We start from the raw sequence: 144179 nt of genomic DNA, 5'->3' as shown, positions 1-144179 counted from the left end.
ACTTGAACCCAGGTCTCCAGGATCACACCCTGGGCTGAAGGTGGCGCTAAACCACTGAGCCACCAAGGCTGCCCAAGAATATGTCATCTTTGACATATACCAAAAATATATTTTTTTCTCAAAGATAAATTCAACAAATATATCCTACTTCTGTAAATATTCTTCAAATGATTAGTCTTCTTAATATAAATAATGACATAGATGAGATGAACACTGGGTGTTATGCTATATGTTGGCAAATTTAATTTAAATGAAATTAAATAAATTTAATATATATATGTAAATAATGAAAAAACATGTGGAAAATCTTGGAGGATTTGGGGGAGACTGTGTTATGGTTTTTAGTCTTCCTGGATACTCCCATAAAAAAAAAAAAAAAAACACAGCACAACTAAATAGCAAGGAGGAATCCCATTAACAATGTCAGTGACAAAAATAAGGGATATGTTATCCCCTTTACTTCTAAACATAAGCAGATGGGCACAAACCAGCAAAAGCTTAAAATCTGCTTAGTATCAGCATCTGTGCAGGAAGAAACAGAAGGATGCGACAGGACATCTGGCAAACCTGAAATCCAAAACAACTAATCGGTATTCCAAGTAACTCTCAAAAGGCCAATTTGAAAATAGCACCTAAAACTGGAAGGGATTTTGCATTCTCCAATAGTGGGTGAATTCAAAATGTCTCCATACTAAGATCTGAAGGGGCTACAGTTTGTGCACTATGAACTCTCAAAATAAAGCAACCAAACCTCTTTACAAGAACAGGAATAAAACCCAAACTAAACAGAACAAATAGAGATAAAAGAAAAAAAGGTCCAGATAAAGGTAGAAAGGGGACAGAGCCAGGAGATCTCAGACAGCAAGTCATCATGTTTTTTCAGCACCTCACAAAAGCAAAAGAATAGAGAATTCTACACGGATGAAGTTAGAAAAAAACTAATTTGATATAAAAAATGAGCAATAGAAGAGAATCAAAGAAGAAATTCCATATAAAATTATAAGCAAACCAGAGAGACATACTGTTGCTAGTCTGCTTAGGATGCCATAACAAAATGCCACAGAATGGGTCACTTAAGCAACAGAAATATATTTTTTTCACAGTTCTGGAATTCAGAGTCCCTACATTGGTGATTTCTGGTGAGGACTCCTCCTGGCTTACAGATGGCTGCCTTTTCAGTGTGTCCTCAAATTGGGAAGAGAGTGAGCACTGGTGCCACTTCCTTGTCTTAAGAATGGCACCAGCCCTCTCAGATTAGGACCCCACCCTTACAGTCTCTCATAACCTTTATCACCTCCTTATATACATTCTGTCTCAGAATACAGTCACATTGAGGGTTAAGGCTTCAACATAGAAATTTGGGGGTTGAGGGAACACAACTCAGTCCACTGACTACACATAAATGAGAATATTACATATAATACAAATATTATTTCAAAACAAATTAAAACACATGAAAATGTTACAAGACATGAAAGAACAACAAAAGTCAGAATTAGAAAAACTTATAGGGATCCCTGGGTGGCTCAGTGGTTTAGCGCCTGCCTTTGGCCCAGGGCGCGATCCTGGAGTCCCGGGATCGAGTCCCACGTCGGGCTCCCGGCATGGAGCCTGCTTCTCCCTCCTCCTGTGTCTCTGCCTCTCTCTCTCTCTCTGTGTGTGTGTGTGCGTCTCTCTCTCTCTGTCTATCATAAATAAATAAATAAATCTTTAAAAAAAACTTATAAATCAGGCAACAGAACCCAAGAAATTATTAGGAATAAAAGAAAAAATAATTTAAGAAATACGACAGAATTAGAAGTAGCAGAAGAGCGAATAAACACAACAGATAATACCTGAGGAGAAATAGAAGGTAAAAAAGAGGGGGTAAGAAAAAGGGAGGGAGATTCTGAAAAAGGTTTGTGGGAAAGCAGCAAAGTTAGACACCAAACAGAAAAGATCTAATCCACATAGAATAGAAGCTCCAAAGGAGATAATCAAAGCAAGGGATGGAACAGATAACAAAGACTAGAATTCGTGGATCTTTTCCTAGTGTCAAAAAAATTTTTTGAAGTGATGTATTGAAAAGAATTGTTACACCTAAGAAAATTGCCCCAAAACAGGTATCAAAACATATCCCAGTGAAATTGTTGGCCTTTACAATAAGAAATACTTTGAGAACCATGTAGCCCCAAAGTTCCTGGTTCTTTCTGAAAAGACTTAGAAATAATAACCAAGCCAGAAGCAATGATCCTCTCTAGCACCTAATTACTGATCTTGAAATACCATTTCACCACTAAAAGAAAGTATGCTTCCTGGAGAAATGATTGATTCAGGTCCAAAGAATGAAATGTATGAGATGACCTCGGAACATCTTGTCATATCAGATAAAAATTAGTATTAGAGACTAGTAACATTCTGTCAAAGACTCAAGAGACAAACTGAAGAGAATTCCACAGGCCAAAGACAGAAAATTTTGAGCAAGAAAAGGATAATAACATTATGTGTAATGACACATAAAATATATTTAAGTTGATGAGAATATAATGATTCTAAAGAAAAATAACTGGTTACCTTTGCAAGATAGTAAGAAACCAAATCATTATTTTGAAAATCAGAAAATGAAGGTCATGTAAGTGTTTTTATCTGAAGTATGGGTGGATAATGAACCTGCTGCATATGAGATAAAATTGCATTGAACTAAATGTACACACACACAAAAATGAGTACAAGTAAAATGGAAATCTGAATGAAATCCATGGATTGTGCATGGTAGTATGCATATGCGGTATTGTGGTGTCGCACTATAATTTTGAAAAATGTTACCATTGGGGAAAACTGTATGAAGAGTACACAGGATCTCTCTACATTATTTCTTTCAACTGCATATGACTCTGTGACTAAAGTTTAAAAATCTTCATTTGCAACATTTTCATGGGTAAGATATTGCTGAATATAATCTCTAAAACTAAATTTTCTTATGAACATATTCCCTTTATGAATGAGAATATGCATGAGGAGTTCTTAGAACTCTACCTCTTATGTCCCTCAGCCTCCCGCCCTTCTACAGTGGCCATCGACAAGCACAGTAACAGGGTGACAAGCTCAGTGTTGCTTATAAAGTTAACATCCCTTTCCTGAACTTCTGCTTGGTTTTAGTAAAATATTTCAATTTGTTTTAGAAACATTTCAAATAAACATTTTCAGCCTGATTATGCCTACTGAAGAACAATGTTGAGTAGTAACCAAAATGGTAGTAACCAATGATGATGGTAATGACAAGTGGTGGTGGTGGTTGGTGGTGCTAGTGAGAATGATGGGGTTGTTGGCTATAAGATATTTGAATACTGGCATTAGACTCTAAGTTTCCCAACATAAAGATGACTCCAAATAAAAGGAAAATTAACACACCTGGGAGACAAACATGCTTCCCAGCACAGGCGTAAACCAAGACTCTAATTGCTCCTCCAATAAGGACTCCAGGCTCCGAAGTGACTGCATCCCAGGAGGTTCTGCCCATGTGTTATGTAAACAGACCCCCAGTCTCCCAGTCTCGGTGACTCCATAACTGTGCTGGCCCCTCAGAATACATTTAGGACTGGATGTGAATCTCTATGGTTCTCTCCTTTCTTGATGTTTATTTCCTGACTACTGAAACCAAGGCATCCCCTAAAATTTCCAAGGGACCATTTTGGTTTTTTCTCACCACAGGTATTTAATTTCATACTTAAAGCAATTGAGAGAAATACTTCTTCTATGAACTCCTAGTTCTAATGCAGGCTTTATTTCTAACCACTTGTCTACCTTCATCTCTAAGCATTTTTTCTTTGTGTGCTGTGTTCTCATTGGCAGCAATCCCAAGCCTCTGATGGTCTGGTAAAGCTAGAGGTAATCATTGTAGTAACTGATATCAAATATATGGACCATGTTTGCTTATTTTATATCATTAAATGATTATGGGAGTAAAAAATTAACTCTGTGTTGTCTAGGATTTTCACCATCTGCACCACACTGAGTGGTGTTTGCACTGCTTTGTTTCGTTTTTGTTTTTTAAAGATTTTATTTATTTATTTCAAGAGAGCGAGAGAGAGCATGAGCAAGGGGGAGGGGCAGAGAGCCCAACATGGGGCTCCATCCTAGGATCATGACCTGAGGCAAACGCAGATGTTTAACCAACTAAGTCAACCAGGTGCCCCTCTGCACTGCTTTGTAAAGCACTTTGATTTCTGGTAATTATATATTCAAGGTGATTTTCTATGTTTCTTATTGTTTTAAGAGGTGAAAAATTGAGTACAAGGAGATATGTAAGATTTATTTTTAATCTATTGTTATCTAGAAGACATTCGTCTTCTCTTTATAGTAAATGGGAAAAAACTTAGCTACTTCTGAAACTAGTTATTGTGAAGTGTCGTACCACCAATAACATATGAAGTTTACAATGTACTGCAGATTTCTTGACTTCACACCACATCTTAAGGATTTGAAGACTCTTATATCTAAGAAAAGGAAATAGGGTTAGTGCCAGAATTATTATTATTATAGGAATCAAATGAGACAATATATTATAAAGTACTTTAAAAAATCAGGTTACAAAATGTTTTGTAAAAAATTTTTTTGAAAAAAAAATTTATATATATGTAATATAAATTTTATAATATAATATAAATATATATATAAATATATATAAATATATATATATATATATAATTTAGAAAGCTAGCCACTGCCAATATTAGTCTCCAAGTAGCAGGGAAATGGTGTGGTTTTACTTTTGTTTATTTGTAGTTCTTTTTCTTTAAGAGTTATTTATTTGAGATAGAGAGATGGAGAGTGGGAGGGAGGGGCAAAAGGAGAGAGAGAATCCCAGGCAGGCTCTATGCCCAGGTCAGAGCCTGACCCTGACACGGGGCTCCATCTCACAACCTGGAGATCATGACCTGAGCTGAAATCAAGAGGTGGACACTTAACTGACTGAGCCACCTAAGTGCCCATGCTTATTTATATTTTTAATTTTCTACAGTGCATATATATTGCCTTTGTAATTTTTTAAATGCACCTGAAATTAGCAATGAAATAATCTCCAAAATTTCAATAAATTAAGTTTATTAAATAGTAATGAAATGCTACCCAAAGATAAGCTACACCAAAACAATACAGTTTTTTTTTAAATTATTTATTCATGACAGACACAGAGAGAGAAGCAGAAACACAGGCAGAGGGAGAAGCAGGCTCCCTGCAGAACTCGATCCCAGGACCCCAGGATCACACCCTGGGCCGAAGGCAGAGGCTCAACCACTGAGCCACCCAGGGGCCCCAACAATACAGTTTAATGGAAACAAAACAGATAGTAGTCAGAAGTCCTGGGTTATAGCCCAGTTCTGCCTCTACTAACTATACGATTTAGGGTAATATTTAGAGCTCCAATTTATTGGAGAATGAAAAAAATAATGTAACATTCCTCTTTCTCATATGCTATGCACAAGCTAAGACATCAAGTGTAAAGCATTTTCAACCTCCACGTTGCTTAGAGCTGTAGAGTGTGGACATACAAGGCTGCACACTCGGGCTACAAACAATAAGCTCATGATCAGGCAAGAACAGAATTTGAGTTCTAAGTCACTGATCGTTAGTATGTTCCAAGCAAGTCAGTGAAGGTCTGGCCCTTCCATATTCTCAAGAGGAAAATGGAAATAAGGGGCACCTAGGTGGCTCAGTTGGTTAAGCATCTCCCTTGGGCTCAGGTTATGATCCCAGGATCCTGGGATCTAGCCCCACATCAGGTTCCTTGCTCAGTGGGGAGCCTGCTTTTCTCTCTCTCCCTCTGCCTGCCACTCGCTCCCCCTGCTTGTGCTCTCTCTCTCTCTCTCTCTCAAATAAATAAATAAATCTTAAAAAAAAAAAAAAAAAAAAGGAAAACAGAAATAAGAATCCTACTCAGAACACATTTCTCCTCATACCCAAAATTTTAGGAGTTAGAGATTGACCTTTGAAGGGCATTATACAAAAGTTAGTAATTATAAGAGGACACAATAAAAAGAGGAAGAACTTAAAAGTTTTTTTCCTAAGAGATATATCTTAGAGATGGGCCATCTATAAGTATCATGCCCAGCAAGGATGATCCATGCTTCTTAGGGACATGTTGACAATTTGAGTACCTCATCATTAGGGAGATCATGGGGCCTGGTTTCATATTACAATCTGAAAATCGTCATGGTAACAATAATGGCCTTTGGGCACTTACCCTGTACTATATTATGTGCCAGTGCCCACACTGCCCCACGGGTCTATTAAATCTGAACCTCTGTGGAGCCTAGGCATGGAGACTTCCAAACATTCCAGGTGATTACAGTGTACAGTCAGTGTTGAGAACCACTGTCTTAGAGGCTCAAGTCCAGTGAAAAAGTAAAGCCAAATTCCAGACACCTAACGACACTTTTATGGGAACTGAATGCTTTGAAAAAATATTTCTAAATGCGCATTATCCTATGTCATTTTTACAACTACCTTTGAAATTGATAAAACTGATTTCTTCGTCAATAAAAAACATCTTGGGACGCAAGGACTCCATCAGAGGCAAGGAAAAGCTACGTCGCCCAGCAGTTTGGAAAAGCTGTGTAGACACAGGGCTACAAATTTCTCTGTCAGGAAAGGATCAGGCTGGAGGTTTAAATAGGCAAAAACCTAGGGCAAGCTCTGTGCCCTTTATGGACATGGGTCAGACCCAGGTCCCAAGCTGCAAGTTTCCGGAGTGGGGGGACAAGCAGGATACACAGCTCCCTATTTCTGATAGCAGTTTGAGGGTGTGACTCCTGCTGGAGAGCATGACAGGATGTGTTGTGCATAGTTTTTTTCAAAACTGTTGCTGAATTTTGTGCAAGCTTGTCATCTCAGGCTGTGCTGACTGGTTTTGTTCCCCGTGGTCATTCGCCTGATTAAATTTTTAGTTTTTCTCCCTTGACATGAGGGCACCCATCTCGCCTATCAGCCTTTACTGTCTAATTACTGGGGCCTTTTGTTCTCATCTTCATCTTTCAGATACAGAAACTGACTTGTCATTTGGTGATACAGTCGTAACTACCGTACTACCCTGACACTGTGTCAGTTTGAGATGGGTATTTTTGCATTTACATTCAGAGACTATTTGGGAATTGCACAGATGACAGGGAAATTTTATTTTTGAAGTATAATGCATCTCCAAGTACAAAATATGAAATATGCTGCTTGTTACCTATAGGATAGAGGCTCTCAAACCTGAGCGTGCCTCGGCATCATGTGGAAAAAGGGTTAAACCCAGATTGCTGACCCCACCCCCAGGCCTTCTGATTTGGTCAGTCCCGGTGAGGCCTGAGAGTTTGCATCTCTAACAGGATGCTAATGCTGCCGGTCCAGGGAATACACTTTAAGAAGCATCGCTAAAGGATATTTCAGAAACATGAAAGTGGTAAAAGTCCCAGATCGTGGCCCCTTTTTCCTTTCATCCTCAAGATCTTCGAAACACACAAAAGGCTGGTCTTTCTCCCAGCAAACAGCAAGATGAGGGAGGACTCATCAAGAGACAGCCCAGGATCGGCCAGCTGACCCCAAATGCTCAAAACTAGCTTCACCCAAAAGTCCAAGATGCAGCCTTTCATGGACTTCTCTCCTATCCTCACAGGGCTCCCAAACGCAGAAGAATGGCTGCAGAAAATCACTCTACAGTGACCGAGTTCATTCTCAGGGGCTTGACAAATCAGCCAGAGCTCCAGCTCCCGCTTCTCCTCCTCTTCCTTGGGATCTACTTGGTCACCGTGATGGGGAACCTGGGCATGTTCACACTGATTTGTCTGAATGCTCAGCTTCACACCCCCATGTACTACTTCCTCAGCAACCTGTCACTTGTGGATCTCTGCTACTCCTCTGCCATTACCCCTAAAATGTTGGTGAACTTTGTGTCAGAGAAGAACATCATCTCCTATTCAGGGTGCATGTCACAGCTCTACTTCTTCCTACTGTTTGTCATTGCTGAGTGTTACATGCTGACAGTGATGGCCTATGACCGCTATGTCGCCATCTGCAGCCCTTTGCTCTACAATGTCATCATGAGTCATCAAGTCTGCTCCCTGCTGGTGGCTGTGGTCTATGCCATGGGGCTCATTGGCTCAACAATAGAGACTGGCCTCATGTTAAAACTGTCCTATTGTGAGCTCCTCATCAGCCATTACTTCTGTGACATCCTCCCTCTCATGAAGCTCTCCTGCTCTAGCACCTACGATATTGAGATGACAGTCTTCTTTTTGGCCGGATTTAACATCATACTCACCAGTTTAACAGTCCTTGTTTCCTATGCCTTCATCCTCTCCAGCATCCTCCGCATCAGCACCACAGAGGGCAGGTCCAAAGCCTTCAGCACCTGCAGCTCCCACCTTGCTGCTGTGGGGATGTTCTATGGGTCTACGGCGTTCATGTACCTGAAACCCTCCACGGCCAGTTCCCTGGCCCAGGAGAACATAGCCTCTGTGTTCTACACTACAGTGATTCCCATGCTGAACCCCCTGATCTACAGCTTGAGGAATAAGGAGGTAAAGGCTGCTGTGCAGAAAACACTGAGGAGAAAAATGTTCTGAGGTCAATGTTATTCTTGCTTGATTTTAAAATTGTTCTAATACCAGAGGGAAGCCCCCTGAATGCTTATCCAACTGTGATGGGAAATAGGTGCTTGGCTTCATGGTTGGATGAATGCATCCTTCCCTTGTTCCCCTTTCCTTCCCTCCCTTTCTGGACTCTCATTTCTATTTGAAATCAAATGATTTCAAGTTCATGTTTTCTTTCATTTGAGATCCATTTTCTCTGTGTGAACCCTTTGGTAAACATTTACTATCTTAACTGTAATTTAACATAAATGCTAAACTTTCAGCATTGAGTTTGAAAGTTATCCATTGTTTTATTACCTTCCTTTATTACCTTTATTACCTTTACCTACAGAAAATATTATTCAACCCAATTATTTTTTTGTGCCCGGGAGTACACAAGGCAAAGAAAGGTGAGTGTGAAAATCATCAAGAAGTGAGACACAGTTCCTTGCTCATCCAGATCTCCTCTTTCTTCATTCCTCTCTACTTGCTCCTGCCCAGAACCTCTACATGCCCCATTTATATAACTTCATAGTAACAGTAAAAATAGTAAGAGCCAGTCATATGTTTTGAGATGCTTACTCTGAGCCACGCAACTCCCCTAAATGCTTTGTGTGCATTATTTCTTTTTTTTTAAGATTTTATTTATTTATTCATGAGAGACACATGAGACACAAAGAGAGAGGCAGAGACACAGGCATAGGGAGAAGCAGGCCATGCAGGGAGCCCAGTGTGGGACTCAATCCTGGGATTCCAGGATCACGCTCTGGGCCGAAGGCGGGCGCTAAACCACTGAGCCACCCAGGGATCCCCCTGTATGCATTATTTCAATTATACCTCACAACACATAGGTACCTCTGTTATCCTTATCTCACAGATGTGGACACTTGGTTCAGTAACTTGCTAAGCAAACAAATAGCAAACAAATAGCTGGGGTTTAAGTCCAGGTAACTCAGAGCCTGCAGTTTTGGCTCTCACACATTTTCCCTTCAGCTTTAGGCCAACACTCCGTTGGAACAGCCTGTTAAGCTTGACATAATGCTCCTTTTCCAGTTTCAGATACTTCCAAAAGATAATTTCTCAAGTCCCCCCTTTTATCACCTGCCCTAGCGTCTTTCTCACTATAGACAACTTCTTCAAGAGGACTAAGGAAGGACTACACTAGAGTGACCAACTTCACCAGTTTGCCAGTGTTAGCACTGAAAGGCCTCCATCTTGGGAAATCTCTCAATCCCAGACAAAGGAGGATGATGGGTCACCCTTAATTATGCATTACTGCAAAATCTCTTGTCCTGCTTAAATAACTGATAGACCTACTGTAAGTCTCCCTCAGAAATCCAATGGCCACGGGACAAAGTTTCTCCCTGCTGCCCTTGCTTATATTGGTATCAAGGACAAAGGGGTTAGGTTCAGCAGCCTGACCTAGGGCAAAGGATTTATGGACATCCTCTTGTCATTTATAGCTATGTTTGGTATGCTATTGTATCAAGCAGTGGTTTATTATGGAAAACAGAAATAACTCTAGTTTTCTCAAGCAGAAAGGAATCTAATACAGGAAACTAGTTGCTTACAGATTTTTGAATGACTGGAGAAGGGGTGAGGTGGTCCTCAGAGTGACTCCACAGTAGACATGATCTAGAGGTCCTATTGCCACTCTCCCTGCTTCCCCCATGAAAATTACCTCTCACTCTCATGACTAGTGGAAACTAGGATGAGCATCACCTGGAAACTTGTCAGAAATACACATTTTTAGGTCCTCTGTAGGCTCCAGGCCTACATAATTAGTCACAATCTGTGCTTTAATAAACCTTCAGGTGATTCTGAGACACAATGAAGTGTCGGAACCCCCTGCACCACCATTTCAGTGGCAATTAATTCACATCCCAGGGCTCCAGCTACCAGGGCATTTGGCTATGTAGTTTTTAGTTTTTAACCTGACCAAAAGGAAGGTAGAATGGGTATTGAAAGAGCCATACCCATTTTTTTCCTGACATTTCTCCAGAGATAAGATCACTACCACTATAGAGGCCCACTAGTTAGAAAAAAAATGTAGGAAAATATTTGTTAGCTGAAAGTCAGAAACCATAAAGCCAAATTAATTGAATTTAAATATATCAAAAATTAGGATATTTCTTCAGCAAAGGACCTGGGAGATAGAGTTAGTAGAAATAGAATGGAAGATGATATCTAACTGGCATATATTAGAAACACAAGAAGAAGCCAACAGGAAGCAAATCAACAGAAAGATGGGCAAGGTATATACAACAAACACTTTACCTCCTGAAGTGTTGCCAAGCATGTGAAGAGATGCTTAAGCCAATTACTAATCAGAGCAGTGCAAATTAAAACAATGAGATCTCTCTTTACACCCACGACTGGGTACCTAAAAGGACAGGCTGTGGCAGAGACTTGGCAGCAATTAGAAGCAGAGGATTAGCCATGGGTGATAGAACTCTAGAGCTCCAGGGCTGTGCAAGATATAAAACACATTACTTATGTATATAAAATTACATGCACACAAACCAGGGGAAAAAACACATTTAGAAAGAAAAAAATAACATAAAACATACATTAAGTAGGTTAGAATGGTTACCCAGAGAGATAAGACGCATGGAAGTAGGGAGAGGGAAAAAGAGAAACAGAAATAAAAGTTCCTTTTTCTAGACGCAGCCCCCAGATTCATACCAATCCACATGCCCAAGAAGCCCTGGATCCGAGCTGGCCACTGAATTGCTGAATGGGGAGACATTAACATTGGTGAGGCCCGGAGAAAGAGTCTCTAAATATTTGGAAATTAAAAATCAAGCTAACAAAATGTTAAATATTTTCTTCTTCCTACCTTGACAAATATACCTTCATAACAAGCGAAAATGCCAGGTTCAAATTTAGAAACCTCAGAACGCTAAGAGTTCTGCACCAGAATGTGATATTAAAGGAAGGCTCCACCTGGTTCCCAGCCCCCTGCCGTAGCCACAGCTTGGTGCCTCCACTTCCCACCACGAGATCTGTCCCTCTACACAAGGGGCCTCACACAGACACATTTACGGATACCCTGGTGTCCAAGCTCCACCCATATCCCCTGTACACAGCCATCCGCTGGTTTTCCCTTTGGCCAAGGGGTGAACAACCAGCTATGGGGTCTACTTTTAGGGGACAGACCTTGGGAAGAGTGTTATAAGCAAGTAAAAGGTATTTGGGCAGGGAATTCTGGGATCCCAACATTGAAAGCAAGACCAGAATGGGGTACAGAGGTTCTTTGCTGGGCACATCCCCTTAGATCATCCTGTGGGGAGGGGCACAGCCAGAGAAGGGCCAAGAATGGAACACCTCTCACCAGGTCTAAGAAGGCTGTTGTGGAGGGAGGTGATCTTTGACCATGTGTATGCCCATAGCTGCTTCTCTCCCTAACTGGCAAGTCCTATGGTTGAGGTAAGTTTGTCATTCATATTACGCTTTGCGAAGCATCTTTTTTTTTTTTTTAGAGTGAATTCAAATTTATATGCTTCTTTATGAGAAAGCATATTAAGTTTGAGATAAACTTTAATTTTAGCTTTCTCGGGATCTTTTTCTACTTATTATGGGTGTGGCTTAGAGTTTTCTTAAAAAGAGAGGAGGGCCATGTGAGTGCATAAGCTTCTTACTCGTTTTTCATACCATTAGAGATAAAACGAGTGTGTACACGTGGAACATCCTCTCTCATGTGTCCTCTGAGAAGTACATTCAAAGGGTCTCTTTCTTTTTTGCCTCTAGTTAACAATACGGTACTGTATACTAAAAAATTTGCTAAGATGGTAAATATCTTACGTTGTGTTCTTGTACAAAAAAAAATTTTTTTAAACTTAACAGAAGACAAACTTTTGGAAACTTTTGGAGGCGATGCATGTGTTCATGGTATTGAGTGTGGTGATGGTTTTCATGGATATTTACGTATCCACAAGCTCATCAAATTGTATACATTAAATACATACAGCATTCTGTATGTCAATCACACCTCAGAGTGTTTTTCTTTTAAATGGGATCTTAGGGATCCCTGGGTGGTTCAGCGGTTTGGCGCCTGCCTTTGGCCCGGGGCGCCATCCTGGGGTCCCGGGATCGAGTCCCGCATCGGGCTCCCAGCGTGGAGCCTGCTTCTCCCTCCTTCTGTGTCTCTGCCTCATTCTCTCTCTCTGTGTCTATCATAAATAAATAGATAAATCTTTTTAAAAAATAAATTAAATAAATAAATAAATAAATAAGATCTTAATGTTCAATAGAAATCAATACTTACCATCTTGTGAGATCATCTGATATGCTGTTTACAAATAAGAAAAATAGGGGGTGCCTGGGTAGCTCAGTTGGTTGGGTCTCCAACTCTTGATTTCGGCTGGGGATCATGGGACTCCACGCTCAGCAGGGAGTCAGCTCCCTCTCCCTCTGCCCCTCCTCCGACTCACACACACATATGCTCTCAGTCTTTCAAATAAATAAATAAATCTTTAAAAAAAAAAAAAGAAAAGAAAAAGAAAGCTAAGTGAGTTGTCCAAAGTGTGGAAAAAACAAAGACCACCAAATGAGAACAAGCAAAGGCTATTTATTCAGAGCTTGCCATAACAAGGAGCCAGTCATTGTTTCTTGCCTTTGGTAGAGAGACTCATAAGAAGAGCAGGTAGTGAGAAAAAAAGGGAGAGGCTTTAGTCATGCTCTAATTGGAGGTGGTTGTCATAAGGAAGCCGGAAGCAAGCTGATTAGAGGTGGGGCTCCCTAAGTGATTGGTTGGGGGGAACATATTTGCTTACTCTGGTCCAGAGTTGGAACTGAGGGCAGAAATCAACAAAGCTGACAGCCAACAACTGAATCCTGACCATTCTGGGCTAATTATTGCAGAGGCTGTGGTTTGGCTTCACAGGCTGGTTGCTGCAGAGGTTGTGGGTAAGAATCCTATTTTTACACAAGGTGTGGCCATTATGTGTTTGTATATTCAGCTCCTCAAAAGTTACACAGTGAAAAACTGATACTACCATCCCTGGTCTTTTGACGGCAGCTCTCAGAGTTCATGCCTTTTGCACTTCTGTATGCTGCTGTGCATTCCAGAGCTTTTTAGAAGAATCTAATGTAGTTGAAACAGCTTGGAAAAAGTCCAGGGCAAGGGTGTGGGAAGGATGGTCTTTAGCATCAAATGCACAGCAGTTCTGAAATAGGAACCACAATCCAGGGCTAAAATCTTCATTAGGAAAAAGAATAAAATGCAGTTGTAATAATCCCAAGCAGAGTCGTGGGGTTCCATTCTCATTCTGAACTGCAAAATAAGAATCTTCAACACATGTAAGCAAATTTTGCTAAATCCCACACCAGTTATGGGTGGAGGGTCGCTGGCCCATAGCCTCCCTTTCCTGATCACCAGCTGCAAATTCCTTTGGCGGGTTTAGCACAAAGCAGTGGAGCTCCACCTCAGGAACAGTTGAGGGTAAGGAGTCTGGCACGAGGCCCAGCTGAAATTGGATCCTCTTCCAGCAAAGACTCTCTCCAAGGCCAAGCCTCCCTCTAACTATCCGAGGCCCGGACCATCAGAGAAGTATCTCCTGCTCCCTAGCATAGATAACTGCTCAGAGCCAGCTGCCCCAAGCTGTCCTGTCCTCACCCTGCCTGTCCTGGGATCCCTCCTGCTGTCTCTGCCTCCCCATCCCCTCCCCACTCCTTCCCAGCGCTCATCAGTATCTAGTTGCCCATACACACAGCTTCAGGGCACATGCTCTCTGAAATCCTGGTGGCCAACAGAGTCATGTTCATAGCCTTGGGCTGCCTCCTGCCACTGGTGTCCCTGGCCCAAGAGTTCCCCTCCAGCATGCTGCGGCCACTACATAATGCAGAGGGAGTCTCTCCACCACCTTATTCCTGTCTTTGCATGGAATTTAGAGTAAGACAGCTTCAAGTGTGAAGCATACGTTGACCAAGTTTCATTACTTTGAGCTGGGTTGAAAGTACTGAGACAAGCAGATAAAGCAAGTGCTTAAGCACCGGTAAATCAAGACACCAAAAAGATTTTGGAAAACATCTCCACAATTTCCCAGTTTAAAAAAATCCAGAAACTATTTTAATGTCAGAATAGATGTAATTTTTGTTTCATTTCAAATATTCAAATTATATTTTGAATTTCATGTGGCTGAGGGAGAATGGGCACTGTAATTGTTTCATGGCCTGAGGCCCCAATGTAATTGAAAAGTCATTGACTGATGGAGGAGTGGGTCTCAAACGTTAGCCTGCATCAGAATGACCGAAGGGGCTTAGGAAGACAGCATGCTGGGTTGCACCCCAGAACTTCTGATTTACTAGCTCTGGGGCGAGGACTGAGAACTTATCTATACTATTTCCATTTTACAGGTAAAGTAAACTGAGGTTAACAAAAGTGAAATAATTAGTCCCAGCTCAGGAGTCAGTAGGAAACAGAGCAAACATGCAAGTGCACATGTCAAAAGTATATCTTAAAAGATCATGCTCTTTTTTAAGACACTGTGTCCTTATTTATGTTAAAATTGGAAATTCATGGGCTCAAAATAGTCGTTATCACCTAGATGCTCAGAGAAATGCAAACCTTGTGGGCACATCATACAGTGCAAACTGCATGGGTTCTGTTATCAGGATGACGGAAGTGTAAATTCTGATGCCTTCATTTACTGTCAAACAAAAGGTGCCCCACTGGATTCTTTTCCTACAGAGAAAGGGTGCTGCGCATGCCAATCACCTAAGAGATAAGTGGATTCTCATCCAACATTGTAAGGAGAGGAGCCTAGATGGAAAAAGAGAGAGGACCTGGCATCCCTTCCTCAGTTTGGACTTTGAGAAGTAGAAAGGTCCACTGTGATCCTGTATAGTGAGGTTAACGGGTGGCCTCTGCCACAGGAGCCGGGACGTGGACATCTCCGTGGGAATCCCAAAGCTGATCATGATTAAACAATATCTCATAAGATGTACTCTGCTCACCTGCCTCACATTTCTTTCCCTTCTGTCATCCCCTAGCCTTTAGGACAATCGTATTGGAAGCCTCTGGCCTTGTCTCTAGAGGTACCACAGGGCAGCAAGGTTGTAGTCATTTGTCTGGTGTTGAAGAAGCAGTGGCCCTCTGTGGCCTGAATGCTGGTGGGTAGACACAGAGAGAAGGGACAGACAAATCTGTAGGACAGGTTCTGAGTCACTTAGTGCAATCACCTCTCCCCACCCTGAGAGGCAGTCTCAGTTCCAAATTTGAATGTTCTGAGTTTATTTTAGGAAAAATGGCTTTTTTTTAATGGAAGATTCACCAAGTACACAGCAGTGGCAAAGAGACACATGAAAGAGAAATAAATATGTCTGTTTATTAAAATAATTATTAAAGCATCCATTCATTAAATTGAAAAATATTTATTGAAACTATAAATATTTCTGGCTATATAAGCAGGGGGGAAAGACCTATCACTAGAGACACATAAAAATAGTGGATAAGCAATATTAAGGTGACCTTTTATTATATGGTATGGTTTGTGGGAAAGTAAGAGAAGTTGCTGCGAGGGGGAAAAAAAAGAAACTTAGAAAGCAGGAATCTGATAGTATAAATGAAGCTGGAGCCAAGGTTGACCTGCAGGTGTCCTTGGGCCAAGAACCTGGATTTTCACACATGAGGGGCAAGAGATGAAGCTGGTGGCCCTGGCATGATGCAGAGTGGGATTCAAGGCCATCTACCTCCCACCACACTCATAAATCCATGTTCAAAGAAGTGAGACCTGAGTGAATGAACTAGGGGGAAAAATGCCCCCAGACAGGCAGCGAGCAAGGAGAGAGGCTGGGTTTGGCCTTGGCTCCGGAGGGAGCAGGGGCAAAAGGAAAACCCTCTCCGCTGAGAACCCTACCACACCTGCACTTGCATGTGTGTGGACCTATAATTCACACCTGCTCTAGCAGTTGTAAAACCTCACACCAAACTTTATCAGAAAGAGGCCCTAGATGTTATTAGATTGAATTAGAAGCGTGGTAATGCTCCATGGGAAAGTACGGGGTTGGGTGAAAACATTAAATGGGGGAATTCAACTGAATCTCCAAGGTCAGAGAGAGTTGCCCTGAGGAAGTGAAATTCAGACACCTAAATGATAGGATGTAGTAGATATTGGGCTCTCCAGCACCAGAACACCCTGGAAGCCTGCCCTGGTGTGATTGTTGAATTCTCCCCAGTTGGCAGCTAGGAAGGCCAAACAATGCTCCCCAGATCTCTAAAAGGTACAGAGAGACCTCAGCCAATCATATTCCCTCACTTAGGATTTGCTTCCAGAGCAAGTGGTAGGAAGAAGCAAGGAGAATTTTGAGTCCGTAATGGAAAGACAAAGATGATAATCTCTTGCAACCAGCCATGATACATTTGTAATGGACCAGTGGTAATGGCCATGACCATTGTTAGTTGGTGCCATAACTGTGACTCTAGCCCCCAGGCTTCCCATGGTTTTTAATTATCTCCTAAACTTAGTTCCCCAGGTTCTGTACAGTTTTGTGAATTACCCCCTATCTTTCCAATAAATTTATTTCATGCTGAAGTTAACTGAGTCAGCTTGTTTCTTCCAGCTAAGAACCATCCCTGGCTGTAACAGAAGCTAACCAATTATAGCACCCAAGAGAAGGGAGTCGAGAAGAGAACATTCCAGGCTGGAAAACAGCTTTCACATCCTGTGACTGGTCATTAGCCCCTCCACCATCTTCCTGGTGGGGTGAAAACAGCCCTTCCCTCTTGCTTCCACACAATACTCAATATGTATTTATACTTGTTTATCCCTTCCAGGCTCTTTTTATTTGGTGTAGTAAACCAAAAAAAAAAAGTACAAACGTCCAGATTCCAGAGATGATTGTTCTTTCAGAGAGTAATGTCTTTGAGGAAAAAGGTAGGGGAAGTCTGTAGGCTATGTGTCTCACAAGAGCTATATTTTAAAAAGATAAACTAATGTTCTAATATAAGCACAACAACTCTAAACACATTTGCTTGCAACCTAGATATCTATTTATGTATCTGCTCAAAATTGACTGGGAACCTTCTTAAAATAATTTAATACATCCCCCAAATTATTTTCAAGCTTAAATAAGGCTAATGACATCACTATTGTTTACATGGCTAACATGTGGCATAGTTAAAATTTATATTTTAAATGAGCACCGTTTATAGTAGCAATCTTTTATGTGACACACACATGCACGCACATGCACGTACACACTCTGTTGTCTGTTGAGGTGCCTTACATAATCAATACATTTCCTATTTTATACAATTTATTGTATGATTTTATGTTTTAAATTATTATAATTTATAACATAGGGTGTGTCTTTATTTTTACGACAGGTAATTGGCCATACCTTTATTTATTTTATATTCAATCTTCAGTCAGAAACCATGTCCTATTTCTTAACATCGTTATTATGGAAATACATGATTAAGTTTTACAATGTGCTAAGAACTCTTTGCTCAGAGTCCCAAGTGATAAGTAGAAGGCGACTAGCAGAGGATGGGAGAAGGATTTGCCAGGTAGGGAACACAATATAAAAAAAGAGATGGAGGTACAGGAAATACAAGTATATTTAGGAAAAGGTGAGTAATATGGCTAAATCAGTGAGTGCACTGAAGAGTAAAACAAGAGAGCTTTGGGTAAGAGTGGTGTGATTCTTGATCTTACGTGTCATTTTGGCTATATCATGTTAGGTAGAAGTATGGCTTTTTTATGGCCTTTATATGGAGATTAAGTATGGGTCAAGGAGATACGCTTGGGTGCCAGGTTGACAATGGGTGGACTGTGACAGTTGATTTTATATGTCAGCTTGGCTAGGCCATAGTATCCAGTTGTTTGATCAAACACTAACCTAGAAGTTGTCGTGGATGTACTTTATAAATGTGATTAACATTTACGATCATCGGACTCTAAGCAGGTTATCTTCCTAATGTGGCTACATCTCATTCAATTGGTTGAAGGCCTTAAAAAGCAAAGAAATTTCCTGGAGAAGGAGTTTTGCCTCAAGACATAGAACCCCGCCTGAGATGCTAGCCCGTTGGTTTGCCCCATTAATTTGTGATTCAAAACTACAACATCGACTCTTACCTGAATTCCAGCATGCCAGCCTGCCCTACAAATGGTGGTCTTGCCTGCTTCCACAATCACAGAAGCCAATTCCTTAAAACAAATCTGTAGATTCTGTGGATATAAATCCTATTGATTCTGTTTCTCTAGAGAACACACACTGATACACGTGGCTACTGATAATTAATCCTCCTTCCCTCCATACTCTGAGTGAACTAACGGAGAAAGAAGGCGCGAGCCACAGAAAACAAGATAAAGATCAGCCTAAATACAGATGAAGTTGATAGGGCACACCATCACTGTTGGCCAATTGGAGCACCCAAGGGAAGAGGGCCAGGAGGAAAACTTTCCAGGCTGAAGCATAGCTCTCACATCCTATGACTGGTCATTATTAGCCCTTCCACCATCTTCCTGATAAGGTGAACACAGCCCTTCCCTCGTGCTTCCACACAATACTCAGTGTGTATTTATACTTGTTTTTCTCTTTCAGGCTCTTTTTATTTGGTGTAGTAAACCAAAAAAAAAAAAAAAGGACAAACGTCCAGATTCCAGATATGATTGCTCTTGCAGAGAGTAATATCTTTGAGGAAGAGGGTAGGGGAAGTCTGTAGGCTGTGTGTTTCACAAGAGCTATATTTTTATTTTTATTTTATTTCTTAATTGAAATTCAATTAATTAACATAAAATCCATTATTAGTTTCAAAGGTAGAGTCCAGTGATTCATCAGTCTTATATAATACGAAGTACTCCTTACATCCTGTGCCCTCCTTAATGTTCCTCCCCTGGTTGCCCCACCCCCCTACCCCCTTCCCTTCCAGCAGTCCTCAGTTTGTTTCCTGATTTGTCTCCCTCCCTGATTTTGTCTTGTTTTATTTTTTCCTCTCTTCCCCTATGACCCTCTGTTTTGTTCCTTAAATTCTTCATGAGTGAGATTATATAACTGTCTTTCCCTGACTGACTTATTTCACTTAGCATAATACCTTCTAATTCCATCCACATCATTACAGAATGGCAAGATTTCAATTTTTTTGATGGCTGAGTAGTATTTCCGTGTGTGTGTGTGTGTGTGTGTGTACCACATCTTCTTTATCCATTCATCTGTTGATGGACAGCCGGGCTCTTTCCATAGTCTAGCTGTTGTGGACATTGCTGCTATAAACATTGGGGTGCAGGTGCCTTTTCACATCACATTTGTATCTTTGGGGTAAATCCCTAGTAGTGCAATTGCCGGGTCATAGAAAAGAGCTCTATTTTACAAATATAAACTAAACACCTTAGAGCTGTAACCATAAAAAGACTCTCTAATTCTCTCCCTGCTTCCCCAGATTAATTTTACAAACCAATGCAGTTGCCAGTAGTAGTCTTCCTGCAAAAGGGAGGGCTCTCTGAAGAGGAGGAAACTCCTGAAGTCAGGCCTGTCCTAAAAAGAGAACGTCTGGGGGGTGGGGCCATATTTTACCAATACTACTCATAGCTCCAAAACTCAGGACTCACTATTTTCTCTTGGGGATGAGTCAGGAGAGAATGTGGACAAAGAGAAAGGATTCCTCCCCTTTTTTACCATCCTGGGGCACAGAAGGAATACATACCCAGTTATATAGGATTCATCTGCTTTTGGGCAAAGTCAATGGCCCATTTACATATGGGGTAGTCACTTGCACAGCATATTCCCTTCTTGTCATGTCCTAAAGACTCCCTAATAAAGTCCCACTAAGTACAGTTGAATACTGTGGTGTTACTGGGGCACCTGGGTGGCTCAATCAGTTGAGTGTTTGACTCTTAATTTAAGCTCAGGTCATGATCTTGGGTTCCTGAGACTGGCACCCCCATCAGGCTCCATGCTCAGTGGGGAGTCTGCTTGAGATTCTCTCCTTCTTCCTCTGCCCCTCCCCACACTCACACACTCACACTCTGTCTTTCTCAAATGAATAGCTCTCTAAAATCTTTTTTAAAAAATACTATGATACTACTGAAACATACCTTAATTTTTAAACTACTGCCAAGAAATAATTAAGAAATCTTAAGATACAATCTCTTTAAAAGACAGTTTTCCTTCTAGCCTAGCCATTTGTCTCCACTGGTCAGAGTTTTTATCTGTTTCTGGGAACCCATGTGTAATTAGGTGTAAATATACAAAGTGTGTCTCAAGTCAAGAACAATCCAGAGAACTCCCAACCCAATTTGGGAGCTCTTCTGGGAAAGGAGCTTTTTGTGGGGGAGAGAGAACAGAGAGATGTGCACCTATCATGATGTCTTTATCTTTGGTTTCCCCATGTCCTGTCCTTCTTTGTCCTGTGGGCTGCAGAGGCAGGCATGTATACACAACCTCATTTAGTGTGAGGGATCCATAGGGCAGAGCCAATCTGGGTTTTGTGAGGCAGGAAGAATAGAGTCCTAACCATGGGTGAATAAGGCATAAGAGCTAGAAAAGCAAAGACAAGAAGGAATACTTGAAGATAGGCAGGAATCATTTTCATGCTTCCTGGTGATCTTTACATGCATAGTTGGGCCTCAATCAGTGGATGGTGGGAAATAAAATAGTTTCCAGAGAAGGGACTAGGAGGAGGCAAGGTTAGAGTCTAAGTCAAGGAAATTGAGGGCTTGTCCAGAAAACCAAGACAATGTCATTCAGAGTCCCAGTAGAAAACAACACACTCAAAATGGATGGTTTACCCTACACTCAAGTTCCAAGGGAATTTATGGAGAACATCAATACTGGGGCACCAGGGTGGCTCAGTCACTTAAGTGTCCAACTCTTGATTTCAGCTCAGGCCATGATCTCAGGGTTGTGGGATTGAGCCCCGCATCAGGCTCAGCACTCAGTGTGGAGTCTGCTTGAGATTCTCTCCCTCTCCTTCTGACCCCCCCTTGCTCTTGCACGTGCTCTCTCTCTCTCTTTTTCTCTCTCTCTCTCCCTCCCTCAAATAAAGAAATAAATCTCAAAAAAAAGGCATGAATGCCAAAGAAATGGGGATGGATGAAAGGAAAGAAGAGGACGAGAGAGTGACCAGTTTTAAATGGAATCTGTAGATAGTAAAACTTTGGACCTGCCCCCTTCAGAGTTGATACCTACAGAGATAAAGTGAATGAAAACATGAAATAAAAATACTGAGCCTGGCAACTACAAAGTTAGTGCCCACAACTACAAAACCCATCATCCATGACACAGGAGCTGGAGGAAGGGGCTACAACATACCTGTAAGAGTTGTTGCTGTTGTCATCATAAAACATGGTCAAGAAATCTGAAGATACAAACGATTTTCTTTTCCTTTCCATTTCTCTCCACTTGTCAGAATTTGTATCTTGACCAGGCCTCCTGGTCAAGCCATGGCGTTAGAAAACATTGTAATATGGGAACCAACCATGAACAAGAAAGAATCACAACCTTCACAGTGACCATAAGCCACTAGTAACAAAACAGTGGTCACTGATGACACAGAAACGAATAAAAAGATCTAAGTCTTGAAGTTCACATAGGTGATAATGATTAATAAGTTCAATTATTTGGGATGAATTGAAAAATGAATAAAAAAGATCTATGAAGGATAAGCTAAAGATAAGGAAAAAAAGAAAAAGGGCTATTGAGTGAGATATCACTTCCCTAAGATCAAGAAGTGAATGGCCTGCAGCTCTGGTCTCTGTGTGAACTCAGCAGGAATCTAGCAATCATGGATAAGCCATCCTCTTCTGGACAACGATCTCTTGGTTTAGAAAAGAAGAACCTTATTAAAGATAGGGCCAATTCCTCACCTTCAGAATGAGAATTTCTATCTCCAAATCAAGAGAATGTCTACTTTCCATGCAAAGGAAGAGAAGCGAGGTAGTAATAGCTATCCCTTCTTGTCCTTTTCCACAGTTAAGTGTGCTCTTCCCATATAAATTCATCTGCAGGTGGGAAGTGTCCAGAGGTCCTCAACCCCCAGGGCATATCTCTAGCCCAAGTGGGGTGCACTCGGCCGTGTGCCAGAATCCAGTACTGACAGCATCTTAGAGAGATTGAGTAGTTTCCCAGGCTACTCAGAATTTGGCCTTGAACCAAGCTCAAAGATTGAGAGCTCAAAAGACCTCCTTTCTTGATTCACTCTCCCCCTACCACCCCAGGTCCAAACAAGAAGAGGGAACAAATCCAAACCAAAATCTCCACCCGAAACATTCCAGTATGGGCCTCTAGGTTGGGAAGGATACCAAGAGACATGGAATGCAGCCATTCTCCCAGTGGTGACATTAGAGCCCCTTCTCTCCTGCTCCTAGAAGGGAAAATGCTCAGATAATAGAGGAGGGAACAGTTCTAAACCTAGATGCTTCTTCTCCCTGTTATTCCAGGAAAAGAAGATACTAGTCCCTTTCTTTCTAAGTTAATCTGGCAGGAATTCTGAGCTAAAGACCATGATTTCTAATTAAGGCTGTGCCCAGAGGCTCCTCTCCAAATGAAGGAAGAAAATAAATATCCTTTGTCCGTATCACTGTGACCATAAGATGATATTTGGAAGAGTTTTATTTTACATGTAGATAAACTGGAGACCTAAGTAGTAATCAAGAGGTGGGTCCCTTGAAGACTCTCCTAGATTCTATAGAAAACAAGAAATCATGGTCTTTGAGATCATACGTGAAACACACTTTTACCACTACCAAGCACAATTTCACTTCAACCCTGTCACTGCTTACCTCAAAAACAATGGAGACAGGTGTCTACTCTGTCCCCTCTCCCGTTTGGTCTTGGGGCCCAGGGTGGATGCTACACGGGAATCCCCAAACTGGCTCTCTTCAAAGATGACCAAAATTTAGTAACACAATTTATAGATGTGGAAATTGGACAGGGTTGTAACATTTTCCACATGACAAACTTTAGTACTTGATTTTATTTTACTTTTTAAAGTAAATATATATATAATGTATATATAATATATAAATATATGTATACTATTTTACTATGTATATGTATACATTTTTCCCTACTAAATAAATTATATATGTATATGTGTATATATAAAATGTAAATATGTATATTTATCTACATAAATATGTATATATTATCTATATAAATATGTATATTTACATATATCTATATAATATATATTTATCTATATAAACACGTATATTTACATATATCTGTATGAATATGTATATTTATACATATACAAATAAATTTATATATACATTTTGTTTTTACATTATCTTTAAAAAAAAGTTAGAAAATGATGTTTAAAAATCAACAAAGGCAAAAAAAAAAAAAAAAAAAATCAACAAAGGCCTAAACATCTTCAGTATCAGTTCAGCCTGGATGATTCCTTTAGCTACTGCCACCTGGTGGCAACATGCCTAAAATTCAAGTACAGGAATCAAAGATCGTGCCCAGGAGCTCCCTCTATCCCATGCATAGAAAACCCAGATTTTGATTTACAGGTACAACTGCACAGAAGGAGCACTGGGTATTAGGAGAGAGATGGGCAAGGAATGACATAACATTTAAGAATGAACACCAGCCCTTGAATGTAGACAGAAATGGGAAGTATAAGTATAAGTGATATAAGTATATATCACTGTTTAAATTTTTTACAATAAAAGAAAAAGAGATGGGAAGAGTATTGGGAGGAACATTTTTAGTATAATGACAATATGCTTACATGTGTACACTGAGAAAAATAGTTAGTAGGGAAGAGAATATTGAAATAACAAGGGAGAAAATGGAACTTTCAGGATTTGAAATACCTTAGAGGATGAGATGAGGTGGCACCAAGAGCACATGGAAAGGCATTTTACAAAATTCAATACCCATCCATTACATCTAAATATTAGATAAATAGAAATTGATAGGTAGCTCTTCAGATGAATTGAAAACATTCTTAATGTAAAAATACTCATTGCTTTGATAGGCCGAATCGTGTCCCCTCCAAACTCATATGTTGAAGCCCTAATATGACTGCATTGGGAAAAGGCTTTAATAGGTAATTAAGGGGTCCCTTCCCTGGATGGCTCAGTGGCTGAGCATCTGCCTTCAGCTCAGGTCATGATCCCAGGGGCCTGGGATTGAGTCCCACCTCAGGTTCCCTGCAGGGACCCTGCTTCTCCCTCTGCCTATGTTTCTGCCTCTCTCTATGTATCTCTCATGAATAAATAAATAAAATCTTTTAAATAAATAAATAGGTAATTAAGTTACAATGAGACCGTTACTGTGGGTCCTAATCCACTCCTAATCTGACTGGTGTCCTTATAAAATGAGGAAACTTGGACATCAAGAGAGACACCAGGTTTGTGTGCACACAGGACAACTATGTGAGGGCACAGCCATCTACAAGCCAAGTAGAGAGGCCTCAGGAGAAACCAAATCTGCTGAAATCCTGATCTTGATTTCTAGCCTCCAAAACTGTGAAAAAACAAATTTCTGTTGTTTATACCACACAGTCAACTGTATTTGTTATAGCATCTCTAGCAAACTAATGCATTCCCATTAAAACCTAAACAAGAAGAGGATGCCCATTATGCTTAATATTGTATAAGAGGGTAGAGAAAATGCCATTGGGCAAGAGAAGAGAATTAGAGGCAAAAGAATCAGAAAGGAAGAAGTAAAACCATCTGTATGTGCAGATGACATTATTATATATCTGAAAACATCAAAAGAATTAATGAAAATACACTAAAAATAATGCCAGTAAAATTGTAGGAAAAAAAATCAATATATTTCCTATACAAATAGTAACCTGTTAGAACATATAATAATAGATCTCATTATAATAGAAAAGTAAAATAAAATTCCTAGGTAAAAATCCAACAAGAACTTTATAAAACCTATATGGCTAAAGACATAAACACACTTAGGACACAAACAAGATCTAACAAATGGGAAGACGTTCCAAGTTCTTGGATTGGAAGACTCAACCAAAATAAATCAATTCTAAGTATGTTTATAAATATAACATGATCTCAATAAACATAGCCTCAGTTTTTTTCTGGAGAATGCAAACTGATTATAAAGCTCATAAGAAAGAATAAATAAACAAGAATAGCATAGAAAATCCTGGGAGGGGGAGGTGCGGAGGATGGGAAATGCATAAGGTGTAAAAGCTAACCCTAACAGGCATGGAGACATTATAAAGCTTCTATAATAGCAGATGAAGAGAATGGTAAATGGTTGGAATTGAATATAAAGCTTGCATATGGACTTGAGAACAAGTAGAAATTTAATATTTGAGGAAGGTAGCATCTCAAGTCAGTAGGAAAAAGATGAGTTTCCTTTTTTTTAAATAGTGATGGTACAACTGGATAGCCATATGAACAATAATAAAATTAGATCCATTTCTCACACCATAAACAGTGGAAATTTCAAATGTATATATTTATATCTCAGACAAAAAGCTAAAGTCTGTAATATAAAAAGCTTCTAAAAATTGAGAATAAAAAGACCTACAACCTAAGAGAAAATGGACAAAAGACATGAATAGAGATTTCAAAGAAAACAGAAATATTAGTTGCTTTTAAACACATGAAAAGGTACACCTGGGTGGCTCAGTGGTTGAGTGTTTGCCTTTAGCTCAGGGCGTGATCCTGGGTCCAGGATCGAATCCCACATCAGGCTCCCTGCGAGGAGCCTGCTTCTCCCTCTGCCTATGTCTCTGTGTCTCTCCTGAATAAATAAATAAATAAAATCTTTTAAAAACATACACACACAAAAAGATACTCAACTTTTCTTATATAAGAAATTGTCATTAAAAGTATAGATAGGGATCCCTGGGTGGCGCAGCGGTTTAGCGCCTGCCTTTGGCCCAGGGCACGATCCTGGAGACCCGGGATCGAATCCCACATCAGGCTCCGGGTGCATGGAGCCTGCTTCTCCCTCTGCCTGTGTCTCTGCCTCTCTCTCTCTCTCTGTGTGACTATCATAAATAAATAAAAATTCAAAAAAAATTTTAAAAAAATAAATAAAAGTATAGATAAATGATACTTAAAGAAAAAGTGGAGTTTCAACTTCCTTTTCCAACAATGAGGGAGTAATAGGGCTCAGACTTGCCGTTTGCCATAAACTAGAAAAATAGAATATGTGAGGGATGCCTGGGTGACTCAATGGTTGAGCATCTCCCTTTGACTCAGGGTGTGATCCCAGGGCTCCAGAATCCAGTCCCCCATTGGGCTCCCTGCAGAGAGTCTGCTTCTCCTTCTGCCTGTGTCTCTGCCTCTCTCTGTGTGTATCTCATGAATAAATAAATAAAATCTTTTTAAAAAATAGAATATATGAAACAATTGTTTTCAGATGTTGACAAAAAAGCAGAAGAATCTAATTCCAGGGAAACAAGCAGGGGAAGAAATAAGTGTGAGCACCCTGACTTTCTTCCTAGAGGCAATTTCCAAACAGGAGTGCAGGGAAAGCAAAGCAAACACAGCCTGGTAGTCATACTGAACTGAGGAGACAGATGCTGGCAGTTGAGGAGCTCAAAGCAGCTAGAATCTGTGGAATGGAATACTGGAGCAGAGGGAGGTTGCAAAGGGGAGTTCCAGAAACTTGCACAGAGTCTACTTGAGACTTTGGTTCAATACAAATCTGAATACAGTTAAATTCCATGAGGCCAGGTTTAAGGAGGGAGAGAGGAAATTATTTTTGGACAAAACCAATTATCAGAGAGTATTGAGCAGAATAATTCCCAGAGCTCATGCAGCCAGGAATCATTCAAATTCCTGCCAGACAGAGTGAAGAGATTTCAATAAATACATGGGGCAAAACCTAGGCTATTCTAGATGTACCTAGAAAAGCCTAAAGACAAATTTTAAAAGAAATCCTGTCAAAAGAGAGCCCAATACACTTTAAAGAAATACAATAAAATTCAGCACTTAACAACATAAAATCTGTAATTTTACATGCAATCAAAAATTACTAGATAAGGAAGAAGCACAAAAGTGTGATCTACAACCAGGAGGAAAATAAGTCAGTAGAAACAGCTGGAAGTGACAGAGATGATGGAATTGGCAAATAAGGACTTTACAATTACCTGTTATAAATATGCTCCATATACTCAATAATTTAAAGAAAAAAATGAACATGATGCTTAAAGAAATTGAATTTACAAGACAAAACAAATGGAACATCTAGAAACTTAAAAATACATAGCATCTAGAGAGGAGAAGAAAATCACTTGATTGTATTAACATCAGATTAGATGCTACAGAAGAAAATATCAATATACTTGAAGATATCGCAATAGAAACTAAATAGAGAAAAGAAAGACTGACAAAAATTAATAGGACCTCAGTAATCTCTGGAACAATAGCAAGCAATCTAGCATAGATGTAGTTTGAGTCCTAGCAAGAGAAAGGGGGGAAAGGAATTTTTTTAAAATAATGGCTGAAATTTTTCCATATTAGATGAAAACTACCAAGAGGCTCACTTAATCTACAAGCAGAATTAACACAAATAAATCCACACAAAGTTATACCCGCATCAAATTGCTGAATAACAATCATAAAAAGAACATTTTAAAAGTACCCAAAGAAGGAAAGTGCGTTATACACAGAGGAACAAAGATAAGAATTACTGCAGATTTCTCATCAGAAACAATGCAAGCAAGAAGATAATGGAATGAGAGCTTTAAAGTGCAGAAAGAAAACTACTGGCAATCTAGAACTCTGTATTCAGTGGAAGGGTCTTTCAAAATTGAAGGTGAGGGGCACCTGGGTAGCTCAGTGGTTGAGTGTCTGCCTTTGGCTCAAGTCATGATCCCGGGATCCTGGGATTGTGTCCTACATCGGGCTCCCCACAGGGAGTCTGCTTTTCCCTCTGCCTATGTCTCTGCCTCTCTCTGTGTCTCTTATGAATAAATAAAATCTTTAAAAGAATGGAAAGTGGAAAAAAATTAAAAATAAAAAAATTTAAAAATGGAAAGTGAAATCAAGATTTTTTTTTCATATAAACAAAAGCTCAGAGATTTTGTTGTCAGCTGACTGCACTAAAAGAAAAGTTAGGGGAATTTCTCTAGGCAGAAAGACAAAGAAAATTTGGAGAACCCCTGAAATTGTAAAAAGTAACCTTTTATATATAATATAAATGTAAGCTTGGGGAGCACTTAAAATTGTAAGTATGTGGATAAATATAAAAGATATCTTTCTCGATTTTTTATATCCTTAAAAATAAAGCAAGGAAAGACAGCAGAAAGTAAGGGAAATGGGCTGCAATTTTAAGTAAGATGGTAAGGTTAGGCCATATCATGAAGGTGATAATTGTACAAGTACTTAAAAAAGACATGGCTGGAATTGTGCTTGGCGATATCCGCCACTTTAATGTCCTGTTGGGTAAATGTAGCTCAATGAAACATCCCTCCCAGGCAGTACATTTTTATCATGCAATTTAGTAACCATACCTTAATCTAAAGCACTGGCTTTAGGGAGAAAATTTTACATAGAGACATAGAGTTTAGAGAAGCAATAGGCCTTTCTGGGCACTTGAAGAAATCACAAGTCATCTAATGAAGGTACCTATATACACCCAATCCTGTTCTTCAACTCCCAGCCCTGGATGCTCTAAACTCCATTCATTTTGTAATGGTTTTAGGAAGAGATCTGAGAAACCCCTTCCTTTAAGGACTAATATAGTTGGTATGTGACCATCTGTATTCTACATTCCTTATTAGATACATTTTTCTTAAATGAGGACAGACTTTTTAGCCAATAAATCTCAATTTGAAGAAATTCAAGTCTCAGTAAGTTGATGAGTTAGATATATTTTTTATCAGAGTTAAGGACTAGAGTCCCCTTGGAGAAATCATGAAATTATAGCACAAACACCAAAACCCATCTTATTCAAGGCCTGTTTATGTAGATGAGTATATGTGTGTGTGTATATATATATATATATATATATATATATATATATATATATGATAAGCAGTGATCAATACAATGTTTATTTTCCTTTGTGGCCCATGTTCAACCAGGCTTCAGCAGTGTCCATTGGTACCTTATTTATAGATTTTTGCTTAGAACTTTCCATGTCTATCAATATCATTAATAAATCCCAAGCTATCTCCTCAATCCCACTGCACAAAATTTACAAATAGAGAAAAACAATTCATTATCACAAACTTCACCTATGCCCCATAAGGCAGACTCTCCCTGGGACTTGAGCACAAATAAAACCGCAGGGGTTCATTAAAAGTTGAGTTTTCTCTACAAACCTTTGAGGGCTCTTGCATGAATGACATGACCCCAGGGGAAATTTCTCTGACTCGATATCTCTTCAGAGACTGTTGCCAAGGAGGCATCATTTTCCAAGGCATCTCAAGGCTATTAGGGCCACCTGCTTTTTTGTTTTCTGTTTTATTTTATTTTTACTTTTTATTGAGGTAAAATTAACCATTTTAAGCATCTTAAGTTGTATACACTACAGTTTTTTAGTACATTTGCAATGCTGTGCAACCACAAGCAGTCTCACTCTCCAGTCCTGCCTACCCTCAGCCCCTGGCAGCCACTAATTGGCTTTCTGTCCCTAATGATAATTTGGTCGTTTCATATAAATGGAGCTGTACAAATGTGGCCCTTTTATGTCTGTCTTCTTTCGTGCAGTGTAATGTTTTCAAGGCTCATCCATGTTGTGGCATGTGTCAATATTTCAATCTTTTCGTGGCTGAGTAATATTCCACTGTATGGATGTACTACATTTCATTTGTCTGTGCATCCCTTGGTGGACATTTGGGTTATTCCCACTTTATAAATAATGCTTCTGAAGGTCAGACAGAGGTGAGAACTTAGGTCTTCTCAGATCCGTTCTGAGCATGTAGCCTGTGCTGGGCATACTCATAGCTGTCTAGATTCTCAGGAATATGTGGGAGCTTTTCAAAGCCCTCATTTCCCAAAACATCTCATTCCCTAGTCTTTCTCCCCAAAGCTTATGGCTTATCTATTGTTTGCCCCAACTCTTATCTTTGCAGTGACTAATGCATCTGCCTTTAATCATTTTTCACCCACGTCCTCCTACCCCTGTGGCCACCTCAGCCCTGGGAGAAGTCCAGGTTAGGTGAAGTAGAGGCGAGCCCTCTGAGCTGGCCTTTCAGAGAACCACCAGAGAGGTCAAAGCAAATCACCACAATTCTGGGGAAATAAGGTCTGTTGTGCTCTCTCCAGGACTGGTATTTATAGCAGGAATGCAGGCTGTCGTCCTTAAGGCCAACACCCAGCTGGGAGCAAGAGATGCATCCAGGATAAATTAAAATGCCACAAAGCTGTCCTACTATGATTTAGCTTTTTTCCCCTTAATTGTGTGTCTCTGGTTGCTGCAAGCTTTTTAAAAAAGTATTTTATTTATTTATTTGAGAGAGAGAGAGAGAGCAATAAGCAGGGGGAGTGGCAGGCAAAGGGAGAGGGAGAAGCAGAGTCCCCACTAAGCATGAAGCTCAATGCGGGGCTTCATCCCAGGAACCCAGGGTTATGACCTGGGTTGAAGGCAGGTGCTCAACCCACTGAGCTACCAGGCCCCCCTGCTGCAAGCTTTTGAGTCGTTTTCAGAGTTCCAAGAAAGTTAATTTCAAAAGTCTTATGTCAGTTGTGTATTTTTGTTGGGTATGCACATACTTTTTGGGAGCTCCCTACTCTGCCATTTCTGCGGACATCACTCTAGAATCATCCTTCTCCCTCTCAGATATATCCTAGTTCAGCGAGAAATTATATGGCCTTGCTAATTATCCAGACCATACACCTTGGAACCAGTCTGATCTCAGTACAAATTCTGCCTCTCTCACTTCTTAGCTGAATGGCAGTGGCAAAGTTGATTAACTTCTCTCTGACTTTCAAATCCCTTATCTTAAAATGGGATAATCACTACAACTCAAAGAGTTATATTTATGAATAAATGGTGCCACTTCGGCAGAGCACCATAATTTAAGGTCTAAAGCTTATGGTAAAATGTGGGTTTCCCTGTCTTTACTACTGAAATCTTTAGCCAAGTCTAGGGGGCCCCTGGGTGGTTCAGTGGTTGAGCATCTGCCTTTGGCTCAGGGAGTGATCCCAGGGTCCTGGGATCAAGTCCCACATTGGGATCCCCACAGGGAACCTGCTTCTTCTCCCTCTGCCTATGTCTCTGTCTCTCTGTGTCTCTCATGAATAAATAAATAAAACCTAGAAAAAAATAAAGCTAAGTCTAAAGCAACATGTTTAAGGAAGGTATTGGTAATGGAGAGAAGTGGAGGGAATCATATGAAACCATATATTTTAAAATGCAGCACAAAAAAGCAAGTATATATACAGTATATATAATATGGTCTCATTTCAAGGGGAAAAAGAGCATATGTATCTATACAAATTAGCTGGAAGGGTAGACATTAAGTAATTAAGAAAGGTCATCATTAGAAGAAATATGGTGCTTCAGTTTCTCATTTTTTCTTACCTACTTGTATTTTCTTATTTTTTCATGTACTTCTGAAATTTTTTTTAAAATGCTTTGAAATACAGTAATGAGGTCCCTCTCCTGTTTATCTCCAGAAATCTACTAAATCAGTTTTATTTAAAAAAATAAAGTCCTAGAGTGTCTTGGTGGCAGTCAGTTAAGTATCTGGCTCAGGTCATGATCTCAGGGTCCTGGGATCGAGCCCTGCATCAGGCTCCCTGCTCAGCTGCTCTTTCTCTCTCCCTCATTCTCTGTCAAATAAATAAATAAATAAATAAATAAATAAATAAATAAATAAATAAATAAATAAAATTTTTAAAAAATAAAAAAATAAATTCCTACACAAAAGTCAGTTACAGCAAAACAGTGTGTTATGAGATGGGCTGGTGGCCAGAAGTCCTGGGTCCCAGGCCTAATTCTGTCTCTTATTAGCTACCTGGTAATTTGAGTTAACTCTTTGAGCTTCAGTTTCCTGGAAGATGAAAAAAATTATCATAATAAATGCAGTATTCCCCTTTTTCTCTATGCTGTGCAATATATTAGCAAGACTTCAAGAGAAAAGTGCCTGAGAGACACCGGTGTACATATTTAAAAGGCTACCAACCTAGAACAGGGACTCTCAAATGTTCATGCACATCAGAATCACCTAGAAAAGTTGTTAATACTCAGATTGCAGGCCTCATCTCCAGAATTTTGACAAATCTGGGTGGGTCCCAAGGTTTAGGTTACAAATTCCCAGGGGATGCTGATAATGTTGGTCAGGGAACCACATGTTAGGAACCACTCTACTAGTGGTAAGAGGAAAACAAGTTCTTTGGGTTCAAGTTCCAAGTCATCTCTTTTAGTTCTGTGACCTTGGGCAAATCTCTTAGTCTATCTGCTCCTGAGTTTCTTCACCGATAAAAAACATATTACAATTCCTGCTAATAAGTACCATCTGCCCCCAAGATTTTTATGAGGATTAAATGATTTAAATGTGTGAAAGGAATGCATAAACTCTACTGAATTATGCAAATGGCATTAATTATATAAGTAAGGCAACTAAAGTAACTAGAATTTAAATTATTTTTATTTTAGGAAATATATCTTAGACACAGATGTCTGTCAGTTTAGATCCCCAACAATGAAGATGCACGCTTCTAGAAAACATGTCTAAGATTTGAGTACTTTGCCACTGTGGAGATAATAGCCCTTTGGTTCAATACCATGATGTGAACATGTAAATAACAATGATAAACAACACGAGAGATAAAATTTTTTGAACACTTGCTATTTACCAGGTCCTGTGGTGATTTAAACCCCATGATCCTAAGAAGTAGCTACTATAATTGCCAAGCCATAGCTGAGGGAACTTCGACTTCTAGGCATAACGTGCTCAGGGTCACACGGTCAAGTTCAGAAACAGAGTTTCTAAATATTGTGTTTACGATGCTATTTGTGAACTCACTTCACTTAGACATTATTCATTCAGAGCCCAGAATAGTCTCTAACTTATTAGAGTTATTATCAAATATTTGCTAAGGGAATTACTGCCAATTAGATCTGATTTGCATTTACTTCTCTTACACCCACTGAACCCCCAATTCTTCTCTCTTATTGCCCCAACATAGGTATATCACAGTTTGAATTTCTCAACACCTAATGTTTACTGTACTGTATGTTTCTTTACTGGTTCTATTTTCTTTTTTCCAGAGTGAATGCTGTCCCCACGACTTTCTATGTGCCTCTTCTTCATATACTCCGCTTTCAGGAGTGGAGTACGACATGAGATGAGAATTTAAGGACAGACAGACTTATTGGGACCCCAATAGAAAGGATATGCAGAGGAGGGGGATCTGGTTCCCCACTCAAATCATTTTTCTTTTGATGTGAAAATATTATGTTCTATTTCTAGTTTCACCTAACCCTGACTTAACCCTGAGCTCCTCTGAGTACAGAAATACCAATAGATCTCATCTTTTTTTCTTAGTTCCCTTATTTTATTCAAGATAAACTACATTCCAAGCCTAATCTACCCAACTTTTCAGCTGTAAAATTATTCTGTCCTAAATTTTTCAAGCTAGAAAACTCTCAGTTGATATAATCTAATCTTTCTTTAATAGAACACTGTACAGAGTCATAGATGCGGACTTTCCAGCATCATAGGGCTTAACCCAACTGCCATTTTGGTAGATTCAGCTTCATGTGCAAAGAAAAGCTAATTATTGGCATCAATACACAAAGTACTATATCCTACTTCTTTTCTGCTTTTTAAAATTTTTCAATACATACACTCACAAGCATACATAATTTTTCACAGGTAAATAACTGTGATAACATATCTTTTTGTGAATATATACAATTTCTTGTTCTTTCTTTCTTTCACCTTCGGCTGCATCATGCATATCCCACATGCAGGCATGTAAAACAGTTTCTTCGTGGTCTTCTAACTTCTACATCTGTGTGCACTAAAATTCAATGAGTCAATCTCCATTCGTACTGATATGCATGGCCTGTCAGGGTACAGACTGTACCCCTTTTTGAAAGGTTTCTCAGGAATGACCACACGGTGCTGTCACCTCAACTGCTGCCCTCTGATTTAGCTGGTGGTAACCAACCTCTCCTGCTGTATTGGATCATAGAGCTTCAGGTCCAGGAAAAATATAAAGTCAATTTCCAGCTGCCTGATGGCAATTCCCATTTCTATAGCTACTGAGCATTTGAAAAAAAATATTTCCATATGTGTTATCCCGTTTAGGGTTTAAAGAACACCTTAAGAGTTGATATTTTGACTTTTCACTTTGTAGATAAGGACAGGATTGTCATTCAGTGCATGGTATAACTATAACCACACCACGCTGTACTCCCTGGATTTAGGATAATGTCAGCTTTACATTATCATGTTCTGGTGAATATTTTGGGATTGCCTATATGAAAAAGGAGATTAAATTTTTGAAGCAAAATACACATCCAGACCCAAGAAATGCAACACAAAAAGTTTTATCTCTAAATGTCTGAAAAGATTGTAAGCAGTAAAGACTCCAGGTCTTGGCCATTTCCCCTAACCATGGTGATCTCTGAAACTGCCCGGCTCATCTGACTCCTAACAAACAGTAAGTGTAGTGAGATGAGCACAACAGAGGCAACAGTTCAGTGGGGGCAGATACTCCTACCTGGCCTCCCACCTGGAAGAGAGCTGCTGCAGAACATCCCTCTACAGTGACAGAGTTCATTCTCAGGGATTCCATCCACAAGGCAGCCAGGCCTCCAGCTCCTCCTCTTCTAGGGAGCACCACAGTGGGGAGCCTGGTCTTGATTGCTCCACTATTTCTTACTTCACAGCTTCACATTCTCATATACTGCTTCATCAGAAATTCATAATTTGTGAATCTCAGCAACTGCTCTATTACTACCTCTAAGGTACTGATGAATTTTGTGTCAGAGATCCCATTTGAGCTCTATTCCTAGCTTGTGTTTGTCATGGCTGAGGGTTACATGCTGACCATGGCATTTTGTCGTCAGATCCCATCAAGGCAGTTCCCTGCTGGCAGCTGTAGTATTTGTAATGGGGTTGATTGGTTCAACAGTAGACATTGTGCCTGGTATTAAAACTGTCCTTTTGTGAGTTATTCATCAGTCATTACTTCTCTCATATACTAACATGTATGATATTGACCATTTTCTTTTTGGCTTAACTCAACATGATAGTCACTATTAACAATCTTTGTTTCCTAAGCCTTTTCTCTCCAGCATCTTCCACATCAGTATCACAGTGGGCAAGTCCAAAGCCTTCAGCAAGAGCTCTGAGATTTTTCTGTGGGTCTGATGCATTCATGCTTCTCTCTTGTTCCCTCTCAGATTGCTTGCTGTAGGAAAAGCCACGTAGTGAGAACACTCAATTGACTCAATTGACTGAGGCCATCTGTCAACAGCCATGTGACAGAGCCATCTGGAGTGTGAATCATCCAACCCCAGTCAGACCTTCAGATGACAAGAGCCCCAGCCAAACTGTTGACTTTACCTTGTGGGAGACCTTGAACCAGAGCAGCCCAGTTAAGCTGCTACCAAACTCTCAACCTACAGAAACTAAGAGATAATAAACCTTTATTTGTTACACAGAAATAATTAATGCACCTATGAAGAGATACTCAACTTGTTAATGTATCAAGAGAAATGCAAATTAAAATAATGAGATATCACTTTATACCATCAGCTCATTTTAATCTCAAGATCCCATTGCCCTCATAAAAAATATCAAGGATCCCAAAGAACTTTTGTAAATGTGAGTTGTATCAATTTATATTTACCATGTTAGAAATGAAAACTGGAAATCTTTAAATATTTATTTATTCGTGTATTTTAAAATAAAATCATAAACCCATTATATGTTAACACAAATATTTTTGTGAAAAATAACTATATTTTCCAAAATAAAATAAAAATTTAGCGAGAAAAGTCACCCTGTTTTACAGTTTTACAAATCTCTGAATATCTGGTTTAATAGAAGATGGAAGCGGGTGGCACCTGGATGGCTCAGTTGGCTGAGCATCTGACTCTTGGTTCAGATCCATGTCATGATCTCAGGGTCTCAGGATTGAGCCCCACATGGGGCTCCACACTCAGTGCAGAGTCTGCTTGAGATTCTCTCTCTCTCTCTCTTTCTCCTTCTCCCTCCCTATCTGCTTCTCCCCCTACTCATGTGCATGCATACACACACTCTCTCTCAAACAAATAAATAAAAGATAGAAGGAATCATATCTGCCTTGACAATCAGTCCACTGAAATATCACATATCATGCAGCCTTTGGAAAACACCACTATATTGTTCGTAAGAATGGGAGTTAAAAGACCAAATAGTGTCCTAATATTAGTTTGAAAATAATTTTGACCTTGTGAACCCCTTAAAAGCTTCTCAGGTACTCTCGGGGGTTCCTGGACCATCTTTTGAGAACCTCTGCTTTACATTCAACAGACTGATAAAAATTTTAAAGTTTAATGGTGCTAAATGGTGAAGATGTGGGAATATTAGAAACTTTATGCACCACAACCATTCTAGTGAACAATATGATTCTTCTTAAGACAAGGTACCTATATGCTGCCCTATGACCTAAAACTTCTAGGTCCTTGATATATATCCAAATTGAATTCTCCTGAAGGACTACAAGGGGGAAATGTATACTTCCTTTGAAACAAGGAGTACAAACAAGATGAGTGTTCATGAACAGGCAAATGAGGAGGTAAAATGAAATATTTTGCAGCAGTAGAAACATTAAGCTGTGAACATAACAACATGGATCAACTTTAGAGCTGCAGGGCTGAGTAAAAAAAAAGAAACACAATGAGATACAAAGCACAAAGTCACTTATGAATATTAAAATTAGAGTACATAGACTTTTGGGTAAAGTGTCACATGTCATCAGGGAAACATTTCTGCAACAACAAACGGGAAAGGCTATATTAGTTATAAAAATTATGTTTTGTTATCAGGATATTAGGAAGCTATGGAAGAAATGAGGACAAGATTAATTAAACTTCCAGAGGGGACAAATAGATTTTGAGGCAAGAAGATGATTTCCAGGGATTTTTATGCTGGAGGAACTTTCTGCTTGTGGGTGCCAACTCACTGTTGGTCTTGGTCCAAGCAAGGGGCCTCTGTTGGGGTTAAAATGGACTATCGGAGCACTAAGCAGTTGTGGCTAGGGTGGAGTGACAACTAGAAATTTGAGGGACTTTAAACCCATGTCCAGTCCTCCCCAGAGGACTTTTACGGAGTACTGGTGGGCTAGGCCAACAGTGAAATCCCCTACACTCTGTGGTAATTAGGAAACAAAGATACTGCTCAGCGAGGGAACCTGCATTAAAGTCACTGACACAAACTCACCCAATACATGGGCCACATTGTGAAACTAACTACATGCAATGGGAGGCTAAAGAATTAAGCTGAAACCCTCTAACGAGGATTAATAGAACCTCTCACAGACCTTCAGAGATTAAGAGACAGAGACCCAACAGACTCCCAATCCAAAACCTGGAAAGGTCGATCTCTAAGATTAGAAAAAAAAAATTAAGTGTGAAATGAATCTTACTAGAACTTCAGCAAGGACCTAACTCGGCTCAGTCCCCGATCAGATTCAGTAATCAGCATCTCACTCTGTGTGCCTACCAAAAGAAAGGGGAAAACATCTCTGGCAAAAGACAGCATCATCTAGAGCATCTCTGGTTCTTAGAGTCAGTTCTTTTATCCACAATGTTCAGCATACGGTACAAAATGACAAGGATGTAAGACCATTTGTAAAAAGAAGACAGTAGAAGCAGATCTTCAGATCACCCCAAATCTGGAGTTGGCAACAAAGATTTTAAAAACAATTCTGATTAATAGGATCAATAAAATAGAGGATGGATGAATTACATGAAAGTGTGGAGATTTTCACCAGAAAACTAGGATCCTTAAAAAAGAATAAAATGGAATTTTCTGGAGTGATGATAACATTCTAATCTTGAGTAGGTGTGGATTATACGCCAGTGTATGCATTTGTCAAGCCCTGTGTAGGCACACTTAATTAAGCTTTGTGCATCAGTGTATGTAAATTTTACCTTAAAATAAACAAACTGTAAACGAATATTGAAGCACAATTAGTGATATGCATGCTGAAGTATTTAGGGAGAAGCATGTGAATATTTGCCATTTACTTTGACATGTACCCAGAAAAATAACATAGATTGATGGGTAGGAAGAGGGAAAGATAGATGTGTAAAAAATCAAGCAGAGTAAAATATGCTAAAGGTAGGAGTATTACAGATGTTCACTGTATAAGCTTTCTTTTCTTTTCTTTTTTTTTAATGATAGTCACACAGAGAGAGAGAGAGAGAGAGAGGCAGAGACACAGGCAGAGGGAGAAGCAGGCTCCATGCAGGGAGCCCGACATGGGATTCGATCCCGGGTCTCCAGGATCGCGCCCTGGGCCAAAGGCAGGTGCCAAACCGCTGCGCCACCCAGGGATCCCTTTCTTTTCTTTTTTTAAAGATTTTATTTATTTATTCATGAAAAACAGAGAAAGAGAGAGAGAGAGAGAGGCAGAGACACAGGATGGGGGAGAAGCAGGCTCCACGCAGGGAGCCCAACCTGGGACTCGATTCCAGGACTCCAGAATCACGCCCTAGGCTGAAGGTGGCGCTAAACTGCTGAGCCACCTAGGTTGCCCTGTAAAAGCTTTCAACTTTGCTTTATATTTAATGTTTTCACAATAAAATACTGCTATAATAAGAGGATTTTATAAATAGTGATATGCAAAATAAATTTGACAATTGGATGAAAAATAGACAATTTCCTCAATTTAACTAGTTACCTGTAGTGTTTTCAAACATTCCACGTATTTTTTTACATTTCCTTCAAAATGTGAAGCCTAATTTCCGGACACCTTGGTGGCTCAGTGGTTGAGCATCTCCCTTTGGCTCAGGTCATGATCCTGGGGTCCAGGGATGGAGTCTCCCACTGGGCTCCCCACAGGGACCCTGCTTCTCCCTCTGCCTGTGTCTCTGCCTCTCTGTCTCTCATGAATAAAGAAATTTTTTTTTTTAATGTGGAGCCTAATTCCCCTCCCCTTGAACATGGGCTGGATTTCATGGCTACCTTCCATTGAATAGGAAAACAACAGAAACAGCCACTGCAATGTCAGGGGTGAGGTCCTGAAAGGCACTACAGCTTCCTGTTTGTTCTCTCTGTTGGAGCATCTGCTCTGAGAAAACCGGCTGCCGTGTTGCCTCACAGAGAGGCCCACTGGGTAAGAAAGAGAGGCCTCCTGCCAACACCCAATAAGGAACTGAGACTCCAGCCAATAATCACTGGATGAGCTTGGATTTGGATCCTCCAGTCCCGCTGAAGCCTATGGTTGTCCATAACCCCAGTCAACATCTTGACTATAATTTCATGAGAGAACCTTGAGTCAGAACAACCCAGTTAAGCTGCTCTTAAATTTCTGATCTACACTCTTTGAGATGAACTTTATGCATCACAGCCATTCTAGAGAGCGATATGATACTAAGACATATGCTGCCCTATGACCTAAAACTTCTAGGTCCTCGATGTATATCTCAACTGAATTTTCTAAGGACCACTAGGGGAAATGTACATTTTCTGTAGCACAAGTAGTACAAGGAAAATGAGTGTTCATCAACAGGCAAATGAGGAGGTAAAATGAATATATGCTTGTTTTAAGCCCTCGCTTTTAATACAATTTTTACGCAGCAATAGAAAACTAGTGCATTTAAGCTGATAGAACAGAGACCAGAAAATTTGAATAGTCAAATGTTTATTAAGGAAATTGCATCCATTAGCTAAAACTTTCCCACAAAGAAAACCCCATGCCTAGATGGCTTCACCTATAAATTCTTCCATATATTTAGTGAAGAGAATTGACACCAATCTTGCACAAGTGTTTCCAGAGAACAAATAAAAAGTTAAAGATAAAAAATAAATATTTTCTTTTTTTTAAAGATTTTATTTATGTATTCATGAGAGACACACACAGAGAGAGAGAGAGGCAAAGACACAGGCAGAAGGAGAAGCAGGCCCCACACAGGGAGCCCAATGTGGGACTCGATCCTTGGGACTCCAGGATCACGCCCTGGGCCAAAGGCACATGCTAAACTACTGAGCCACCCAGAGATCCCCAATAAATATTTTCTAATTCTTTTAGTGAGGACAGCATAACATGCCAGAGTCCTTACAAGAAAGGAAAGTTAGATCAAGCTTGCTCTTTTTGGTAAACATAAATGCAAAATCTTGAACCAAATTTTAACAAACTGAACCCACCAAAAAAAAACAAGAATATAACGTAGAACAAAGAAGCCAGACACAAAAGAGTATATACATATGATTCGGTTTCTATAAAGTATAAAGAAGACAACAGTAATGTATGTTATTAGAAGTTATCACAATTACCCTTTGAAAAATGATACTTAGGAAGAAGCACCAAGGTGTTAGTAAGATTTTATTTCTTTTTTTTAAAGATTTTTATTTGTTTATTCAAGAAAGAGGCAGAGATGTAGGCAGAGGGAGAAGCAGGCTCTTCTCAGGGAGCCTGATGCAGGACTTGATCCCAGGACCCCAGAATCACACCCTGAGCCAAAGGCAGACACTCATCTACTGAGCCACACAGGTGCCCACAACATGATACCATTTGATAGATGAGAACACTGAGCCAAAAGTGACTTGCCTGAAGTCATGCAATTAAAAAAAAAAAAAAAAAAGGAATACTGCTAGGTCTCCAGTGGGAGACTTTTCCCTTTAAATTTGAAAGATCACGTTCCTTTCCACTATTCAGTACTGCCACCCATCCCCCAGCTTTCTAGAGGACTGATGGAAGCTTTTTTTTTTTTTTAAAGAAAAATATATGGAAATTGTAAATACGTGGCTGAAACATTGTGGGAGAAGACCAGAGGCAGGGGAAAAAATTGAACAGCAAATATAGTTTCTGGGAAAGAGCCTGGGCCCGAGGCAAAAATCACCACAGAGACAAAGAATACTATGGAGCAACAGTCCTAGCTGGGTCTTGGGGGCTCCACTCCCACCCTAACCACAAGATGAGGGCCTTCGACACGTTTAAGCAATCTCCACCCAAATTCCACACCAATTACACGGGGGGCCTGGCTCAACAACCCTCCTTCTCTCCACCACCCCACCAAAAATACTTTATTAATGAGAGGACAGTATAAAGCCACAGGACTGCATCTGCTCGGGGGCAATCCAGAGCGAGCAGCCTGGCACCAGCCCCAGCTGACACCCGACCCTCCTCCAGTGAGGACCCACTAATCTCTGCCTCCCTTTAATTACCAGATGCCTGGCTCAGGGCCTGGCTGGTTATTTAGAGAACCAGGGCCTGCTCCTAGCACAGATCTCTGCAGGGCTGGGGCTGCAGGCGCTGTCCACTCAACCCAGCTGCCTGAAGCTGCCATCTCCCCCACACACACCACTGTGCGGGGCCCCTTCCTGCCGCCTCTGCCCCCCAAAGGTCCGCGGCACCATGTCGCTCGCACACACAGCTGCGGAGTACATGCTGTCCGATGCCCTGCTGCCCGACCGCCGAGGCTCCCGCCTCCAAGGACTGCGCCTGGAACTGCCCCTGGACCGCATGATCAAGTTCATAGCCGTGGGCTTCCCCCTGTTGCTCATGTCCCTGGCATTCGCCCAGGAGTTCTCCTCTGGTAAGTGGCTTCCCAGGCCCAGGGCACGAGACCCCACTTTGCTTCACTCTTTGCATGGGCTCTGAAGTGAGGCAGCTCCCACACTGTCCAGCTTTCGCGACTTTGGCCTGAGTATCACCCAAGAGGCAGACGATGCGTGAGTGTAGGGCACCAGCAGAGCAGAGGCGCCAAAAAGCTTGAAAATCATTTCCCAGCTTTTGTAATAAAAATATTTAGTTTTGATCTCAGTATTCATATATGTTACATATATTGCATAAAGATGCATTTATGCATCTTTGCAATAAATTAAGCTTTTATTTAGATTTTCACGTGGATGAGAGAGATTGGGGCTCCATGGTCTTTTCAGAATGTAGGACCACTAATGGCCTTAGCCATGCTTTATACAAGCCTCTCATGGTCTCGACCTTCACCTACCCTCCCCCTCCAGGGCTTCCGGGTTTGAGGACTTATGTTTAGAGCCTGACACCTCAGAGATGCTAAACAAATCCATTCCTTCTCCACAGACCGTGGCCACACATGCAAACATGAACACACACACACACACACACACACACACACACATATCTGGTGTTCCAGGCCCTAGATGGACTCAGCAAATTTCCCACCTCTATTAAAGGGGGACTTCCTGAGAATTGGGATTTCTGGCTTTCTTTTCTGGCTGTGCAATTAGCTTACTATTTCCCAAGGAGCCAGTCAACCTCGCACTGCCTCTTGGGTCACCCCCAAGATGGAGAGGACCACTGGTTCCCCCCCTTTCTGCCTCTCTCTAGAGAATGATGGCAAAACCAATCTCTCCCTCCAAGCCCACTTTCCTTTCAGCACAGCCTGCTCACCCTTGCTCCTGCTGTGGGCTCAGAGACCTCACCACACCCCCCCCCACCAGGAGTGAGAGGGGGCTCCCGTGTCTGGGGGTCCAGGGGGTGCTCTGAGGGGAAAGAGCCCATGTCTGAGGCCAGTCAGCGAGCACATGGACAGGCCTGAGCCAAACAGACCTGTGCTGACTCGGGCAGCGCAGCCCCCCGAAACTGGGCCATGGCAAGGAGAAAGGACCTGCCAGATATAGAAATCGGCGGAGCCGTGGAGCCAACCCCTGGAAAGCCCAGGGCTGGCTGTCCCCGGGGCCCCCGTTCCTCTGCTCCAAATCCAGGCTGCCTCCAAGCTGTGTTCCCATTCCAGGGCCTCCCATCCGCTGCTTCTCTCCCAGTAACTTCAGCGCCCGGCAGGCTGCCTACGTGGACAGCTCCTGCTGGGACTCACTCGTTCACCACCAACACGATGAGCTTGGCCAGCACCACATGAAGTCCCTGTGGCCTCACAAGGTAAAGTGGGCCGGGCTCCATCCGGCCGCGGGGTGGCGGCGCGTGGAGCCGCCCAGAGCCACATCCTTTTCTCTCTGGCCCCTTCGCCACCCTGCACCCCTGCTTTTTCATTTTCATCTTTCACTCTCATGTTTCTTCAAGTGTCTGGTGAGCTTTGGCGGCTCACTTTTGTCCGATTGGAAGCTTCATGCCTATGAGTGAGGCTGGCTGACCAGCCTTCTGAACCCTCTGGGCCAGTTCACTAGGAAAACCTCAAGTATTGGAATGTGTAATCCTTTCTCTTGGGCCGGTTCCCAAGAAGAATGACTGGTTCCTTAACCTGTGCAGGGGGGTCAGGGTGCAGTCAGTACTAAGCTCCGCTGCCAACCCTCCAGGGTCTCAGCACTCAGTATCCACTCAACTTACTCGGTTCTCATTGCTGTTCCTCTGCCCCTAATGGACCCGAGTGAAGAAGCTCTTTAATGTTTCCAAGGGGTGAACCACAGGCCTTCCGCCAGGGGATGGAAAGGGCAGTCGCTCAATAAGCGCATCATGTTACAGAGAAGATCTGTGTGTCTGTTTTGTCAATATTCCTGTTTGCAGCCCCACCTGCACCCTCATTTTCCGATGTACCTCATATCTGCAATTCCTGAGTCTTTCTGGCTCTGTGGCACAAAAACAGCTTGCCTGGCCTGCCTCAACTCCCCATCCTGCCATGGGCTGCTATTTCCTAGCATGCTACTGCTTTCTGGCTTGCAACATTTTATGGCTCTTGTCTCCTGTTTTCCTTGTCCTTATAGAATAAGGTCTTTTTTTTTTTAATCCCTTTATTGTCATTCTCTTGCGGCTTTGTGAGGGAGCAGAAGTCATGTGTGTGTCCAATTCACAATGTTGAATCGGAAGTCACTCCTGACATTTACCAGTTTTGACAATTTACAAGGCCTCCAAAGGCCACATGGGTCTGGAACCCAGACAAAACCAGAGACTTAATGGAAAGAGTTCATGGGGGTCTCTGTCACTGGAAGTCTTCAAGTGGGATCCAGATGGCAACAAGGTCAAGATGCTGCAGACGAGATTCATATGTCAGAAAAGAGTCAAACTGTCTGACTGTATCGCCTAAGAGCTCTTTAAACCGATTCTCTGCCTCCACCTCATACTATTCAAACAGACTCTCTGGGGGTCAAGTTTATTTTCAAGAAATGCTATCTCTTGAAATTAAAAGTGATTTTCTCTAGTGGACTGGCATAGTTTTCCTAACCTGTCTCTGGCGTTTAGTTTAGAAAAAAAACACACACAACACCCCTTTTTCTTCTACCTAGCTGCAACCAAATATGCAGCCAAACTCTTTTTCAAACCCTCCTCTAAAACAAAAAGCATCCCTGCTTCAGGAGAAGCTATAGTCAAGTAGTCCTTAAGGGAATAAGCTCCAAAATCAGACTGCCTGCTTCCCGATCCTGCTCACCCACCCACGAGATGTGTAACCCCATACAGGTCACCTAACCTTGTCATGTTTCCATCTCCTTGTAAGACAGATATTAATAGCGCCTGCCTGCCAGCATCCTCCTGAAGATCAAATGAAATATGCATGTGCAGCACCTAACACAAATGTAGCTTCAAAACACCTGTCACAAGTAGAGTTTTTACTGTGGGCAAGATAGTGGCTTATCTCAGCAGCAAGTTGTGTAGTTGAGGACACACCTCAATGTCAGCTTGTGTACATACATAACAGAAGTAGCCCCCAAAGGATCCCAAGACGGTGCCTGCTGGTGTCGTGACGTGACCACAAATGCAGAGATGAAAAGACCACTGCACAGGAGGGGAGGCCGCATGGACGATGCGGGATTGGACCTCCTCGTCTCAGCAATGGTGGGACGCCTGGCTGGGCTTGGAAAGCAAACAGACTCTAGATGTCTGGTGATAAGAACTTGGAGCAAAGAGAGGTTGATTAAGAATGAAGACTGAGAATGAAGACACTCTCCCCCAGGATGTGACGCTGTGACCACTGCTGGCTGTAATCTCTGGTTGGCGACCCAGGCTAACATTTGTGGGGGAATAGTGGGGCTCCTGTGTTTTCTGTGTGTGTGTCCCCCTCTCCCCTTCTCTCTCCCTCCTCTCGTCCATCTCCCTCTTTCTGTTCTCCCTGGGGTCCTACACACCTACGCAGACCCCGAATCTGAGGAGTGGAGCTGGGAAGCATAGAGATCAACCATCCCTGCTCCTCTGGACTTCACAGCCTGGGCCTGTGGCGGCTCATTCCCCATGCTGCCTCCCCTTTCTGAGGCAGGAAGCAGGGATGAGAGCCCCTCACTCAGAGCCCTCTCTATAAGGCCCCTGCACCCTGGGCCTCCCTCCTCAGCTCACTCTCACCCCACAGGCCCTCCCCTACTCCCTGCTGGCCCTGGCTGTGGCCATGTACCTGCCAGTTCTGCTGTGGCAGTATGCAGCTGCGCCAGCCCTCAGCTCAGATCTGCTGTTCATCATCAGTGAACTGGACAAATCCTATAATCGCTCCATCCGCCTGGTGCAGCACATGTTGAAGATCCAGCAGAAGAGCTCAGACCCCCATGTTTTCTGGGATGAGCTGGAGAAGTGAGTTGTCTCCCACCCCTTTCTGAAGGGCTCAGCTGAGCGTTAACATGGTATCATTGCAGGGTCATCTTTGAACCATTCTCTGTACCATCCTTCTCAGGAATCCAAAGTATTTACACACCATCTCACTAACTCTCCATCATTTCTATACAGGGAGAACAAGGACTCTTCCTCAGTTTACAGATGAACACCTTGAGTCCCAAAGAGGCTAATCTCTCTAATGTACCACTGCCACATACCATTCCCCTGCTCAGAACCTCCCCCCAAGCCTACTAAAAAAGACCCAAATTCTCCCAAGTATTTCTCCAAGGCCCTCTACACACTGTCACCAACCACTTTTTCACACCTCTAACCACCCAGTTACCTCCCATTCCACCCAGGCAGTCTCCTCCTTTTCTCCTAACCATTCATTCGCTTAAGCATTCATGCATCATTTACTGGCATCGCAGGTGCCATTCTGGGTGCCTCGGACCCATCAGTGTGCGCTGTGTGTGTTGGGGGTGGGGGCGGGGAGGAGACCAAGCTACACGTACCCTTAGGGGGCTCACGTTCTATTGAGGGGAAACGGACAACAGGTAAACACAACACATAAGCAAATTATACGGCAGAAGATGAGTGGTATGAAGGGAAGGTAAAGCCAGGTGAGGGGGTCAGAAAAGCTGGGAAGCTGTGGAGTGGGGCAGCTTTAAATAGGGCGGCCAAGGGAGGCCCCATCAAGAGGAGCACTGAGCTGAGACCTGACACTATTCCGTCTCTCGTGTTTGGGCACATAATTTTTCCTCTGAAAAGAGCTCCTCTCCCGTCTATCTTTCTGAACTCTACCTCTTGAAAACCAACTCTTATACTCTCTGTAAAGGTTTCTGAACACTCCGGCCCATGAGTCACCTCTCTCCTAACTTCTACAACACCGTGGTGTGTACCCATCAATTTAGCCACAAATCAAGCACAATTTTGATTGCCTATTTGCATATCTTATCTGCCATCTTCCCCACAGGCCAGACGGTAAACTTCTTCGGAGCAGAGGCTGGCTTACATGTGCTTGAACACCACAGCTCCCAACCAATGCCTATTATTTATTAGGCATATTTGTTTTTAGCATATTAATTTTTTATAAAATGGAGTGGCCTACAAATCATACACAGAGTATACAGACCGAGAACCAGAATGTGGTTATCTAGACTTCCCAATTCAGTGCTAATTTAATAAACCTATTGCTTCCAAAGGATTCTGTTTTAGCTTCAAGGTTTAGTCTGCTTTGCTGGGCAGAAAGCCAGTGTGACCATTTGTTATTCACTGGTCATTCACTGGGTTGACCACCTTGCACTCAACAGTTGCAGAATTAAGTATACTCACCCACCTCTTTGGGGAGAGGAGTGGTTATGCTCAGGGAAGGCAGATTTTCATGTGAGCCAAGAACGCCACGTCGGATGCACAAATTCCATTACTTTCCCCACGTGGCTCTCTCCAGATGTGGTTCTAAATGGGTCTCTCCTAACCCTGCCTCCTTTCTTCCCCTGCCCAGGGCTCGGAAGGAACGATACTTTGAATTCCCCTTGCTAGAGCGGTACCTGGCATGTAAGCAGCGCTCACATTCCCTAGTGGCTACCTACCTCCTGAGGAACTCCCTCTTGCTCCTCTTCACCTCAGCCATCTACCTGTACCTTGGCCACTTCCACCTGGATGTCTTCTTCCAAGAGGAATTCAGCTGCTCCGTCAAGACAGGGCTGCTAAGTGATGAGACCCACATGCCCCAACTGATCACATGCAGGCTGACCTCTCTGTCAGTTCTGCAAATTGTTAGTCTCTCCAGTATAACAATATACACCCTCTTGGTGCCAGTGATAATATACAACCTTACCCGACTATGTCGGTGGGACAAACGACTCCTATCCATCTACGAGATGCTCCCCGCTTTTGATCTTCTCAGCAGAAAGATGCTGGGATGCCCCATCAATGACCTCAATGTGATCCTTCTTTTCCTCCGAGCCAATATCTCTGAGCTCATCTCTTTCAGCTGGTTGAGCGTCTTATGTGTTTTGAAGGACACGACCACCCAGAAGCACAACATTGACACAGTGGTCGATTTCATGACATTGTTGGCTGGCTTAGAACCCTCAAAACCTAAACATCTCACCCACCAAGTATGTGATGAAAACCCATAGTTAAGAAACCACTGGGCAAGAAATTTTATGGAAAGTAAAAAAAAAAATCTCTCCTCTTCTTCACAAGCCTCACACACTAATGTACAAAAATATCCATTTTAGAAAAGCTAAGTGTGGATTCAGCTGAATCATACATCCTGGATTATGTTTTGCTAAAGGTGAGAAGATAGAATCAACGCATGAAAACAAATCTGAAAGTTAGAGCTGAAGAGTCAAAGAACTAAAAAATTAGGTCTAGAGCATTCTTTGAAGATAGAAAAGCAAAACTAAAACTAAACTAAAAGTCTAGATATTCTTCAAGGAAAGAAAGTTCTAAAGGCTACGTATGGAGGCAGGTTCTCCTTGGTATATTTACTCCATGGCCCTTCTAGGATCACACTCAGCTTAACCCAAAGAGCATGTGGGGCAATCTGCCAAGTGAATAAAAATGTGAAATCCCCAGAGATCCTGTGGTGTGGCCTAAATCCTAGGAACTTGCCAGCTTGCTTTGTGGAAGTCATTGACCTTGCCTAGACCCTGTGTGGCCTGCAAAGTAGGCCAGAAGATAACGATGCAGGGACTGGTTATCTGTTCTTGGGAGTTAGGACAGCATAGGACAAGGACAAGGCCATGCATCAGCTGTGGGTGGAGCTAAGGTGGTTTTCATCATCTAAACCAGGGACCCACTTCGCCAAGAGCTGGGATTATGGGTTGTGGACTCCTTCACAACTCCTAATGGGCCCAGGTGTGCTTCTAATACTCCAGGGGATGCTATACCCCTTCCACTTACAGCTGTTGAGCCCCTGCCCTCTCTTCTCTGTCTCATTACCCAATCTTAGCTTCTAATTTCCATCCCTGTGTCTGGACCTAATGGAACCTCGATCTGACTTCAATGGCCCTGCTCAGCCCACAATACCATGTTGCCTCTCATTTGATATTTCTTTTTACGGCCACATACTTCTTCAGAGAATTTTTGTATAGGCCATTTATAGCCTTCCTTATATAGGTAAGTAGAAATATTGCATTGCTCCCATACTTCTCATGATGCTGAGCCTTTGAATATGCTGTCTCGGCTGCCCAAGATGCCCTCCTCCGTTCTTCACTGGCCGGCCACTAGCTCTCCTTCAGAGTCTGCCCAGCCATATTTTCTTCAAGAAGGCTTCCCTGTCTCCTCTCCTGTTCTCTAATTATGTGCTGCCATATTATTCAATACCTACCTCTGAGATAAAAGTTATTACACTTTATTAATACCGTCCATTTATGTGCCTATCTTATCCCCTTTAATCAGTTTCCTAAAAGTGGCATCACAGTGGGCACTAAATTAACATTCTTCTGAATAATGACTGAACCTTGCTTGACAATGTTACATTGTTTAGAGCACACAGACCCAGCCCCTAAGTAATCTTGTGGAAGAAAAGCTTTGTGCACAAACATGCACTTCACAACAATTGATATCCAAAAAGCCAAACAACATGGAAGGAATCGTGTAAAATTATGCCATTATTGGAATATTAAGCATCTGTTGGAAATTACGCTTATAAAGCAGTCATAATAACACCACAAAATGACAATAATAATGGTATAATATAATAATGGTAAGCGAACAAATATAATATATACATAACATATATATAACAAATAATATAATAATGGTAAGTGAACAAAAAGGAAACATTGGGGATGCCCGCGTGGCTGAGTGGTTGAGTGTGTGCCTTTGGCTCACGTTGTGATTCCGGGGTCCTGGGATCGAGTCCCACATCGGGTTCCCTGAAGGGAGCCTGCTTCTCCCTCTGCCTGTGTCTCTGCCTTCCTCTCTGTGTGTCTCACAAATAAATAAATAAAATCTTTTATAAAAAGGCAACATTGTATTTTCTAAAATACATAAAAATGCATGAAAGTATTAAATACACATAGTCCCACATTAAAAGTTGCAACATTATGGATTTTTAAAACTCTTCCTACTGTATTTTTTAAATGTCTAAAACTTGTACACATTTCACAAATTGAAAGGAAAGGTTTCTAATGAAGAAAAAAATAATATCTTAATGCAAATTCCACTGAAATCCATTGGCCAGAGCAGCTTGAAAACTAAAGCAGCGGTCATGCTTTCCCTCCCACAAGGTAGGATACGGGTATATGAAGGGGAATGGCGAAAATAAAGTCAGATCACAAAGCCTGCAAGGACAAAATACAGCTGGACAGCAAACAAATCATGCAATTGGCAAATAGATCGGGGGGAAAAAAAACGACAATCTCTTCCTACCACTCAATTTATCTTTTCTCAGGTTCCAAGAACCAGTCTATACTAGCAAAGACAGGATTGTGTACATTTTGTAGGCTTACATATGCCTGGCAGTTTCCAAAAATAATTCTCTTATGGCTGCCTCGAGTATGTTTGTGAAAATACACTGGCTCCCCGAGGAGTTGCTCTATTAAGACCCCGCTAAGTCCAACAGGGGCAGCTTTCAATAGGGAGGGACAAAAAAGAACTTTCATAAGGCTTCTCTGTGTTAAAACCACTTGGTCAGATCCTGTCATTATTTTTACAGTTATGAGAAATGAAATACCCGGATTACCCATTCAAAACCTCTTTTTGTTTTTGAACTCTGACTTTAAGTTACTTATACCCATTAGCATTACATTCCCCCCCAACCCCCCCAACCCACCCCTGTAATCTGTGGAACTTGTTTTAACTATGTCCATATTTCCCTTTAACTTCACATACAACTCTAGAGGTCTACATCTTGAACCCATAACCGAAATCCTATTTTTACATCAGTCAGAACACCTCACAGCTCACAACCCTCATGGGCTCCCACTATTCCGAGCAGTACAGAGCGTTAAAGGGGAAAACCCGCGAGGCGCAGGCGCTTTCAGCTCCTCCGTGGCATCGCTGGAATAAGCACGACTACAAGCCTCTTTGCCTTGCAGACCTGAGCCTTTACCGACCAATAGATCAATACTGCTTCCCATACGACTGTCTACACCCCTTATGTGATGATTTTGGATACACCTTCGTTACCAAGTTAGCCCTAAATAAACACAGGTTATAGGTGCAGAAAACTATTTTCGGTTTCGTCAGGGAAACATCCAGAGTGCCTACACTTGGTGCTCGAGTTGTTAAAACTGCAGGACAAGGGGGGGGGGGGGGCTCGGCGGTGGAGCACGTGACCCTGGGGGCGTGACCCTGGGGTCGCGGGATCGAGTCCCACTTCCGGCTCCCCGCGATGGAGCCTGCCTCTCCCTGTTTCTCATGAATAAATAAAATTTTTTTAAAAGCAACTGCGTGGTTAGATCTTGTCTTTCCTATTAGCGTCTGACCTGAAGGAGCAGAAGCCTTTTTTTTTTTCCATTCTGGTAAAGCCACGGCCTAATCGGCTCTCAGGAAACCTTTCAGGAGCGGACTGCACCGGGAAGCCCCGCGGTCCGGGTGTGGCCCTTGCGGGGACCGAGCGCTTGAGACGCCCGCGCCGGCGAGACCGCGGGGTTCGCGGCGCCCCCTCCACACACACACCCGGGCCGGGAAGGCACAGAGCCGCCCCGCCGCCGAGACGCTCGCAGCCGCGACCAACCCAGGCTCGCCGCCCCGGAAGTTATCCGCGGCGCCTTTACATCACTTCCGGGCAGGGTTCACTTCCTCCCCGACGCGGAAGTGCGGGGAGGCCCCGGGGCCGAGGGCGGCGGACGGAGCTTTGGTGCCGCCGTCCGCCTCGGGAACGTTCTGGAAGGCTAGATCCCTGGGAAGCCGGGTCCCGGCAGCCCCGACGAGACGAAGCCGGCGTTCCTCGGCCTGGGAGCCGATGCCGGCCGCGCCCGGGAGGCCCCGTAGCGGGGCCGGACCATGAGCCTGCTGGGCGGCCCGGCCTCCTCGCCGCGCGCCCCGCTGCCGTCCAGCAAGGCCAGGATGAAAAAGCTCCCGAAGAAGAGCCAGAACGAGAAGTACCGGCTCAAGTACCTGCGGCTGCGCAAAGCGGCCAAAGCCACCGTGTTTGTGAGTCTGACCGCCGCTCGGCGCTTGTCCGCCTCGACACTCCTGTCCCTCGCGACGCGTCTCCGCACGGCGCTCCCCGGGCGGGGCGGCGGGCACCGCGGGGTCGGCTTGCGCACACCCGCTCTGTCTCGGCCGCCGGGCGTCCCCGGACGCCTTAGGTCGTTTCCGAGCCCGCTGCCTGCCTTTCGGAGTTGGTGAAGATTGAAGTGAGGAAGGTGGAGTGCTCGGCACCCCGAGGACGTGCCGGGGACTTGGCGGTCCTTGTCTCTCTGACCGCAACACTCTGGGAAAGGCGTTGGATTCTCAAGAGGACCCTAGAGGGGGGCACTGAAACCCAAAGAGATGATTTGCCCCGATCACTGGCCCCGGTTCTCTACCACTTCCACTACACAGCTTATTCCCAGGCACCCTGAATACACACAACTGACCCCTGCCCCAAGCAGGCCCGGGAAGCTTTCCAGTCATTTACCCCCACCCCACCCCCGCCACCTTTTAATACCTTGAGTCTCTCTAGTGTCTTTGCTTGTTCTTCTGTTGTAGAGGCACTGAGTTTACCGACCGAGCGAGCTGGCCTGCAGGCCCCGGTCCGTGTCACGGTTTATCCCGGCTCGCCCAGGCCTGCCTCCGGGCTGGGAAGTCGGGAACCGAGTCCTCAGTCGCGCTTCCCACGTCTGAATCCCCGACCTTACCCTCTCCTCTCTACCAAAAGCTTCAACATTTCTCTCAGCTTTTTTGGGGGAAGCCTAAGGGAAGGTTTGGAAATTAAAACATTCTTTCCAGAAGCAATCATTTAGCACTTGCAGTGCGCTCTGGAGAGAAATGAAGGAAGTAGAATGAAGAGGACTTGATACTTCATTGGCCATTCCCTTTCTTTTATGCCCTCCCTACATGTCAGCGGTACCTAAGGTCTAGGTTACCAGAAGGAGGTTGGTTCCATCCAGTACTCGAAGCAGGCTTTGTGGAGAGAAGGGGGTGCCTCTTTGAACATTCAGAGTGCGAGGTCTCCCCTGGGGAACATCCAGAGGACAGTGTGTCCTTTACAGCTCATGCTTGGCAAACAGATTGCATCAGAAAGACAGATGATTCTTGAGTACCCATGAGTAGATTACGAAGTTTAAGAATATTGCATATTACAGTTGATTTTGTTCTGCCCAGCTCTACTCTTCAAGGTCCATGTAGCGTGAGATGCTTTGGGTTACATTGGTTTTGTGAGCTCCCCAAGAGTCAAGGCGCTTGGGAATGGACATTTCTCATATTTGGAAGGATTAAACTTAAGCAGTATGCCCTTTTCTCTGCCAAAGGCTACCCTAATTAGGGTGATCATATGTCTTGGTTTGCGTAGGGCAACCCTAGTTCTACTACACTGTACTGGCAAAATAATTACCAGCATCCCGTTTTCATTCAGACATGTCCCAGTTTTAGTAAGTTATATAATTACCCTGCCCATAGTGGAACTTGACTCTACCTTTACCTGTACATTTTTTTAAAAGTTTGTCTGCAAGGTAGAGTAGCTCACCCAGCAATATAGACTATTTTGGTTTGAATTATAGCTCCTCTTGGCGTGCCTGGGTGGCTCAGTTGGTTAAGCATCGGACTCTTGAGCTCAGGGTGGTGAGATTGAGCTCAGTGTTGGACTCCTCACTGGGCATGGAGCCTGTTTAGGATTCTCTGTTCTTTCCCTCTCTCACAGCCCCTTTCCCCACACACCCCCCGCCAATCTCGTTTGAGCTCTCAAAAAAAAAAGAAAAGAAAAGAAAAGAAATACAGCTTCTCTTCCTAGCATAATACTTTGGTCTTTTATTCTTTTTATGTGATTTTATGCAAAAATTTTTCTTAAAGGAAAATGCTGCTATTTGTGATGAAATTGCTCGTCTTGAGGAAAAATTTCTTAAAGCAAAAGAAGAAAGACGGTGAGCTGCCTTCATTTTGTGTTCAAAATCACATTTTCAGTGATTGATACAGTGTTACTGTTTTGGAAATTTTTTCCAGTAGAATTTTTGTGCATTATAGGACCCATTGGCTACTGATCAAGTACAGAGAAACTCACAACCGCTGGTACTGGCTCCCATTTACCCAAGTCATGTTGGACCCTGGGGATGAGACAGCTCCTCTGTTCATCTTTCTGACATGACCCTCTTGCCATATCTAATAAGCTATCTTCTTATAACTCTTCAATTATAAAAGAGAAGGGATAAAAGAAACTGCCTCTCATTCCATAAATACTCAGTATGTACTACTCTATGCAGACCACAGTCTGTATATAAAATATATACATAAGCAGGTCATGGTATGTACCTTTTGGAAGCATAACACCTTTCAACATCCAGGTAGAGGAACACTCTAGATGCAAGAGAGATAAGCTACAGTCCTCTGTATGGCTCCTTGACATATTGTCCTCTGGAGCTTCATTATTCCCTGGGTCCAAGAAGAACTTTATTTTTATGAGTGTGATAATCTTTGTGTATAATTCTGGCTTTTCCAGCACTTGAGTAAAATATTGAACTGATATCAAACAGAAGTTCATACCTCTGCTCCTTTTCCTTCCCAACCTCAGGTATTTGCTAAAGAAGCTCCTCCAGCTTCAGGCTCTAACTGAAGGGGAAGTACAGGCTGCAGCTCCTTCCCACAGCTCCAGTTTGCCCCTGACTTATGGTGTGGCCAGCACTGTGGGAACTATACAGGGAACTGGGTCCATTTCTGGGCCCAGCACTGGGGCTGAGGAACCATTTGGAAAGAAATCCAAGAAGGAGAAAAAAGAAAAAGGCAAAGAGAACAACAAACTGGAAGGTACCTTGGGGAGAGGATATCAGTTGCCCCAGTGGCCCAATGACTGTTGGCAAAGAACTGGTACTAACATGACCACAGATATACTCAAACTCTCATCTGGTCCTTAAGCAGCCCTCCCAGCCCTCAGAAAGCAAGTATATCAGAGCTACTTTGGGTGAAGGAATTTTAGACAGACCTGGCTAAATATGAAGAGGGCAGGGTAAGGGCCTCCCCCCTGCTCCCACACTTCCAGGTCTTTGGGATGCCTTCAGTTCAGTCTTTCCTAGAGGCAGGGAAATGGGCTAGGTGGCCTCTTGAGCACACAGATGGCTTGGGAAATTTATGATCTGTTAAATAAAGTAAGAGGCCTTAAAAAGTGCAAGCCTTTTAGGTCCTCAGCACTAATGTTAAAATTAGCCACTGCCAGGTGGGTGGGTTAGATACTCTGGGCTTTTGAGGAAAAGCCCCCTGTGCCCATTCAGGGAGTATATAGAACCAGGATTGGCTTATGGCTCTTAGCATTCACATGTCAATTTTTCCCTTCCCCTGAGCATTGGGAGGGACCTAAAGTGGGTGACCCCAGATTTGCGTTTCAGTTCTGAAGAAAACATCCAAGAAAAAGAAAATGGAGGGAGGTGCTCGCAAGCTGGTTCAGCCCATTGCCCTGGATCCCTCAGGACGGCCTGTGTTCCCCATCGGACTGGGGGGTCTAACAGTATATAGCCTGGGGGAGGTGAGTGAGACCAGCGATACATAGAGAGGAGAATCAGAAATACGGGAATGGGGTTGAGCCTTCCCTCCCCGTTCCCATTAGCCGGAGTCCCTTGCTGATCCAGACCAACCCCAGAAAACCTCCAGTCCCTAGGAAACCAGGTCAGTTTTGTCTACTGCCCAGCCTACACACTTTCTCTCTGTGATTCAAGTCATTCTTTGCAACCCCAAAATGGTCTCAAGGGCTACTACACACAGTACACTGGACTTCTGAATTCTCCAGCGACCTTAGTCGCAGATTCGGGGAATCTCTCTTCTAGATCATCACCGACCGACCTGGCTTCCATGATGAGAGCGCTATCTACCCTGTGGGCTACTGCAGTACTCGAATATATGCCAGCGTGAAGTGCCCAGACCAAAAGTGTCTGTATACCTGTCAGATCAAGGATGGTGGCATGCAGCCTCAGGTACCCACTCCTTATGACCACTGTTTTTCTTTTCTTTGTTTTTTTGTTTTTGGGGTTTTTTTTGTTTTTTTGGGTTTTTTTTTTGAGAACCTTCCCTGTGACAGCCACTTATGGGTATTACCTGTTTTGACACTTAAGCACATACCGTACAGTCACCATTTGAGTAACCCCAAAATGCAGAAAAGCGATTAGCTCTAAATCAGACATTTGCTAATAAGTGCTTGAGCTGGTATTCGGATCTATATCTGTCTGGCTCTCATAGTGACGACCTTTCCTTTGAACCCTGCTGCTTGTACTGTTGCTATGGTAACTGTGTGAGGCTAAACAAGCCTATATACAGGAAAGACTAATTTGATACTCTGCCATTTCAGAGGACCAGGATGGGAGTAGCAAAGATGGGGGTGTACCTATTGGTTTCTGGTTGCACACGCTCTTAAGAACCTGGAAGATGTAAACCTTAGTTTTGTTAAATACCTTTGTTCATCCTTCCCACTGCTACCAATTCAAGGCAGCTCATTTTCCCCACCCATCACCTCTGATCATTAGGAAAAAAATAGACCATTCTCAAAGCTCCAGGCTTCAATGTCTGATGTTACAGATCACCAGAAAGTTGGGTGGAAGGAAGTAAAGGCAAGGAGGGGTACCTTTGAGCAGAAGCTGAGAGTCAGCCTGATGCATGTGGATAATACTACAGCTTGCCTCTCCTGGTTAGAGCGTTGTTAGATGCAGGTGACTGTTTAGATGACCTGGCCACTGCAGGAGTTCTGTTTAGAAAGTATTCTAACAGAAAGACTCCTTGTAGCAATAGCCCATATTTATAACAAATTTATAAATTCACTGCAAATGTAATCAAAATTCTAATAAGATTGTAATGGATACTGACAAGCTGATTCTTAATTTCCTCAAAGACAAACTGCTGAAATATTTCTGAAAAGAAAAGTTTGTGGGATTTTAAGTTTCCCCCCCTTTTATTTTTAAAGCTTATTAACCTCTCGACATTATTTTCAGGTACATCATGAAATTTAGTTCTTTCTTTTTCCAACTAACATGAAGTAATCTCTAGTGTACATATAATGCATATAATATTTCAGTATGCTTCCAGATGATTCTTTTTCATCTCTATAAATGCTAACAGGACTTTTAATTACTTTAGCTTTATAGAATGTTTCATACTATATGTTAACAGAAATATAGAAAAATATTTTTATAATCTTAAAGTGAGGTGAAAGCTTTTCTTTAGTAGGGCATGAAATGTAGACATCATAAAGGAAAATAGTAACATATTTGACCATTAAAAATATAATGAATGACAAAAGACCTGATAAATTAAAACTCAAGCAAAAAAAAAAAAACAGGAAGAAAATATATAACTGTGGATTAATATCCAGATAAAGTGTTCCTCTGGTAAAATGCAAAAAAACAATCAGAACAGGTATTTCATAGAAACAGTGCATATGGTTGGTAAGAACAGACCTCATTAACAATTAGGGAAATATAAATAAAAAGGCCCTATTTGGGGACGCCTGGGTGGCTTAGCAGTTGAGCCTCCGCCTTTGGCTCAGGGTGTGATCCCAGAGTCCTGCGATCGAGTCCCACATCAGGCTCTTTGCATGAGGCCTGCTTCTCCCTCTGCCTATGTCTCTGCCTCTCTCTCTGTGTCTCTCATGAGTAAATAAATAAAATCTTTTTTTTTTTAAAGGTTCTATTTTTCTCCTAGGCAAACAAGAGAGAGATTCATAATATTTAGTGTTGGCCAGGATATAGGAAAACAAGTATGCATTAGTACAAGTGAAAATTTTCAGTCTTTTGGAAGGCAAGTGGGGAATACTGACAAATTTAATATGTGTGTCCTTTGACCCAGAATACTGCTAAGTATTCAAGTATTTCCTAGAGAAATGTGCAAATGCTAGTAAAAGAGTTAATATATAAGTTATATAACTTAACTGTACATAATGGCATGTATGCAATGGCAAGAAAATAGGAATAGCTGAAATATGCATCAGTAGGAGAATAGATAAAAATTAAGATTTATCCACCTCGTGTATATTATGTAGCAGTTAAAAGAATGAAGTAGAGTTATACATACAAACAGGGAAAGCTCTCCAAGACCAAAATAGTAGATTGTGGCCTTTTATTTGCTCTTTGTGCAAAATAGTATAGTGCATACAGTATAAAAGATTGGCATCAAAGTGACCAATACCAAAAAAGAGAGCAGCCCTGGAATAACCAAAGAAAACTGTCTGTGTTTTTTTCATGCATGGCTGAGAAGTAGACACAAACCATTAAGTGTCTTCAATTTGCAGGGTAGGTCTTTGGTTGAAGTAACAAAACTGCTGACTAAAACTCACAAGATAATGATTATTGACAAAACTTAAAGAGCTCTAAAGGGACACCTGGGTGGCTCAGTAGTTGAGTGTCTGCCTTTGGCTCAGGGCATGATCCAGAGGTCCTGGGATCGAGTCCTGCTTCAGGCTTCTCCCTCTGCCTGTGTCTCTGCCATTCTCTCTTTCTGTGTGTCTCTCATGAATAAATAAATAAAATCTTTAAAAAAGAAAGAAAGAGCTCTAAGATTTGACACAGTAAAATTGAAGTGAAAACTGCAGAAGAAAACTAACAGCCGCAAAAACCATACTCAGGAGACTAGATTTGGGATTCTAAAAAATGATTAATAATGCACATGATAGTTTGAAAATATACAGAAAAGAAATTAATTCTGTTTGGAATAATTTGGTTAAAGTAAACATTTTTTAAAAAATAGATACTGTTTTGGTTTTCCTTTGGTTTTTCTTAAGTTTTAATTTAAATTTTAGTTAACATACAGTGTGATGTTAGTTTCAGGAGTAGAATGTAGTGATTCATCAGTTCCATGAAGTACCCAGTGCTCCTCACAAGTGCGCCCTCTGACTCCCCATCCCCCATCTAGCCCACCCCTTGCCTGCATCCCTCTAGCAGCCCTCTTTGTTCCCTCTAGTTAAGAGTCGGTTCTATGATTTGCCTTTCTTTATTTCACCCTGTGTTCATCTGTTCTATTTCTTAAATTCCAGGTATGAGTGAAATCATGTTATTTGTCTTTCTCTGACTTATTTCACTTAGTAGGATACATTGTAGCTCTGTCCATGTCATTGCAAATGGCAAGAGTTTATTCTTTTTCTTTATCCATCAGTCTCTGGACATTTAGGCTCTTTCCATAATTTGGCTATTGGAGATAATGCTGCTATAAATATCAGTGTATTTATACCTTTATTTTTTTTAAATTTTTTAATTTATTTATGATAGTCATACAGAGAGAGAGAGAGAGGCAGAGACACAGGCAGAGGGAGAAGCAGGCTCCATGCACCGGGAGCCTGATGTGGGATTCGATCCCGGGTCTCCAGGATCGCGCCCTGGGCCAAAGGCAGGCGCCAAACCGCTGCGCCACCCAGGGATCCCTATTTATACCTTTAAATCACTGTTTTGTATCCTTTGCGTGAATACCTAGTAGTGTAATTGCTGGGTCACAGGGTAGTTCTTTTTTTTTTTTTTTTTTTTTTTTTTTAACTTTTTGAAGAAACTCTGTACTGTTTTCTGTTGTTTCCTCTGTTGTTAATTTTAAAAGCTATCCTGACGGGTGTAAAGTGATATCTTATTGTAGTTTTGACTTGTATGTCCCTAAATGATGAGTGATATTGAGCATCTTTTCATGTCTGTTAGCCATCTGTATTTTTCTTTGGGAAAATGGATACTGTTTAACCAAACTTTATAGATCACTAGTCAAGGAACTTAATTGGCTAAATAGAACTTGTTACAGAAATATTTTCTTCACAAAAATTCATTAAACTTGTAGAAAACTGGTCAAGGAATTAAGATGGCTAGAAAATATATGTTATAAAAATACTTCCTTGGCAGAAATTCCTCAGTATTAGTATAGTTTTGATTAAAGGGTTTATATATATTTGTGTGTGTGTGTGTGTGTGTGTATATATATATATACACACACACACACACACACAAAATGGCCTGTGTTCCTCCTAAACATTAGAGTTAACCTAAGATTACATGATGTTATATGATCTCATATATTTCTAAAATACCATTTGTGGGGCACCTGGGTGGCTCAGTCAGTTGAGTATCCGACTGTTGATTTCGGCTTAGGTCATGATCTCAGGGTCATGAGATGGAGCCCTGAGTCAGGCTGCCCCTCAGCAAGGAGTCTGCTTCTCTTTCTCTCTCTCCTTCTGCCTCTCCCCCCACTGACTCTCTCTCTCTCTAATAAACCTTTAAAATAAAAAAGTAGGGGGGGCCTGGCTGGCTCAGTCACTTAGTGTCTGCCTTCTGCTCAGGTCATGATCTCAGGTCCTGAGATTGAGCCTCACATCGGGCTGCATGCTCATGGGGAGCCTGCTTCTCCCTCTCCCTCTGCCTTCTACTTCCCTGCTTGTGTTCTCTGTCTGTCAAATAATGTCTTTTTTAAAAAATAAAAAATAAAAATCATTTGTACTTACAGATATAAGTAAGTGGATAGGAAAGGTAGTAACAAATTAAGTGTTGACTTGTGGAGAGCAGTCAAGTAAGGTGTATTGCACCAAAACAATCAAAGGACTTTGTTTTCCTGGACTGAATTTTTAACAGCCCTCTAGGAAATTGTGCCCACCTTCTAGTATCATATACATCAGCTTCAAGATCTAGAGTGAAGTAGTAGTTATAGGAGTAATAGGTCTTTCTACTATTTCCTCCTTCATGGTTGATCTCATTGCCCTTTGGTCTTTCTCAGTTTGAAATTGTTCCTGAAGATGACCCTCAGAATGCCATTGTCACCTCTTCTGCAGATGCCTGTCACGCAGAACTGCTCAAGACCATAAGTGCTGCTATGTAAGTTGAAACTCAAAGACAGTCTGAATAGATCACTTGTAGAGTGAGACTTTGTTTTAAATGTACGGAAATCCTATATTTATAGAGTGCTCTCCTGTATCCTTTAGATTTCTTACCAGAAATCCTTTGGATTTCTCCAGAGTATCCAAGTCAAGAAAGTTTGTTCTCTGCACTCATACCCACATCCATTCCTGAACCTTTCTCATCTCCCTCTAAACTTTTAAACTACAAATCCTCCCTCTCCTTTTTAGGGGAAAACTAATGCCCAACCTCCTTCCATGTGGAGCTGACTTTTTTGGGTTTTCTCATCCAACTATTCACAACTTGATCCAGAGCTGTCCAGGAGCTCGAAAATGCATCAAGTAAGTGTGGTCAAATCCATTCCCTTGAGAGAAGTCCTGTGATGAGTGGGTCAGGGACCTAAGCCGACAGTTACTGCGTTGCTTATTCTTACACTTACTGAGCTGCTTCTTTGTGCAAAGCATGCTTGTTCCCAGCCGGCGCACCTCAGTATTAGTCCCCTTGGCCTCAAGTGAGCAGGAGCCAGTACCCCACTGTACTAGAATTACCATTTTCTGTGAGTACCATGAGAGCAGAAGGGTTGGGATGTCCTCAGAATGACATGTCCCTAAAGGCACCTGTCTTCTCTTAGTTTCTTTGTTAATATGATTTTTAGATATATCTATGGGAGGAAATACCTGATCTGGAAGTAAGAACAGGTCGTTACAACTAACACACAGCTCTTGATAACGATACCCTTTGATCTCGCAGTTACCAGTGGGTGAAATTTGATGTGTGGAGACCTGGAGATGGGCCACCGCCCCAAGGACTGCCAGAGGATGATCCAACTATAAGCTTCGAAGCCTTTCACAGACAGGCATTTGATGAAGATCATGTTGATCCCATCCTGCAAGGTAGCTTCATTTTACCTTTCCGGCTTGAAAATTGTTTTTACGCCGCCCCCTGCTCTCCAGAGTTGACTAATCCAGATAGCTGGCCAGTAAGTGATAGAAACTTCCACCGCCCCAACGGCAGAGTCCCAGGCTCAAGGATGGGCTGCCCCACCAAGCTCTCCGGCAGTGCTGGTGGCAGTCACAGCGAGCAGCTGCCATCAGGCTAAGGCAGGGCCCCCGGAGAAGTTCAGCTTTCTCATTTTCTAACCTAAATACGACCACACGGAGCTCCAGGGGAGCGTTCACGGTGCAGGACTAAAATTTCAAATGAAGTGAAGGGGACCAGGTCATGGCCTTGGTCCCACCTATGGTCAGTGGATTCCCGGCCACAGAAGCGTGGAATGATCAGGGAGTCTGGCACTGAGTCATAAAGGGAGAGCCCTGGACTGGAAATAATAGAATTAAAATTCTCACTCTCTAACATATAACCCTAGCCAAGTCACTTACTCTGTTTTGGCCACAATTTTCTTAAAAAGTTCTGTCCTGTCTTTCCAGACGAGGGCAAAATTCAGCTGGCAGATTTGTAAGGGTCTTAGGAATTGTAAGGGCGTACTACATGCATCTGATCAGTCCCCTGAGATTGCCAGTGGAACTGAAGGAATGTTCTTCTCCAGGATCCTTGGACCTTCCAGAGCTTCAGCCCACACCCTTCGTGTCCTCTTACCAACCCATGTTCCTGGCGCACGAACCCCTGGCGGACACTCACCTACAGCACCTGAACTCTCTGTCACAGTGTAGCCCAACGCAGTCTTCAGACTGACCAGGAAGGGGTCACGTCCCACATCATTTAACTTAAGACTCCAAATGTGGAAGAAGACAGCAGTTCGGGAGTGAAGGAGACAATTAACACATTGTCGTGGACATTCCTGTGCCGACAGTATTCCCCGGGAAAAACTGCAGCTGCTTTATTTTTAGCAATAAATTTCTCTTTACAAATCTGCTTATTTTCATCTTATAATCGGGATTTTTTTTTTTTTATTTGCTTAGCTCTGCCTGACGTAGAGTAAACTTAAGTGTTCTATAAGCCAGAGTGCGAGAAGGCTGCGGACTCAGAAAGGAGAGGCGAGAGTCTAACAGCCCTCCACCTGGATTCTGACCCTAGCTCCAGGAACGACGTCCCAGCCCCTGCCACCCAAGCACCGGCTTTATTTTCACGTCCGTACGATCCCAGTCCAGTGCTGCTTATCCCCAAGCTGGAGAGGCCCGGCCAAGGCACACCGTTCATCTTTATCATCACACATCATCCTTCAAGGGAATCAGAAAGTCCTCTGTAATCCTGTCTATCCCTTTTGCCATTCCTTATCTGAGAACATGCTTGTAGCCAAATACCTTGAGTCCACACAATACCAGATCCAGCGTGATGGGGAGGGAGGCTCTCATCCTGCAGGGCAGACTCGCCCGGTCACTTCACTAGCCGGGCAGTAACGCAACTGGTGTTCGATGCAACCAAATGTGCTGGCCCTGCTTAGGGCACTGAGGGAGAGGCTTACTACCTCGCCCGACCCGGACCACTGGCAGTACCACGTGGGCTGCCCTCGCTGTCCGTCCTTCCAGGTACCAGGGCCAGATGGAAGGAAGCAACGGAAGGACCCCCCCCAGAGGGGGAAGAACGGGGAAAGAGTGGTGACAGTTGTCACTGCACTGCAGTTCCTAACTGCTGACTGGGGACAACAAGGGGGTTCTTGTTTCCTAGGAGTAGGTGCATCAGTGGAGGGAGGGGGCAGACAGCCACACTGGCCACGGAAATTCCAGAAACGAAAGTAACTGCTATTAACTTTCTGACTCTTAATTATAGACTTTTTATAAGTTTGTGTAGCTTTTACAGTACAAGAAAGTAAATAAAATTTGGATAACAGCAAACCTGGGGTATAAAAGGGATTACTCAAAGCTGTTAATGCTTCCATGTTTTCCTTTGCTGTGTATGTTGGCTAGACACGTGCACTTCCACAGAATGGATACCTGCTGCTTTTACCATACAGCAGATATACTGTATTACATACAGTCTGAGTAAAACACATAAAGGTGAGCCTCCTTTTTAAGAAAGACATTTTAAAAATTTTTAAATAAGTTATTGTGCTGTTTGGTTTGATAAGAGTATTTACTTTGTAGCTTTCCTAGAAGAATGGTTTTCAAACTAGAGATCCCAACCCATTGGTTTTTCCTAAACAGGGAGTCAAGACCTCTATTTTTTCAATTAAATAAAACACTTAGAACTTAGTAGAATGCCTCACATGCCAAAATGTTCAAACTTGGATTTCGACTATTGTGTGTGTATGTGTATTTATATAAAAAATCACATGCATCCATATGAAGGGGGTACATGGAATAAATGTAAAACGTTTTTACTATGGGTCATTTTAAAAAACTTGAACCCTCCCCCCCCCCCCCCCCCCCCCCCAGTATACTTAACACATCTTTTCATCTCTTGGATTGTTAAAGATTCAAATCTGACAATATCCAGTGTCAGTGGGATTGAGGCTAAATGGCACCATAGCTTAGTGGGTCTGTAAACCATTGGACCCTTCAGGAGAGTTAAGCTGCAGTTATCAAAATGTTAAACATATTTATCCTTAAAACTGTTACTCCACATTAAGGATCCTGAGGAGGTAAGCGCACTATGATGTTTGCCTGTAACATCCATCACAGTATTCATTTTAGCAGGGAAAAACTGGAAAAAAATCTCTATGTCAACTAATGGAAAATTGGTTAAAGTATGGGGCTCCCGCAAACTGAAACACTTAATCTAACTGAATAATATTCAGTTCATGTAGGAAAATTATTTTGCTTGAGTAAGTCAAAAACCGATTATAAAATGATACAACGTGTAGTGTGTAAATATAACCCAAGCAAATCAAGTGAATGTTTACCAAAATATTAAATGTTTTTTGCCAAATGGTGAATTTTGGGGTGATTTTTACTTGTTTATACTTTTTGTTAGTGTCCAAGTCTACAATAATTGTAAATCTCATTTTTTAAATGCTAAAAACTTAAATTATTCAGCCATTAAAATGAAATTTCACATGACTTTTAATTTATCTACTACCTAAAGCTAATTTTTCCCCTTGTGGCACAGGTTACTGGGGGTGAAAGGAGCCTGGGCATCGGGTTCCTGACCATGCCGAGCCGCCTGCAAATTAGAACAGCCCATGTGTGCATGTGTGTCGGTAGAGAGGAGGGTAGATTTACTTTTTCTCAGGAGTCTGTTCCTAGGTTTGTGGTTTCCCTCAGGTCAGATGCAAATGAGGTCAAAGAATGGGTGTTGGGAGTTAGTTGTACACTAGGAAGTCCTCAGAGGAGCCAAAGTTCCTTGCAGACTGTGTATTTGTGCTGGTGTTTTACTAGATAAATCCTGGCACTGACAGAGCTGGTCCTGATGCTCAGAGCTACACTTGGGCCCTTTGGGGTCAGTCAGGTACGCGCTTATTGCTTTCGTTCTTTTCCCCCATTAAGGGAGTGGAACCTACTCCGGCTTCAAAGAACAATTTACAAACCTGTTCCTAACCCAATTTTGATGGGTCATAAATGTATACATGCCACTAATGATGATACTTTTATTTCCAAATTCCAATAGATGACACAAATATCAGGTGCAGTTAGCGTTTTTAATCAACCAATAAACAGCAGTATGATTAACACACAGAGCCCACTTTCACATTTGTCCCATCTGGATTATTTTTCTAAATGCTTATCGTGTAGCTTTATTTTCAGCCTCTTTTTTCTTCTATCTGGGTTATCCTTTTTTTTTTTTTTTTAAGATTTTACTTATTTATTCATAGAGACACACAGAGAGAGAGAGGCAGAGACACAGGTAGAGGGAGAAACAGGCTCCATGCAGGGAGCCCAATGTGGGACTCGATCCCAGGTCTCCAGGATCACACCCCGGGCTACAAGCGGCGCTAAACCGCTCAGCCACCAGGGTTGCCCTGGGTTATCCTTTTTATAGGTAAACCTCTTACCTCAGCTTTCTACTGAGCCTTCTTGCCCCTCCATGACCTCTGTTTTCACGTTGTCCAGAGCCAGGATGTCCCTCTTTCTCCTGACCCCTTTAGGCAGCCCCTACGCACCTCACCAAATGCCTGTGTGCAGTGCTGGCTGGTTTCAAACACTCAGGTTATTGTTATTTAGACCAAAGGAACAGAACTGTTTTTGGCTGAAGAGAGAACACAAATAAGGCTAGAAAGATTTCGGTTCCACATAAGGAAAAACTTAGGAAGTTTAGAAACTTCATACAGAGATTCGGTAACCACTTGCCAGGTTTCATAAAGAACACATTAGTATGAGCTGGCCCACGTGGCCTTGAAGTTCCTTCCAACCATGAGTTTCCACAATTCTGGACATAAGGGGGCAACTGTGTGACAGATCACACTCCCCACAGAGAAGTGAATGACACAGGTTCCATTTGTTTGTAGCTGGGAATTAGTCCAGTAAGACACCTAGGCTGATTAGGGGACAAAAGGCAAGCATCTCGTTTGCTTGCCAGTACTGGCTCATCTCATAATCAGAATACAGAAACAGCCATGTGCTAGCAGGGAGCTGCCCAGTGCTTTTCTGTTAGTTGCCTTTAAAAGCAATAGTCATCACTTCAACACCAAAAATCCAAATCTAAAGGACCCACACTTAAGTTCAATATATGATCATATGCCACTAAGTCAATTAGCAAGCTTGCTGTGCTCTCCAGGACTCTAGTTGGTCATGAAAGCAATGAAGGGAGGCGCTGGCAGGGTGCTGCTGGGATGGTAGATGGGGCACTGCTTATATTCACAAGGCCATGTGGCCCAGGCATAGCGAACAGCAGCCAGAGTGCCACGACAAGAACCGGTACTCAGAGTCAGAGTCTGAGCCGAGAAAGCATTCATGGGAGCCGGGAGCCACTTGCACTGATGATTGCTGCAACATGATATCTAAAGAGAGAATCATAAAGTCAGGATGGTTAAGTCAGGATAATTCCAAGAGATTGGGAACTGCCCATTAGACAGACTAGAAGGGAGAGAAGGAGCCACTCTTAGTCATGGGTCCATTTCCTACAATAACCAGAACAAACCTGAGTCCAGTTTGGGTTTGGTCAACATAGCCATAGTGTGATGATAAATGTTGACGTGATAAAATAAATTAATAAAACACTGAGTTACTGAGGGAGACAAGGAACCATAATCAGAGCATTTAGAGAAGGTTCCCCTGAACAACCTTGCTGTGATCCTTCCGACCAGTTGGCAAAGCTCAGGACCTGAGCCAGTGGAGCCATCCAGCTGCTGCTACCACCCTGGCACTCCCAAGGGAGCCAGGCAATGAGGAAGGGGCACAAAGGAACCTTGGATAATTCACCTTTCTCCAAACAGAAAGCAATCCAGTGAAGGGGACATAAATTATCCAGTACCCACAGGTTAAATTCTATCCTGCTCCCAACTCTGATTCTAAGTCCAGATGACGGGCAGATGGCCAGCAGCTGACTACAGAGAACGAGCTCAGTATGTATACTTCTGGGGAGCTGGAATGACCTAAGACCCGGTGTTCTAAGCTCAATGGGGTAAGTGCTGCCCAAGCACCTGAGGCCAGTGGATGTTGTAGCTGGGACTCCGGAGGAGGAGCACCCTAGGTAAACTCATGTACAATTAAAGTATGTCTTCAATATTCATTCATTCCTTCCAGTGACCTTTTACCTCCCCCCACACACAACTCCCCCTGCAGCATGATGGCCTCATGGTCCCCAGAGACAGTCATCTGCATGTTCCATGAGTAATGCCTCCAGATGCACCTCAACTTTGGAAGACCCCTACATAAGCTCTGTAATTATTAGCTCTACTTCCACAGTGGAATGACCCTCACAAGGTATGAGAAGAAAGTAGTTCCATTACATTAATTCACACTGACTTACAAATCCCCAAGCTAAGCCTCTCAAAGAAGACACTAAACTCAGTCTCAGAATTTGGGAGAGTGTGACATAAAAAAGACATCCAAGGATGAGGGAAATAACCCTGAGTGAGGGAAATAACCCTGAGTGAGGTTACCAATCTTCCAATTGGTAACCTACAAATAAAGCCACAGGCCTTGCCAGAGCAAAGATGAATGCTCTGCGAGCAAAATACAAAAGGAGTATTTTAATGTGGATTCATTTTCCTTTCCTTGATTGTCCTATCAAAATTGCCTCTAAGTGAAAGAATTAATAGCTACTCAGTCACCCCTCTGGGATAAACTCCGCCCTGCCAAAAGAAACCAAGCTCTGCCCACAGAAATGTTACAATTAAAGAGATGGGCTTCAGTGTGGAGAAAATCCTGACTCCCAACACAGGACGAACCCCTGTTGTTTCAACTATTCTCACCTCAAATATCTTGTCCTGCCTCTGCACCTGGATCTCCTGAGAATACATGAGGTTGAGCAGCCCCTTGTCGGCCAAGAGTTCCATCTTCTCAGGCAGTGGTCCTTGAAAGATCACCTTCTCCCCATAAGCCACTGCTCGGGCCCCCAAGTGCAGCCGGTAGGCCACAGTCTGCTTGTCTCGAGGGTGGATGCTATAGGATAAACAACAGGGAGAGAACTTCAGGTTTGAGCTCAACGGTAACCATACTTTTTTTTTAAGGATTATACAAAGCACCCTTTAGAAAGGTAAGAATAAAGATGCCTGGGTGGGGGGTGGGGGAGACCCCTGGGTGGCTCAGTCAGTTAAGCATCTGCCTTCAGCTCAGGTTATGATCCCAGGTTTCTGGGGTCAAACGCTGCATCAGGCTCCCTGCTCAGCGGGGAGTCTGCTTCTCTCTCCCTGCTTGTGCTCTCTCTTGCTCTCTCAAATAAATAAATAAAATTTAAAAAAAAAGAATAAAGTTGACTAAATCTAACAGGGATCAGTGGCTCAACAGCTTAAGAGACATGGGTGAATGATAATAATCATAAATGAGGCTCTGAGCCCCCCATGGGTTACAAACCTTGAAAAAGTAGAGGACTTGGAAGGAAGGAATAAATGTCCCTGAGGGAGGAGGAAAGGCACCAGAGCAGAGCTAACTCGAAGTTATTCTAACCACTGAAATCCTCTGAATCCATTGTTCATTACTTGGTCTCCTCCTGGTTTTATTCATCTAATCAATCAATCAATCTTCTTTGTTCAAAAATAAATATTTGTTAAAGTTCCTACTATAAACCAGACACTAAGTGTTGGGCCCCGTTTCATTTCAAATCCCCTTGTATCCCACAGCTGGCGTGTGGGAGTCATCGGAGCCACTCACCCGTATCACGTTACTCCCTGTCTGAGTTCACTGAAGCCAGGCACAGCCGCATGGCCTGCTCTGGCCAATGCAATGTGAGCAGAAGTTACCTTAATCACCAGTGTGAGCCTTGAAGGTGACTGGAAGCACAGATCAACTTGGAATCTCTGTCACTCTGGATCTGTGAGGGATTATAATGAGCAAAGCCTCTCTACTGACCTTCTTTGGACTTGTGATGTGAACAAGAAATGTTGTTCCATCAAGGCACTGCTATGTTGGGGGGTTTAGTTACTGCAGCACGGGCCGGTGTAAATGATTAATAGAGAACACTCATAAGGTCCAATCCTTAGAGCACTCTGTGCCCCTCACAAGTGAACGTCAGAGTGAAGGCCACAGACAAAGAACATATAGTATTGTTCAAGCAAAGCCCAAGAAGCACCCCCATACCTGCCAAAAGGTGACTTCCTATCGCAGAGATCCATTGCTACTGCCATGAAAGTGTTGGGCATCCTCAGGTTGGGGACATAGCCAAAGTCTGCTGTTTGATGCCAACGGATCTGGGGAAATGTATCATCCGAGGGTGCAGACAAATAGGAAGATAACTAAAAAGTAGAGAGTGCTGCATCAGAATCCTATCGTAGAGTCTTCTTCATAAGCAGACTCTGCTTCTGCTTCATTCATTCATTCAAAATGCTCATTCAACAGGTATTTAGTGTGCTTCTTACTGTTGTGGCTGAATGTCCCTCCCCACACACACCACCGTGTGTTTGTGTCGCCCCTCTCGTCAAGAGGTGTAGTCTGTTTCTTTTCCCACTGAATCTGGGCTAAGCCTGTCATGTTCTCCAACCAACAGAATGCGGTGGAAGTGATGTGCAGCTTTTGAGTCATTGCCCGGAGCGCCTTTGCCTTCTCTTGGAACCTGAAGATGGCCATGTAAAAAAAAGTCCAGCTACCCTGCTGGAGAAATGACATGGAAGCGGGGAGGCCTGGGAAATCGGAAGACCCTTAGGAGAGAGAGGGGTTAATGTCCCAGCAGGCTCAGCCGAGAGGCCAGTCACGTGAATGCTCAAGCCTTCAGTTCAACTCGCAGCCACATGAGCAAGCCCGGCTGACATCACACAGAGCAGAGCTAAGCTGTCCCAGTTGAGCCCTGTGCAGCCAACCCATAGAATCATGAGCAAATGCAATGGCTCATGTTTTAAGGCCACTAGTTTGGGTGTAGTTTGTTACAAAGCAACAGGTAACCGATACACCTATCTATAACATGTTTGGGTGCTACAGGGAATCTGCCTATGAGCCTGTGGTAGACTGCATCAAAGACCCCAATTCTTCACACCTTCCTATATCCACACCTTCCTACCATTTGGCTTTGTGGTTTCTCCCATTAAGAGAAAGAGTACATTTCCCCCACCACTCCCTAAGCTAAGCTATGTGGTTTGCTTTGGTCAACAGACTGAAACAGAAGTTATGGTGTGTCAGTTCCTAACCTAGCCCTCAAGAAACCTGTGTGATTCCCCCGCTCTTTCACATTTCTGCTGTCACCATGAGAATCACACCTGGGCCAGCCTGCAGCCCTCTGGAGAAGGATGAGAGCTGTGGAACAAAGATCCCTCGTCTAACCCACTCCAGCCAAGGCTAGATAAGAGCAGAGCCCCAACCCTACCCCGTCCCACCCCTGCCACTGACCCATAGAGATCTGAAAGAGCTCAGTGGAGCTCCCCCAAGATCAACCAGCCCCCAGCTACCCACACGAGAGCCATAATAAATGTTAGTTTAAGCCATGGAGTTTTGAGGCGATTTGTTACATAGCAGTGGCCACCTGGTACAAGTACTTCACAGCTCCGTTGGGGGACAGCCCTGTCCATAAGAAATGTTAATAATCAATAGTATAAAATAGCATGGATTAAATGCTGTATCAGAGGCACAGACAGCAAGTACTCTGCAGCAGAACAAAGTTTATTATTATAATACAACATGGTCTCAGAATGTGTAAGAAGAAAAATGGCTGGGCCTAGAAAATATGAGCAATCACTACAAACAGGACATATTAGAACCTTTATAATATGCAAAGGTAGGAAGGAGAAAGGTAATTTTGAGAGAGAGAGAGAGAAAGATCAGAAATGGAGCTGAACTGGAGGGTTTATGTAGGAAAAACAATGTTGCAAAGACAGTGAGGCAAGTATCTGGATAGTTTATACTTTACCCATAAGCTACAGAGGTGATGGTTGCAGAACATGGTGAATGTACTAATTAATGCCCTTGAACTGAACACTTTAAAATGATTAATTAATTTATTATGTGAATTTCACCCTCAATGTAGAGAGCCACTGAAATTATTGACATGATAAAAGGACTATTTCAAAGGATTAACCTAGTGATTGTGCAAATGATTCTGTGTAGAAAAGAGCCGAAAAGCAGAGAGAGTGATGGTTCAAAAACTACCAGAACATTCTAGACCCATAAGAGAAAAGCCTGCCCTAAGACAGCAGCAGGAAAGGGATGTGCAGGAATAAGAAAACTTCAAAGACAAATGACAAAAGCAGGCAACCACCTGGATAGGGGATGGGACACAGAGAAAGGACGGTATCCATCACTCCGAATCTGGACATCTGATCTCTGCATGGGATTCCGCAGATGTAGGTAAGGTCCTTTACCAGCTGACTTCAAGCTAACCAAAGGAAGAGTAGGAAGGGAGCCCAACTCAGTCAGGTAAGCCTTTAAAAGAGGGTAGAGTAGTCAGAGACTCTCCTGCTGACCTTCAAGAAGCCAGCTGCCATGGGTTCTACAGCTTCAAGGAAACAAATTCTACCAACAGCCACCTGAGCTTGGAAGGTAACCCCAAGGCTTAGCTGAGGCCCCGGCACTATCCAACACCTTCTCTGCAGCCCTGAGTGGAGGACTCAGCTAAGCCATGCACGGCAGGCTCCTCGCTCAATGTGTATAGCATGGTTTTAAGCTGCTATATATGCCATAATTTTTTAATGCAGGAATAGAAGACTAATATGCCAGGGATAGAACTTTGCAGGCAGAAGGAAAGGAAAATGGCAGACCCTAGGACAGAGTATGCCTAGCGTGCTTAAAGACAGTAAGGCAGCCAGAGTAGCTGAAGTGGAACAAGTAAGGCAAAGAAAATCAGGAAGTGATGTCAGAGAGGCACTGGTGGCAGGGGCAGACCACATATCGCTTTGTTGACCTCACTCATATGGAGGAACCACTGGAGCCTTTTTTAAAGATTTATTTATTTGAGAGAGAGAGAGAGAGAGAAAGCGCAGAGGGAGAGAATCCCCAAGCAGACTCCACGCTGAGTGTGGATCCCACCTTGAGGCTCCATCCCACGACCCTGAGATCATGACCTGAGCTAAAACCAAGGGTTGGACACTCAACAGACTGAGCCACCCAGGCACCCCTGGAGCCTTCCGACATGGCTTACATTCAAAGGCTCCCTTTAACCGAAATGTTGAGAATATCCTAAAGGGGAAGAAAAGGGAAAAGCAGGAAGACCAGTGAAGAGGCAATAATACTTCAAGGAAGAGGTGATGATGCCTCAGACTGGCGCAGGAGCGCTGAAGGCAGTAAGAGGCTGGCTGGCTCTGCAACATCCTGAGTAAACACTTCCATCTAGACTTAAAACTGACAGACTCCTACTCCTGCAAAGGGCAGAGGCTCCCAGGAAAATTCCTTAATATTACTGTGACGCACGCGGCCTCACTCTTCCTTCCTTTTTTCTCTGATATTTATATCACCTTGCTCTCTGATTTAGACTGTGCCTTATTCTTAGCCCCAGTCCAGCCAATGAGAGGCATCAACCTGTTATCCCCCTCTCACAAACCAGGATCTAAGAGTAAGTCAGACCACAAGCTGGGAAACAGTCTAGGTGAGCAAACCACAGTCTTGGACTCCATTTGAAAACATCTGTCCCCATCAGAGGAGCTATGTTTTGAAGAGACTGCTACCCCTTGGCCTTCTCACTCCCAGAGCCAGTAAACACCTGAGGTCATACCCCACAAACGTAGCCAAATGAAGCTTTGAATACAGGAAGTTTTCTGCTTCTTGGCCTCTTCCAGAAAGACTAGAAAATCCGCAGGAAAACACCGGAGAGGGTGCACTAGTAGTAGAAAGGATAGGATCTGGAACTAAGGGGACATTCCCAGTTCTCTTACTAAAATCTCTTAGGCAAGTCTGCTTTAACATATGAAATGCTCAAAGGTGCTAAAGCTTCCCAAAGGAACTCCACCAAAAGGCCCAGTGAGTGACCCTTCTTCTTCTCACACAACACCCAGAAGAGCCACGCTCAGCAGCCAGTGTCATGATGAGAATCATAGCAACCGAGCTACCGGAAAGAGTCTAGGGTATGTACTAGCCTGAAGCCCAAGAGGCAGAAATGCTAAACACAGCCACTCCAGCCAAGGAAGCTGTTTTCAAAATGGCAGTTTGAGAAGAATTCCTGCAGCAATTCGCCAGCTTCATTGCTTGCACTACCCCAGAGTGGCCACGCAGAGGCACCAGCATACTCCACACCCAAATGAAATTCTTGTTTTCTCGATCTGAGATCTACTAGGATGCTGTTCAGCCTCCCACAGGGCTTAGTAGAAATACTGCCCCTAATGAAGGCATATGATAGCCAAAGAATATAAAAGTGGCCACATTCAGAGGACTTTACAACAGCATCCTTGCACTCCGCTCCGCCGTTCCTCCAAACCCTTCGTACACAGGCATACTCCTCAGGATTCCCTAGTCTCCTGCTCTTGTTTCCTTCCCATGCTTCAGTACTAGTACCAGTTCATCCTTTCTTGCAGACCAACTATCCCTCCAGATTTTCTGACTTCTCTCATTGACAACAAGAAACACTAACATCACCTGGCATATGCCATGCTTTATGTGGATTAACACACATAATAATTATAATAAGGAAGATAATGAAAAAATAATACTTCAAATAATAATCCTCCTATTCAATAACTGGTTCAAAATCACATAGCCAGAGAGGTGTCAAAGCTGGATTTGAATCCAGGCAGGCTAGCTCTAGATCCATGCACTGAACCATTATTATGTCATATTTGGTATTTCTCTTTGAAGGTATACATTTGTATTCCCAGTTTTCCACAAGCAACCAACATGTTTTTGTCGATGATGGCCAGTGAAAGCCCTGAGACTAAGGGACTTAATCTCACAAAACGGTAAGGCAATAAGTGCAAGGACCAGGTCTCTGATTCACGCTCTATTTCTAGCACCTCACACAGTTCATGGCATATAATAAGCATACGACACATAGTTAGAATTGGCTGGAGTCACATTCAAATCACCATCTACACAGCAAAGACAAAAAAAGAACCTCAAAAGTCCAAATGGAGTTTCCACCAACAGAAACACAGAACTGATGACAGGGCTTGCTATTTTGATAATAATGAGTAGAATCATCCTGTTTCAAAGTCAAAACAAATGTGAGAAAGGAGAAAGAACATGGTTGTAACATAATTATAAGTGGAAAGGAGGTCTATAAAAAAATCTTTATCCAAAAAAAGGTACGGTGAAATAGGACAGGGTGGAGGAGACGTGAGGACGGTGAGCAGGAGGGATCTGTGGGTGCAGAGCCAGACATCTGGAAGTATGTGTGTCCAATTCAAATATTAAAGCCTATTCCATTATTATGCCATGAGTTGGGCCCCATTTTTCTAACACCTTACTTGTTTTATTTCCTAGATTGCAGGGAAGTCAGAACTACCACCCTGCTAAGAAGTCCAGGTCTTGGAAGGGCCATATGAACAGGTAAGGTCACACCATTATGAACTTGGTTGAATACATTTATTCCTTTTAGAGAGCAGAATCTTTCTGACTAGTTGCCGCTAATTCAAAGTATGATTTCCCTCGATATTTTCTTTTCATTCATGTGTTAGGCCATATTTAACGACTGCTGACCAGTTAGATACTGGGATATAAGTGTGATCCAGGAAAACATGGTCATGGGCGCAACCAACATGCAAGTAAAATGGGAAGGACAGGGTGCTAAGATATCACCCATCTGAGGAAAGGAGGTACCTACCCCAGATGCTGAATACTCACAGAAGGCTTCCTAACCTGCTATCCTGGCTGGGGTCTAAAGGATGAAGTTGGCCAGGAAAGTGTGGGAGAGAAAGGGTGCTCCAGGCAAAGAGCACGTGCAGGGGGCTGGGAGAGAGAGCAAGCTTCACTGTAGGGGCTGGAGGAAGCACCACCGAGTTACGGAGGGCGTGGGGAGGTGAACATTCTCGCACATAGCTGCTAAGAGTACACAGTTTATCCAAATTCATAAATGTCTACAGAGGAACTTGAGGACAGGTTCAATCCCTTAAACAGCATTCAGTCTGACCTTGGAATTTCACTTCTGGGAATTTATCCTACGGGAAGAATTAAGCATGCATGCAATGATTTAGCCACAAAGAAAATAAACTTATGCCACTGCTTAGAAAAGCAAGATGTGTAAAGCAATCTTAGAGCCCATTTATTGAGAGCTAGTTAAATAAATTAGAAGACAACCAATATTATAAGTTGTTGATTAATATTTATTGGCATGCAAACTGCTCGCGATATGACATTAAGAGCAAAAGCAAGATATGGTACAGTGCCATGGTATGGATCCCCCTGCAAAAAACACATGAGCAGAAGAGGTCTGCTTACTTCCGGATTGAGGAATTAGAATTGTTTCAGCTTCGTTTTGCTTGTTTTTTAAATATATTTAATGAACACGTATTCCTTTTTTAATTAGAAGCATCAGCCACTTTTGAACCTTTTTTTTGCAGATGTACTTGCCCCATCAGTTAACTGAGATGAGTCTTATGCTCAGTTCTCAACCAGCTGACTATGAGGGCAAAAAAAAAGGACTATGGATTGCACAACATACCCCACACCAATGGCCCAAACCTTCTTCCTCCCCACACATACCTGGACAAATCCAAATGGGAAGAAGCGCTCGGTCTGCCCCTGGGAGCCATGGTGAAAGGTTTGGCGCCAGTCTTCAATGAGTGCAGGGAATGTGCAGTTGTACAGATCCCTGTTAAAATTCATATTGGACTCCCCTAAAAACAGTCCAGATCATGAGAGGAGTTTGGGATGGATGCAAACACAACCAACCTTTATCCATACCCTTAGGGAGTGGGCCTTCCTACGGTCTCTTTGGACTGGGCTTCTGACTTGTTCTGGCCAAGGGGGCCTCAGCACATGGGAGGCAAGCAAAGGCTTGAAGAGCCTTGGACTTTGCTCTCTCTTGATACACTGGACCCCTGAGACTGCTACATAAATGATAAAGAAGTCAAACCAATTTGCTCAAGGCTGGGAGGCCACCTGAGTCCTGTGATGCCACAGCAGTCAACAGACAGAAGAGAGAGGCCATCCTAGGTTGTCTAGCCACCAGACACCTGCCAGGTGGCCAAAGGCACATAAAAGATCCCAAAAGAAATTAACTAAAGCAGTCTATGCAGGAAAACTACCCTAACAATCCAACAAATGGTCAGCTGAATAAGACTGTTATTTTTTTAAGTCACTAAGTTCTGGGGTGGTTTGTTATGTAGCAAAAGCTAACTGATACAACGAAGAAACAGCAAAATGAGCACTCACCCTGGTACCATATCACCCCTTTCAGAGTCATATTATGCAGTGGATGGATCATGGCATTCCAGAGAACAGAGTGGTTACTGGGACCAGTCACAGAATTAGACTGAGTGAACCTACAATTGATAAGATGTGCAAGTGTCACGAGAGAGCTAGTGACTGATCACGTGACAATCCCTAAACTAGGTATCTATCCAGCTTTTGCTTGGCATAAAATTCTGATGAAAGCAACACAGAATCAGAGTGAAACACTCTGTTTCACACAAAAATATGTGAACAGCCTCCAACTTTCATAACTATCCTGGTTCTTCCAGGATAAGTATATCAGTCAACTTTCTAGGAGTTCAGAGGGGGCCATCCCAGTTTCCAGATGAGGTCACTAAAACCAGAGAGGAGGAGTGTTTTATTATCTGTGTCTCAGGCAGACAATAAATTTATTTAACTGGTACTCAGTGGATAGACACTTGGATGTTTTTTAAGCTTTCTGCTTATCTTCCTTATAGCGAAAATCACTGCCTATAGGCTTAATTATGTTCTTAAGATAAATTCCCAGAAATGGAATTGCTGGGTCAAAGGGCACATTTTTTCAAGGCTTTGAACACATTCCTAAATTTCTCTGAAAGATACATATGTGAGTTTATACTCACGGCAGCTATATGGGAGAATGCCCACTTCCCCACACACTTGGTGGCATCCCTTGACATCCCCAGAGATCTGGAAAGCCTGGTTTTAGATCCCTCCCACTCTATGTAGGCCATTCTCTCAGTTCCAAAGCCGAACGTCTTCCCTCTCCCACAGGTATGTCTACACCAAGAGCTACACCAAGAGCCCAATCCTCCCCCATGGGTCTTCCCAGATTTAATGAAACAGCATCTGTGAAAGCAGTTCCCATACTTTAATCTCTGTGTTGCTGTTAGTGTTGGGATTTTATCCACAGTATGTTAATAGTATCTACACTTCTAGAGGTTGTTGGGAGTACTAAGTGAATTAATAGATATAAAATGATTACAATAGTATCCAACATAGAGGAAGCTTTCGGTAAGTATTAGCTATTACTAATTTTAAGGAAAAGAATCATAATTGCATCTTGACATATTCTCAGATAAGCATGGTGCTAATGACAGTGGAAATAACATCTCACATGTCCAAGGACTAAGCTATATACATTCAGTACATATTTGGACACTCCACAAATACCTGACTCTCCCAAAAAAACCATGATCCTTCTCTCTTATAAAACTTCCTAGATATTTTTCCCAGACTACAGGATCCTTTCTTACCCTTGTGTAGGAACTCCACAGGCTTTTAGCGACCTTTCAGATGACCAGGCTTCAATGGGTGTCCCACCCCAAGAGGAGGAGATCAGCCCAATGGGGTACTGCAGAGTGTCATACAAGTTACGCCCAAACAGCCAGCACACTGCTGACATGTACTCGTAAATTCCATGGCCTAAGTTCTCTGTTCAGGAAAAGTTAAAGAAAATGAGTCAGAAACATAGTAGTTCTACAACTACATATAAGTCACTGGATTGGCACTGCAAAAGATCCAAACAATACAGGTACTCAAAAAGTTGAGAGTGTAATACTGGGAATTCAAATCCGTTTCGAATGAAATAAAATTGACTGAGCGCCTTCTAGGTGTCAGGCACTTCTAGATGGTTGAGATACAGTAAATAAAGAGATAGAGAGAGACATGGAAGCTCTCCTCATAGCAGACATTCTACAGAATAAGACATTTACCTGCAGGACACCCAGGTGGCTCAGTGGTTGAGTGTCTGCCTTTGGCTCAGGGCATGATCCGAGGGTCCTGGGATTGAGTCCCACATTGGGCTCCCCACAGGGAGCCTGCTTCTCCCTCTGCCTGTGTCTCTGCCTCTCTCTGTGTGTCTCTCATGAATAAATAAATAAATTCTTTAAAAAAATAGACATTTACTTGCATAAAATATACGGCAAAATATGGTTAAGTGCCTCCAGGGGTACAAACAAGTAGTAAGGGGTTTTAACAGCAAAAGAAAGGATAGTGAATGAAAGACAGATCACAAAAAGCCTAATAAAACTGACCCCCTCCCCTGAGCTTCCATAACACTCTATGCAGAGTGTTTCCCTTACCCCCCTAAACTATTAGCTGCTTGAAGGCAGGAACCTTATCTTATTTACTTCTGCTTCCCCCATGTCTAGTACCTGATGGAGTCTCAGTAAATGTCTGTTGGCTGGTGTTGGGTGGCTGTAGGTAGCTGGCGTCAAGAGGGATCTACTGACGGGTAGGTAGAAGGAAAAGGTCAATAGGGGGTGGGGGGGTGGGGGTACAGAGCTGGCATTCCAGGCAGAAGAAACGATGTAAGTAGGCATACAGAGCAGGAAAAATGTTGAAAGTATTTGGCGCCTAGACCACAAAAGGAGAACAGCAGAAGGTAAGATGGGAGTCACATCTTGGAGGAAAGAAAGCAGAAAGCCAGAAAGCCACTTGGAAATGCCTGGGAATGAGAATGCGTGGAAGGCAGCCCCACCATCCAAAGTGTCCACACCCAGGCAGCCTGGGTGGCTCAGCGGTTTAGCGCCGCTTTCAGCCCGGGTTGTGATCCTGGAGACCTGGGATTGAGTCCCACACCTGACTTCCTGCATGGAGCCTGCTTCTCCCTCTGCCTGTGTCTCTGCCTCTCTCTCTCTCGTGCTCTATGTCTCTCATGAATAAACAAATTTAAAAAAATGTTTTAAAGTTAAAAAAAGAAAGTGTCCACCCCCTAATGCCTGCCATCTGTGGAAATGTTACCTTACATGGCTATGGGGACTTTGTAGGTATGACCAGGGTTGAGGACCTTGATTGTCCTGAATTATCCAGGTGGCTCCCATCTAACATGAGTCCTTAATATCAGAGAACCTTCCCAGCCAGGGTCAGAGACGTGACAATAGTAGGAGAGGCGGCAGGAATTTAGAATATGAGAGCGCCATGATCTATTGGGCTCTTCCCCAGATACCTGCAATGCCTCATCTTTCTCAATTGGGACTTCCATGGCCACTCTCAACTGACTGATGTATCACTGACCTCTACCCCCTGAAAACCACAACCCTGTCCCAGCCCCAACAGTCCTACTGTACCCCCTTCCCTGATGTATTTTATTTATGTATTTTTGTCTCATTAGCTTGCTCACCATCTTCCCTATCCCTTGATACTCAACAATGTATTTGGTCTCTAAATTTAGAGTGAAAGGGAGGTGATAGCAAGGTATAATGTATTATCCAAATCTAATGGAATCCTGAGTTTTGGGTAACATATAGGGAAAGTTCATAGACCAAAAGATTTATCCAAAAATTTACCCAAATTGAATCAGTGCCTGAATTCAGATAGTGTGATACTTGAGTAGTATCAGACACTTTGTATATAATGTACTGATTTTATTATTCATTTCCTGTATTCCTCCACTCTAGAATGCAAGCTCCATGAGATCAAGTGTTCTTGCCTATCTTATTCACTGCCATCCCTCCTCAAGCACTCAGAACAGTGCTTAGCACACAGCAGGCTCTTGAACATTTGTTGAATGAATTAACACTTGAAAATGTGGGAGCAGACAGGAAATGACAGATGTTGGCGAGGATGAGGAGAAAGGGGAACCCTTTTACACTTTTGATAGGAATGTGAGCTGGTGTAGCCACTCTAGAAAACAGTGTGGAGGTTCCTCAAAAAGTTAAAAAGAGAACTACCCTATGACCCAGCAATTACACTACTAGGTATTAACCCCAAGATACAAATATAGTGATCCAAAGGGGTACCTGCACTCCAATGTTCATAGCAGCCATGTTCACAATAGCCAAACTGTGGAAAGAGCCCAGATGTCCATCAACAGATGAATGGATAAAGGAATATTAGCCATCAAAAAATGGAATCTTGCCATTTGCAACAACGTGGATGGAACTAGAGGATATTATGCTAAGCAAAATAAGTCAATCAGAGACAATTATATGATTTCACTCAAATGTGGAATTTAAGAAACAAAAGAGAGGATCATAGGGGAAGGGAGGGAAAAATAAAACAAGATGAAATCAGAGACAGAAACAAGCCATAAGAGACTCTTAATCACAGGAAACAAACTGAGGGTCATTGGAGGGGAGGGGTTGGGTGATGGACATTAAGGAAGATGTGTGATATGATGAGCACTGGGTGTTATATAAGACTGATGAATCACTGACCTCTACCGCTGAAATCAATAATACATTATATGTTAATTAACTGAATTTAAATTTTTTTTTAAATGTGGGAGCAGAGATTACCAAAGTAAAGCAGGTACAGACAAAAAAAAGGGATAAGAAAAAGCACAGGGGACCACATCTGGAGGAAGAGACTGAAGAAAGAAAAACGAGAGAGAGAGAGAAGTCAGAGGAGAAGCATTAGGGAGAGGAGGTACCATGCAAGCCAAGAAGACTGTGCACTTTCTACTTTTTTAAGACTGATTTATTTATTTTTTTATTTTTTTATTTATTAGCTTACTTTATTTTAGAGACAGAGAGAAAGAAAGCAACAGTGCTTTCTATTAGGGCAGAGGGAGAGGGAGAATCCCAAACAGAGTCCCCACTGAGCACAGAGCCAGCCATGGGGCTTAATCCCAGGACCCTGAGCTCACTACTTGCGCCGAAATCAAGTCAGACGTTCCACTGACTGAGCCGCCCAGGCGCCCCTGGAACATGCAGTTTCTAAAAGCGGTGGTCAGCAGCGTCAAGGTCCAGAGAATCCAGAGTATATAATTGGAAGAGCAGCAGTAGCCTTGAGGTGAACAAGTTGTTGAGATGGAAGCAGAAGCCAAATTACAAAGAACACATGGAAAGGCAGTGAAGAGAATGAGAACAAAAGATGTTCTAGGAAAGCTTAACAAAGCGAAGGAAAGAGGTGAGGCATCATGAGAAGGGTGTTTGTTAAATTTCATTTTGCTTTGTTTCATTAGAATAAAAGAAAGACTAAATCTGAGAGCAGGGCCTGTGCCTGTCCTGCTCACTGCTGTATCCTTGGGGCCCAACACAAAGCCTGACACAGAACAGGCAGGAAATAAAGATTCTATGCTGAATGGACAGGGGCGTGGAAGGCCAGAGCTCGAGGGGTAAAACAAAGGCCACGGAGGGGGTGGCCCCGCATCAAAGGCAGCCCTGAAAGGACACCAGTCAGTTGGGTTCAGACACAGAAACAAAGGAAGGGGGAGAAAGGAGAAGTGCGTTGAGGCAGTGGGGAGAGACGCTGGCGGAGCTCATGCTGCATGGCCTCAGTGTGTTCAGTGAAGCTCAAGGAAGCATCATTGCTCATAACAAGATGGAAGAGTCACTGATGGGATCTTGGGAGGGAATGTGAAATGGCTACTGTCAGAAATTGGGTGGCCAGTCAACAAGGAATGAGGAAAAGGATGGTGGGATCATAATAAATAGATCAGAACCGAATCCGGGATTACGGATTCCACCCAGGGCACTGACCCATCATGTAAGAGATGGCCCATGTCCCAGCGATCGCTTACCTGTGGTGGGCTTAGCCCACTGCAAGTCAACCTTAGCAAGATCCTCCAGCTCCTGCTCTGCCTGAATGAGTGACACGGAGAAGATACGGACAGACTGATAGGCTGCGGTGTTAGCCAGCTCCCTGGTGGCATTGAATATCTAGAAAAGAAACAGCAATGTCATTTCTTACCCCCACCTAGTGGGTGGTCAACTATCCTACTACCTCTTAATAAACACTGCTAACCCTCTGACCTCCTACTGAGCCTTCATATACCAAGATCAATCAAATAAATAACCAAAACCAGAGATGGGCTGGTCTGAGTCACCTTGATCCACCTTGATGAACAAAGACCATGATGAACCACATCCCCGAAGAAAGCAGGAATGCAGTGAAATGTGAGATCTCCAAGAGCAAGTCTGAATCAGATGAGGTCTAGGCTGAAGGTCAACTACCAATTAGACCACTGTGATATCTTAAAACTAAAATAAAAAAACTAAAATACTTCTCTTCAGAAAAAGTATCTGATGACATAAACTTAGCATTAACTTATTTTCAAAATGGAGCCCAAAAGGCCAGGGGGAGGTAGATTTGTGTAATCCACAGCACATGAGAGAGGTGTCTTCCAAAGGAACACACCTGAGAAACACAACTGTAGAAGGATTGAAACATACCAAAAAGTCTCAAATGCTTATATTCTCATCTCATCCTGGCACATCACCCAAGAAAAGCACGGGACGGGACGCATGGCAGTTCGAAAGGTGGTGTTCGCTGTGACTGCTGAGAGCACGCCCAAGGAACCAGACAAAGAAAAGCATCCATCCAAAGACACCACTTTTTCCCAAATCCCTTCCCAAAACCTCCCCAGTTGCCAAGAGCATGACAGCAATGGCTTGGACCTTTTCTGGATGAGGATGAGCTCTACTGAGTGGTTTCTTTGTTAGTCATTCCTCTATGAGCTTACTCAAAAGTGCTATTTCCTCCCATCCTGACTTTGCAGCTAGGTTTTTCTTTAAGAATGTATTGTAAATATATTGTTTTGTTTTGTTATTTGTGTGTGTGTGTTTTTCCTCATCTTCTCTCTACTCCCCTAGCCTCGTCTGGTTTTCCCAAAACAAAGGGCTAACAGAAGCATCAGGAAGCCCAGTTATCATTGGCCTCAGGGAACAAGAAGAGCTCCAGCTGACAGGACTGCCACAGCAAGAGGCGCAGGAGGCTGGGATTCTTTCCATTGGCCTCTAGCCACAGAGTGTGCAGCTGGCTCCATCTCCCTCCCACCCACCACGGGGAATACAGCTGGCCCTCCAGCCCACGGTGGAGAGAAACCCTGGAGCAGCCAGGGTGGCCCCCACAGGGCATTTCATTGAAAGAGGCTGCCCCTTGCACCGCCTTTTGACTTGCCACGGAGCCTGCTGCGGCCAATAAGCCGGGCCAGCTGCAAATGAAATGTCTGGGGTGGGGGGTCCCCCAGGGAGCCACAGCTTGAGACGCCCCCTGGGTGACAGCAGCTCTAGCCGGTCAGGGTTACAGGCCTTCCTGCTAGCAGGACAGAGATTATATACGGTCTCCGGAAAGTTCCATAGGAAATCCAGACCTGTTTGTTCAGAATCCTGCCTGGCAAGCCTACTGTAAAACAAACAGCAAAAGAGTAAAAACAGGCTACAGAGCTCCACAGTCTATTCTGGCAGGAATATTATTTTTCAGCAGCAAGTACCTGTAAAATGTCACCTCCCTGGAAATCAGCTCTGCTCTGAGCGCTAAGGATCCTACGTTGCTGCCATGGAAACGGGGGATGAAACCGCCTTCCTTTCTCTCCACCCACACGGGCTTCCGCAGCGACTGGGAACTCGAGTGCCTCCATGAGATGCCAGTGTGGGCAGGCGGTGTGGACCAACCGGCGACGGGTCGCGGAGACCCGCTGCTAGCCCCGTGGAGCAGGGCAAGGCCAACACGGTCCTAGGTTACCAGCACATGGAACCGGATCCCAACCCCGGGCTGGGAAAAAGTTCCTTTTTCAAACTCACATTTGCGTACTGTTTCAAGCCCAAACTCGAAAGCCATAGCAAGTGTTAAAAAGGGTGGTGCTGGGGTGGGGGGCGATTCTTGCTCTACCTGATGACAATTCCTTCTGAAATTGGTGTCCTTTCCCAGTGTCACCAAGCCCTCTCGATTGGAAGCGCTTCCTCGGGGATATTGGCAGTGAATTTAGGAATAAAGAGATTTCAGGAAGATTTTCATTTAAATGACACTTGGTTTCCCCGGCTGATCAAAGGGGAAGCCTTACTCCATCTGCTGAGATCAAATTTCATCTCATCAAACACCTCAGTGTAATTATTTTTCTACCAAGTATTTAAATGAGGATGTAAATGAATACCAAGGTATTTGAAGTCATTAAGGCTGCTGCGGCTGAGAGGGAGACCCACTGCCTCTCCAGGGACCCCCAGTTCACCATCAAAGCAGCTGCTCGCCGGTGTTCATTTTGTAACCTTTATGCCACATTCTTGAATTAATGAAGAAACGTCAAGAATCTATTTTCCTCGGAGAATCTTGGCATGGGGTCTGCATGAGGGAGCAAGGCATGTGTGTGAGAGTATGTGTGTGTGCGCCGGGGACACGCGGGGAGCTCTACTTAAAAGAATCTGGATTCTGTACGTTGCGGTCCCTTCTACTACAGTATAACTGAGCAGTTTTAAAGTAGAGGGAACAACTATAAACAAGCCAGCCATCATAACTCCCGTGAATCTTTTATTGTAATATGGTACCAGCCCTTTGCTTCTGGATTTTGACTTCTCTACGTGTAAAGGAGGAATGTCAGGATTGCCACGATATTGAAAACTGGGTTTCCTAACACTGGCCATCTTCTTCTGAGCCTAGCTAGAAATATCCAAGTCTTAAGACCTACCCTGACTTAGGAGGCAACAGATGAACGTTTAGACTTTTCTCCATTTATACACATCTCACTCAGCGTTATAAATAACACTCAATCTTAAAATTCCACTTTACCCTAACAACAAGATGGGCATACAATCTGCCATTTCCTTCATTTGAATGTGAAGAGTGGTAGGTTATAGTAGAAATCTTACCTCCTCAGAAAAGTCATGTGGAGGGGGGCAAAGAGAAGAGAAAGACACCATGTGTGTGTACGTGTGTGTGCGTGCACATGCATGTACATGTGTGTACGTGTGTGTGTGTGTGTGTCTTTTGTGCTGGGAGTCTTTAGAGGAAAAGGAGCAAAAGGGATAAAAGAGGAGTCATATAAAGCATCTTTTTGATCAAAAAACAAAGTTCTACACAGTGCTAAGAGACTGGATACCATCTTGGCTTTGGATACCGTCAGCACCTAAAATGCTGTCTTACAAACTAAGTGCATGATTTAAAACAAAAAAATAAAAAATGAACACTTGGCTGTGTCAGAAGGAATCTTTTTTTCTATCTCCCTGTATCTCAGAGCTTGTAGCCTTAGTCTAATGCACTAGATGCGTAAGAGTAAATTCTAGGCAGAGAGAATGTGTTCACTCTTAACAATATCAAAATCTGATTTAGCTTGACAGAAAATGGGATGCGATCCCCTGGCATAGACTGCTATTGAGAACCTGACTGTATAGATACAAATACATCTGGTCCATGCCTTTCTGTGCAAACAGGAAACTACAATTAAAGCATTAAGGAAAGTACTGTTTTCCTTAGTGAGTTAACAGCAATCCCACTTCTATACAAAACCATGCTTTCTCTCAAGATACAAAACTTCAATTTTGCTTCCATTCACTAGCACTAAAAGGGAACACAAAGTTCACCTTAATAAACATTTAATTCAAAGTTGTCCATATATTTAAGCAGGGCAGGAAACAACAGTAAATAACACATCAGTTATGAAGCCATAAACACAAGAATTTAGATTCTGAATTACAAAACTAATTAAAAAATGAAGTAGATATGTCCAGAGTAGGATCTTTTTAGTAGTATTATTTAGTAATTGGTTAACAAAAGAAAAAGAAAAAAAGCAATCGGGTAGAAGCAATACAAGCAAAACAAGAAATCATAAAGTAAGTGAAAGGACTCAATTTCATAATCTGAAGATAAATGAATTGAGATCATAGTGTCATAGAGATTTTTAAATCTCAAACATATTTATTTCTCAAAAATTGAGAAGTAAATAATATGAGAAAGTCAGGGAAATAAAAATCAACTTGAGAAGAAATTAAGTTTTAGAGGAAGAGCTGGAGAGATAATAATCTTTTCAAGTTCTTAGCCTATTAAAGGAAACAAATCAAAGTATGCAGAACATATCTGCGCCAACCCATAATGTAAATTAAATAATTTATTCCTAAGATTCTTGTTTCTATAACGTGAGTCCTTATTGTAAACTGAGCCTTTGATAAATATTTAAGAGATTAGTTAAGTCAATATCAGTTTCTTGTTTTTATAGCTTTTAAAAATTATAGTTATTTCATGCTCATTATAGAAAAATCAGAACATACAGATAATCAAAGAAAATCAATCCCGATTTCAAATGTGCCAAAGAACTTAAATCTCTAAAGTTCTGATATTGCACAAAAAAATCTTTACTCCTCTTTCAGCAATATTTTAAGCTGACAGAGTTTCAATATGTCTATGAACTTGCTAATCCACTGTCCAACCCTGATTCCAATTTAAATGAAACAACAATGGTCTCCCTTACTTTTATTTTAAATCAGATAGCTCCCACCAAACAAGTGAAACAATGACATTTCTGAGGCCCAAAGCACTCATCCCACCCTATCCAGAAATCCACTCTCTTTATTCTAAACAGTTTTTGTGTTTGAGAAAGTAGAGCTGATCTTAAAAAGAAAGCTGAGGCTGAAGACATATAGCACCAAGGCTTTTTTTCTACCACTGCTGCCTTGCTAGAATACCAAACTAAGAGGTGTGCTTCCCTCAGTAACTTTTTGAGTGTCCTTTTTTATACAGCTTTACTGAAGAGACCTCACTCATAGTCTATTAGAGGAGCCCCATTCTCTAATAGCAACACAGATAGGAACTCTTCAAAGTGACTTTCATTGCTGACCACCATATTGGCAAGTCAGCATTCCACTGTCCTATCCCACTCAATTCTCCATGTCCTCCCTTGGAAGCCTACCCAGTGCTCTTCCACCCAACATTCTAGCAGGGTACATAGAGCCTAGGGAAGTCCCTACATAGTTATAATAAAGGAGAAAATATGTGAGGTCTCAAAATTTAAGAACTGTTCACCTTCAAAGACCATGACTGAGACAGAGAAAGAAGAATTGATGCCAAAAAAAAAAAGAAGAATTGATGCCAACTAAAGAAATCCTAAGCTATGAAAAAGGTGAGCAAAAAAAAGAGTTATCAGTAGCCTATTATTTCTTTCTGTGAAAGAAAAAATCATATATAAACATATTCATTTGACATATGAATATATATCAATTTCATATATGATGCCTAATTAAAGTATCAAGATGTCTACCGCTTACCTTGAGATAGTTCACACACACACACACACACACACACACACACAAATAGATAAACCAAATATGGCAAAATATTAACACCTGTCAATCTAAGTGATGAGTATATAGGTGCGTATAAATATCTTTTGTGTGTGCTTGAAACTTTTTATAATAAAAAGCTTTTTTAATGGTGGTATCTTATATTTGAACAGCAGTTTTCAATTTATAAAGGCTTTTTAGAAACAAACACAATAATCTGTAAATTAGGTCAGATATAATCACAAATGTAGTATAGTCATGAAAACTAATTCTAAGACATTTAACAAAATTCATCATACCTTCATGATAAAAAAAAAACAGTTTTTATAGAGGGAAAACTCCTCAATATGATAAAAGGCACTTATGGGAAAACCCACAAGTAACATCACACTCAGTGGTGAAAGAGTGAAAGCTTTCCTCCTAAAACCAGGACAAGATATGGATGTCTGTTTTCATCACTAGTATTCAATATTGTATTAGAAGTATTAGCCAGAGCTATTAGATAAGAAAAAAGAAATAAAAGGCATTCAAATAGGTAAATCTATCTCTATCCACAGATGATATGCTCTTATATTAGAAAACCCAAAAAATCCACAAGAAAGCTACCAGAATAAACTAATTCAGCAGTTTCGGGGTACAAGATCAACATGCAAAAGTCACTTGTCTCTATACACCAGCAATGAGCAGTGCTAAGAGGAAACTAAGAAAGAAATTTCATTTACAATTGTATTAAAAAGAATTAAGTACTTAGGAATAAATCTAGCAAAGGAGGTAAGAGATGTGTACACTGAAAACTGTAAAACATTGCTGAAAAAAAGTAAAGATCTAAATTAATGGGAAAACATCCCTTCATATCAGGAAGGCTTAACACCATTAAAATGTCAACATCACCCAAAGCAATCTACAGATTCAACATAATAACTAACAAAGTTCCAACAGCCTTTTTTCCCAGAAATGGAAAAGTATATCCTCACATTCATATGGAATTGCAAGCAATTCCCTAAATAGCAACCTATTTTATAAATTGCAACCCTAAATAGCCAAACCTATTTTATAAATTATATAAATATAAAACCTATTTTATAAATTGCAACCCTAAATAGCCAAAACAATCTTGAAAAAGAAGAATAAATTTGGAAGACTCATACTTCCCAACTTTGAAACCTACTACAAAGCTACAGTAATTAAAAGAGTAAGGGGTAGCCCAGGTGGCTCAGTGGTTTAGCGCTGCCTTCAGCCCAAGGCCTGGGCCTGGAGACCCGGGATCAAGTCCCACATCGGCTCCCTGCATGGAACCTGCTTCTCCCTCTGCCTGTGTCTCTGCCTCTCTCTCTCTCTCTCTCAATCTGTCTCATGAATAAAATCTTAAAAAAAAAAAAAAAAAAGAGTATGGTACTGGCATAAGCAGAGACATATAGACCAAAAGAATAAAATAGGAAGCCAGAAATAAACTCGCACATATATGGTCAATTGGAGTTCCAAGAGTTCAATGGGGGCAAGGACAGTCTTCAACAAGTTCTTCTGGGAGAACTGGATATCTATTTGCAAGAGAATGAAGTTAGACCTTCACCTCATACCATATATAAAAATCGACTCAAAAAAATGAATCAAAGACCTAGAACTATAGAATTCTTAGAAGACAACATTGTGACACTGGATTTGGCAACAATTTCATGAATATGACACCCAAACCACAGACAACAGAAAAAAAATAAACTAGACTTCACCGAACTTTTGTGTATCAAAGGACATACTCGAGAAAGTGAAAAAAATGACAGCCTACAGAATGGGAAAATATTTGCAAGTCAAAGATCTGAAAAATGTTTAATATCTAGAATATGTACATAATTCTACAATTCAACAACAACCCAATTGAAAAAAGGGGTGAAGAACTTAGACATTTCTCCAAAGATATATAAATGACCAATAAGTACATGAAGTAACACTCAATATCATTAAACATTAGGGAAATGCAAATCAAAACCACAATGAAATACCACTTCATATCTACTAGCATGACTATAATAAAAATATTTTTTTAATTTAAGAAAAAGCCAGAAAGTAACATGTGCTAAAGAAATCAAAACCTTTGCAGAAAGCTGGTAGGAACGTAAAATAGTACAGGCACTGTGGAAAAATGGTTTGGTGGTTCCTCAAAAGTTAAATATAAAACTAACAGATGATCCAGCAATTTAGCTCATAGGTATATACCCAAAAACATTGAAAGCAGGGACTGGAAGAGATATCTCTAGAGCAATGCAGCATCATTCACAATAGCCAAAAAACAGAAACCTCCCAAGCGTCCATCAACAGAAGAATGGATAAACAAAATGTGGCATACACAATGGAATACAATTCAGTCATAAAAAGGGACAAAATTTCAATATATGCTACAACATGGATAGACCTTGAAAACATTATGCTTAGTAAAATAAGTCAGACAAAGAAGGACAAGGATTGCATGATTCCATTTACAATAGCATCTAAAAGAATTGAATATTTAGGAATGAATAAATCCAGCCAAGGAGGTACACCAAAAACCGAGGTACTAAGAAGAGGCAAATTCATAGAGAGAAAGCAGAAAAGAAGTTACCAGGGGGCTGGGAGAAGGGGAAAAGGAGGACTTATTGTTTAAGGGGTACAGAGTTTATGTTGGGGATGAAGAAACAATTCTGCATACAGATAGTGGTGATAGGTACACATAGGACTGTGAATATATTTAATCCCACTGAGTTGTATACTTAGCAATGGTTAAAATGATAAATATGATGCTATATTCATTTTAACCACAATTGTTTTTTAAAAGCACATTTTGAAAACAAAGCCTCAGAAATACAAAGTGATTTGCTCCAAGTCACACAACTGGTAAAAGGCAAAGCCAACATTCACTCTCAATTTGTTAAATCTCCATGACAACAAAAGACATGTATTATATTAGACGCATAGCTTAACACAAAATCTAATTGTTTTGATTTCTGAGGCTCTCTCCAGAAGCTCATCTTCTAAAACCTATCAAAAAGAAGAATAATCTACTTTATCTTTCAATTTGATGTGAAATCCGCCTGACCATCAGATACTTCATCTTCTGCCTTTAGCTCAGAAAGGAGAGAAAACAGTGCCCTGCACCCTTACACTGAACTAGGTGTGATTAAGAAAGCCGGCTCTGGAGTCACATTGCCTGTTCATATCTGGCACCACTATTAACTGTGTGACCTAAGTAGATAAATTAACCTCCGTTAGATGAGGACCAGTGTCCTCATCTGTGAGATGAACAACCGTACTTACCTCATTAAGTTAAATTAATTATTACATGCCACAAACTTAGAAAAGACCTTAGTCCATGGTTTAAAAAAAAAAAAATTCTTGCCCCCTTCTTCCTCCTTCTTTTTCTTCTTCTTCATCATCAACATTATTTATTAACACTGAGATTCTGTAAATTACCTGTGAAACCGTCATCTGCATGTTACTCTGCCCACTGCAAAGCCAGACATCTCCAAATAAGACATCATGAACTCTCAGGGTGAAGTTCATTTTCCCAAATGTCTGCTGTGCCATCACCTCATAAGGTCCACCAGGCTTCATAGGATCCAGTACCACCATCCAGCTGTTAGAGTGTGCTGAAATCATTGAAAGGCTCCAAGGAATTAATCAATCAATTAAAATGAAATTAAAGTCCAGTCCTGCCATGCATCACACTCATTTGTGGTTAAACGCAGCCATTGTGATGGACTGAACTCAAAGATACGAAGATTGGCCAAATTTCACACAAGCAAATAAGAAATAACAAAAGCAACAGCATTTCTATGCTTAATCTGTGCTAGTCCCTCCTTCCTTGTAACTGAAGCATTTATAAGAAAAATAAATCAGCCAGCTGTAATCCTAAATGAGAATAGACAAAAACTGAGATTAAAATTCAGGGAGTTTAATTTAAAAAAAAAACCACAAAGTAGAAATTCCTATTAAACTAACCAACTGTCAATATTAATAGAATCATAACCCAATAGATTTACACAGGGCCCCAAACAAATTTGAAATTATCTAATCAAAGGTGAACACAGGTTAGAGAAAATCATTTATAATCTGGAACTTCCCCTTACGTGATGGTATCATCCTTGTCATCAATCACCCACCCACACCCCATGTTGCTTCCAAGGATTAATGCTACCAGTGGGTCTGAGTTCTCCAGACTCACAGGTGAGTGCAGAGAGTGACATATAAAGAAGCAGTAGGAGCATACAAATTAATCTCTCTGTGAAGAAGACATTTAGACGTGCCCAATTAATTATTTTCACAGAGTTATTTACCAGACTCAAGGTTTTCGGACTCAATTAGGGAGATGAAGAGCTATCCAAGACCCTATTTCAGAAATTCATAGCATATTCCTTAGGAACCACCCCCCTACCACCTTCCTACCTCTCACCCACTCATACCACCACCACTGCCAACATCATACTCAGAAACTTAGGGAAAATATCTTCAAAATGGCAAAATTATGCCACAGAGAACCAAACAACATGAACAAAGTTGAAGACGTGAGAGTGAGAAAAATAAAATAGAGAAATGATCGTTGTAAAATAAATATTCTTGGCATAATGCCAAAGAATACAAAATAATCTCTAATTTGCATCCATCAGATCAATGTTAATTCTTTTCTATTTATTTTTAAGTTTTGTATATTTTTATTGGAGTTTAATTTGCCAACATATAGCATAACACCCAATGTTCATCCCATCAAGTGCCCCCCTCAGTGCCTGTCACCCAGTCACCCCAACCCCCCGCCCACCTCCCCTTCCACTACCCTTTGTTCATATCAACGTTAATTCAAAGGGAAAGAATGGTAAGAACTGGAAATGGAGCACCCTGAAGTTTTTACAGCAACCTGTAAAAAAAAAATGATAATTATAAAAATACTATCCAAGTGCCTACTATGTAGGCACTTAGCAAGAATCTAAGTTCTCTCCAATCAGCAGAAGCCAAGCAGAAGCCTGAGAGGTCCAGATGCACAACAGGAGACTAGTAAAAGCTCCAACCATACAGGATTGCTCAGAGCCTTGGGGGAAATGTCCAAAAGCCTCGAGGCGTCCGCGCAAGCGTGCGTGCTTGCTCCTCTCAAAAGTACAACTGACTGAGGTTGCTACTCACATCCATCCCTTGGAGGTCAACTAAAGCCAGGACCAAACGCTCACTATTGTTTTTATATCACCAATAGCCAGACATCAACATATTAAATGTATAATTCACCTAAAGCAGAAAAATCACTGTTTTGGAAACAGTGGGCAGCGAGTACAGATTGTGTCGCACAGGTGCGATGTGCTCCATATGGCTCGTGCTTCTGAGCAGACAGACGCTCCAATCTGCCCAACTACAGTCTTGCCAAGGTCTTTCCAGGCTTCTTGCACTGACATAGCTTACTGGAGCTCGGTCCTTCTGCCACCAACATTACTCATTTATTGACAAGGTGGTCAAAGAACCTCGGGCAGGACTTTTTTTAGCTCTCTACTACCATACACTCTACTCCTAGCCACTGCCGTTCATTAGATACTCATGCATGGCCTCAACCCACGAAATCCAGCAAAGAAAATGGTCTTTGCCAGGGTTTCTGGAAGCTTGTGCTGCCCCCCAACCAAAAGACAAACGACGGGAAGGAGGGACCTTTGGGCAAGAGATGGCAACACGGTCTTACCACAACAGGTGGGTGAGCTCTCTCCAGCACCTAAAGGGTCTAAGAGAAGCCAGGATCCAGACCTGAGCCTGATTCCCAAGAACTGCCTCCTGAGAACGATCAACTCCCTCAAAGACTTTGGAGAACTCTTCTGCCCTACTCTTCAAGTTCACTTAGTTTCAAGCAGTTTTCCCCTCCCCTCAGTAAAAGGAAACTAAACTGTGGCACAATAATGAGGGTTAAGTGGAGTTATTGCCTGGGAACATGGGGGAAACCAGATCCACCGCAGAGAGCTAACTAGTGGTCAAACTAACTCAGAAACAGCTCATTTAAAACAAGGAGGATTCCCTCCCATGTTAAGTATATGTAAAGGAGAGCAACCCCCTGTGAAGGCTGCTTCTCCAACTAATGGCAAGGGTAGGCTGACAAAGGCAAAAGTCACCATGTTTCCCAAGGAGAACTCATTGGTTTTTGACTGTCAGTTCAGGGCTGGCTGGGCAAAGTGGAGCTTGACACAGGATGATGAAATCCACTTATGGTTTTTAGAAACTGTGTTGACCCACCAAGTCCACTGGGTTGAATCCAAATAATGAAACTGAGTCATTGACTATGAAGAGTTGGAAGCTCACCATCCATCCAGCTGGCTTTCTGCTGGTCCTGATGGGCCTTCTGAGCAACAGCTTCTTCTGGGCCCTCATCACCTGCTCTCTTATAACCTCTCTTCCAATCCAGGCCGAGGTTTCTGTAAATTCTCATTTTTGTTTCATTCAAATCTCTGCTTCCTCACATTCTTTCTTCTCCCACCAGGGAAGATTCATGTTCTTCCTTCATTATATAGTTTCTTAGAGTGCTTACCGTGTACTAGGCACTCCCATCAGTAAATGACAGAGAGTAAACCCCAGCCCTAAGTTACACCAACAGGAAAGCCATGCAAACTGATTAGGGTTTTGTCTTTCCATGTCCAAGGGTGAGTGTACCTGGTGGCCTATTTCTTCCTGTCCCTCTTCTCTTCATACTCCGGCCAAGGGCACAAGTGAAGAATTCTCTCCATTTTCTCTCCACCTCCCTGACCAACCCCCAGCTCAAAATCAGGGGAACAAATCATCAAAGGGAAAAAACATTAAAAGAATTTGTCTGAAGACGTGATTAGTCATAAAGTGCTTTCGTGTTTTTTTCTTTTGGCTGTTCATATCAGATGTTAATTATTTTTCAGGTTATTGTGCCAAATCTCAGATGCCAAGAAGAGGAAAAGGAAAATTATCCATGACCTATCCCTTCCCAAAAGAAAAAGCCTAGAGCTGGAAGAAGCAGCCCTGTTCACTTCTTCCCCCACAAAAATCCTGGCACTTCACCAGCTGCGAATCAGTTCAATGATGTGCAGAAGTGACTTGGAAGTCTCAGTGCCCAAACTGGCCCATTACAACCTGCATTTATTCTGTATAAAGTGCATCTCCACCACCATTAAACATGAATGTAAAAAGAAAAAAAAAAAAGCTTGCAAATTTTTTCTATCGAGAAAACTGTTTATGCAAGTTAGAGCATCCCATGGCAGACACACCCCCAGGTGACACCCAATAAGTCACAGCCTCGTATAATCCCCTCCCCTCAAATGCATGCAGAACCTGTGACTTGCTTCCAACCAACAGAAAATGGCATAAGGGAGGAGATGTCATTCTTGTGATTAGGTTACATTATACGGAAAAGATAAAGGGGTTTTGCAGAGGGAATTACAGTTCCTAACCAGGTGACTTTAAGTTAATTAATAAAAAAAGGAGATTTCCTTGGGTGGGCCTGACCTAATAACATGAGCCCTTTAAAATAAAGAAGGTCTAGAGATCAGAGATTTGAAACAGCAGAGATGCTTCCATGAATGCTATAGGCATAAGGAAATGAATCTGCTGCAACTTAACAGGAGCTTGAAGAGGCTCATTCCCTAACCAACCTTCCAGATGAGAACATGGCCCAGCCAACACTTAATTTCAGTCTTGGGAGACCCTGATCAGAGAACCCAGCTGAGTGATGGCCCAGGCTTCAGATCTCTAGAAACTGTGTCACGATAAAAGTGTGTTGTTTTAAGTACCTAAGTTTTTGGTATTTTATTGTGTAGCACAGTGCATGCTGACACTGCAACAAGGAGGTTTTGTGGTTTTTTTTTTTTTTTTTTTTGCTTCTCTAAGGGGTTTAAGCTTTTTGTAATTTTCTAAGCTAGAGAAAATATCTCTACTCACCTCAATCATGATGAAAAATCGAGACACACTCTCATATTATCACCACCACCCCCTCAAGCATCCCTCAGGTACCTCAGAGTGAGAGGATACACCCTATCCTCCTCCATTTTATTCCTTGTGTCTGAAAGAATCATCATGCATCATTTGTTAATATGGTTGGGGTTTTTTGTTGTTTTTGTTTTTGTTTTTGTTTTTGTTTGTTAATATGGTTTGAATAGGCCCAGTACCCGGCCCATATTCCCAATCATCCCTCAAGTTTTAATTTTCCCAAAGCTTAATTGCCAGTTGTCCTGGACAAAAACCTTCCTGCTGTTAATTCCATTTTGTTGTGGGCACCCAGGGGATTGATTATAGGTAATAAGTTAAATATTAACAGAGACAAAGTGACAATTTGAGATAGTCTAGCTGAAAATCCCAGAGTCCTCGTCAAAATTTAAATAGAAATCAACCCTCCAATATACCCTGGAATGTTTCCTTTGAGAAGCATTTTCTTGGTGCCCTATAAAATTTCCTACATGTCTCCCTCCCTCCTTTACTCCAAATAACACTTTACCCACTTTGCGTCATGTGCAGAACAGAGCAAGATGCCCCTATCGGTAGGTTTATGGATCTATGTAAAATAAATACCTTTCTTCTCTACCTAGCAAATGTGGAGAGACTAAGAAATAGATCTAGCCCCACCGCCAATAACAACCACTCCTTTTCCCGTGAAATTACCATCAACAATCCATGAATCACTTGGTTCCCTTAAGCTGTTGCTGGATATTTTAACTTCAAATGACACATCACTTTGCAGTGAGGCAACTGAAGCATTGCTTAAATCAAAAGTACCAAACGTGAAAGGATAGCAAGAAAATGAGTTCCTGGAGGATGGGCACGATTTGTATTCTTCCTTGTATTTTCCAGGGCTTCGGTGTTTCATACACAATAAGCCCTCAACTGATATCTATAGATAAGTGAGCAAGTTCACTATCACTGTGAAGGAAAAGAAAGGCTCATCCCTTAATTGTTACCTTTTACACCTTGTTATCACTACCTACCCTCTTGCCTCATCTCTGGCCACTCCAAATCTTGGTCCTACAATTGCCATGAAGGGGGAACAAACTAAAAATAATGCATAAGAATGTTAAAAGAGAACTGAAATGCTATATATACGGGCAGAACAGAGCAAGATGCCCCTATAAGTAGATTTATGGATCTACATAAAATAAATACTTTTCTTTTCTACTAAGCAAATGTGGAGAGCCTAGCAAATATATATAAAGTGTATATATACACACATACATATGTATATATGTATATATATGCATATATGTATGTACATCTTCTGTATCTACCATTACAGTACTATGTAGTCTCTGTCTCCTAAATATTTATTGGTATGTTAATTATTAGCACCAAGGAAATCCTATTTATTGTTTTTAAACTACAGCGGTTCTTTGGATTCCTAAATCAACATCATTTACTGAGATTACCAGTATTTATTCTCTGTGCTGTTAATTTCTAAGATAGACACAAAAAGAGAGCACTGCTCATCTCTCGAATTGAGTCTATCTTCAGTTTATACTATAGGCCACCAGTAGCATTTAATCTAATGGTGAACAACTTCTCAATCAGCTTAAGCTTTCCTTTTAACTCTCTTAGTTTCACTAAATAACATTCTTACCTCAAAAAGTGTTGAAATCCAAGAACTAGAGGCACTCACCTGGCATCTAAGGCTGGTACATAGTATTTAAAAATGTTTGTTGAATGGAAATGAATTACAAAGAGCCTGTACCGGAATCTGGATCACTCTGAACTGGATATTGACAGAACTAATCAGGCAATCCTTGTTTTCAAGGGCCAAAAACACTTCCACAAGCTTCCCGGTCATATATATATAACCAAGTCACTGTTTAAACCACCAACTCCCACATTCACCCCACTGCTCCCCAGAGTAGCCTCCTGACCTGTCTCTCACCTTCAACACCCCATAATTCTACCACTACCTCTAACAGAGATCTGATCCATTCTCCACTTGACCCAGCTCTGACTGTGGCCTCCTAATCCAGTAATTTCCAGCTATGCTCCTCCACATGCTGTTATGCAGCTTAATCTCTTCTAGACAGAGAATCCTTTGTAGGACCTGTCTGCTCTTGGAGGCTTCTGGTCCTAGCCTTCTTGAACATGCCTACAGCCACTACCTCAGGTCAGGCCTGCATTGTCTCTTGCCTGAATATCATAATAATTGGCTAACAGTTCTCACCACCTCTACTCTTACTGATCCCCAATCCACTTTCCATAGTGCTGCCAGAGTAATCTTTCTAAAATACAAATCCGACTGTCGATCCAAACTAGAGTATACACTCCTTAACAGTGACAGACAAGCCTTCCTACATTTTAAACCTTCTCTCCCAACGTCTGCCAGTAGCCACATACCCCACTGTTCAAGCAAACCAAACTGCTCACCTTTCTCCAAGAACCTGTACTCACTCGTGCCTCTGGGCTTTCATCCAGGCTCTTCCCCCTACCTGGTTTGCCCTACTCATCTTTCAAGATAAACCCTGGGTTAAGTGAATTATCTCTCCGAAGCACTCCATGGCACATTGCTCTTCTACATTGTGGCACCTAACACACTTATGTGTAATTGCTTAATATTTTTCTGTCTCCTCCCCTAAGCTGTAAGCTTCCTTAGGAGAGAGACCATATCTATCTTGCTAATCACTGTCTCACCAGTACCTAGCACAGTATCTGGCACACTGGCACTCGATAAATATTTGACTGACTAAACATAAAATTATTATTATTAATAATAATGGCAGCTAATAATATTAATATTATTAATAAAGTTAATAATGATGATGATGATGGCAGCTTACTATGTGCTTGGCACTGTCCTAAGTACTTTATATGTGTTAATTCATTTAATCCTTGAAATAATCCTAAGTATCATTATTGTCTCCACTTTACAAATAAGGACATTATGACGCAGAGATAGTAAATAACACAGCCTGAGGTTATATAGTCATAACATGACAGAGTCACAACCTGAACCCAGACAGTGGATCCAGAGCCTAGGTTATCAGGACTCCTTCATACTGCCTCTCCTTCAAATATAATTCAGTTCAAAAGACACCTTCTGTGAAAACCGTATCTTACCATCCAATCTGAATTAGACATTTGTCTTCTGTATCCTATGACACCCTACATACACTTTCATCATAGTATTTATCACACTGCACTTTATGACTTGGTGTCCATTCCCCTTATTCCATGAGATACTGGAGGGCAGGAACTTTGACTCTGTGTTGAGTTTCTTTGTACCCTCAGGACATCACACATGGTACATACTCCAACTTTCATGGATGGATGATAGAGCCTGAGTCAGAACCTTAGCATTCATTTTCAGATTATCCACCAGGTGGCGGAAGAAGACAAAAGCTGAACAGAGGGCGAGATCCCTTACCTTTCACACTTGTCACTTTCTCCATGATGGTTTCCTGATCTTGGTACAGAGTCACCGTCACTGTGGCTCCCGATGTGCCATAGCCCCAAATCACTGCCCCTGCGGGCTCCTTCTGCAGCACCATGTAGTTATTGATGTAGGAGGCAAAACGAAAACCAACATCTAAAATATAAAACAAACACTTAGAAGAGCATCATTGGAAGATACATCACCAACTGAATCTGGTTACACAGCAAAGAACATAATAAAGCCTTTATACAGGCCAATTTGAATATATCCAGTCCTTTTAATCTTCTAAAACTAGATCTTATGCTTCCTAATTAGGTAAGCAACCCAACAAGAGGAGTTGCCAACAATATGCATCAAAGTACAGGGTGACCAATAAGGAAAACTCAAAGAACCTAGGACAACCAATGTACCGCAAGCCTCCTCACCCTCAGAGCTCTTGATCTGCCTTTGCCCTGGGCTTGGCTCTGACACTTCATTCACCTACAAATTGCTAAGATGCTCCTCTTATACACCCCACAGATGGTATTTATGAGAAAAATAAACCACTTCCTTTCCCTGCTTTCCATTACCACACCCACTCCTTGTTGCTGAGAATAAAGAAACCTGCCTCTCTCCAACACAGCCTTCCTGAATCTATCCCCCCACCCTTTATTTTATCTCCCCCTTTCCATCCTACCAGTATCAATTTCTCACAAATAATTCCCCTTACTGTGTTTTTTTTACAATCCATTAAAAATTCTAAATAAGCATTTATGAACATCTGCAACGTCTGCTTCCTTCCAAGGTAAATTCAGATAAACTAAGATGAAAAAATAAGGTCGGTGAGAAACAGAAGGTCAAAATGTCAGAACAGAGGTCTTTCGTCTCAATTTTACCCATTTCACAAGCTATATTATATAAAAAGAACAAGAGAGAGCACTTGAAACTGTAGATTCTATTCTAGAGTCACTAACAAGACTGAATAAGAACTCACTTTAACGAGATCATTCCTATTTTTAACATGCAGCCTATATTGAAGTATTTTATTAATAACAAGCATCTATCCAAATTATCTCAGTGAGTTCCTCATCAAAACTTAACAAGGGGGGAAAAAAACTTAAGTTATGTCCCATTTTGTCTGAACAAAACAGACTAAAATCCCTAGAAGAAAATAATTAACAAAGTTAAGTTTTTTTTAAGGGTTTTAAACAAAAATGATAGGCAGGACAGAGAATGAGAACTAACAAGGTTGACATTTTTCTCCCTGGAAGCTACAAATGATGATGGCCCCTTAGGCCACGCTTAACAGGGCAGCATAGCTAATGGGGTCTCCTACACAGACTGGGTGGCCTATTTGTCCTGTGCTTCGAATAACAGCCCAGTTGCTACACATCTTCTGCTCGCTCTCTCTCATGAGCTTTAGTTACATCATAAATCTGACATGACAACCAAAGATCATCCAGAAGGCTGGATAATGGGCTCGAGATGCACAGCTACCACAAGCAAAATGCTCTAAGAAGAGACTCCAACACCCCACAATTGCATAAGCAGGTTGGCAGCATGCTGGAGGGAAGGGGAGAGGCACACGTGTGGGAGGGCCTAGTCTTGGGTAGGTGCTTCATATGGAAGGAAAACTGGAAACCAAAGGGCTAAGAGCTAAGCAGAGAGGATGAGGGTAGGGGGGAACGGAACCGGCTGTCACTTGCACATGAGCCTATGCAAATGAAGAGCTGAGTGCAGCCACTGTCTTACAGGCTGGGGCACATCTTTCCAAGTTCTGTCTGTTTCCACCAATACACACTTAGTGGACCTCACTGTGCCTGGCTCTATTCTGTGTTAAAGAATTTTAGAGATAGAAAGGATCTGAAAGAAAGGAAAGAAAGAGAAAGAAATAGAATAGAAAGAAAGAAAGAAAGAAAGAAAAGAAAAACAAGGAAAGAAAGAAAGAAAAAGAAAGGATCTTTCACACTCGGAGGTAGAATCTTGTTATTTACTGATCAACACTGACCCCCCCCCCTCCCCGGCTAGATTGGGTAATTTTGGTTAATAGCTTGGATATTAATTAATTAATTCGACAAATATTTATTGATATCTACTGTGTGCCAGACACCATTTTAAGCACTGGGGATATAATAGAAAAAGAAAGGGGAGCCTGAGTGGTTCAGTGGTTGAACATCTACCTTTGGCTCAGGGCATGATCCCAGAGTCCCGGGATCCAGTCCCACATTGGGCTTCCTGCATGGAGGCTGCTTCTCCCTCTGCCTGTGTCTCTACCTCTCTGTGTCTCTCATGAATAAATAAATAAAATCTTAAAAAAAAGAAAAAGAAAAAAAAGAAAGGAAGGCAAAGGGGGAAAAAAAACACAAAACTCCAGCAACAGGGAGGTTCCATTCTACTGGGGAGCTTATTTCTGGCAGGCACAAGCACGCTGCATGTAGCAAACCCCTTTGACCGACCTTAAATCACATAGGTAGTTCATGTCAGGACTTGGAACCAAGCCACCTGATTCCAAAGCTACTGCAATTTCCACTCTGCTGCAGTTAGATACTGGTGGTAAATTAAAAAAAAAAAAAGTCATACTTTCTGCCCTTATAAAGCTCACATTCCAACCAGATAAGAGTAGACAGTGGAACATTACCAAGGAATTGAGCAATGGACAAAATAGGAGAACAAGAAAGGAGGCAGGACTGGTCATTCCTTTTGTCAAACACAAGACACTTAGCATTTGAAGTTTTTTTTTTTTTGGTCTTTAATTTTTTTCATCGTTTGGGCATTGGAGTAGAAAACACAAATTAACATTGTGGGGAAATTAAAAGTAGTCATTAGAAGCAGACTGACAAAATTAGGACGGCGGTTAGGTTACCTCTGGTGAGGAACTTGTGGGATGCACTGGGGAGGAACATCCAGGGAGTCTCAATAAAACTGGCAATGTTCTAGATCCTAAGTTGGGTGCAGCACCCTTGGGTGTTCATTTTCTTGTTGCATTGCTCATATATTTTTGTACACTTCAAAATATTATGCAGTCAACATGGGCACAAGGGGGAATGATTTGAAGGAAAGATGTGAGGATATGCCACCGAATAAGAAGGAAAGAAAATTTAAAGCATTAATGAAAAAAATACAGTCATCGGTCATGAAGGTAATGGAACCATAAAACCCAAAGGTGAAGACTGAATACAGGACTGGCAGTGAAGTTAACAGCCTTTAAGAGAAGATCTAATAAAAGAATGGGCCTGCTCTCCTCCCATATGCTAGGCTCAAAGGTCACTGAGTGGGGATGAGAACCAGCAAGGGATCCCCGGGGGGCTCAGCGGTTTAGCATCCGCCTTCAGCCCAGGGGGTGATCCAGGGGTCCTGGGATAGAGTCCAGCATCAGGCTCCCCCACTGGACCCTGCTTCTCCTGCCTGTGTCTCCGCCTCTCTGTGTGTGTCTCTCATGAATAAATAAATTAAAAAGAGAGAAAATGCTATGCAGAGTGCGGCTGGTTTACACTTGTGTTAAAGCCTGAGAAACTCCTGATGGGCCACAGTTGGTCTCAGTCTGTGTAGTTTTGGGTTCTCAGGTAAAGTAACTGCCAGTTTTCTGCACTCTGTCTTCACTTCTCACTTCAAGCTATCTTTCTTAGCAGGGATCTTTGGGATCCACTCTTTGAATGGCTTGAAGAAAACAGGTGCGGCGTGAGCACTTTCCTAGGCATTAATTAGTGGGCAGATCCCACCTGCTGGTTCTCCATGGTTGTGGCTCGGCGTCCAGCCCGGGCCCTCAAATGGCAGGATCCCACCTGGACAGTAATCCAAGTGACTACTTGGACTCAGCCACATCACGCATATAACCTCACCAGCGCCCTCTGTCAGCTGCGCCAGAGATCAAAGCTAGGCCTTAAATACTCTGAGCTACTGAGGGGGTTGTATTTCTTAGCCCTAATCACCACTTAAAGTAGTCAGATGTAATTCCCCCAAGGAACCAAGCTCCAAGCACACCCTCCCCAAGGGTACCACTGAGGGGGCAGCAGGGAAACGCTGTGGGTGATGACTCAGTCACCTGTTTCCAAATATTACCTAACTCGCTTCGCCCCCTTCCCTGCGGGTTCCCCTGCAGTTATCCGGGACCCCGAGGGCCTCGGTCCGGCGCGATCGGGCCTCCGGGCTCAGACACCCAAACCTCCCCTCTGGGCCACAAGGGGCATCGTGACGACGGCGGGAGGACGCGGACCCGCCGGCACCCCCGCCCAGCAGGCCCCTGCGGCCCAGCCCGGGTCGGAGGGCGGGCGCCGGGGTGGCAGGTGCTGCAGAGGACGCGGGACCTCGGAGCCCGCGCAGGCCGGCGGGCAGGGGCCGGGCGAGTGCGCCGCCTCACCTGCACTCGTGGCGGCCGGCAGGACTAGCGGCAGCACCAGCCCAAACACAAACCTCGGCGCTGCCATGTTCGCGAGGGTCCGCCGCCCGCGTGCTGGACTCCGGGTGGGTGCCCTCTGCAGGCGGGGCCCGGGCCGTGGGCGGGGCCGTGGGCGGGGCCGTGGGCGGGGCCGTGGGCGGGGCCGTGGGCGGGGCCGTGGGCGGGGCCGTGGGCGGGGCCGGGCGATCTGGCTCCACCCCTCCCAGGCCGCTCGGTCGCGAAGCCGTCCGCGGCCGCCGGGCGATGCCGGGCCTGTCCCCTTCCCGGCCGCCGTAGTTGAGTTTAAAAAAAAAAAACGGTTACCCAGCAACGAGAAATAACAACCGGAACCATCGGCAACCAGCTCTGCGAGAACGGAGAGGTGAGGCGGTTCTCCCCACTTCCTCTGCAGACCCGAGACCTCGCCTGTCCCCTGGGCCTCTCGCGTTCTCTCGGGATCCCCGACACATTCCGGGATCGCGAGGGCACCTGGGGCGCCGAGGCAGCCTGCGATCCCCGATCCTCGACGTCCCTCGAGGGCCCCGGTCCCCGCTCGGAGCGCCCTCCCCTCCCCAGACCGTCCAGGGTCTCGCCCTGCCCTGGAGTGATTCGGTACCTCATCTCCCGTGCCCTCGAAAACCGAAAAACATCCTGCACGCCGTGGGCCTCGTGACACCATCTCGCCCTCACCTAGACCCCCGCCGGCGGACCGTGTGGCATTGGCACCTCCACCAAAAAGGGCCAGGGTGTCGTTTGCACACTCAGCCGCCCAACCCGCTGCTTGGCAGCTGTCCTCGGTCCAGTCCTGTATTCCAAGACCGGAAGATCAGACCTGGTCAGGACAAAACCGGAAAACACAAGAATCCCCAAATCTTGGAGCCTGGATTTGCAAAATCTTTGATCTTGCCTCCGCCCTCTGAGCCCCTGCTGCCCCTTTCTGGGGGGTATGTAGGCCTTTCCAGGCATTGTAGGTCATGCTTCCGAAGTGGAAGCAAGGGGCAAGACTAATTAAGTGTTACAACAAATTAGAGTAATTTCTAGAACCAAGATTGGCTCTTACTTCACTTTTTTGAAATTTTAAACCCCCTAAGAGTGTCTTCTTGGTAATTTCTGATGAATTTTTAACAGTACTTCTGAGTTCCTGTGGGATAACAAAAATTACCCTCATCTTTTTAATGTATGTTTTTAAAAATATATATTATATTATTAGATATTATATATATTAAAATATATATTTATGGGACAGAAATAAAAAGTCTTAGTGTTCTAGTGAAAAAAAATCTGCGATTTTTGTAATTTAAAAAATAATGATTAGGCCTAGTAAATGAGTTTGTATTTGTAATATTCTAATTAGTGATAGAGAGTCCGAAACTCTGGAAGAAATCATGGACTGGGGTTGTTTTTGGGGGGGGGAGAATTAAAGTTCAGGAAATTTGGGTCTCAGAAATAATTTGCCGTCATAATTGTGATTATATAAGTAAAATCAGACAAGCTTACAGACAATACTCTCTAACGAATCTCTAGGTACAATAGGCAGTTCCTTCCAAGGAGATGTCGATTCCATTCTCCAACACCCACTACCGAATTCCACAAGGATTTGGCAATCTTCTTGAAGGGCTGACACGGGAGATTCTGAGGGAGCAACCAGAAAATATACCAGCTTTTGCAGCAGCATATTTTGAAAATCTTCTAGAGAAACGAGAGAGTAAGATTTTTTTAATAGGCTTTTTTTTTTTTTTTAAGTAAGAGACTAAGCATTTGTTTATGGTGAAACTAGGTCAAGACCATTGTCATTCCACAGAAAGCCTTTATGAGGCAAGTAGCTTCAAATAACAGTTCTTGCTATAGAAAACATGTGCCTTTATGATAAGTTTTCCTAAATCACATTATTTCACATTATTGAAGATTACCAGTTGATTACTCAGACCTTCTTTGTTGTATTTTTCATGGACACACTGGGTGGAAGGGAACCTCAAGAGATCATCCAGCCTATCCCTCCATCTCCCAACAGGCTGTTCCAATGCAAGCCAAGCAGCTGACTGCCTAGTCCTCCTGGGAAGAGAGTTTGGTTGTCTTTACAAGTTGGCTCTTCTTACTTCAAAGTATTATAACTGTTGTAAAAAATAATTCTATGCTCCTTACATTAAATAGATTGGTATTTGCTGGGGTATGTGAAACTGTCTGCAAAAAAGCACAGAGTAATACTGCTTTTAAAACTAAAATTCCAGGGGTGTCTAGGTGGCTCACTCAATTAAGTATCTGACTCTTGATTTTTGGCTCAGGTCTTGATATCAGAGTCGTGAGTTGAAGCCCCATGTCGGGCTCCATGGGTGTGGAGCCTCCTTAAAAAAAAAAAAAGAAAGAAAGAAATCCCAGCTTGGGAAGTAATTTATATCCTTTCTCTATTCTTCCAAGGTCCTATCCTGCCCAGAGACTAAGATTCATGCTAACAGTGACTCTTTGGCTGAAAGCCAGAGAAGTTTCTTCACTTACAGAAATAAAATTTCCAAATTCCTAGCTCTGAAGTCTCATAACTATCAAAATCTGATCCAGTAGTCAAAATGGGAATTATTACAGCTATGCATCTCTATAAAAAAAAAAAACAAACCTATTCTTGACTAGAACAAACATTTTGTATGAGCTGTTTCCATCATTACTTTTGACTGCAGTATTCCAACAGAGTGGTAAAAGTGACTAGAAATAACTACAAGTAAATGAGCATTCAATTTCAAATCATTTTCCAGAAGAAGGAAACCTACCACAAGGCTTGAATTGAAACCACTCCCATACACACTGCACCGCTCCACCATCTTGTCTTCTTTTCTCAACCCCGGCAGAGCTCAGAATCTCTGCCAATTTCCTGAATGTTGCTGGTCTTTTCCATATCCAGTCAGTATGAATATCTGTTGTATAATTTAAAACTTAAATGCTACTAAAAAGTGATTAAAAGAACTCTTTCAGAGTAAGAGGTGAATTATAATGGGGATTAGTTTTGTTATTATAACATTAATTTTACAAACTCATGAGTAAAATGTCTTTAGTCATTTATTTAATTTTAGATCTCAGAAATGTCCCATTACAAAATCATTTGAGTCATTGTTAGTGGATCATGATAATTAAAGCAATTGGTGATTCAGAGTAATAGTCTCAGAATACTAGTTTCTAACTAAAAAACTAGATAAAACTACTTGAAAAATTTTAAAGCCCCATACTCAATTCCACTCATGTAAACCAAAGGTGAACTATCCAACTGATGCAAGTATCAGAATGTAGTCTATCCAAAAGGGAAGAAAAAAGTCCTCTAGCCTAGTGTCTCTCACAATGCAAGAATTCCCTTCCAGCAGTCTTCATAGGTAATTATTAGTCTTAACTTTGATTTTTCTGACAGAAAACATGTTAGCATTTGATATAAGTGGTATCTCAAATCGTTAGGGAAAAGGTGGGCTTTTATTAAATAATGTTGAGATAAAGATGGAAAAAAGATAAAATTGAATCTATTCCTTACATCACACACCAGAGTAAGTTCCAAATTGATCAAAGATTTAAAATTTTTTTAGATTTAAATTTTTAAATGAAATCATATAAACAGATAAGGAACATGGATGAATTTCTCTGTAATTTAAGAGAGGAAAAAACTTTTCTAGCTAAGTTGCTATAATTACTTAAAAATCCAAAAGCAATTAGGGAAAAAAAGACTGGTAAGATTGACAACATAAAACTAAAGTTTTACATGGCAAAATCACCATAAGAAAAGTGAAACTACTTACAAATGCTAAACTGAAGAAAAACATTTGCAATTTATAACCCAACAGGTTAATAAACCTAATAAAGTTTTGTGAAGATACAGAAGAAAAAACAATAGCCTTTTATAAAACGATGGTCAAGAGATATGAGCAAACCACACAAGAAAATGTGAATTGCCCTTAACATGTGGGAACACACTGAAACTAACCCATAACAACATAAGCCAGATCAAAACTACACTGGGATACATACCACTACCAACTCCCCCCATCAAACTGGCAAAAAAGCCAAAGTTTGCCAATTTATTCTAGACAAAGCTAGAGGGGAAATAAACAGTCATATACATTGCTGGAGGAGATATAAAATGATATAACCCCAAAGAAGAGAATTTGACTGAGAAGCTCCACTTCTTCCCTTTTCATTGCATCGTTTTTTGAGGAAACAAAAAACGGATGTTTGATGGAAACATCCATCATAGGGAATTTGTTGAATAAACTAGAGGACATCCATACAATGGAATTAATTATATATAACTACTTAAAACACAGAATGAGAAAGATCTCTATATGTTGCTATAGAGTGATCTTGAGGATATGTTAAGTGAAAAAAGTAAGGTGGAAAAAAAAGTGTTTAGTATACTACCAATTACCTAATAAAGGGATGTTGATATGAATATATAACTATTCATTTATATTTTTAATGAAAGACTAAGTCTTTTAAAAGTCTACATTTACCTCTGGAGGAAAAGTAACAGAGTGGAGGGAACAGTATAGAAGCTAGAAAGCTGGACTTCTCTGAATATATCTTGAATTCAAAATCACAAATGTTCAACATAGTTTAAAGTAGAAAGAAATTTTTAAAAATTTTAAGCAATCTCTAAAGTTTGGAAGTGAAGTGAAACAAAGGAGCCTAACTAGTAATAAAAATGGGTAGATATAACCACACAGAAAAATTATTTCAAGTGACTTTATAATACATACAGTAATGTGTACATCTCGGTGGATATACCCTAAAAACAAAATGAAGTAAAAAAAAGTCTTAAATTGTTTTCAGTAATCATTGTTAATAATATTATAGTATAATTACAGTTTTTATTCACTTTAGGACATAGCAAACAAGTAACTATCCTACTGTTATTAGAATAAGATTTTTAGTATAAGAAAAATGACATAGATATAAAAATAAAATAAGTTAGTAAAATCCTATAATCCTAAATTTGAACAGAAAAATATCAGTGTGACCTCAATGACATATTTTCTCTTCAAAAATGAAAGAGATGTTCTCTAGCTGTATACATTTTTTAAAAGGCTACAAAACAATGACCAACCCAGTACCAATGAGCACCCAGCCTCTAGAGTGTGACATCTAGCTACCATTTCCCACAGACCAAGGCTTCTAGACTAGCTAATTCCGTGATTTGGTCAGCAAATATGCAAGTTGAGCCTGAACATCTTGCCATACCAGAAAATAAGGAAACTATCAATGATTACTAGAGTTGTTTCCAAAGGACTCAGGAACACCTGAATACTTGAATGAGTTCCCACTGGCCAATTTTGGACAGTGAGAGCATCAATAAGAATAATAAATGCAGTGGATTGAAGTTGACCCAATTTCTTAACTATTCAAAACAAATAAAACTTCCTTAAGAGGAGGATCCTAAGGAACCAACTGATTATTCTGAAAACTGGTCAATAAGGGGGAAAGCATCAAAACTTTAACCTGCCTTTTCTGGATGAACTGTGTGTCAGCTAACAGTTAGCTGTTGATATGGGAAAGTTTTTCTTTACTGATTACTCCAGAAATAAATAATGATCAAATAAGAACATTGCCATTTTGCAATCCCTAAAGAAATGATCTAAGCAATCATCACCAATGGGCCATTAAAGATGATAAAAAGAGAGACAACCAGATATTATGTGTATCCTGACAAAACTACACTGCATTATCTCTAAAGTATTCTTGCTAAATAAATAAATAAATTCTGAATCAGCTACAGGAAATTCAAAAGCAAAGGAACTTGTTAAAAGTCATAATGAGAATGGAATCAGAAATATCTAAACTGTGGAAAACTCCAAAGGAAAAATGATCCAATTTCCTCAACAAAAACATTGCAAGGAAAAAATATGTGGGCTGGGAGATGGGTGAAAATCTCTTCCAATTAAAAGAGATGTAAAAGGCATAATGAAAGGCCGTGTGGGCCCATTGTTTGGGTTCTGTTTGAACAAATCAACAGTAAAAAAAATCAACAAAAAATATACTAGGCAACATGGAGAAATTTGGATAGCTAATATTAAGGCATTATTGTTAGTATTTAGATGTGATCATGATATTGTGGCTTTATATCTTAGAGATGCACACTGAAATAAACATTTATAGATAAAACAATAGGATGCCCGGAACTGGCTTGAAAATAATCACAAGAAAGGGTGGGAAATTGAGTGAAGTTACAGATAAAATAAGATAAATCCTGAGTTTGTAATTGTTGAATCTGAGTAATATACACGTTATATTATTCTCTCTACTTTTGAAGTTTGAAATTGTTCATAGGGGATCCCTGGGTGGCGCAGCGGTTTGGCGCCTGCCTTTGGCCCAGGGCGCGATCCTGGAGACCAGGGATCGAATCCCACGTCAGGCTCCCGGTGCATGAAGCCTGCTTCTCCCTCTGCCTGTGTCTCTGCCTCTCTCTCTCTCTCTCTCTCTCTCTGTGACTATCATAAATAATTTTTAAAAAATGAAATTGTTCATAATGGGGACGTCTGGGTAGCTCAGTCGGTTGGGCGTCTGCCTTCAGCTCAGGTCATGATCCTAGGGTCCTAGGAATGGGCCCTGGGATCGGGCTCCATGTCATTGGCTCCCTGCTCAGCAGGAAGCTGGAAGCCTGCTTCTCCCTCTCCCTCTGCCACTCCCCTAACTTGTACTCTCTGGCTCTGTCAGATGAATAAAATCTTTTTTTAAAAAAAAGAAATTGTTCATAATGAAAAGTTCAAAAAATCTGCTTAAATATAAATATTTCTTCCTGTCTTTGTTTACTGACTTCATAATATGCTTCATTTTTATTTTTTTAAAGATTTTATTTATTTGACAGAGAGAGAGAGCACAAGCAGGAGGAGGAGCATCATATATTGTTATCACTGGTTATGTTTACAGTGTTAAGCTAAGTACATAATAAGATTTTCCTTTTTTTTAAGATTTTATTTATTCAAGAGAGACACAGAGACAGAGGCAGAGACATAGGCAGAGGGAGAAGCAGGCTCCCTGCAGGGAGCCATATATGGAACTCAATCCCAGGACTCCAAGATCACGCCCTGAGCCAAAGGCAGACACTCAACCACTGAGCCACCCAGGTGTCCCCAGGTGTCCCCTTAGTAAGATTTTCAACTAGCCATAAAGAACTTCCAGCTTGGGCAGCCCCGGTGGCTCAGCGGTTTAGCGCCGCCTGCAGCCCAGGGCGTGATCTTGGAGACCCTGGATCGAGTCCCACGTCAGGCTCTCTGTATGACGCCGGCTGCTCCCTCTGCCTGTGTCTCTGCCTCTCTCTCTCTCTCTCTGTCTCTATGAATAAATAAAAAAATAAAATCTTAAAAAAAAAAAAAACCTGTGGTTTGAAAAAATATCTTGTGTTACTAATCTGGATTTACTTTAATGAACTCAAAATAAGTCTGAAATTATTATATTTTTATTATTTAGAAACCAACTTTGATCCAGCAGAATGGGGGGCTAAGGTAGACGACCGCTTCTATAACAACCATGCATTCAAGGTATGGTCCTATGAAACTCATGGATTTGGTTATTTCTTCTCCTTGTCTCCAAAACAGATAATAGCAGAATCTCCCCAGAATCACGATCATGAAAGGCATATATATCTTATTAAACCTTTTTAGTTGTGCTGTTCTTTCTGACGAGAATTTTTTTTCTAAAGTATCTTAATTTGAAAAAAATAAAGTATCTGAATTGTGAACAGATATTTAGCTGAAATTGAAAGGTAATCAACACAAAGAATGTACTTGAAAAGTTACAGAATAACTACTATCATTTATTCTTCAAATTGTATTGGGTATCACGATGGTTAGCAATAGCGGATCCTCAATAAATATTTGTTGAATTAACAAATGGCATTTCATAAAAAAAAAAAAAACACCATTTATCCAGTTGTTTCATCATCATTGACATCATGGTGGAGTTTCTTCTACAAAACTAATGTGTTCAAAGACTGAACCTGCCTTCTCTTTAGCAACATTCTCTGAACCAGCCTTTCTCAACCAAGGTTCCCCAAAATAATTAAGCCCTAAGCCAAAGGCACTCATTGCATGTAAGGAATCAATGTCTTTCCTTTGTATCCAGGATGATTCTAGTTATGTACCATCCTTGATAGAATAGTCCCTCAAAACATTCTGTGTTCTGTGGTCCAGAAGAGGAACACTGGTTGATAAGGGCTATGTGTGACCCTTTGTGATTGGCATCAACTAACTGGGAACTTGATGGAAATTCTGTCTCAGGCTCTACTCCAGATCTGCCAAGTCAGAAACTGAACTTTAACAAGCTCCCCAAAGTAATTTGTAGGTACATTGGTGTCTGAGAAGCACTCTTCTAGACAACTGAGATAATACATTAGCCACAAATCTCCACCAGATATTAGAATTAAAAGGAATTAACCAAGTTCAGGTTTTGATGGTGTTCCGCAGTAGAACTGGGGAATTTCCAGGGGAAATACCTGTCACTTTTTCCATGAGTTCAAAAGTGAAGTTCCATCCATTTGTGCCTGCCAGATAATGGGAGTGTTGAGTTTGTTTCCACTTAACTTAATTCTCTGTGTTCATGTTTTATTTCAATCAAAAGAATAGTGTCAAAAAGCTTTAAGTCTTTGTGTCACATAGCAATTTTAGGGTGTTTTTTTTCCATCTCTTTTGAATTCTAAAGGCTTTACTTAATTAGCTTATATGTCTTCAAATTTCTGTTTTATGGATTCAAGAAACTCTTCTCATAGGTTGTGAATTATCAATGCCTCTATTTTGGTGAAAGTTTTCAATAACCATGTCAAAATAGGCATAGCTGATATTCCTTTTTTTTTTTTATTTATTTAAATGGTTCCCCGTAGAATTTACTTCTTTGATATGATTTTTAACCTTCAAACTTCATTAAAAAGTCCACTTGATCTCACAACATGGGGCACAATGGCACATATTTTGTTCTTATTTTAAAAACTAGCAGCACTTCTTTTTTACACTTTGTTCAAGATTCATTACAGCATCTTAACAACTTTAGTATAAGACAATAGCTTTGTTTTTATATAAAAACAATGCTGCACACATTCCAAAAGCAAAAATGTCAAACATTTTTCACCAATTGTTTGGTCATATTTGTTTATGCATATTCCCTTGAGAGTTTTAATTTCTTTTTTTTCCAACCTACTTTCTTTTCTTTTTTTTAATCAGCATGTACTTAATTCCTACTACTTCTCAATAACATAAAGAAATATTTAGTGACTTTCAGCAGTTTGATGCAAGACTTTACTGTTTTGGAATATTGCCTGTTTGACCCTCTCACCCCTCTTCCAGGAGCAAGAATCACCTGAGAATTGTGAGTCAGAAAAAGAAAAATCTCACCCATCTGTGAAAGACGATGAGACACCAGTCACAGCCTTTGTAAGTTATATTTTCCATATATTATTAGATTTCTAAAAAGAATCATATCCCTCAAATTAAAATTATACTCCAAATATGAATCTAGTCTGTTATCCATATTGCTAAAATAATCACTTTGCGCTCTAAATAACTGGCATCAGTGATAAACTCACTGATAGATCATTTGTAGCTATGCCTATTATAAAGGAAAACTCCTTCTTGCCCTTAAAAATAAAATCTTATTTTCCAAGATTGGCAATAGGTGGGAGAATCTCAGTCTTCATCCTTCAGATTCACTTTCCACTCTGAGAATTTTTCACTAATCGATGCTCTCCCCACCACACAGTGGCAAGGGTCAGAGATGACAAAAGGAAACTCGCAGAGAATCACATACCACCAAACAGAATGGCTTTCCGCAATGTGTAAAGGTCTTACTCACCTTCCATGCACTGCTGTCTACAAAATGACTTCCTGGGGATCCCTGGGTGGCTCAGCGGTTTAGTGCCTGCCTTTGTCCCAGGGCGTGATCCTGGAGTCCTGGGATCAAGTCCCGTATCGGGCTCCCCGCATGGAGCCTGCTTCTCCCTCTGCCTGTGTCTCTGCCTCTCTCTCTCTCTCTCTCTCTCTCTCTCTCTCTCTCTCTGTCTGTCTCTGTGTGTCTCTCATGAGTAAATAAATAAAATATTTTTTTAAAAAATTACTTCCTGCCTGATAGCCTACATCTAAGCAGTAAAGACCTGAGTAGGGTCCACCTTCAAAGATACCTATTTTCAGTAGTGTGCTAGAGCCAGCTCTCAAGAGACAACTGTGCACATCTCTATACAACCCATGATCAGTAATGTCTACTTTACCAAACATCAGCCATGGTAGGAGTATGAAGATCATGGCCAATACTACAAATCAAACTTTTTTTTTTTGGAGAGTCCATATATAAACATTTACTAGCATATCACTGCCTATATTATGCATAGTCCAGACTCAGAGAACCAAGCCTAGTGGGAAAGAGCTCATTCTCTACAATGTTGAAGACCAAATTTCTGAGTTCCTTTTCATGTCTTAATGTCCCAGTTAGTCACCCGTTAACTGACACCCAAAGCAGACATACCTTACCTCCTATCCAGCTAGGGGCATAACTTTTCCCTATAACCTTTATAAATGATGCCAGAATTATATCAATACAACCCAATCAGCCTAACATTGCTATTTGCCAGTGTCATTTCCTTACATCTTTACTAGTTGTCCTTACCCATTCATGAATCTGAGTTGAGATATTATTGATTTCCAACTCCACTGTAATGCATTTGCCCATACTGAGGCATCATCTCAGTGGATTTAATACCATCCTATTTGTATTTAAAAGTTTGAGAGCTAGATTTGCTTCATTGTTTTTTTTTAATGGGGTGAGGGTATAAATAACCCAAGGGTCCTTCAACAGGGGACTGAGTAAATAAATCAAGTTGCATTAGTACAATGTAATATAATAGTGGAAGAATGGGCAGCATTACATACTGAATAATAATATAGAAAAGAGAACCAAGATACATAGTTACATGGAAAAAATAGTTGTGAACATTGTAATTAGCATGATCTGATTTTTAAGATAAAAAGTCATGTATATACCCATATGAATACTTTGTATACAGAGAAACTTTGGAAGGATATATATATATATATATACTCACCCCATAATAATGGTTACATCTTAGGAGTAGGATTAGGAAAGTGGGAGAAAACTCACAACCAGGGACATTTATGTTTTTAAATGTACATGTACTACTGTTATAATTTAAAATGATATATTAAAAGCTATGTACCTATTGAATTAGACACTTAGAACCTGTGTGTTTCACTGTCTATATTTTGGTAAATTAGATATAAATTTTATTTTTTTAAAGATTTTATTTATTTATTTGAGAGAGAGCAAGAGAGAGTGGCAGGAGGAGCAGAGTCAGGGACAAGCAGATTCTATGCTGAGTGTGGAGCCTGACACAGGGCTCAATCCCATGACCCTAAGATCATGACCTGAGCTGAAATCAAGAGTCAGACTCTCAACCAACTGAGCAATCCAGACACCTCTACACCTAAATTTTAAAAAAAAGAAGCTATATACAGAAGTTCAGCCAACCATGTTAAAACTGACCATTGGGGGCACCTGGGTGCCTCAGTTGCTCAAGCGCCTGCCTTCAGCTCAGGTCATGATCCTGGATTGCCCGGATGGATCCCTGTGTGGTTGGGCTCCCTGCCCAGTGGGGAGTCTGCTTCTCCCTCTCCCTTTGCCCCTCCCCCTGCTCTATTGTCTCTGTCTCTCTGTCTCTCAGCTAATCAAATAAAAAAATTTTTTTAAAAACCTGATATTATTGGACTAAAAGGATTTCTCTTTGGCAGTCCACTTTAAATATATGATTTTGCTTAGCTAATCATTGAAAAATTAAGAAATTAATTTCATGTAATCATGATTATTTTGAAACAGCACATTTACTATTCTTGACATTTTTACCATGCCTCAAGGATTCTTACTTAGTTTCAAAAAAAAAATGTTATTGCTCAGGAAACTGTTAAATAGGAGCTATTTTGAGGGGGAAGTTGGCACCGATCGTTTATTGCAGAGACATATTAAAGAATGAGAAAACAAAATGCCTGCTATTTTAGCACTCATCGTTTAGTATATATACGATGACAGTGTATAAAATTCCCTTAAGAAGCAAGAGATCTCAATTGTTACATCCCTAAACTGATTAAATTTATGCATTTATTTTTATGGCATCAAAATACTGTATATTTAAGAAGCATCTTACTTTTTTCTCCTTTCCATAAAGGAATCTTCTGAAGAAGAAAAACAAAGAGAGGAGAATGCTGCTCTCAAAATCCAAGCAGCCTTCCGGGGACACTTAGCCAGAGAGGAGGTGAAGAAAATGAAGTCAGGTGATGCTGAAGGAGAGAAAAGAGAGGGAAATGAGTGAGAAGACTGGTTTTACTCCCCCGCTCCCCAGAAAAACATGAAAAAATCATCCAGATCCATCAGCCTCGCTGTGATTGTTGTTTTTTTCTTAGTAAGGGAGATGTGATGTAGTGAAATAACATTTGTTGCTGTTGTGAAAATCTGTCATGAGCATTTGTTTAATAAACATGCCATTGAACACATGCCTCTTAAAGATTTCTCTGAGATCATGAGTCTTATTTATACTTCTCCCAAGTCTCTGTATAAAGACCCCTGGATTTAAAGCTATAAAACTAGCATGTCTGAGTTTTCAGTGCTCTCAGTGGTTATGTGGTCTAACCATTATCTAATGAATAAATTCTCTATCACATGCCTGAAAAATAGTCCTTCAGCTCCTGGTTCACTCCTGGTGGTAGAGAATTTTACTGCCTCTCAAGCATAGTCCATTTAGTTTTTGAATAATTCAAATTATTAAAAAGATAAGCTGAATCAAAAACCTGCTTCCCTGTAAGTTTCAACCATATGTTTTCATTTGTCATGCAGGCATGCAATCATTTATTGAAAAATGTATTGAGCCCAAAACATGTGCTGGGATTTAGTAGTGAATATCTGTTCCTACACCCAGCTGATGTTTTTTTTATTGTCATGCTCTCCAGAACTACACAGAATAAGATGAATACATATTTGAAAAAAAAAAAAACAAAAATCATCATAACATCATAAATATTCTTCCTCAACTAAAACTTCCCAAGTTTTTCTCAATGCATAAATGGTAAATACCTGTATCATAAACTCAAAAGGTCTTACATCTTTTTTTTTTCAGTGAATCATTCAAGCCACCCCCCTCCCTGAGTGCTTTATTTTTAGAAAGTTTGGTCTCTCCTTTGTGAGGCCTTCTCACCCTTGAATATCTAAGAAACTGTGGGGTTCATGTCTTAGACCAAAAGATGCAGTTCCTTTCCCAAAACAAAATAGAGAAGAAGTGGAATCTTCTTTAATTAATGCTGTTAACCTTCTACCATGATGATGCAGCATCGTGGTAATGTCCTGGCTGGTTCGGATTCCTGTCTGCACACCTTGGATGTCCCAAGCTTTGGTTCTAACATTACACATCTCTCAGCTCACAGTCACACAACCATTGTTCCCCCAAAGCTCAGTAACATGCCTGGCTCTGTCTTAAGGAGCTTCTAAAACCAGCCACATGTTATGCATAACAAGTGTCCTCCTGCAAACAGTTAGATCCTTGTCTTAAGCTCAGACATTCTCTTTCTGCAAAGCAGTTTTATTTCAGGTGCCCCATTTCCCCCCATTCCCATCCCTGAGCCTTTTTCAGGCTCTACAACAGAAGTTCACCCAAGTGATCTTACCCACTCAAATCAGATGACTTATGCTAGCAATTTCAAGGTTGTGGCATTCATTCTCCAATCTCTACTCACCTCCAGACAGCCATCCCCCCTTCCAAGGTCTTACTGCCACTAGGGAGCTACATGCTGGCTAAACACAAGTCTCTAATATCCACTGGACTTTCTCTTCCCATCCTTAACCCCCCTCTCCCAGGCTTAGAGAGGAAAAAAAATAATCAACTCTCCTCCAGCTTTCCAGCCGCTCATCCCCCTATTCCATTTAAAGCACCAGCCTCCAATCCATTTGCTCCTCAAACAAAGCCATCCTGCTTGGGGGATTATGAAGAGGACCCAGAATTAATACAGAGACTTAGCTTCTCTGTCCTAGAGAGAAGACTAGAAAAGGAAAAGGAGATTTTTTCCCCTAGTGAGTACATAGCAAGAAAAAAAGAAAAAAGATACCTTTTAACTTTTTAATAATTCTGTTATACGTATAAAGTGATTAATGCTGTGCTTTCCACATAGTACACACATACACAAATCTAGCAGTTGGCATTTTTGGTGAAGAAAGAGAAGTGAGTAAGGAAGAATGGATATCATAACAACACATATTAATAACATTTTACTATCAATTAATTGGTTTTCCTCATCTCCCTACCTGATTGTTCTCAGTCTCTTTGCTGGTAACTTCAGCTCCCCAACCATGAAACTCTGAAGTACTCCCAACCTGTCACTGGACCATTTTTCAAGTGATCACACTTGTTGATCTTATCAAGTGTCATGGCTTTAGAAGCCGTATACAGACTAACTACTCTCAGATGTATACCTGTATACATTGGGCCTTTCTCCAACTCCAGACATATATTCAATGACCAGCTTAACCTCCCTATTTGGATGTCTATAGGCAACTCAAACTTAACACATCTAATACTAATATTAATGCTCCTGACAACTGCTCTGTAGTTTTTCCCATCTCAGAAAATGACCATTCCATTCTCCTGTTTGCTCAAGCCAAAAATCTAGAATTCATCCTCAACCCTTCTCTTTCTTTAATACTCCATTAGTAATCGATCAGCTAAACCTATGGATTCTATCTATAAAATATACCCAGAATTTGATCACTTCTACTGTGACTACCCTGGTCCTAGTTCCCATTCTCTCTCTCAGGGATCATTGCAACGTTCTCCTTATTACTCAGTCATTACCACATTAATGCCACATAACCCATCCCAAAGTCTAAGATTTAAAACCATTACTTTTTTCTCATTTAGTCTGTGGATCAGTAGTACTTTAGCTGAGGTAGGCTGGACTCCAGACTCGAAATTAAGTTCAGAATCGCTGTAAGCTGAAGGTTTGTGGGTTGACTGGGGAAGGTTTCCTTCAGGCTGTGAGAGCAGAGGTCCACTGTAGTACCTTCTACTTCATGTGTCCTATTCAGAGCCAATGCTGAAAATGCTACCCAAGACATGCTTTTCTCATGGTAGTCATATAAGCATAAACAGGAAAAGCCAACATAGAAGAATATTTTAAGATTTTTCCCATATGACTTCTCCTGACATCCCATTGACCAAAGGAAATCACTTGACCAAGCCCAAAGTCAAGAAATGAGAAAATACACTGCTTACCATGAAACTATAGCAAAGTCATCTGTGCATAATAGTACTACAAGGGGTAGTGAAGAATTGTGAAGAACCAATAATTCAATCTACCACAGTCTGTTCTTTTGGTTGTAATTATTCACATCCCTTTCACATGCAAAATAATTCACTCCTATCCCAAGACCTCTAAAAGATCCATTAAATCCTTGAAAACCTGGATCTATATCAGGTCCAGATATGGCTATTCTTGAGCCTATGAATTTAAAAAGCAAGTATCTTCTTCTTATACATGCAACAAATTATGAGCAGGGACAATATAACCACAAAAAAATACTCTCATTCAAGAAAGAAAATAATGGAAGCAAAGAGGAATCACTGGCCCATAAAAATTATGAAATCCCACCAAGTGAAGATTGTCAAGTTCCTCTATTTGAGAAAAGGGAATAATGTTTCATGATTAGGCACAGGTTCTGATCTCTAAGAATCACTTTCCAGTCTATTCACCATACCTCTTGGTTCTTCAGTATGGAAAATTATTATTTTTCCATCATCTCCCTTTGTCACTTGGAAAGGGCACTAGCAAATATATCTTTCTTGGTGGATAAGTGGATTTCTCAACCTGATTCCTGCCTGTAGAAAATTGAGAGCCCAAATTTCTGTTCACATCTTGCATACCTTTAGTCTCTTTTAGTTGTTAGGAATGCTTTTGCCAATAGACTTTTCTTAAAAACTTTTTGCGAGTTTTCTGTGTTTGACTCTAGTCAACCTCAGGAGCCAAAAGCTGCACCCATCATTTCTTTCAAGATATGCCTCCCCCTCTCCCTCTAGATTTAATTATATTAAAAGGAGTGAAGAATTGGAACCAATATTTCAATATACTAAAGCCTCATAACTGTCACAACTAGTCTCCCTATTTCCACCCTTTTCCCTTTTCAACACAGCAGTCAGAATGTCCTATTATAGTTCAAGTCATACCTTGTCACTCCTTTGCTTGAAATTTCCAATGGCTTCTCATTTCACTCAGAGTAAAAGCTAAAGTCTCCACAATTGTTCTATGCAGATCTTGCCTCCTGTTACCTAACTCCCTTCCCTTATCATTTTTTCTCCATGTTTCTGAACACCATCTCCTGAATGGTGTTGTTTACTGACCACTTCCTCCTACTAAAATGTATGTTCCACGAGGATAGAAATTTGCTATTTTGTCCACTGCCTAGTTGCCTCTATTACATGCAGCAGAAAAGAGTGAAATGTTTCTGGTGGTTCATACAGAAGTGGGAGGAGAAGGGGGAAGAGATATTTATCTTCTTCCATCAAATTAGCTGATTGGATTATACATCCATCCCTGAATAAATCACTGAGATCAGGGGAAAAGAATATGCTAATTGGCTCATACCTATCACCATCAGAACCTACTCCTAGGAGCAGAGGGTCAATTCCGCCCAAAAACCTGGTTGAAATTCAGGAAAGTTTGAAGTCCCTTCTAGGAAACAGAGTAATATTGTCAGGAAGAAGGGACAGTGGATACTGGGCAAGCAACCAACAAATAGCCACCACAATGCTTTAATCACCACATGGCTTCGCATTACATTGTGCTGTTTATTAAATTATTTGCCAAAACCAAACACTAGAGAAGTATCAAAAAAGAAAGGAAAAAATTAAAACAACAGACATGAGGCTAACAAACATGGAGAGATCTGAGTAGCCTGCCACAGAAATTGCAATGTTACTGACACTCCTTGGAGTTGTGCAAAGCAGATAGGGGCATCTCCCAAGAAAAGAGCTTTGAAGTCTAGGAAAACATGAAAAATCTTGTGAGAGAAGAAGAACTTAAACTATTTTTAAAATATAATTTTGTTTTGTGGGAAGCTAAGTATGAGAGTTTGTGACCATGAGTTTTTCATAAAACATTCTTAAGAACACTGTACCTATAGAAAAGGAGGGTTTTTTCCAAGATCATCAGTCAGTCCTTTCTAATAAACATAAGTCCAACATAATCTGGAGGGATGGGCTCTCTGTTGCACTGTGATATGGAGCTCAGTGTCTGTGAGTGAGAGAGGAGCCCAAGATAAGAACCTGAATTGTTGCTGCCATTCTGTCTCTTAACACGACATCATCCACTTTTGTGGTTGATCTTTTGTGTGTGTGTGTGTGTGTGTGTGTGTGTTTGATCTTAAAGCAAACTCAACAGTGACTTCCCTAACTTCTCAATAAAAGTAACTCAGTAGTTTCTCTATACCTCAAGCTAACTTGAATTTTCTAATATTTGGAAACATTTCAGCAGGTATCATATTTTCTCCAAACTGAGTTTTGTGCTGTGAAATTATCCCCATGTTCTTGTTTTATGGGAGGGAAGGGAGGTTATATAAGAGCCAGATACTAATTTTCTACATGGTGTTCTTTTGGCCTGAGGATATTTCTAAAGAGTAGGTTAAAATATAAATCTAGGTCTTTGGCTCTTTGTTTTTAGGCCTATTTTCCCTCTGCCATACATCTATAATATACATATAATGGCCCATTTTGTATGAATTTATGATGGTGATAAACTTATATCTAATCTGAAGTGTTTTTTATAACCATAGCTACTGGGATGGACAATTACTTATATCTGTGAAGCTCTCAAAAGATAGTGGACATGAAAAATGTGATACTTTAAAATGTGAAAACACTTCTCTGAATAAAATGTGCTTAGGAGCATGCAATCTCTGTTGTATAGAGGCAAAATATTAAAATCTGCCCATATTGTAACTAAAATCTCAAGAGCCACCAACCACATTCATTACCAAATACCTTGCCATAGAACTGTCAGCACTCCAAGACCAAGAGATCACCACAGGAAGGAATATACTATCCCAAAGGGGTCAGATATAATGGGGAAGGTATGAAAGTCAGCCATCATTCTATCCCTGAAGGCACCTGTCTCAGAGGCTTCTGACCAAAAACTCAGGCATTTTATCCCACTGAAATTATATTATTAAGAAGCAGAGCTCAGTTGGATAAATTAGGCATCACGCCGATTTTGGAAGCTGCCAGAAAGACTTGTTTTTGAAATCCTTGAGACAATTGAAAACATGCTTCCCTGGAGACGTAAGCAATTAGAAGGGAAACAAGATCAACTAACTGCAGTGCTATCCCCACAATGATTTTAGAGTCACCTGCTTTCAGATTGTTCAAGTCATGTCATGAAGGCTGTGGTCTGCTGCCCAGACCTGCACCCCCCCCACACACTCTATTTTTTCAGGACCGAATGCTGCTTCCATTCTGGAAAATGCCTTCAGCATAAGGGAGCTGCTTCCCCCTAGGTTGCACCCTCCCTGGAGACAGCTTGCATCTAATGACTACAACGGCACAAGAGCATTGCCCCTTGCCTCAGATTGAGACAACTGTTGCAACATTAGCCCAGTTCAACTTCCTCCTCCATCCAATCCTGCTTCCCTACCATCCTTACAGCTATCCTTCAATAAATCATCTCTGCTCAAACCCTCAAAACCATCAGTCTCAGAAATCATTTCCAAGGAACCTGACCTATGATAGTTAACTTGAAAGTCTCTGACATACCTACACCTGTATAAACTTTTTGCTTCTTTTAACGTCATCTGTATTAGAATTGAACAATGGGCAGACCTGCTGATCAGGAGCTAACCTACAACAGAAAAATATGCATGTCTATTTCTTCTCTAAATGAATTATTTACCAAAATTCCAAATACTAACACTAATACTAAACTGTGTTTCCTCCAAAATTCCTATGTTGAGGCCTTAACCCTCAATCTGATCGTGTTTGGATATGGGGCCTTTGGGAGATACTATAGGTTTAGATAAAATAACAAGTGCAGGGTCTTCATGGTAAAATTAGTGGCCAATAAGAAGAGACCTCAGAGATACATCTTTCTCTCTCTCTCTCTCTCTCTCTCTCTCTCTCTCTCTCTCCCTTCTCTTCCCCCTTCTTTTCATTATAATGGAAGAGCTAATGGTGAGGACTTAGGACTCATTGATTAACTATAAGGTATTATAATGGGAGAACATGGCAATGGTCCCTTAACTGCCACTTCGAGCCTCATATCAGATTTTTCTGGGGGTGGCCATTTCTTGACTATCAGGTACCACTTCCACCTTCCCATCAGCACCTAGCTTTCCTTTGACTTCTACACTTCACCAACACAGACCAAAAGTTGAACCAGCTCTAGAGATAAGTGTAGACTGGCTTAAGCCAAGTAGCACCTTCTATCATTGTTTCAGACCAGATATGTGTTTTAGGCCCATCTAATTAGGTAAGAAGCTCTCAGCTCGGAGTGATTTCACCCCCCAAAAGATGTTTGACAATGTCTGGAGCCATTTTTGCTTGTTCCAATCCAGGGTGGAGAGGAATGGTATTGGTATCTAACAGGTAGAACCCAAAGATGTTTTTTAATAGCCTACAATGCTCAAGATAGACACCTCCCTGACAAAGAATTATCTAGCCCAAATGTCACTGAATTAGGCATTAAAATGTCCTGTAGCTGCAAGGGAAAACAAGCTTTAAAATAAGCTGACCCACTAGAAAGCAGGTCAAAAATGAAGGCACTGTATCTGGTCAATGACCTACTCAATCACATTCTAAAGTCCAAGGGCTTTCCACTTGTATGATCCTATTAATCCTCTTTTTTTTTTTTTTTTTAGCTTTTTAGTAATCTTCTTTATTTGTAATGGTTTTCAGCTGTAACTGATATTCTTCTAAACACATCACTCCTGCATTAAAGAATAGGAAGGAGAAATGCAGACATCAAGAAAAAGGAAACAAGAGGGAAGAGCACAAGATAGTGACTGAAGGGATCAGCAGCTAGAGCCAGATATTCAGAAAGAGACAACATGCTGCTGTCCACAGCTAGGGTTTTTGACCCACCGGTTGGGATTTACTGGAATTAACATTGTAGAGGATGAAAGTATATAAATCATGATCCTTTCCTCAAGGGAACATAGGGATTTATCAAAAAGATAAGACCTACAAAGAATACAGGAAAGATTGAAAAAGGATATTTAAAATATAACACAAAAAGCACACACCATAAAAGAAACATCTGATAAATATGATCACATTAAAATTTAAACTTTCATATATCAAAAAACACCATAAGCAAAGTGAAAAACACAGCACAGAATGAGAGGAGATATTTGCAATTCAAAATGCATAAAATTAACAAAGGGTTAGTATCCAGAATATAACTTCTACTCAGTATAAAAACTTTGCATGGGGATGGTACACTAAATTCATGATAGTGATTATTGTGGAGAATGGAAGAGAATAGGATTGAAGAAGGAAGCCTAAAGGATCTCAAGTATATACATGTTTTATTTCTTTAAAAAAAAAAAAAGCCCAGAGTCAGACATTGAACGAATACAAATAAGACATTTTAATAAAGCTCGGTGGTAGGAACATGCATGTTTTTATATTAGCTTCTATTCTTTTTTTAAAAAAGATTTTATTCATTTATTCATGAGAGACACACAGAGAGGCAGGAACATAGGCAGAGGTAGAAGCACGCTCCAGGCAGGGAGCCTGATGTGGGACTCGATCCCAGGACCCTGGGATCACTCCCTGAGCCAAAAGCAGATGCTTGACAACTGAGCCATCCAAGTGCCCCATATATTCGCCTCTATTCTTACCTATATTTTTCAAATACATTTTACCAAAAAAAAATTATGAGTTCCTACAGACCATTAAGAAGAAAAATTTGGGAAAGGGGCAAATATGTGAGCACAAAAGGAAATCCAGGTCCACTAAACATATGGAAAAAAGATGTGAATTCTCCCCAATAAGAAAAATGTAGATTAAAGAATGGTGAGATATGATTTCTCATTCATAGATTGGCAAAACTTAAAAGCAGACGATGAACAACAACTGGAACTCGTACTGCTCTTGGGAATGCATGCACATTGGCACATTAGCAAGCAAACTTGTTGACAATAAGCATACTCGTTAGTGTTTAAGGAGGTCAGTATATAATCCCCCCTATCTTCCCCACCCAACTGCTGAACCAAATGAGGGAAACAAAGGAGAAAATTTGGGATTAAAAGATAATGTTTAGAAACAGAACATTCACTTGGAACTGCAACCAGCAATTAATACAGCTCAGAAATAGAAAGCCTGTCTCCCACATCTGGATACAATTGCTATTTGGACTTTGTCTCTCCTCACTTTAGGGGGAGAGAGGGAGAATGATTTTGTAAGAAGGTGGAAACGTAGAGTTGATTTTGTTGTCATATGCAAGTTCAAACAGGCTTACCAGGGTGCATAGCAATCGAATAGCTGAAAGGGCAAACTATACCAGTTTCAAAGCTATTGTCCCTCAGCCTCAATTCCACCTTCTATTTGGCATTTTGGTGCTGGAACCGGGCTCTGCACACCACATTTCTCCTTTGCCAGCTGGGTCTCTTTTAAGCTCTAACAATAAGGGCCATTCAGGAGACTTCGAGGCTGGAGGAGGATGGCACATGCTCCTTTATGTTTTTTTTTTTCTTTTTCAAGATTTTATTTATTTATTTGAGAGAGAGCGCGCACGCACACACAAGTGGGGGGAACAGCAGAGGGAGAGGAAGAAGCAGGCTCCCTGCTGAGCAGGAACCTGCTGTGGGGCTCTATCCCAGGACCCCAAGATCATGACCTGAGCCAAAGGCAGATGCTTCACTGAGTGAGCCACCCAGGCACCCTGGCACATGCTCCTTTCTGTTTAACTTCTCTTTGGCTTTCTGTGCCTTTTGAGTTGAGTGACATCTCACCCCAGCGCAGCAGTTCAGAAGCAACTGAATCTAGCTTTCAGGGCCTGGTAAGAGGCCTCAGAGAGGACAGCTCCAGCCCAGCAGTGTTCTTCCTCTGAGGCCTACGTTTCAGTTCTGTGAAGCCTTTCACTAAGTTTCTAATTTTCAGTCCTTCCAACTACCTCTCTTTATTCTGCAGACCTAGGAGCAGTAGCTGCTGCCTGCAATTTCTATCTCCAGAACAGCTGAGTTGTCTATTCTGGCTTTTTTAGGCAACAATTCTTTATACCTGATTAACAATTCTTTATATTAAATTCTGTTAAAATAAGTATAGTGGGTTTTACCCCCTGATGAGATCCTGACTAATTCAGATGGAAAGAGAAATAGCAGGATTTTTTTTTTCTTTCACTTAGAATGGTGGATTGGAGACTTCTGGATTAAAAGAGAAGACTGAAGACATGTATTCGTTCCGTATCCTCCTGAAACTCCATCAAAGCAACAGCAAATGGTGTTTTTTGTAACTAAAATGTGATTGGCAAAGTGAGAACTGAGACGAAATCACCAAGTTTTGGAAGTTGGAAACCAGATTCAGCAGAACCAAAAGAACCAAAGCCAAAGTGAGGAAGGCTGAGAATGAAGACAATTTGCACAAAATTCCCAGAAAGCATAGATACAGGTAGTAGCAGATAGCACAGGATCTAGAGGGAAAAGGGAAGAGGCTAAACAAAACTGAGCAAAAACTAGTTAAGAAGTGGGGTGCCTGGGTGGCTCAGTCAGTTAAGCGTCTACCTTTGGCTTAGATCCCAGAGTCCTGAGACAGAGTTCCATGTTGGGCCCCCTGCTCAGCAATGAATCTGCTTCTCCCTCTGCCCCTCCATGTTCCCCCCACCTTTTCCCTGTTCATGCATACTTTATCTCTCTCTCAAATAAAATCTTAAAAAAAAAAAGTTTAAGAAGTAGTTAGATCCTTAGCTTCATTTTCCCACTCCATGCCACTAGGAACCTTCCCTCACCCTCATCCTAGCATAAACCTGGAGGTTTACAATCCAGAGAGGATAGAACAGCCTCCAGACTGGGAGCTGCCAGGCCCGTTTGAGAACAGACACATCATGCCCAAAGAAGGCTATAAGGTGACCATGTGCATACTAAACTGTGAATATCCAGAGACTTATAGCCTACTTTCCCAGTCACCCCCCAGAAAAAAGGAAGATCCTAACTTTCCATGGGAGATTGGAAGGTCCTCCTCTGAAGAATCTGATCGAAATAATTAACATTAGGGATTCTCAACAAATAGACCATCAAATCACTTTGACACTCAAAGCCAACAAGACTGCCCACAAGATAGAGCGTGATCCTGGAGACCTGGGATCTGGTCCCACGTTGGACTCCCTGCATGGAGCCTGCTTCTCCCTCTGCCTGTGTCTCTGCCTCTGTGTGTGTGTGTGTGTGTGTGTGTGTCTCATGAATAAACAAATAAAATATTTTTTAAAAATTAATTAATTAATTAATTAAATTAACCTTGTGAGACAGACTATACAGGGAGAAGAAATTTCAAAAATACATATATATCGATACTCTCAAGGAGGAAGATATTACATTCCATTTTTAAAAAGAAGAAGCATTCAGAAAATGTTAAAAAGAGCTCTTAGAAATATCAAACTTGATAGCAGAATTTCAAAACTCAATGGAGTTTGGCAGCTCCTCAAAAAGTTATAGAATTGCTATATGACGCAGCAATTCCATCTCTAGGTACATGCCCAAAACCATTGAAAACATATTTTTATGCCAAAACTTGTACATAAATGTCCATAGCAGCATTATTCATAGTAGCTCAATACTGGAAACAACCCAAATGTCCATCAACCAGTTGATGGGCAAGCAAGATGCAGTATATCCATACAACAGAATATTATTCTGTCATAAAAAGGAATGAAGTCTTGGGGCACCTGGGTGGCTCAGTGACTTAAGTGTCTGACTTTTAATTTCAGCTCAGGTCATGATTTCAGGGGCCAAGGGATCAAGCCTTGTGTCAGGCTCTTCATGGGGTGGGGGGGTGTGCTTGAGATTCTCTCCTTCTCCCTCTATTCCTCCTCCCACTCACTCTTTCTCTCTCTCTCCCTCCTCTCTCGAAAATAAGTAAATAAATCTTTAAAACTAAAAGGAATGAAGTTCTGTTACATGCTACAACATGGATAAACCTTAAAAAAAAAAAAACTATGTTAAGTGAAAGAAGCCAGATGCAAAAGGCCACATATGTATGATTCCATTTAAATGAAATGTCCAGAATAGGTAAATCCATAAAAACAGAAAAGAGGGGGATCCCTGGGTGGCTCAGCGGTTTAGCGCCTGCCATAGGCCCAGGGAGTGATCCCGGAGTCCTGAGATCAAGTCCTACATCCGGCTCTTAGCAGGGAGCCTGCTTCTTCCTCTGCCTTCTTCTTCCTCTGCCTCTGCTTCTTCCTCTTCCTCTGCTTTCTTCCTCCTCTCTGACTCTCTCTCTCTCTCTCTCTCTCTCTCTGTGTGTGTCTCATGAATAAATAAATAAAGTCTTAAAAAAAAAACAGAAAATAGGTTAATGATTTCCAGGGGATAGGAGTAGGAGGGAACTGGCATTAACTGCCATGAGGTATAGAGATATTAGAAATGTCCTGATCTTCTTGGGATGTTAGAAATGTCCTAGAATTTGATAATGGTGATGGTTTTACAACACAGTGAATATACTAAAAAGAAAATTACTGAAGCATTCATTTTAAAGTAGTGAATCATATGTTATGTGAGGCATATTTCAATTTTAAATGCTATTAAAATAAAATTTAGGGACACCTGGGTAGTTCAGCAGTTAAGCGTCTGCCTTTGGCTCAGGGCATGATCCCAGGATTGGTCCCCCATCGGGCTCCCTGCATGGAGTCTGCTTCTCCCTCTGCCTGTGTCTCTGCGTCTGTGTGTGTGTGTGTGTGTCTCATGAATAAATAAATAAAATCTTTTAAAAAATTCAATAGGGGGTTTGAAGGAAAAGTGTGGGGGAAATCTCCCAGGGAAAAAAAAAGGTAAAAAGACAAAGACGGAAAATAGGAGAAAATTAGAAATTTAGGGGAAAAGAGAGCAGGAAAACAGAATTATCAGTGTGATAATTCTAGAAACATTTCCATAAGAAAAGACACAGTTTTGAGATTGAAAAGATCCTAGAAGTACCTAGACAATGGATAAAAGTAAATCCACAGCAAAGCACATGGAGAAAAATTTGTGAATATTTAAGGACAATAAGACTCTACTAATTTTGAGGGGGCACCTGGGTGGCTCAGTGGTTGAGCATCTGCGTTTGGCTCAGGTCATGATCCTGGGGTCCTAAGATCAAGTCCCACATCCGGCTCCCCACGGGGAGCCTGCTCCTCCCTCTGCCTGTGTCTCTGCCTCTCTGTGTGTGTGTCTCATGAATAAATAAAATCTTTTTAAAAAAAAAAAAAGACTCTACTAATCTTTAGAGAGAAAAAGAAGTTTCTCAAGAGCTAATACTGCACTGGAAATTTCTTTGAATTTCTGAAATAAATTATTCTGTACCCCACCAAAGTATCATACAAGTATAAAGATAAAGCAGAAACATTTTCAAACATGCAAAACGTGTTGGATATTTTCCATTTTCCCTTACCCTGTTTTCCTGCTTTCTGCATTAGGAGAATGTTTTTAATGACCTGCATCAATGGCTTCCTTTGCCTTCCAGGTTTGATGATAAGAGACACCAGCAGGAGGTCAGAGGTTAGGAAGAAGGGGATGATACATACTCCCTTTGCCTCCTTCTTTGATTTCTATGAATTGTCTATTTCCCTGTACCAAAGGTCACAGCTCTAGTCAAACATCCCATCCTGTAGCTACTCTCTCTGGGTTCTAGCAAGTTCTTCCTCCCCTTCATCCTTCAAGCCTACTATCAACATCTCTGAGGTTCTGACCCACCATTACTGGTTTTTATTTATCCTAGTGTGTCAGCTCGCTATTGCTATACTAACCTACATACCCACCTCTCCAAAGCTCAATGTCCTAAAATGACCATTTGTCCTCATGAATCTGCAGGTCAGCTAGAACTTGGCTGATTTAGGCCAGGCTCAGCTGGACATCTTTACGTCATGCTCTGGCAGCTAGATCAGCTGTGCTGCTTCTCACTGTAGGTCTATAGGACAGTTGGACCAACTCTGTCCCACACATCTCTCATCCTCCTTGGGCTAGTGTGTTTCTTTCTGTCATGGTGATTACAGAAGCTCATAAGAGCACACAAAAACCTGTGGGGGTGCCTGGGGGGCTCAGCCGGTTAAGCATCTGCCTTCCACTCAGGTTATGATCTCTTGGTCCTGGGATTGAGCCCACATCAGACTCCCGACTCAACAGGAAGTCTGCTTCTCCCTCTCCCTCTGTCCCTCCACCCCAACTCATTCCCTCTCCCTCTAATAAATAAATAAAATCTTAAAACACACACACACACACACACACACACACGTGATTCTTCTTAAGGTCTAAGCTTGGAGCTGGCATCCTCTCACTTCCCCTCACATATCATTGGCCAAAAAGTCACATGAGCAAATCCAAAGACCTGAGGCAAGGAAGTACACTCCACCATAATGAGGACATGAAAGGTTAGAGACAGAGATAGGGATGAAGAATTGAGCTCTACTCAATCTAGCATCCCTGCCCTGACCTTTATAAACAGCCACTTTATTAAACCCACCTCAGTGACATTATTTGAGTGTGCCACGTGTTGCCTTCTAGGCTCTTAACTGATATAAGACTAGATACCAGTAAGGGCCTGGAAAACAGTCCCCCAAAACAGGATTCTGATATTCTATTGCTCTTGTATTTGAAAAGCACAGAACTAATCTCTTTACCTGAGGTTTCTCTTTACCAGAGAAAATGGAATGCTGGTAATCCATTCCAATAATGGCATTTAGTGGCATCACAGTGACTCAACTTATCCTGTAAAGGTGGCACGGAATGAAGTGCAGGTGGAGGACAATGGAAATAAAGTTACTGTGGTACTTAGTCTCCATGGTGACAATCGTGAGCATAAAGACTGTGGAGTTGGCTGACTGCTTCTGATGGCTCCCCAGAGAGTAAACAGTGAAAAGGACATATTGAGAGCCTCTTAATACCCAAATCAGAACCAAGGAGAAGATCTGAAAGTGCCTATGGTAGCTCGAAAGGACTCCATGTCCTGTAGTCTTTGAATCGATATGGATGAAGACCAAATCTAGAAAATAAGTTTAATGGTTACAGAGTTGCAAACCCAAGTAAATACTCAAATCCTTCCATTTCAGTCTCTTAGAATAAGCTGAGGGTACTGATGGGAAGGAAGTGGGGCCCCAAGATAATGGGATGGACACAATTATGTGGACATGATGGGACTGGGAAGGTGAATACTCAAAGCCTGCTAAACCTCCCTGAAAATCCTGCAATCCTTTTCCCACTGAATAAAAACTTTTCAATGACTGCACCAAGGAAATTCAATTCCCCTCAGGACTCCCCTCCACTACCCTCATGGCTTCCAGATCCTCAAGGAAAGTTAAAGAGCAGCATAGTTCAGCCTGTATAAAGTACCAAGCCTGGGAGTCAAGGAGAGAAGACTATTTGTGGAAAGAGTTGCAGGACTTGATCAACTGTATCAACAGGTTTCTGGGGAGCATGTATTTCAGTGGATTCTAAGTTTGTTAGACCAAGAAGGACATACCTCAACACTTGTGTAGCTAAATTTTTGAAACGGATGCACAACTGGGGATTAGGATTTAATGTTATGGTTCGAGCACCTGGGAAGTGGCATGACTAGACAAGGGTGTTGGCCAATCCCAACAGTAAGCCACAGCCAGTAGATCAAAATGTCAGAACTTCTCTGGCATACTACAGATGGAGGAAGAATTCTAAATGCTACAGGATATGAGAACATTAAAATTGATCTGTTATATGCCACCTGTTCAACCACCCCCTATCCCTATTCCCTCAGGAGGCTCCAGAGGATGCTCTATTCTTCAGGGTGTTAAGAAACGAGTTGAATTAAATGAATCCCAAAACCTGAAATATTCTCTTGGATCACTAACCAGAGTGTGTTTATGAAAGTCAGGTAAAAAAATGGAGTTTTTGTTCAAGTCCAGTGGGACCGTGGATCAATTTCATGGTTCTTGGTCTTGGAAGGTATATTTTGAATAGGATACACTTAGTAACTGGAAAAAAAAACTTCATTTTGCTTCCCTGACCCATAGGGGGAAGTCTATGAAGGGAGAACCAAGTAGAAGGTCCTAGAACTGTCCTACCCCAACCAATTCTCCCCTGCCAAACTTATAATCCAAAAGCAAATCCAGCATTCTGAATTACAGTTAGTGCCACCATTAAAACTTGAAAGAGGCAGAGGTGTGATTCCAATCACATCTCCATTTAACTTCCTTCCTGGCTCTTGGAAAAGCCAGATGGTCCTGAAGAATAGCTATACATTAACACACACTTAATCAGTGGTGCCATTTACAGCCAACTCTGCTTGCCGCTACTCTGTTGGAGGAACACAACAGAGCCCTTGGAAGCTGGTATGCAGAGACTAAATTAACAAATTCTCCCCTACTCTCCATCCCTACCACCAAAACTAATCAGAAGCAATTTGACTTCATGTGGCAGGGACAGCAGTGTACTCACCACCGTTAACATTCCTGCTCTTTGTCATGATATGGTCTGGAGAAACCTGTCGTCTTGACGTCTTATGGAGCATCATACTAGTCCCTTACACTCTTCCCACGATAGACATCTCAAGGGTTTACCTCATAAGTCAAGTTCCCAAGGATTTAATGGTCTATTTCATATCCAGATGTACTCTCTAAGGGAAAAGACGATTGGTTACATCTACCCATAAGAAAGAGGCACGAGTCCTCTTGGCAGGACTCTTTGGGTTTTACAGGCAACAAATAATACATATGAGTGTGTTTCTCCTACTGATTCACTAGGAAACTCATAACAAGGCTGTCAGTTTTGAGCTGTCTAGACAAGACTTTGCAACAGGTTGCTGAGCAAGGTGTACTTCCCCTTTCAATTATATAGGGCAAGGCTGCCTACAGGTGAGGGCATGGGGCACGTGGAGGACTGTCCCGGAGGATTCCTCTGCACAGCCCCGGTCAAGGAAGGTTTCTCCGGGAGGGGGGAGAAGAGATGTGGGGTCAATGTTGAAGAGGAAGCCTGAATCCACTGCTATTGGGGGAAACAGCCAAAGGGCTCGTGTCTTTCCAGTTAGCTTGGTTTCAAAAACTGGAAGAATAGACTCCTTCCTGGGAGCGGACTGTGGCTGTCTCAGCGCTGGTTTCTCTCTGGAACTCTTCCTTAAGGGTCCCCAGATGGACACGGAGGCCCCAGGAACGGGGGAAGCGTGGGACAGGGTGCCCTCTGGCTCTGGCGAGGGTGGAACCCGGCGGACCCCAGGGCTCCAGCGAGCAGCCCGCGCGCGGCCCAAGGGCTCGTGGGTGAGAGCAGCCGAAAGGGCCCCAGCGGGGATGCCCGGCGGGCTCAGCGGTTTAGCACCTGCGGTTGGCTCAGGTGGTGATCCCGGGGTCCTGGGATCGAGTCCCACGTCGGGCTCCCGGTGCATGGAGCCTGCTTCTCCCGCTGCCTGTGTCTCTGCCTCTCTCTGTGTCTCTCATGAATAAATAAATAAAATATCAGGGCAGCCCAGGTGGCTCAGCGGTTAAGCACCTGCCTCAACCCAGGGCGTGATCCTGGGGACCCGGGATCGAGCCCCGCATGGGGTTCCCTGCATGGAGCCTGCTTCTCCCTGTACCTGTGCTTCTCCCTCTCTCTGTGTCGCTCATAAATAAATAAAATATTTTTTTAAAGAAAAAGAAAAGAAAGGACCCGAACTGCCGTCAACCCGGGCTCCCAGCGGGGCTGGAGGCTCGAAGCACGGAGGGCAACGTGCAGGGGTGCTCGCTCCCGCCCTGGGGAAGCCCAACAGGCTCAGCGGGAAACCCCCCCTCCCGGGGCCGGGAGGGGAGGAGCGTGGGGGGCGGAGGGGGGCGCGGGGGCTGCGGGGAGCCGCTCGAGGCCCAGCCGAGGCCGGGGCAGCTCCACGCAGCCTCAGGACTCGTTCCTCCTCCAGCACACGGTCGCTGGCGGTGGGGTTTTCATTGCCGCGGTTTAGTGCTGGCAGCGCCTCGCCTCCCCCGGCGGAGCTCGCCCTGCTCCCGGGGCTCCCGGGGCTCCCGGGCCGCCCGCCCGCCCGCCCTGCCTCCTGCAGACGCCGGGACCTGGGGGTGCAGGCGGGGGGGCGGGGGGAGAGCTCCCTGGGCCGGTCGCCCGCCCCCTCCTCCTGCGCCCCCCTCCCACCCCGGCCCGGTCCCGGGAGCCTGCAGCCCGGGAGGGGGGCAGGCGCCAGGCTAAGGTACTAATTGTATTAACGAAAATGGCAAATACACATCCTTCCCATCTGGCAGCACAAAAGGAGAGGCTGTGGGAATGCAATTACCCACTCCAGGAGAGAGTAAAATATTTGTCAGGTTTAGGAATGAAATTAATATCCGCAATTACTAGAACTTCGCTAATGAGACGAATACAAATTGCCTCTCCGGGTTGCAAAAGGAAGAACCTGTCGCAGAAAACCCTAAGTGCGTTTTTTTCCTTGCAGGAATCTCAGCCCCCGAGACAGGCGTTTCTCCCCGCCGCCGTCTGAGGATCCGAGGTAGTGAAGCTGGAGATGATGTTCTGATTGTTGGTGACGCACACCCTGACATTACAAACTGGGGTTGTGTGTGTGGGAATGTCCATCTGGAGCCTGTGCTCCCAGGACTCCAGGGGGCTCTGGACAAGCCCCCAGGCCTGCACCACAAGATGGCCAAGCACCCCCCCAACACCCCGGGCCCACCCACTCACTTTGGCCCTGCCCCCTGCGCGCCTTCCAGGTCTACTGCAACAAATGGTTGTAGCCAGATATTTCTGCAATTTCCGACATTTTTTTTTTCTTCATGGAATTTGTATATAGCAAAGGCTGGGTTTGCTTTAGGCAGAGCATATGCTTCATATTTATTGGAATAAGTTTTCTGGTTCCTTAGCATTCTGTTCACTGATATTCCGTATGTTAAAAATATCTCCGTTTTTCCCCTGATACTCAGTAGTAGGCAGCCACAGTTTTCCTCTATAGTTTTTCTGGGTAAAAACCAGAATCTGCTCTCCACAGCCCGGGGGAGTATTCTATACCTTAGGAGAGGGATGACCTGATTTCCCACCCAGGAAGAGGAATACGATTTTCTTACTCGCCACCAGTTTCACAGATAATGATACCAGGTAGCCTGATTCCAGAGAGCAAAGATCCTTACTTTAGAAAGGAAACAGTTAAGGCCAGACACCCTGCCTGTCACTTAGGGGTTCTGGAATTCTGATTCTTCTTGCAGGTCTACAGTGTGTTCCTTGCAGGAAGCATAAAGAAGAGGATCCGAACGCTTCAGTGAGTGTGGGACTCAAGGAGATTGGGAATAAACTCAGCAGGTGCACTCTTCCCAGGGGGAGTGGATTATAATCCCCTTGGGATCTCACATGCTAAGCACACAGCCCCAACAGCCTCCGTGATTTCCCGGAGGTCCAATGGGGAGGCCATCTTCCTTGCTGAGTCCCTAAGAAACATGGGGAACCACCATTTCAGCAATGGGAAATTGATTTTTTATGACAACTCCAGCAATAAGTGAATAAGTGAATAAGCCAGAACTATCCACACTTGAAAAACAGTTTTTGGAGTTAAAATGGTGAAATCAATATCCAAACTCAGATGCATCTGTATATGTATATATACACATTATATACACATAATACACATAATGTACACACAAATAATGTGTGTGTGTTTGAGAGAGAGAGAGAGAGAGAGAGAGAGAGAGAAACAGAGAGAGGAGACAGAGAAAGCCAGAGAGAGAGAGATGCAGAGAGAGACAGAGAGAGAATGAGATGGCCAGGTGGGGCTAGGGAGAGAGAGAAAGATAAACCACTCCTTGGAGCAGACCCCGGCTGAATATGCCCCTCATCTGCTGGGAGCATGGACAGAGGATGGAGTTGTCAAGGCCAAGGCTATTCATTTAGTGGCCCCAACAGCCCCTCAGAGATCTCCTGGGAAGACCCTCCCCCTCAAAAGCCATTTACATGAGTGACTGTAGTTTGTTGCCTTGGCTGAGCCAGGAAGCTGTCCAGAGCTATCTGGAGCTATATGTCATGGCTTCATAAACTACGTGCCCAACCTGGACCCTGCCCTGTCTTCTCTGGGCCTATAAGAGATTTTGTAAGCAGATCAAACTTATGAATTCCTTAGGTTTCAAATATTCTCCTGTAAGCTGATTATCTTTCATTTAAAATGCCTTTCCTAACATAAACACCACCTTTGTTCATTCACCCAACACTAGTTTGTCAAGTACCCACTCTACCAGGTGCTGGGGATACAATGGGGACGTAGAGTTCCCATCTCAGATCAATCTGTAAAAACCGATTCAATCGATAATAAAGGCAAACTAATTTTTGTGTGTAGAAGAATTACACTCTGAGCTCCATCTTGGGCTACCTGGAAAATAGCATTCCTTGCCTTGGCAATAGCAGTTGAAACTCCCACCTGGTCCCTGAGCAACCGCAACCATAAGTAAGAAGTGCAGAAACCAGTGTCTGTTGCGTGCCGACTGTGTGTCTGGCTGTGCTAGCACTTTACGTATATCCATGAGATATGGCTCTCTGAGACAGACACAATTGCTCTCATTTTACAGATGAAGAATCCAACTCTCAGAAGCTAAGTGAAGTTGCTTAAGGTCACACAGCTGCTGACTAAGCTAGAATTTGAGCCCAGGCTATTGACACCAAGGCCCACATTCCTTCTTCTGTTCACCAACTGACTTTGGGCTTTGGCCCAGGAAGGTGGGGCAGCTTGGAAAGATGAGGATTGAAGGTACCTTTCCAGGGCTTTGCCCAGGGCGGGCCACGGGGCCACAGGGAGGTAGAGCATGCAGATGTATGAATTATTCCTACACCGAAATCGGGCTGTGAGTACACCAGCCACTTTCCCCGCCATGGCTTGTCCTTTTCCCGTGCCTTGCTACCCACCCTGGAATCCTCCAAGACTTACTGGGTGTTCGGGTTACCAAGACACAACTGGAACTAAGAACCCTTTTCTTCCACCGTGTTTTCTGGGGGAAATGCTGCTGGAGACAGGCTGGAGGAAGCCAGAGCCTGAGTAATGAAAGAGCTGCTTATGTAATAGGAAGCCACCCAGTCTAGGCCGCAGGGACCTCCCTGGGAGTCAGAGAGCCAGGATCCCAGAGTTCCGTTCCAAGATCTCTGGCCCTGGGACCTGTCGCCCTGAGCAAATCACCCACACCTGCTCCCGTTTCCCCCCATGTAATCTTGATGCGGGAGGGATGCTCTTCCTCCGCTTTCCCAGGGAGAGGCCCCCAGGAACGCCTGCAGCACAGTGAGCCGTGTGGCACTCTGAGCGACATCCTTCCCTTTCTAAGCCCCAGCCAGTGCCTCTCACCTTCAGGTGCTAACTTTTCCATGGTACCCCACAGGGGTGGGTACCATTCGTCTCTCAAATGTCTTTAGACTTATTTGATGTACCTAAGATGATTCCTCCACCCCCCGGGGTCCCCTGTAAGGTTATCGTGGCTTCTAATTATCGAGCCCTGAACGCCAGCAGCAGGCAGCTTCGGCTTCAGATGGAAGAGTCTCGGCCGGGATACCTGTTTCCTAGAACCACTTCCATCACTAATGAGATCTCTGTCTTGGAAAAGTCACTTACATCTCTAGAACTCACTTTCTTGGGACACCTGGGTGGCTCAGTGGTTAAGAGTCTGCCTTCCGCCCAGGGCGTGATCCCGGAGTCCTGGGATCGAGTCCCACGTCGGGGTCCCTGCATGGAGCCTGCTTCTCCCTCTTCTGCCTGTGTCTCTGCCTCTTTCTCTGCGTGTGTGTGTCTCATGAATAAATAAATAAAATCTTTAAAAAAAAAAAAAAAAAGAACTCACTTTCTTCCTTCGGAACAGAAGGGGATCAAGCCAGATGTGTCTAAGGGCCTCTGCAGTTTCCGGATTTTGATCTCCTTACCTAGGAAGCGGAATCGTCTCACATGGGTTTCCTCCACTTGCCGAAAGTTCGCCTTATGCCACTTGGCGTTTACAAAAGATGTGCAGTACTAGTACCTGTTTTCACTAACTGAAAGAAATCCAAAGAGGATCTTTCACTTTTGTGACAAAAGGTGAAAGAAGAAAATAGTATTCGGTGTGTGTTTGTCCCAAAAAGGCAGCGTGTGCACCCGCTCCCCCCAACAGCGAGAAGGGCCCACCTGAGCTTTGAATTGCATCTGCAAGCAGTTGTGCTTTATCTTGGTTTATTTTGTGCATCCATTTGTGAGATGTGCCCTAAGATATCAGAAAGGCCTGAGAGAAGTTATTTTTGGGGTCTGCGACTGTTAAAAACCTTTCCGTATAAATTAATGATAATTGGCTCTGCTCTTCATTTTATATCATTTTGATTTAGGAATGGTTTCATAGGAACACTCTGCTTTTGAGTAGTGGGGGAAACCTTACGTTCTTTTATTTCATAACCTTACGAATGCCAAGACTCCATGGGTTGATTGAAATGGACACATAGAAAGATGCACACGGATCCAGGCCTTTCTGCAATCATGTACCTGGTTAGTCTCCTAGTGTCAGGTCTTGAGAGGCACCATTCCAACCCCTGCCATCAGCTATCTTAAACTCGAGCTGCCGCCTGTCTCCCCTACCCTTGCACCTGCTCCCCAGGACCTTTGTCCCCATCCAGTTCCCGAAGAGTTCCTTCTGCACAGCAGGTGGCTACTCACCAGACAGCCACTCTCTGAAGTCAGAGGGCGAAGCTGTGAGAGGAGACTTGCTCCTTGCCCAGCCACCCGAATCCCAGCCTCAGGACAGCTTTGCTCTGCTCCACACGCGCCCTGCGTGGGTTGGCTCCTGTTGCTAGGAGAACCTGACCATTTGCATTTCCTGCTGTTTTTATTTTAGATTAGCAGCCGCACTGCTGCAGGAACACAGGGTATTTTAAGAAAAACAGAAAAGGAAAGGGTGAGGGGAGCATCTAGCATGGGACTCCTTCCCAAGGGCCCCCAAAAACACTCTAACCAAGGCGGCACCCATCCCAGACCCTGGCCCCACCCAGGCTTCTTGCTTCCTCTTCCCTGAACAGCACCATCCGTCTCCCAGTCCTGACATCTTCACGAGCACCTGCAAGCCATACAGGAACAAAACAACGATCTTCTTCCAGAAAAAGATCGAGCCTTGTACTCAACCTAACACACACAGGGCCACCAGTTTCCCCATCTTGAAACAACTAAAAACACTTCTAGATTCCCATAGGGATTTCCAACTCGGTCAAAACACCTCATCTCTAAGGATTGCTCATGTTTCCTCATTTCCCTTGCCCCTTCTCTCCAGGCCTGCTTAAAGATGGAGGCTTGGCTTTTCCTTCAAGGCCTCACAGAAGTCAGTGTGACCAATCTCTTTCAGGGTTCCCAAACCCAATTCCAATGGCAGGGGTGGGGAGAGGTCCCACAAAAACAACACCAAGCAATTGTCAGAGAGCCTGCTGGGTTCTGAGAATTCAACCCAATTCTGACACTAACTACCCAGAGATAACATCAGGTTATCCTGTAGTTAAGGGCTCACTCCTACAAGACTATAAGACTACAAGTCCTACAAGACTACCTCCTCACCCCCCACTTCCGATGCCAGTCACAAGCGCCAGGCTGTCACCTTTGCTTCTGACCAACCAGCTACAAATTGGAGGTGTCAACAGCCTCCTCCTTAGATTTGGTGAATTTGCTAAAGCAGCTCATAGAACTTCTGGAAATACTTACCTACATTTACCAGCTTATAAAAGGATATGATGATAAAGGATGCAAATCAACAGCCAAATGAAGAGATGCATAGACTGAGGTCCTGAACAAAGGAGATCTGTCCTCATGGAGCTTCAAGCCCTACTAGGTTGCATGTGGAAGCATTCTGGTTCCCCAAGCATGGAGGCTTCCCTAAAAAGAACCCAAACATTGTCCTCTTGAGTTTCTATGGAGGCTTTGTTACATAGTCATGATTGACTAAGTATTGCCTCTTGGCTGATTCAACTTCCAGCCCCTCCCCACTCCCAGAGGTTGGAGGAGGGAGCCTGAAAGTTCCAAACCTTTAATCACAAGGTTGATCTTCCTGGCAACCAGCCCCATCCTTGAGTGGGGTCCAAAAGTCACCTGCATTAATAATGGGACACCCACTTCACCTTCATGGCTCCAAAATATTTTCAGATACTCTGGATGAAGATCAAATATATCTGATAAACACATTTTGGTCATCTGAATGAGTAAATATATATATTTATATACTTTATATATAATATTTATGTAATTTTTATTAATATATTAATAATTTATATAATATTTATATTGGGACGCCTGGGTGGCTCAGTGGTTGAGCATCTGCCTTCGGCCCAGGGCGTGATCCTGGAGTCCCAGGATCGAGTCCCACAGCAGACTCCCTGCATGGAGCCTGCTTATCTCTCTGCCTATGTCTCTGCCTCTCTCTCTGTGTGAGTGTCTCTCATAAATAGATAGATAGATAGATAGATAGATAGATAAAATCTTTTAAAAATATTTATATTATATATTTATATATATATACATTATATTGAATCTTCCCAGATCCCCTTTTGTTCAATTAATCTCTCCCTCCCTGTTCTAAAAATACCTGCATCTTCTCACCATTACTTTTGTTTCATATCAGTAATCTATTCTTCTGTCTCATCCACTAGACGGTTGAACTCCCAGAAGCCAGTATATTTGCAATTTTTATTTTTTTAATCCCCTTCTTACTTCTAGAATATTTGCTCACAATAGATGTTCATTAACCTTTTTATTTTTTTTATTTTTATTTTTTTAAAGAATTAGAGTGGTGGGTTTTTTTTTTAAGATTTTATTTATTGATTCATGAGAGACACAGAGAGAGAGAGAGACAGAGACGTAGGCAGAGAGAGAAGCAGGCTCCATGCAGGGAGCCCAACGTGGGACTCGATCCCAGAACTCCAGGATCATACCCTGAGTTAAAGGCAGATGCTTAACCGCTGAGCCACCCAGGCGTCCCTCATTAACACTTTTAAAATTTGTTCATCCCCATCAAACATGCATTGACCCCTACCAAGACTTACACACCATAAGTAATCATGAAACATTCTCTATCATTTAGGAGCTCTTGGCCCCAGCGGAGGAAGACAAGTAAACAGTTTTAAACAATGTGATGAATGTTGTAATAAAGATATGCCCAGAATTGCAAGAAGTTTCCTGAGGCAGGGGTGAGGGTGGGGTGGAATATGAGCAAGAGAAACAGAAATGGTTTCATGGAGCTTACTCTTGAAGAGCGATTAACGTCCACCACTGGATGATCACTTCAATCAAGAAGAGCTTGTGTGGAGGTTCAAAGTCCTAAGGGGGTGTAAAAAAAGGATTGGATTTAATTGAATATACAACGCAGGTCCTCAACAAGTGGAATCTCCTGCTGGCCCAGTTCTTCTCTCTGATACCCACACCCCAGATCCATGCCCACTGGTGTCTTTCCTCAGGAAGTAAAAACCTCTTCCCTCTCCTTAGCCACCTATTTCAGGCTGTGGGGAGCAAACTGCTGCCAGAAAGAAGATAATTAAGAGAGACTAAACAAAGCTGACACATACCACAAAGCCCCCTGTGGAGTCACACTCCTCAGTGGACCAAGAACTCATTCAGTTAGCTTGACCAGCCTCCAAAGACCAACTGTCAACTCAGGAGTGGCTGATGGGACTCCATTCGAACAAAGCAGGCACCTGTTTCTTTAGGCAGTGGGCATGGAACCATTGGACAGATGGCGACATCTCCTCCCCCAAATCCAAGATTCTTGACCTTTAGCGAGACAGAAACTGCAGCAGAAATTTCTAGGTGTCTGCCATTCTGTCCTTTTTCTTATTAATAGAAACACTGATTTTACATGGAGCTGCAACATGGTCAGTTGAATGACCATACTTCTCTTGTAGGTGGGTGTGGACAGAAAGATAGAGGTGAATTTCTGGGATAGCTTACAAATAGGGGGACCCAAGACCGGAGTGGATCTTTCCTGCCCCCCTCTCCTGCTCCCTGTCCAGAAGACAGATGTTCACCTTAGGCCCTAGCAGCCATCTTGGGCTATGAGGTGACCTCAAAGGTGCGTACCACATGCTGAGGATGACACTGCATAACATCACATCAGCTCAGAGGAAGTTCACTACTGTCCCCAAAAAGCTGTTTATGTGTGCACACACAGTTTTGCAAACAATTTCCAGGGTTTTGTGAGCCTTGTAACCAATGCATGGACCCCAGGTTAAAAGAACCTTGCTCTAGACATATGGGTGAGGCAAGCTCTACCACTACTGCTTAGATCACCACTGTTAGTGTGGGGAGAGCCTAGGATTGTGTTGTGACCACGTCCCCTGTAACCTGACAAGCCCTCCACTCCCCTCTCCAATTCCAGCACCAGTGCCTCCCCTGCCTCATTCCTCTTACTGGTTCTTAAGTGGGGCCACCCACCTCTCTCACCTCCTCTCCTCCCCCTCCCCACCTATTCTCCCCCGGCTGCCAGTCCCACTCCAAAGTCACTGTATACCAGGAAGGAAATTAGCATTTATGTTGGGACAAAAAGTGACACTGCTCAGCTCTCCTTGTCATTCTGCTCTTAATTAATATTTAACCTCAGAGATTGTGTAGCAGACGGAAGTGGCTGACGGGAGAACACAGCCGGAGCTGGCTCTCCTTTTCAGCGCTGCCTCCCCCACGCCCAGCCTCTCTCCCAGAGGGCCCAATGGGAAGTGACGAGGAGTGGCAGCGGACACGCCTGAGTCCCTCGATTGTACTTTCTGGATTTGCATTCTCAGGATCCCCTGTCTAAACAACCCTCCTGCAACAAAATGGGAGCAGTTGGAACCCAGAACTGGCTCCCAGTGCCCAGAGCTAGACCGGGGCCTGGCCTGCCCAGAAGGATGAAGAGACAGGCGAGGGCGAAAGAAAAGCAATGCAAATGTGCCCCTCAACAGATTATATTTAATGCACTATTTTTAGCTGCCTTCAATCCCTCGGGGCTGTCAGGGCGGTTGCAGCCCCACTCCCCCGGGGAGAGGAAATGACAGGCATTATTACCCAGCCCAGAACACTGGTGCAGTGCGTGGTGGGTGGGGGAGGTGCTGCTGTGCCAGCTCCAAAATTTGGGAACTTCACTTCCAACAGAGAACTGAGGACACCAGGGAAGATCAGGCTACGCACCAAGGGCCTGGGACCCCCTCCTCCGCCTCCAGCCAGCCTGCCAGACCATCCCCAAAGACGCGTCCACTGGGCCCGGACCAGGAGTGTGGGAGGCTCCTCAGTCCCCAAGTGTCTCGAAAACTAGGTTATACAACATCCCTCACTGCCAAGTTCTTCCTTCTCTCTAATCTTAGCCCTGCCTTCGGTCTAAGCCCATTTCCCCTTGCTCTGCAGGCAGAGGCAAAGGAGGACAGCCGGTCACATCCCCCACCAAGGGAGCCCTTCTTGGTCTTGAAGGAAATCATTCCGTTTCCCCTGGGCCTTCTCTTCTCCAACCTGGGTCATCTCCGCTCCTTTAACCTTTCCACACCTGTCACGCGGTTTAGCTGATCTCCTTGTCCCTCTAACCCTGCTCTGGGTGTATCTCCAACTTTCTCCTTGGACCTGAACAGTTGCTGGACCTTGGCCCGGGGGCACCCGAACATCAACTTGGACGGAAGAACTTACCGCATACGGTCTCCGAGAGATTCTCTGATCGTCTTCATGATCCCGCCTCTCTATAAGACCAAACTCCGCTTACGGATTTCATCCTCTACTTCTGGAACCTCCCTCACCCTCCTCTGCACCCAGCTAAGTGCAAAGCTTATAAGAAGCGGTTGCAGACATTTTCATTGTGTTTAGGTTTAAATGAGATGCGCCTATACCATTTTTCAGCCAAGTTAGCTATCATTTGCTTTGTAAATTCTACAGTGGCATCCAAGTGGTAGCTTTTATCGGTTTGCGCATGCCAGACCCCTGGAGAATGCTTGTTTTCTAACCGTAGCGTTGCAAACCACAGCACTGTATCCTATTCATCCCATAAACACGGATCGAGTGCCTACTGTATTTCAGGCACCACGCTAGATCCTGAGATGTCAAAATGAAAGGCCAAATGCTGCTTCTACAGGAGTTCACAGTCTAGTGAGGAAGATAAGATGTGAACAATTAGGGAGCAGTGTGGGAGCCACTGATAAAGCACGTACACATCCTCCGGGTATAGGGAAGGAGGGACCGACCACAACTCTTTTCTTTCTGTGATTCCACCTTGTTGGGCATTGGTGTGGCTGTGCATATGACTGCTGGCATCCTGTCCAAGGGTCAGCCTGGTCTGTGTTGTCCAGAAGTATTGGTCAGCAATGTGGGCACATACCCAAGAAGGGCTGTTGCAGAATCCTGCCAAAAATTTGGGGAGAGATGGTCTCTTCTTCTGTAGTTCAGGAGCCTTCCTGTAGCCTTCTCATCAATCTGAGGGTAATCTAACACAGAGAGACTCTGAGAGAAGCAGTGTTGAAAAATGGAAAGGAAAACAGAGACCCACAACACCATTCTAAGCCCCTAGGTCCAGCCATGCCAACCCAGTCAAGTGGCTCACTAAATCCTGGGCTTTGTTTCAGCTAGGAACTCCAGAGGAAGTAGAAGCCCCAAAAGAGCCCACAGCACCAAGATGGCATTTCCTGGAGGGTGGCTGAGGGGTAGAAGGTCATTGCCCAGTGTA

The 144179-nt window shown here is 42.3% G+C and overlaps 5 protein-coding genes across 10 annotated transcripts; 4 read left to right on the top strand and 1 right to left on the bottom strand.

Moving 5' to 3' along the window:
* Positions 1-7628: 7628 nt before the first annotated feature.
* On the top strand, positions 7629-8582 carry OR8A1 (olfactory receptor family 8 subfamily A member 1). Its single transcript, XM_025998821.1, has one exon. It carries the CDS (start codon positions 7653-7655, stop codon positions 8580-8582), a length of 930 nt encoding a protein of 309 aa, XP_025854606.1. The 5' UTR covers positions 7629-7652.
* Positions 8583-41975: 33393 nt separating this feature from the next.
* PANX3 (pannexin 3) lies at positions 41976-48367 on the top strand. Its single transcript, XM_025999002.2, has 4 exons — positions 41976-42188; positions 43365-43507; positions 45861-46075; positions 47598-48367. Exons 1-4 carry the CDS (start codon positions 42008-42010, stop codon positions 48235-48237), a joined length of 1179 nt encoding a protein of 392 aa, XP_025854787.1. The 5' UTR covers positions 41976-42007; the 3' UTR covers positions 48238-48367.
* A 3484-nt stretch (positions 48368-51851) lies between these two features.
* On the top strand, positions 51852-64852 carry TBRG1 (transforming growth factor beta regulator 1). Of its 2 annotated transcripts, none has more exons than XM_025999000.2 (9): positions 51852-52207; positions 54047-54117; positions 54762-54994; positions 55570-55706; positions 56005-56151; positions 60902-60999; positions 61251-61361; positions 61771-61913; positions 62567-64852. In XM_025999000.2, the coding sequence occupies exons 1-9, from the start codon at positions 52058-52060 to the stop codon at positions 62710-62712; spliced, it is 1236 nt and encodes a 411-aa protein (XP_025854785.1). In that variant the 5' UTR covers positions 51852-52057; the 3' UTR covers positions 62713-64852. The 2 variants fall into 2 exon arrangements, with proteins under 2 accessions (XP_025854785.1, XP_025854786.1); XM_025999001.2 differs by having other exon boundaries at positions 62448-62888.
* A 683-nt stretch (positions 64853-65535) lies between these two features.
* SIAE (sialic acid acetylesterase) lies at positions 65536-139390 on the bottom strand. 5 transcript variants are annotated; one of them, XM_025998997.2, is made up of 11 exons: positions 139220-139390; positions 115544-115676; positions 99021-99182; positions 91127-91302; positions 82222-82360; positions 78011-78188; positions 76737-76846; positions 76065-76198; positions 69594-69748; positions 68270-68459; positions 65536-66853 (listed from the first exon to the last, which is right to left on the bottom strand). In XM_025998997.2, exons 3-11 carry the CDS (start codon positions 99142-99144, stop codon positions 66635-66637), a joined length of 1425 nt encoding a protein of 474 aa, XP_025854782.1. In that variant the 5' UTR covers positions 99145-99182; positions 115544-115676; positions 139220-139390; the 3' UTR covers positions 65536-66634. The 5 variants fall into 5 exon arrangements, with proteins under 5 accessions (XP_025854782.1, XP_072585577.1, XP_025854781.1 ...); XM_072729476.1 differs by lacking the exons at positions 115544-115676; positions 139220-139390 and adding an exon at positions 104000-104241; XM_025998996.2 differs by lacking the exons at positions 115544-115676; positions 139220-139390 and adding an exon at positions 103366-103537.
* On the top strand, positions 103634-115889 carry SPA17 (sperm autoantigenic protein 17). Its single transcript, XM_025998998.2, has 5 exons — positions 103634-103765; positions 104908-105088; positions 110815-110885; positions 112683-112769; positions 115565-115889. The coding sequence occupies exons 2-5, from the start codon at positions 104935-104937 to the stop codon at positions 115706-115708; spliced, it is 456 nt and encodes a 151-aa protein (XP_025854783.1). The 5' UTR covers positions 103634-103765; positions 104908-104934; the 3' UTR covers positions 115709-115889.
* Positions 139391-144179: the final 4789 nt, after the last annotated feature.

Source organism: Vulpes vulpes, chromosome 12, assembly GCF_048418805.1.
Source record: "Vulpes vulpes isolate BD-2025 chromosome 12, VulVul3, whole genome shotgun sequence".
Classification (NCBI taxonomy): domain Eukaryota; kingdom Metazoa; phylum Chordata; class Mammalia; order Carnivora; family Canidae; genus Vulpes; species Vulpes vulpes.
The sequence above is the reverse complement of the archived record's forward strand: the minus strand, read 5'-3'. Positions and strand labels throughout refer to the sequence as shown.

Coding starts and splice junctions, on each gene's coding strand:
- SIAE (XM_025998996.2), bottom strand. CDS start 103,432: ATGGCAGCGCCGAGGTTTGTGTTTGGGCTGGTGCTGCCGCTAGTCCTG. Junction 99,183..103,365: donor GCCGGCCGCCACGAGTGCAG/GTGAGGCGGCGC, acceptor TTTATATTTTAG/ATGTTGGTTTTCGTTTTGCC. Junction 76,199..76,736: donor AGGGGTGATATGGTACCAGG/GTGAGTGCTCAT, acceptor GACTGTTTTTAG/GGGAGTCCAATATGAATTTT.
- SPA17 (XM_025998998.2), top strand. CDS start 104,935: ATGTCGATTCCATTCTCCAACACCCACTACCGAATTCCACAAGGATTT. Junction 105,089..110,814: donor TCTTCTAGAGAAACGAGAGA/GTAAGATTTTTT, acceptor TTTATTATTTAG/AAACCAACTTTGATCCAGCA. Junction 110,886..112,682: donor ATAACAACCATGCATTCAAG/GTATGGTCCTAT, acceptor CCCCTCTTCCAG/GAGCAAGAATCACCTGAGAA.
- OR8A1 (XM_025998821.1), top strand. CDS start 7,653: ATGGCTGCAGAAAATCACTCTACAGTGACCGAGTTCATTCTCAGGGGC.
- PANX3 (XM_025999002.2), top strand. CDS start 42,008: ATGTCGCTCGCACACACAGCTGCGGAGTACATGCTGTCCGATGCCCTG. Junction 42,189..43,364: donor CGCCCAGGAGTTCTCCTCTG/GTAAGTGGCTTC, acceptor TTCCCATTCCAG/GGCCTCCCATCCGCTGCTTC. Junction 43,508..45,860: donor AGTCCCTGTGGCCTCACAAG/GTAAAGTGGGCC, acceptor CTCACCCCACAG/GCCCTCCCCTACTCCCTGCT.
- TBRG1 (XM_025999000.2), top strand. CDS start 52,058: ATGAGCCTGCTGGGCGGCCCGGCCTCCTCGCCGCGCGCCCCGCTGCCG. Junction 56,152..60,901: donor ATGGTGGCATGCAGCCTCAG/GTACCCACTCCT, acceptor GGTCTTTCTCAG/TTTGAAATTGTTCCTGAAGA. Junction 61,362..61,770: donor GGAGCTCGAAAATGCATCAA/GTAAGTGTGGTC, acceptor TTGATCTCGCAG/TTACCAGTGGGTGAAATTTG.